We start from the raw sequence: 141020 nt of genomic DNA, 5'->3' as shown, positions 1-141020 counted from the left end.
TCATGACAGCAACCACCTGATTGGATAAAGTGTGATGATGTGGTCACACTCAGCTATAACACAAATATACTGTTAATACATTAAGACATAATCTGACAGCAACAGTTTTATTTCTTGAACTTTTTTTTTATTTTCAATTTTGTTTACTAGACAACATATGAAAAACATACAAATAGCACAAAACTACATAATGAACAAAAATAATATCCTCTATGGCAGGGATCTTCAACAGGGGCTCTGCGATCCCTAGGGGGTCCTCAGAGTCACTGCAGGGAGGCCTCCAAATTATTGTTAATTTTTGAAAGTTAAAAAGTCTTAACATGATTCCAACATATTACTAGCAAACATATATCCCCACTGATGATAGGCTTACTGGCCAATAAGTAATATAGTCACTAAGGTAGCCATCCACAGATACAGTTCATCCCAAAGGAGTGACTGTTCCACATGAGTGTTTAACATTAAAAGATGATTTATAAAATCATGCCAACAAGTATTAGGCTATTTGAATAGCTTAGTATTGTATGCAAAAAAAGGTATCTACAAATGCTTTAGGCTGCTCTAAAAGTTATTGTAGGACCAGATTAATGTGCAACTTCATTTTATACACTATATGTAGTAGGGGGTCCCTGATCCATCTCTCTTTCAGTTGAGGGGTCCTTGGCTTAAAAAAACATTGAAGACCCCTGCTCTATGGCAATTGTAGTTATTTGATGGAAACAAAAACTATGTTTACTTATTGAAATGCAGTACGCTATTTTTCCAATGTGAATTTGCTTATTTGACATACTGAACCACAGATCCTTTATTACTAAAGATAGCACATTTCAAGCATCGCCAATGCTACGAAACTGTACACACTTCCTGTCTCCTAAAGAGGCGTGGCCTCGTTTGAACGTGTAGTAAATGCCATGTGGATGAATGAAAAGTTAAACTTGAATAATTTATTAATATGTTCTTTTGCTAACGTTAGATATTTACACGGCTAAAAGACATTTTAGCATCACAGAGATTAGCTTTGTTAGGGCGTTCACGAATGTTAGCTGACATTAGCTTCTCTGTGTTGCCAGATCTCGCAAGAGTTCGGTCCTGAGACAGAAACAGGTCTCAAACAAAGTTAATTTTCTCCTGATGTGTCCATCTGAATTTTAGTGTCAGGATGTTCTGCAGATATGTGGCTTGTGAGATGGGTCCAATATCTACTTTGGTGACTATGGGGCGAAAGGACTGCTTATAATCTGTGTTCACGTTCACTTCTCCCGTTGTAATCAATACACTCGGACCCGAAGCTAGTCTCCTAAAGAGGTGTGGCCGTGGCGGAGCCCACGTGACACAGATACAGGAAACTAGCTTGAGTTGGGGCGTCTCGGTTCTAAACTGTCTGAGTAAACATGAAGAAGTTAAATATTTCCTCCAGGTAAATGTCATTATGTCTCTTTAAATGTCATTTTTTTTCAAGTAATAATATATGCTAATTTGGCATATTTCATTATGAAATAATTGAATCACTAATTGCTGTTTGGCATTTTTGGAAATGTCAAGCTTTACTGTTGTTTTTATGTGTTTATGCTCTCATAAAACGATGGATTGGAAAGTTTGTAAGTACACCAGAAGTTTATGAACACTTGCCTGCTCTCTTCAGCTCTCTGCTGTTGTTGTTGCTGCTGCTGCTACCTGCAGTTAGACGAGTGCTTAGGGCCGTCTACAAATTACTACACCGAAAAGACAAATATATATATATATATATTTATTAATTTAATGATTAAATAAGGTAATGTCTCCAAACTTACCTCAATTATTACTTGTCTCCTGCTAGTTATACTACAGCACTTACTTTAAAAAAAAAGTTAAATCAAAAATATTTTTTGTTGCATCTCTTTTCAGTGTTGTAATTTGTAGATGTCCCTAAGCACTCGTCTTACAGCAGCAACAACAACAGCAGAGCAGAAGCCAGCAGGCAAGTGTTATTTACATAAACTTCTGGTGTACTTACAAACTTTCCAATCCATCGTTTTATGAGAGCATAACCTATATGTACTAGTGTAGACGTTTGGTATCATTTCGGGCATTATTAGTGGGGTAATTTACGAGATACAAACGTGGGTCCATTAGCCCCTGCGCTAAGCTATTCAGCTGATAACGCTACTCTACGCTAACTCTCCTAATTTTAGACCCAGGTGAAAAAAGCTTCTGGGGGGATGTTTGGCTCGAGGTCATGGTGCAAAGGACCCTAGGGTGAATTACTCCGAATCATCACTTTAAGAAAAATAGACCTGAAGGTTGTCTTTCTTTCATATTCAAAAGGTATGGACCCTGCCTGTAAAATATTCTGAAACTGTGTATTTATAATCCACAGGTAGGTTTTTATATATTGAGCTCATCTGTTAATTAACTAACAAACGTTCTCTGGATTAAGATAAAGTAAAAAAATGTTGTGTGCAATTTATCAACTGTAAAACATAAAGGGAAAATAAAACCTCTTATTCCACTATCATTTCATAAAGTCAGTGTTAGACGTATAAGGGGAAATAAGGGCTTAATGAGAAGCCCTATAAAAGTATGCTTCCCCCTCCCTGTTTTCTGGTTGTCACATGAAATAAGAAACCAAGCTGAATGTGAGTAAGCTCTGCTTCAACGGACAGAAAGCATGTCACCACAGCAGGAGGGCATTCATCCCCCCTCCAGTCTCTGTGGGTGGGGGCACAGAGCTGTCAACATCTTGCAACATTTCCTGCCAACGTTTCCTGGTGAACCAAAAATCTTCAAAACCAACTGGGCAGATTTGTGCGCTCAACTAAACCAGTCATGTAAACTTTATTTAGCATGTTTAAGAATGTCATTCTCAAAACAGCGTCCTGACAGTCGTGAAGGATGCAGACAAACTGCATCCAACAATGATTGATAAAGAGAAAACCACTATTTTAAAGCTGGCAGCAGTAAGACTCAAGTTGACAGAGAATAAATCTTACCAACCACAGATGTGAACTTCTCTGTGCACTTTTAAAAAACAAAGATGTTGCTGACACTTGCCGGTTTGTGAATTTTCATTTTAAGTTTGTTGCTTTCCACACGGCCAAGCCACAGGAGACGGCTGCCTGATTCCACATTATTTCAAGCTCTTGTTTTACAAGCTGGACAACAGGTTGGTCTGTTCCGTGGCCGTGTGTCGTGCTGTTTACCTTTGTAATTTCCGGATTTCACTATGGTCTCCGCGGTAAACCTCACAACGCTTTGAACTGTGGGTAATTCCCTTTGGTGAAATCTGCATCGATGCAGACTCACGGAAAGGACTCGGTAAGTGTGTACTCAAACCCTCACGCCCTTTGAAATTCAACATCGGGACAACCCTAAACCCTTACGAATTTCGCAAGAACGCGCACCAAAGTCCGGACTTTGGGATTAGGCCAATGTGTTGCAACCACATACAAACTGTTACCACTCCACATGGACACACTAATATTACATGCACAGACTGCTACCAGCAGCAACTGCACACTGCCCGTTGCACAACACATCATAATAGTCTTCACAATATTGTACATAATATGTGAAGTATGGTTAGCAGCCTCATCAACATAAAGTCATGATTAAAAAAAATTAACATGTGTACAGTTTAGATAAAATTAACATTTCAGGGGTTACACTTCGGCTGGCTCCAGTTAAATATTCCCAATGGTACAGTGGAAGAAAACAACACTTAGCAGGTTTGTAGCTTGGTCTCGCAATGCCAGACCTTCCTCCATAGCGCTGCGAATGAGGGTCTGGCTAGTCCAAACAGCATTCTGGGATGGGAGAAAAAAGTGCTCTGGTTTATTGGTATTTCTTTTAACCAATCACAGTCGTCATGGGTGGGGCTAAGCGCTGAGCGGAGCCAAGGTGCCTCTGCAAAAGAGTCTCGGGAAGGAACTTGTTTTGGTGGAACATGTATACATTCAAAGGTTGTTTTAGTCGTGCAACAGAAAACTCAGATTAGACAGATAGTCTAGCTAGCTGTCTGGATTTACCCTGCAGATATCTGAGGAGCAGTTAACCATATTCCTCATAAATCCACCGGAGTTTAGAATGTCAATACAAAGAACGCTTTAGGTAACAGAAATTTGGTCGAAATTTCCGCCGCCAACTGAGCAATCCCGGAAGTGGAAGGTCAAGGATATAGACTAGTTGTAGCTTGAAATGGACCTAACGTTAATTATCATCTAACTATATATCGAGGAATCTGTGTGTGTGAGTGTTTGAGTGTGGGTCTCACTCCCGCATGCGCAGTACAGCAGCAGGGGCGGGGAGTTGCTACATCCCTAGTCGGCAGCTAATTGATTGTGGTTCACCGGCTCTGCTCTGCTACCATCTGAGAGCTCAAGCATGTCTTCGCAGTAGGCTACCGGTGACATTAATTGTACACAAACACATGTTAGATGAACGCCCAGGCCCTTGGGCTCTCCAGCACTTTGTTTTGTTCCCAGCGTACATTTCTCTAGCCGCTCTGTGCGCTGTAGTGGCTTCCCCAGCAGGCTGAGCCCGGCTCCCTGCTTCAACCACCCAGTCCACATCGCTACCTAGATGTTATGACAGCTAGAAGGAAAAAAAGGGGACACGGCAAATCTCTAGATAAGCCGCAGCGCGCCTGATTGAACGTCACATATACACTCACCTAAAGGATTATTAGGAACACCTGTTAAATTTCATGTTAATGAAATTATCTAATCAATCAATCACATGGCAGCTGCTTCAATGCATTTAGGGGTGTGGTCCAGGTCTAGACTATCTCCTGAACTCCAAACTGAATGTCAGAATGGTAAACAAAGGTGATCTAAGCAACTTTGAACGTGGCATAGTTGTTGGTGCCAGACGGGCTGGTCTGAGGATTTCCCAATCTGCTCAGTTAGTGGGATTTTCACATGCAACCATTTCTAGGGTTTACAAAGAATGGTCTGAAAAAGGAAAAACATCCAGTATGCTGCAGTCCTGGGAGGCCAAAATGCCTTGTTGATGCTAGAGGTCAGAGGAGAATGGGCCGACTGATTGCAGCTGATAGAAGATCAACTTTGACTCAAATAACCACTCGTTGCAACCGAGGTATGCAGCAAAGCATTTGTGAAGCCACAACACGCACAACCTTGAGACGGATGGGCTACACCAGCAGAAGACCCCACCGGGTACCACTCATCTCCACTAAAAATAGGAAAATGAGGCTACAATTTGCACAAGCTCACCATAATTGGACAGTTGAAGACTGTAAAAATGTTGTCTGGTCTGATGAGTCTCGATTTGTGTTGAGACATTCAGATGGTAGAGTCAGAATTTGGCGTAAACAGAAAGAGAACATGGATCGGTCATGCCTTGTTACCACTCAGCAGGCTGGTGGTGGTGGTGTAATGGTGTGGGGAATTTTTCCTTGACACACTTTAGGCCCCTTAGTACCAAGTGGCCATCGTTTAAATGCCACAGCCTACCTGAGCATTGTTTCTGACCATGTCCATCCCTTTATGACCACCATGTACCCATCCTCTGATGGCTACTTCCAGCAGGATAATGCACCATGTCACAAAGCTTGAATCATTTCAAATTGGTTTCTTGAACATGACAATGAGTTCACTGTACTGAAATGGCCCCCACATTCACCAGATCTCAACCCAATAGAATATTTTTGGGATGTTGTGGAACGGGAGCTTTGTGCCCTTGATGTGCGTCCCAAAAATCTCTATCAATTGCAAGATGCTATCCTATCAATATGGGCCAACATTTCTAAAGAATGCTTCCAGCACCTTGTTGAATCAATGCCACGAAGAATTAAGGCAGTTCTGAAGGCGAAAGGGGGTCAAACACGGTATTAGTAGGGTGTTCCTAGGTGAGTGTAGTTAGATAAAGTTGTGGAACCATAAATCAGGCCGTCCTGAGTTTTTAAATGTGGCTATTTGGTAGTTTGGAAGTAACAATAGGCCTATATCATAAAAAAAAAAAAAAAGTAAGTAACTTCCGAAGTAGGTACATTATTTCCCTGTAGCTTAACATGGAAATAATCAAGTAAAGTACATCAGTACAGTACTTGAGTAAATGTACTTAGTTACTTCCCACCACTGCCTTTTGCTGGTGTTGAACTGTGTCAGCTGGCAGTCGAGACCGGCGTTCTGTGTGCAGAAACAGATAACAGTTATGTTGTCTGAACAGAGATGACTCACAGCTGCGTCAAATGAATGAAGACTGTTTGTACCAAACAAGTCATGTTACAGTATTCAACAGAGACTTTAGACAGTAACATTAAGGGTCAGCTCATGCAAATCACAAAAACACAACTCAATTCATAATAATCAATTTGGATCACAGCTGTGATCTTATTCAAGATTCAAAATCCTTTATTACTCCCACTATGGGGAAATTCACACTGTTACAGCAGCAAGGGATAGGGAAGGGGGGGGGGGAGTACAAGACACAGATAAACTAATAATAAATAAATATAAGTAAAGAGAACAAATAGTAAAATAGTTAAATGTAGTTACAGTATTGCACAGTCACATTTTGTATTATATTATTGTATATTTATCCAGAGGGAAATGTCTGTGCAGCAGTTACAATGCAAAGTGGGAAAGAGTGCAACTATACAAGTCTCAGATAACAATAACTTTAAGGAACAAATAAGGTGAAAATCCGATATATAATATATGCCAAGTCAGGTTAACAGTAGGTATCAGTCAAGGTGGGGTTTCATATATGAAATCTAAAAGTTATTCATCCATGTCTGAGCTTCTAGATCCCACTCATGAGTTAAATAAAATCTCCGCAGCCTGCTCTCTACTTTTCAAATTAAAAGTCTATCATAATAAAACCCATGTCACCTTTTGATTTCTTTTAATGAAACTTCCTCAGTGATGCTTATGAGATCGTTCATCTCTTTATTACGCTTATCACAACTGTACTTTCAGCCAAAAATATATATAAATAATAAATAAACAGCACCGTCACAGCCCCATAATTCAATTGTTACTAACAACACACATGTAGATGTCAGTCTGGTTGTTAATGATCTAAACATTGAGTCATTTTAGAGCTTTTAAGTTGCACTTGTTATCTGCAGTGGAAGCAGTACTCAACAAGTAAAAGTCCTGCCTTCAAAATCATTTTAATTACTTTATGTTTAATATACTGTATATAGGCTATCATCATTTATTTGTTGTTGATGTTTTGTATGAATAATCTGAATCTGTAAAGTAATTACAGCGGTCAATATTTCCCTCTGAGATGTAGTGGACTAGGAGTGAAGAAGCATACAAAATACTCAAGTAACGTTCAAGTAATTTAAAATTGTACTTAGGTACAGTACTTGAGTAAATAACTCTTCCTTACTTTCCACCACTGGACATTTGTTTCTGCATATTAATGTTGTTGTTGCATCCATTTCTCTGAGAACCCCACATCAAGAACAATTTATGTTTTTTTTTTATTTCAAAAACAAAGATGTGAATCAGTTGCTGACTGATTCATTAGATCCTGTAGCTCTGAGTTTGAACACTGGGTGGCAGCAGAGGTCCTAAAAAAGCAGAGTGAGGTGAGAGAGATAGAAAGGGCTGAACGTTCTCAATATGGTTTTTATTAACCCTTGTGTCTTCCCGTCGACCAGGCAACTTTTTGTTTTTCTTGGTCAAAATTTTAAATTAAAACTTTTTTTCAACTTTTTGGTCGTCTCAGTGTTTCCTTTAGGTTTTTTTTTAGCAGTGGGGGCAGGTCCGAACATCCCACACACACACACACACACACACACAATGAGGCATATTTTCAGTTGTGACTGAGCTGTATTTTTTGAGTTACTATATAGGCCAACTTTGATCTTGACATATATGCTAAGCATTCTGTAGCAAATAACAATAAATTATTAATTACATTATCTTAATGCAATTTCACTACTTCAGCATGTAAATAATGAGCCTACAATACAAATGTTCTCCGACATGCACTCTAACAATGCAGCCTTATTTCTGATACCGTAGGGGGCAGAAATGTTGCCATAAAACACTCAAATGAAATCAAAAGTAGTGAACTGATCATTTATTTCAGAACGTTGCAGGGAACCATCCACGTTATTTCTTTTGGAAGATTTGGTTGACTTTTTTTTTTTTATTTCTGATATAGAAACATTTTGAAAATGGGTCAAATTTGACCTGAGGACAACAGGAGGGTTAAGTTTTGCATTGTGGAATTTCTACTTTTACTTAAACCTACATTGTGTCATTTTTTGAGTTGATTCTAAGCAAAAAAAAACTTTGTTCTTTCACAAATATGTACTCATTCATGTGTAATTACTTCCACCAACTAATCAAAGTATTCTCGTAAGCGTAGAATCTGACATTCAGAATCATTCAGAATACATAGGAGCGACTCGCTCGAATGACGGCAGCCATGTAGCGCCAGCCAAAGAGGGACATACCACCGCATTTTGCCCTTTTAGACTCAGTGGCAACATGACGAATGCCAGCCGGGAGGGAAAAAGAGAATTAAAACAACAACAACAACAACAACGCAACAGGCAAAGCAACAAGACCAAAGTTAATATTGGAGTGGCTAGAACAGCTGCATGTAAACGATGGAGATACTAAGAGCTAATTTCGGGTTTGGCCACCGTAGCAGTTGAAACGCGTTCGGAATGGGAAGGGCTAGGAAGTAATATTCAGTTGGTTGTCATATACAATTTCACCGCTAGATTGGAGAAATTCTTACACAATGTAGCTTTAAGTAAGTAATTTGTACAAAATGCATACTTATGTTCAGCTGAAGCTAATCTGAGGCTTCAGCTGTCTGAGTTAAATTCCCTCTCTGTGTTTCCACAGACTGGTACTAACTTTAGGAGACATCACTATATTTGTCTAACTTATAAAAGGCATTTGTTGTTTGTATTTCTTTGTTTTTTCACTTAAATATGACACAAATCAGAACAAGGATCTACCCAACAATACCTCAAACTCAGCATATTGTGTTGGTGCAGCTTCATTTCAGTGGCAGTTACACTGAATAAAACCATGAAAATCATTTTCTAGGCCAGAGAGCTGAAACAATCAGAGTAGACTTCACTCTTTCAGGATCTGTTCAGGAGGGAAGTCACCAGAGACTCTCCTTAAAACTTGGACACGTCCCTGAAAGTATTTTCTGATTGCTGGAGGACTTTCCTGTCTGAACCATCTGCCAGTAAAGAAACATGGCGACTGACATGATGTTGTCAAGGTCTCTTCTACCACAACTAACGGCACCATCTGGCCCACTGAGCTGCAAACTTGCTAATTTATGTTTTTTTCTTCACTAAGCTCAAGTGAATGAATGCCAAACCACTGCACATTAATTAAACACACATTGGCTAAAGTGATTCTGAATGAAATACAGGATCAGATCCTGATCCATCACAGAGGATTACGGAATGAAAAGAGCATTATTCATGGCCAGATTCCATCCTGATCCACTGACTCCCCTTTTGTCTGCTCTACCCAGGATCGCTGTAGAAAACACTACAGCTGAATATTAACCAAAAACAGGAGGAGACCACTTTCAGTATACGTCCATATTTTTCTTATCCTCAACAGATCGTTGAGGATAAGAAATCGTTTCTGGGATTTTTCGGCCAGATGTCCGTTACCTTCCGCTTTCTTTGTGTTGGCGTTCTAAACTCTGGTGGATTTATGAGGACTATGGTTAACTGCTCCTCAGATCTCTGATCTCCAGACATCTAGCTAGACTATCTGACCAATCTGAGTTTTCTGCTGCACGACTAAAACAACCTTTGAACACACACGTTCCATCAAAACAAGTTCCTTCCCGAGGCTATTTTGCAGAGGCACCGTTGCTCCGTCCAGCGCATAGCGCCGCCCAAGAAGATTGTGATTGGTTTAAAGATATGCAAATAAACCACAGCACGTTTTTCTCCCATCCTGGAATGCTGTGTGGACTAGCCAGACCTTCATCCGCAGCGCTGTGGAGGAAGGTCTGGCAATGCGAGACTATGATGTGACCAAATAAGAAAGTAAGTTGACGAAGTATAAGAGCGCCAAGTTCTGAGAGATGGGTCAAACAGACACAGGACTTTCACCCAGGACACCAGGGTTCACGTCCTGTTTGAAAATAAAAGTAAACAGGCAAGTTATTATTTTTTACTTTACAGAACAACTAGAACAAACGGAGCTATGTCTCCTTCCGCATCACGTGTTTAAACGGAAGTTAAGTAACGTCTGACTTTAACCAAAACGATCTTTTTCTAAACTTAACTAAGTAGTTTGGGTGCCTAAACATAACCAAACTGCGACCGTTTCACAATGTTAACGACGTGTTTAAAACCGTGACAGTTACGCTTTCTGGTTTCGATATGAGAACCGAAAACGCTTCTACGGGTCGTATTTCCTGCCACCAATAGGGGCGCTAATTTACGAATTGCTCTTGCGGCTCGCATAAGCAGGTAGACAAACCCTACGACATAAATCGTTGTATGGTTTGGAGGACTTATTGGTCAACAAATTCCCTGAATAGACCAAAAACTAATACTTTGTTTTACAATATAATTTGTAAAACTGCTAAAGCTGGACACTGTAGTTTTTATCAAATGTTACTCAAACAGGAGGAAACAGTGCATTTGTTGGGGACTGCTTTCAGTTGAAAATTAACACTAAAGTTTTGTCTCCGCATTGATTACGTCCGTTCTGTCTTCTTTTGTTCTCTTATTTTAATCCAGTTTAAGTTTGTGTTGGGGAATGAAGGTCTGGGAGTGAAACACAGCCCAGATCTGTCAGCCCTGTAGCACACATACCCCGAAGCATTAATGAACAGCAGAGATCTCGTTGTGAATAACGACACTGAAATGTCAGCACAAAGCCACTGGCCTCCTTTTTGTTATCGTGTGCACTGAAATATTGATGAGCCTCGCTTTTCACTGTCGCCGTCTCAGATATTTGTCTCTGACTGACGAACGCTGTGGTGTTTTTCCTGGCAAACGATCAGGACTGTTTACTGTTAACAAAAGCTGCGGCGCAGGCCGTGTTTTTAAAAAGCACAGGAGGAGAGGATGGGCGACCATCCTGCCATGTGAACAGTTTGTCACTATTTTGATCACACTATGATCCGTGCCTAGTTTGCTGCTTTATATGCTGTCTTTGTTTGTACCTTCTGGAGCCTGAAAGAAGCACATTCTGCTGCTAATTTCATCCGCTCTCCCTCTGTGCTTCGTTTTGCTGAGCACATCTCTACGGCTGTGATTTATCACCGCTATAGCTTTCAGGTAATTCCCAGGTGAGGGCTACCTGTCTTAACGATGGCCCAAAATAGAAGACTTATCACCCTGAAGTAGGCTACACAGGATTTGGGAGTCTTCCCTCTGCTGTTTCCTGGATTTGTCTGCACTTTATTTCCACTGCTGAGCAGATTCACACATCACTGAAAAGGTTTCTCTGCCTGTTTCAAGACAAACGAGGGTTCATGAGTCCGTGCTGGATTAAAAAGATTTCTCTGCAGAACATAATCTTGTTCTGTGTGCTATGAAAGAGCAAAAATTGCCGCAAACTGGTAAATCATTCACTGTGAGGTGCACGTACCATTGTGGGTCAACTAAGGTTTTTGTAATAAGAAAGAAAAAGTGTTTTTCTGCAGAAGGAGATAATTGCAGCCTCAACACAGGCTCTGTACAAATCTGTAAATACAATATTTTCACTTTTTTCTTTTACATAAATATAACGTTTGAGTCTATATTGACAACGCACTTAACTTTCTTTGTACCAAATTGCAGCCACATGATTACAATGCACTCTGAAGTACACTTTCTTCTTACTTTCTTGCAGAGAGTTAGACGAGAAGATCGACCCAATCTCATGTCTAACTGTGTCTCTGTGTAAACACCTAGCTAATCTAATGTCTAAGTACAGAGCTGGAGTCAGGACGGTTAGCCTAGCTTAGCATGAAGACTGGCAGGGGAAAATATAAAACTCTGTCTAAAGGTCAAAAATATACACCTACAAACAGCTCTAAAGCTCACGGATTAACACAAAGTATCTACATTTGTATATTCTGTTCACACAGTGCCTGATTTATTTTCTATGAGTACCTTACCTTTACTTCTTAATGCGCAGCACACCTGTAAACACCCGCGTAACTGTGTCTCTGAGTAAACACATAGCTATCTTAACCATTATTTTGTCCTCCTGGGTCAAAATTTGCTTTTTTTCAACGTTTTTGGCACTTTCTTTCCATTACCACCAGTATATCCACCACCACCAATGTAATAACACTAGTTTTACACAGATTTTTAGAATTCATGGTCAATAAATCTCATTTATATGAAATCTTGAATTTTTGTGTTAGAAAAAAGCTGAAATTACGAATGATTTTGACTAACAGTTAAGATCAGAGTAATGAAGGTGATGGATAATCACAGATATGTCAAAGATTAGTCAGGATAATGCGATCAGGATAATTAAATTGAATTAAACACCCAAAATTCAATGAAAGTAGAGATCTGATCCTTAATTTCACTTGTGAAGAGCGTTTTATGGAACTATCCATGTCATTTTGGGGCAATTAGGTTGAAAGAAACCCAAATGTCTGATATAGAAACTGTGAAAACGGTTGACCCGAGGACAACAGGAGGATTAATGCTAAAGTGCGTGGATTCGGTTTCCCCCATGAGGAATTCTAAATAATGCCCCCCACTCCTCCTCCTCCACACAGTTGCTAGTAGCCAAGGAGGACACAGAGGATTAAAAAAACATAATGGACTCTTCAGAAGAGGTCATTATCTTTGCTCTATTTTCTGCACGCGAAAGTCACCGGACGCCACAATCTTCTGAACACAGCCATACTGAGAAATACAGAGAGTTGTGTGGAGCTCATAGTCTAAAGCTTAGCTTTGTAGCAACTCATTTGGCGATGGCTTGAATGAAATTGATGTTCATTATTATAAAAACATGATGCACTAAAGTTTTAATGCTGAGAAAACCTCCTAGCAAGGTACCAACACACCACTGTAAAGTCAAATGCAATTCTCTTGCTTTCTCTTTTCTCCGTCTTTGTTCTGTAATGCTATTGCAAAGGGAGAGATGTTGATTTACCAGAAGATAAAGGAAGAAATTTAGGTTTTCAGTTATACCCAATTTATGTTGATTTGAGACACAGTACTTGAAAAATGATATTTGATGTGACTGCATCATTGGAGCTAAATGAATGCAGTCTTGCCCATACGAACTTGCCTTTGGTATTCCTAATTGAATCTGTAGGCCAACAGATAACGTATTTTCAGTTGGTTTTATGTGTAAGCATATATGCAATAAAGTATTATATTTGTGGGCAATTGGATTTATATCAATAGTTATATAAAAGTTTTTTTTCAGTATTAACCAAATACACATTTATGTACAAATTTTGGAAATTTATCATGAATGTAACGTATGTAAAGATATGCATACAAAAATACATTTGAACTGGGATATGTTACCAAGATATACGTATAAATATAAATATATCCAAGACGCATGCAATGATCATGTCATGGATCTGTTGAATTAGAATACTGGCCCTTTTTTGGTCCAATTCAGGCACAGTGTACAAAAACAGAAATGTACCGTGAATAAGACATTCGCATCTATCAGCTGTGTGACGTCTCAGAGAACATGCAGCAGATGGATGTGAGTGGCAGCGACATGTATAAATCAGCACGGTTGGACCGACGCCAGCAGCAGCAGAGAGACGGAGGCGAGGATGTTTAGTGAGCGTCTCTTTTCTCTGATGCTTCAGCTCTCTGGGCAGCTCTTAATTAGAAATGAGTAAAGTATTGACGATGGTGTAATGATGTATGAGAGCACAACACGTATCGATGAATTGATCAAAATTTTTCATACAATTGATGAACCCAGAAGCTGCGGCTTGTGTGTGTGTGTGTGTGTGTGTGTGTGTGTGTGTGTGTGTGTGTGTGTGTGTGTGTGTGTGTGTGTGTGTGTGTGTGTGTGTGTGTGTGTGTGTGTGTGTGTTTTATCGCGCATAGTTGAAAATGTCTTCCTGCAAGTAGATGTGAGCATTAGTGCATGTGTGTTTTCTTACTTCTATATCTTTGAGAGGACCAGTGGTCGCTCTAATATGATTATTTCAAACCTACAGATATTTTGGGAAGTGGGCACATGTTAGGAAAGTAAAGATTAAAGTGAGGAATTTTGTTAAGGCATTTTTTGGATTTCTTTTTTTTTTTTTTTTGAAGTGAGAACATTTTGGAAAGAGTGGACAATTGTAGAAGCTCAAAACAAACACAACAAACAGAAAATAGGCACAAAATGAATAAGTTATGACATATTGGGGAAGTGTAAAGTGAGGAGGTTTTGAAAGTTTATTTGTAAAGCACCTTTAAAAGATTTATTGAAAAAAAGATACAATACAATATTAAAAAAGACAAAAATAGGATTTTAAAAGAGTAAAATAGAAAAAATAAAATAGAAGATAAAAGAAACACACTGAAATAATATAGAAAAAGACAGAGACCTCCTGTACTGCAGCTACAGTGCAGTGAAAGATTTTGATACAGCGTCCAAAATTGAAGTGAAAAAATGTGAATGTATTTAGTCAGTTAGGCCATTTTTTAAGAAAGTCAGTCAACGTCTAGAAAGTAATATTTAAGTAATAAGTTCGGCTGGCATCCAGGCTAGCAATGTGTAGTTCTTGGCCACATGTTATAAAAAAATAAAATAAAAAATAGGGGGCAATTCACCTTGTGCAAGAATCGTTCACAATGAAACGGCCTTTAACACAACGTCAGAAACTGTTCTTCACATTCTGTTGATAATGTTGAACAAAAAAATCTGGCCATATCTTTACAACAACATAACACATTGCACTTTTAAGGATAGACTTTGGTTCAGGTAAAGGTTAGAGTAAGAGGCTCAATATGTGTGATTGCCAGGTTTGTTTATGTGCACATTTCTCCATGTGCATGTACTGTAAACATATGTATCTGCCCGTGTATGTGTGTGTGTATGTGTGTGTGTGTGTGTGAGAGAGAGAGAGCGAGAGAGAGACCGCAGATTCCTCTGACCTTGGACGCCCGTTAAGCTGCTGGAAACACGCGGCAGCTCATCAAATATTTACGGCTCCATCTAATTCAGGACTTCATGTGGTCTCTCTTCCTCTGGCCTCGGGCTGTAGGCCGCAGGCTGCCAGAGAAGAGAGAGGAAAACACATCAGCATGAACACATGAAAAGCACCGCTGACACTGCATCCCATAATGAGCTGTTACACAAACCTTTCAGGGTTAAGACTTTGAACTTAATTTTTGAACTTTCATTACATAAATAAATTATAAAATCTCTCAGAACCCAAAGTGATTTATTTGAATAAACTCCGGTAGATTTCTGAGGACTATGGTTAATTGCTCCTCAGATCTCTGCAGGGTAAATCCAGACAGCTAGCTAGACTATCTGTCCAATCTGAGTTTTCTGTTGCACGAATAAAACAACTTTTGAACGTACACGTTCCACCAAAACAAGTTCCTTCCCGAGGCTATTTTGCAGAGGCTCCGTGGCTCCGTCTGGCACTTAGTGCCACCACAGACGATTGTGATTGGTTTAAAGAAATACCAATAAACCAGAGCATATTTTTCTCCAATCCCAGAATGCTGTTTGGACTAGCCAGACCCTCCTTTTGTGGAAGGTCTGGCAAAGTGAGACTACCATGCAGAGATCTGAGGAGCCGTAAACCATGTTACTCGACTGGAGTTTAAAATACCAACACACAGAAAGCTGAAGGTAACGGACATCTGGACAAAATAAAAGATATCCGGAGTTTCCAGTGATACCTGAACAATCCCGGAAATGGAACATCGTGGATATAGACTAAGGTCGGGTAGAAAGTATCGATACTGTCACGGGGGGGGGGGCTACGAGGCTTGGACCCAAATGCAAGAGAGCAGGCAAGAGTAGCTTGAGCTTGAGGATTTATTTAACAGAAAACAAAGTTCATACCAACGAAAGGAGGCCAGAATGTAGATAAAACAAAAGAACAGGATATCCAAACTGGAACACAGAGACAACAGGGTACACTCCACACAAGGACACGCAAACAGTGTACACACAGCAACAGAACACAACGATCCGACAAGAGACAAAGCCAGAACAGGGACTAAATACACCAGGTAACGAGGACAACAAGGGACAGGTGACACAACAGGTGAAACGCAGCAGGGCGGGGCAGAACAATCAAACAGGCGGGAAAACACAAGACAGGAAGTAAAACAAGACAAGACTAGGAAGGAAAACAGAGACTTCAAAATAAAACAGGAAACACTAAGAACAGAAACTCACAACCGTGACAGATACTTGAGGCCAGCACTGAGAGACTCAGGAGGAGCGTTTACCCAAATGAGGGACACTGACAAAGACTGCCACTGTGTTTATATAATGAAGTTTTATGAGAGTGTTGGAGCAAAAGCTCTGCATGCTCAGGACTCATATTTAGTTTAAACCTTGTGTAATTAATGCATAATGCCTCACGCAGTTTGTTTTTGTCGAAAACAGAGCTCGGGGCATGATTTAGTATTCAGGGTCATTTATGACCTGCTGATTTAGCAAGGCTGAATTCCTACTTTGCATTAATATTATGCCTCCGAATTCTCCCTCTATAGACCTAGGAGGACAATAAAGGTTGAAAAGGAAAAAGAAATCATGCAACTACAAGAGATTGTAGAAGAAATTAATACTTCTACATTCATTTCAATTCATGAATTTACATTTGTAAACAGAGGGTGTGTGAGGTTATGTAACCTTAAACTGATTTCCATCAAGATGATTTTCCATCAAGATGATTAGGTAACACTTTACAATAAGGTACACAAAAAAATAGGTAGTTACTGTTTTTAAAAGGGTAGTTACTGTTTTTCAGAAGGGTAGTTACCCTTTTTCAGAAGGGTAACGAATGATTAGTTAACCTTTTTCAAAAGGGTAAATACCCTTCTGAAAAAGGGTAACTAATCATTCGTTACCCTTCTGAAAAACAGTAACTACCCTTTCAAAAATAGTAACTACCTATATTTTTGTGTACCTTATTGTAAAGTGTTACCGATGATTAATCCATAGAAGACTATCAGCGCCTATTTATTTTGAAAGGGCAAATGGGAAAAGACAAACACTCACGTCATCACTCACTCTGACCAATGGTGCAACTTTATCCCTCACTCACTCACTCACTCACTCACTCAGCCACTCACTCATGTGTCGTGACTTTACGTCTGTAGGGATGGCCTCGCATTGCTGCAGTCCAGCCAAACACCTAATGGCAAATACTGGGTTTTTGCAGAATTGTCCAATATCCGGTGCTCCTTTTTATCTTCCAGTGTCTGGCTTCATCAGGAGGGAATGTGGTGTTTGAGCTCCATGCTACCTCCCATGGATCTAACTCCCTGTATGCAGCAGAACGTGATCCCTCGCCGGTTCCCCACTAGCTAACAATGACAACTGTGTTTGTTGGAAAGCACATCCAAGCCGTACAACTGCCAGAAACTGAGACTAATTAACACAACCAACGAGAGATGCTTCTTTCCACCACCTGTTTGTAACTTTCATTAGAAATTAATGCTGGATTTTTAATGTCCTAATTTCACCTTTTTTTGGAGGCTTTCATAATTTCAATTTGTGCAGCTTTATTCAGCACTGCAAAAGAAAATATATATAAATCAGGGCTGTCAAAATGAACGTGATAACAAAGAGTTAATGCAAGTTCCATTTAAGGCTACTCTTTTTTTGGACAAGAGATTAACACACACGCGTTCTGTGATTTGGGCCTCGGGCCGCTCCTTAGTTTTGGAAATAAGGAAGCGATGCAGCGGTAACATTGTGGATGGCTAGCAGAAACAAACCTCCTAGATGAAGAAATAGATGAAGAAAATGCTCTAGTTGAGTTTCAAAGCCCTTTTCAAAGGGATAGTTCTCTCAACAAGACTACAGTTATTTGTACTGTCGATGTGAATTTACTACCAGAGTATGTTGTTGAGTCTCAAACTGAGCAATAAAAACATAAAAATATTAAAAAAAATCTCCTTAAAAATCTCCCTTTTAAAGTACATTTAGAACAAATAAAACAATTTTGATTAATTTGCGATTAATCGCGATTAATATTTTAATTGATGACAGCCCTATATATATATATATATATATATATATATATATATATGTATACAGTATACCTATTTGCAACATCACACACAATGTTATGCCACTGCAATTTAATTATGTACTTTATATACAGTACATCACAGCTAATGTCAGGGATAATCATGGACATCAAGTATTAGGAGCACAGTCAGAGGCCTGAATACCAGCATGTGTCCAACTATTCTCACACTGCAATACCTCACACTCACACACAGACACACAAACACACCACACACACACACACACACACACACAGAGCGACCACCACCGTGTTGATTTATTTCACTGGTGTGCCGGGCTGTTTCTTTTCCTTTTTTTTCGGCCCTGATCCCTTGATTGTAATTCAGCGGTGGATGTGAAGGGCAGATGGAGGCGATGAACACATCTGTGGTGAGGAGAAACAGAAGAAGAGCCTCCCCTCAAGTGAAAGGAGTGATTAACAGCCAGGGTGAAGGTGGCTCTGACAAAAAGAAAGAAGTGGAGAGTGTAAACATTCGAGCAGCATTGGAAGTGAAAGTGTGAAAGGGAAAGGCAGCGTAGGCGAGGTGATGACGCTGCTGCTAACATCATGTGTGTTTTGTAAGAGCACGAACGAGCAAACAAAGGTTTCACAGAGCAGTGCTGAACTGATCCAAAACCAATATCTTTTGTTGTTCTAAATGAGCTTTAAATGTTAGGTTTGTTTTCTCCACCACTCAGGCAAAATAAATTATACAGATCAACAAATTGATGGTGCTATACCCCGATAACTTCTTATTTTATCATCATTGGATTCCCTGATGTGAATTGATTCCTAAAACGTTTTTTGATTCTTGTAAACATCTCTGAAATGATTCATCCATTCATCTTTAGATTTGCTGTATAGTGTTCATCAGTTTTATGGCATGGGACAAAATGTTATTGAATGCAACACAAAATAATTCTCACGAAATTGTACATATTTTAGTAGATAGTGACGGTGAAGTAATTTGCCTAAATGAGCTCGCCACTGTAAAGAAATCTGTAAATCCGACCAATCACAGTAAGGGTTTATTGTAGGCAATAACTGCCCACACTGAAAAGCAACCCAAAAAAAGGAAAAATATCTCAAAAAGAGAGTCCAACAATAAACGCAATACAACACGTGTCAGTATCAGCGAGGCGAAGGGTCACAGCTACGGTTAGCAGAAGCCTAAACATTAGCAACATTTTCTTTCCATATCTGAAACACTTTGCCGATATTGAAACCTGATTTTTTTTTTCATAAACATGAACTTGAATCCCAGTAAGTCATCTTAAAGGGCTTTACAAAGATAACAGGATGGTAATTCTCATAGGATTGCCGCTGTGTGTTCAGGACAAACTCATGGAGCAGCACAACTCATTTCACATATCGTCACCTTCCTAAAATAATGGCGCATTTTCTTGCCTAAATCATCTCCTCATGGTGCTGGCCAGCCCGGTCTCATGGCAGTTCGTGATATGGTAACGTTATTGAATCTATTAAGTTGTGGACAGGACACGATAATGTTGTTTTTTTCGTGATCACAGAACAATGACGGTAGTGAGTATTATTGATAAGGCGAAAATCCGCGCAGGGAGGTTGGTCGGGGGGGGGGTGGATGGGTCAAAAAACACAGGACTTTCACCCCGGAGACCGGGGATCGCGTCACACGTGTTGCAGGTCCTTTCCTCGTTATTCTCTTCCTAACCACAACCGTCCCGCTGTTGTTGGCGTGTCCTGCGTGTGACGGTTCCTTTCCCCGTTCTTCTTTTCCTAACCACAACCGTCCCGTTGTTGTGGCGTTTCATTGCCCCGTTGTTGTGTGCCCCTGCGCCGGGGGATCGAGTCCCGCGAGTGGCGGCCCGTCCCGTTGTTGTGGCCGGCGTGTGGCGCCTCATTTCCCCGTTGTGGTGTGCCCCAGAGCTGGTTCGAAAATCGTGATCTGTACACGTTCAAAATTCGTGGCGTGTACACAAAATAAACGTCAAAATCGTGACCTGTACACAAATTAATAACAACCTGGCATGAGACCGGGTTGTGCTGGCCACCTCTGGTTAAATTGCTTATATCCTCAGTTGAACAGGTCATGTGATTCTACACCTTTTAGTATAATGGCCTATGTCAAGAGTGTGTGACTTAGGCCGTTTTATTTTGCCTAAGTCAAAAGACAATGTGACTTAGGCAATTTTACAAGCTTTTCAAAATGGCAGCCACTTCAAGAAGAACAAAAATCTACCACTCTATCGCTGAAGTTATTTCCACAATTCAGGGCTCGTCCCCAATTGGTAAGTGATGAGGTTTCTGTGCATGTAAACACACTGATTGTTGACAGAGTGGAAGGTTTAAAATTGCCTAAGTCACAAAGACATTTATTCCTCTTATGTTGCATAATTGACAGACATTGTTATTACTATGTCAATAGTCATCTATTGTCATAACAGTTTTGAGTGAAATTATTAATAATTATATATTCAGTATTTGGTTCAGTTTTTTTGTGTTTTCTGAAAAACGTGAAAAAATGACTCAGGCCATTATTTTAGGAAGGTGACGATGTGAGAAGAAGATTCGGGAGACCTTGATGACTTGCACACGAGCATTTAATGAAGCGACCCTCCTCCATCCCATTCACCTCCAGTTCTCATCATTCCCAGCACCAAGGGTTCCTCCATCAGAAGCCCTGCTTCACATCCCATCCATCCAGATCTTCAGGCTTCCTTTATCCCTTGATCACCTCCACCAGTGTCTAGACTCCATCGGGGGATATGCCTATGTATCCACTCATCATATCGGACCTCACCCATAATCTCAATAACCAGTACCATCTGTTGCCTTCAGGGAGGAGATTCCATTCCCTTCCCCTACGATCCAAACAAGCCATCTCCACCTTTGTGCCAGCATCCATCAGACTGTTGAACAAACAATAACCCCCCATCGATCGATCCAGACTTCGACCTATTCTCCCTACCAACCCCTCTACTCCTACCCTCAGGGTTTTTAGTTTCTTTTAGTATTTTAGTATTTAGCCTTTATTTATTCTCTGGTATGATTCATACGGACTATGTATTGCTGTATGTTGTGTTTGAAAGTGCCTGACCACAAACCAAGTTCCCTCACAGGAAAAATAAAGTTTGATTTAAATTTTTTCTAGCCGTTGTAGTAATGTGCGATAGCTGGCACTCTAGGCTCAATGCTTTTTTGTCAGGTGTTTTTTTTATTTTCTCAAAGTAGACCTGCGCAGGTAATTCATGCCATCTTTGGTTGGCTGCAGTACTTGATATCTGGGAAATGTCTGGAAATGAGATGGAGACTAGAAAAAATGCTGAGTACAATGAGTTCAGACTAATGCAGCTTTATTCACACAACAAACATACATACTTTCATGAAAGGGAGAACAGTTGACATGCACCAAATGTATATGCCAAGGTTTCTCTCCAAGAAAGGAAGATAACCATGTGTACACCCTCCTAAGAGCATGTACCCATAGTGTCTCTACGAACATCAACATAACTCCTCCTTTATACTTTTTGTCTTCACACACTTCAAGCTATCTATTTCAGTGCAACAGTTTACTCTTAAACTACACCTTTTATGGTACGTGCTCCTAATAGATTCCCACATTCCTGGCTCCAATTCCTCTGTGTGAGGGTTTGTACCCTAACTCATAATAGATTCTACACATTCTAAGCTGTTCCTGTGGGTGAAGGTTGTCCCCAGACTAACCTTCTTGTGTAGTACCCTACATACATATCCAACCTATCAGTACTGAAGAGAAAATTAATATGATCTCAAAATACAAAAAAAAAAAAAAAACAGCATCAACTCTCAGCAGTTAAACTTCAATATTCCGCACATTGATAGCTGTGTTGTAATTTTGATTGAACATTAGGCTCTAAATCACATTGTTAAACTGCTGTGTGGACAGCATTTGTCCATCAGTTTACTTGAAACTGGAAGGGTCGGCAGAGCCGGCCCGAGGCATAAGCGAACTAAGCGGCTGCTTGGGGCCCCCTGGCCACTAGGGGGCCCCCAACCGAGTGTTGTTTTTCCCTCGTAACATTCGCCGACGGTCCCATCTGGGCTCCCGTAGTTCCGAATGGGCCCAGCCCTCCCCCCGCACGTTTGCCATAGTGATACACAAACAACATGGCAGCGACAGCGGCTAACATCAGTTATTTTCTTAACTACTCGTTTCATTACTTACTTAACCGTAATATCCGCCAAAATGACCGGCAGCTCATTGTGCTCAACACATCTACTAGCTAAAAGCCGCTGATACGACCGAGCTGTGACGGAGGTCTGTAGCGGCTTACAACAACTAGCAATCGCCACTCTGTAGCACGGAGCTCCTCTTCGACGTTTGTTTTTACCGCTAGTTACTACGAAGGAGCTTGCTACAGGTATGCTACACTCATGAGACCATGGCATGTTAATGTACATTACTCAGCAACAGGTGAAAATAGGGGCAAGGTTGCGCGACTAAAGTTAAAATGAATTGAACTTTTACTGAGGAACGAGAAGTGAATTACCTGTATGTGTGAAAACAGCTTTATCTCACGCATCTGTTTAGTGTTGTTGAATATATAGCATTATTATATAATTTGTTCAATATATAGCATAATATCATTTTTTCACTCTTTCACAGAGGGCGCCCCCCCAATACAATGATAGGGAAAACACTCAAACCAATATTTACATAAAATTGGCATGAATAATCATAATGGTATACATGCCCCATGTGTGTGTGTGTTTGTGTGTGTGTGTGTGTGAGATCTTGTCATTTGTGGGGGGGGGATCGATTTAAATCATGAATCAGATTCTTTGTGAAAAAATCTGGGATTTTTTTGAGGCCATATCGCCCAGCCCTACTTCCTACTAACACAGAGTATGTCAGTATTGTTTGGCCCTGAAGCCCAAGTAGTTGGGTGAAGTCACTACCTTAATAAATCAAAAAGCAAAAGGCTATGAATCTGAACAAATTTAGGTATTGCCCTTCTCCAGCTGACCATCCCCAAAATGCACCAGAATACAGGAAATCACATCTACCAAATTCAAAATTTGGTAGATGTTTGCATCCACTTTTGCATCCACTTTTGCACAAATATAGTAGGGGGGGAGGGTCCTTATGCATCTGTGCCCAGTGGGACAGTAGTTCATAAACCGTCACTGTATTAATACATAACCTCACTGTATTCATTTATAATGTAACATTATAGCGTGACATTTGTGTCAATAATCGTGAAGTACAGGTGACTCCGAGTGGTGGGAGGGGGGGGGCCCCCAAATCAAATTCTGCTTAGGGTCCCCAAAAGGCTCGGGTCGGCGCTGAGGGTCGGACAGGAGTAAGGACAAAAGAGCACGAGGAGATCGTTTTGTCACTTTTATGGACAAAAAACCTCAAGTCTGTTGCATACATGACATGCATAAGAAGTTTAAAGTGCAGCATTTCAACCTATTATGCACCATGTTCATTAAACTTATTTCACTCTCAAGTGAAGTCTCTCCTGATTGAAACGAATTGAGGAAAGAATTTAGGGCAGGCAAAGGCAGTACAGTTTTACCACGATGTGTTATCGTGTCATGCCGTCCCAACCCTTCAATGTAAATACAGATATTGCAGGAGCCTAAAACACTGATGCTAAAGCCTAGTTCAGCCTATCTCTCTCTCTGGGTATGAAAAAGTGTGGCAGGCCCACCAACCTCCAAAAGGAGACAATCCTGAAACAAAGCGTTCCCTTATCATGCAGCTGTCTAGATTGAATCTACGGAGGCACACAGTTGAAGTACTCCCCTGCCTGGAAAGATTATGCGGTTATGTTGGACACTGACCTGAATGAGACCTGGGGTACCACTGTCTCAACTTATATAGCATGAAGTCGTAAGCTGGAAATTCCACCACACTGTATAACAGCATCCAGATCACAATCACGACGAGGATGATTGATATGAATAACTAGTATCTGTACAGGTTACTGTATGAGGGGAGGGGCTGAGGACAGAGCGGACAGAGCTGCAGGAGGGGCGCTGCTTTTATTATTCTGGAGGGTATTTTATGTACATATGAAGGACTCATGCAAGTCTTTTGTTTTGTTTTTAAGTCAAGTTTTTCTCTTGGAAAAACAATAAAGTCACATAAAGTGAAGTGAAACAACCAGTGGTGTAATGTACATTTATTCAAGTACTGTACTTAAGTACAAATTTGAGGTTACTTGTACTTTACTTGAGTCTTTTCTTTTCATGCCACTTTCTACTTCTACTTCGCTACATTTCAGAGAGAAATATTGTACTTTTTACTCCACTACATTAACCTGACAGCTTTAGTTACTGGTTACTTTACTCATTAAGATTGTTGCACACAAAACATGTTTATGTTTATAAATTACAATGTTTTATTGTAAATTAAAGGGGAACTATGCAGTTTTTTTTTTAGCTTAATTTACCTTAACTGAACAGCTTCGGAGTCATTGGAATGGTTATATGACTTTTTTTTGGGTTGAATGGTGGATGTCTCGCTCCCCCCTAGCGCCTGTGAGCGGAAAAACCGCCCTTGCAACTTTTGGCTGGCGAGCCGCTGGCCTCAGCATCAGGAAGTATCGCGTGATATCAGGTCTCGCGATGTAACAAATTGCATCAGGGCACTGCATACATACACGCCGCTACACGCCCCCATCCAGGAACCGGCTAGCAAGAACAAGGTAGCGATGGAGTTTTTCACACTATCGTCATGGCTGAACCGGCAAAAAAGAAGCAGAAAGCTAGGAAAGCATTGTCGGAGGAAAGAAAGACGAAACAGCAGACTCACCGAGCGAGTTTTTACACAGTGTTGCCAAATATCTATTCCGAAGCTGTAGGTGGAGCTCTATAGAGAAACCATATGACCTAAGAAATTGCCAAAACTGCGTAGCGCCCCTTTAAACTACCCAACAATATAACGGCCTACAAGTCCAGCTGAAATGATTAGCTGATTAAACACAGAATTAGTTTTAACGCATTTTTCGACGCCTTTCACAAGTATTTGACGCTTTTTAAGCTTCTGTTGACGCTTTCGACCCTTTTTTCGTTTCCAGTTTCTAAAATAGTTTTCTGCATTGAGTGCTTTTACTTTTCCTGATGATACATACTTTTACTTAAAGCTTTAGTGCGTAACTTTTTGATATTAATGAACATCCATCACATTCAAGCCATTGCCAAGTGAGTTGCTACAAAGCTAATTAAGACTATCAGCTCCACCCAACTCTCTCTGTGTTTCTCAGTATGGCTATGTTCAGAAGATTGTGTCGTCCGGTGACTTTCCCGCGCAGAAACTCGAGCGAAGATAATGACCTCTTCTGAAGAGTCCATCATGTTTTTTTAATCCTCCGTGTCCTCCTTGGCTGCTAGCAACTACGTGGAAGGGGGAGGCTGGTGCGCGATCACGGAAGGCTTGTATCATGTGGACGCGCCAACAGTTTTGTTATCATTACTTTGAATTCTTCAAGGGGCGACAGAAACTATTTTTAAAGTCTGGTATTAGTATTTTTACTTAAAGGTGCTCTAAGCAATGTCACAAGGTTTTTAGGCTACAACATTTTTTGTCACATACAGCAAACATCTCCTCACTATCCGCTAGCTGCCTGAGGCCCGTTCCAGGAAGGAGGTTTAACAAACTTTGAGTCTAACCCTGATGTCTGAGTTGATTAACCCTGAGATGGGAAACTCAGAGTTTTCGGTTCCAGAACAGCTGATTTGAGTTTGTTCAATCAACTCGGAGTAGGTTCACTCAGGATCACAAGCAAATAAGGCAGTATGAATGGAGCCATGATTCTACGATTCACCATGGTAACAACCACAAACAAATGGGTCAGGCAGTTAAATATGAACAATTGAATTTGATCAAAAAGCAAGACAGCGGCTGCTGCTGCAAAAGAGAGAGAATTGGTGTGGGAGAAAATTGCTGCTCGAGTCAATGAGTACGCATTAACAGTGTATTAATTTCATATTTAATCACAGTTAACTTATAATATTACTGGTGAAAACTAAAATTGTAGTCTACACCTATAATTTTATTTAGGTGCAATCCTGCGGGCGAAAAAGTAAACTATACTATTCCCATTCTGAGGCTGCAGCACCATATCATTAACAGAATTATAAGTATAATCATTTATTTCTTTTTAATGGCTCTCACTGGTCTGTGTCCAGGGAACACTACAAAAACGTTTCAGAGCGAGTCACACTTTTCTGACGGCTCTACATACAGTAGCTTTACTATTACAGTATGATCCGCTGCTGTTATAAAGAAAACTGCCGTTTGCAAAAAATGTAATGCGACAAAAAGAATCTGGTGGGATGTTAAAGCCTGTCCACGATGTTGAACTAGTGGAAGGATAAGGTATCTACATATCTAATAGACTGTGATAAAAAATACCTCTCAAATCGGTTATGTGGAAATGAAAAAACATCTAGTCGGGACTCAATATCATCTCCCGACGTAAACTCTCTGAATTAATACAGCTCTTTCATCAACGGGATCGTCGACAAAAGGACATGACATGTTTGAGAAAAAAAACATTTTATAGTCTGCCTAACATAAACCAATACGTTTTTTTATTCATGCAGATATCAAACTGCATTACAATGCGCCTGATACAGACTGAATGAATGAGGAAATGAGTTTCCCCTCCCTCTGAGAGGGAGGGGAATGAGAGAAGAGTTTTTTTCCCCGTTTCCTCGAGGTTTCTTGAAGAAAACCTGCTCCCAACCAGGTTAGGTTCACAGACTCAGTTACCATAGTAACTGACTCTGAGGTTAAGTTACCTCTCTTTCTGGAACAGAAAACCCAGAGTTTCCCTCATCTCAGGGTTAACCAACTCTGAGTTTTCACTAAACCTGCTTTCTGGAACGGGCCTCTGTCCCCTGAACACACTGGAAAAAAATGCGGTCTCTGTAGACAGCCTCAAGCTCCAAAAAAACAAAAAAAAAAAAAACCCCCCCCCCCCCCAAAAAAAAAAAAAAAAAAAACCCCCCCCACCCAAAAAAAAAAAAAAAAAAGGGGAGGGGAAGAGAAAAAAAAAAAAAAAAAAAAAAAAAAAAAAAACCCCCCCCCTTTTTTTTTTTTTTTAAAATCTCCAACCCACAACCCAAAAACACCCCCCCCCCCCACCCCCCCCCACAAAACAAAAAAAAAAAAAATCAAAAAAAAAAAAAGGTAAAAAAAACCCCCAAAAAAAAAAAAAATAAAAAGGGGGGGGGGGGGGGGGGGGGAAGAGAAAATAAAAAAAGAGTTCTTCTTCCACCTCTGGAAACAACCAAATGTGTAGGTGAAATGCAACCAAACAAAGCTAATGTGCTGACAGCATACAGAGTGAGTGCTTACAGTACATAGAGTACACCCTCAGCATGTGCACCTTGTTAGCAGAGAGGAAGAACGCATGGACGTTTAAATTATCACCTTTTTATGACAGTGTGAAGGAGGTGTGAAGACGTCTGCTGCAGCTCATGTGACTGATCATGTTAACAGTGACTCATCCTAAGAATTAAACCTCTACTGTCATATTCGTCATCAGGCATCTGTACTAATCATCTCTGGTGAAGTCAAAGGTGGGAAATAAATAACTGCAAGCAATGCAAATTAGTAACCAATTAGTTTCCAGGAGCATATAAAGCCAAACAATTACTCTTGTTGGGCTTTAAAGTTGTAGCAGTGGAGAAATAACATTTTGGCACTTTGCATTTGAAAACCAATTCTGTCCCTATTCCGAAATGCTAAAATTGCTCATTTGCATTTGAATTATCAGGATTATAAACCCTTTCACTTTGTCTTTTTGTTTGTTTTCCATTTATAAACTCAGTTGTAATTTTCCAAAGTGTGTGTGCAGGCGACTTTGGGAGACATGCTTTGACGTTGTTTAATGACCCACTCACATATTCAATAAAGACACTCGCCTTTCGAGCTCTTCAATAAAGCAATTCAATAAAGCTGGCCTTAATGGATCAGCCACAAATGACTTCATATTGTAGAATTTGTTTTGAGTTATTGAGTTATTATTACTAAGGGGGCGTTGAGGCATAATTAAGCAGTATTTGACGCTAAGCTTTAAAAGCCTTCATACTGCAGCTTATATGACAAATTGTGGAATTCTAAACTCTGGTGGATTTCTGAGGACTATGGTTAACTGCTCCTCAGAGCTCTACAGGGTAAATCCAGACAGCTAGCTAGATTACCTGTCCAATCTGAGTTTTCTGTACATTCAAAACAACTTTTGAATCTAAACACGTTCCACCGAGACAAGTTCCTTCCCGAGGCTATTTTGCAGCTTCACCGAGGCTTCTACCAGCACTTAGCGCCGCCCATGAAGATTGTGATTGATTTGAAGAAATGCCAATAAACCAGAGCATATTTTTCCACCATCCAGCGTTCCGGCTGTGTGGACTAGCCAGACCCTCCTCCGCAGCTCTGTGGATGAAGGTCTGGCAATGGAGAGACTAATGAAGATGTCTGTTAATAATCCTGGTCCTTACGAGCAAAATGAGCACTACCACAGCACTCTGTGTAGTCTCTCCTGGTATGTAGTCATGGCCATCCAAGTGACAGAATTTTATTGTTTCCCATTTTTCTTAATGGGAAAATAGGCTGTAAAGAGTTCAAGTTCTTTATTTGTGCACAATTACGGAGAAGCAGTCATTGGCAATGAAAATCTTAGATCTCAGGCTCCCTCCAACAATGCTCATTAAATTTGTAAAAAAAAAAAAAAAGAATTGTTGTAGACTTTTACTAAATAGTTGCTTGTGTTATTCATTGGGTTTTTTAAGAAGTAAAACTTGATTCCAGCTTCTTAATTGTAAATATGTTCTAGTTTCTTCTTTCCTCTGTGACAGTTACCTGCATATGTTTGAGTTGTGGACAAAACAAGACATTTGAGGATGTTATCTTGGGCTTTGGGAAACACTGATCGACAATATTTCCGGTATTTTCTGACATTTTATTGACCAAACAACTGATGATCTACAGAAGAATGGACAATGAAAATAATTGTTAGTTGTAGCCCTATTAACGTGTACTGTGTAATTATGTTAGGAAAAGGGTATTTAGTCGGCGCCGATGATGTCTCTCACCTTCCTGCAGAGTGGAGCCCATGTTTGCTGACAGACACTGATGCTGACAACGACATCCTCATAAAGGACAGAATGCAGGCCTCCACAGTTGCATCGGTCTTCTGCGATCGTCTGTTTATCGTAGCATAAATATCATCAGTTCATCTTTATCTTACTTATCTTATCTTATCAACCTTTTACCATTATTGTTCACACAGAATATGTACGTGGTTTGTTGCATATCTCTTCCACAGATGGTGATTAAAGGGTACATGCCTAACGGCTACATCCAGCATTCATATCATAAATCATGACTGAATTAATATGCTGTAAACAAAAGAGACCTTCACTGACAACACTGTCACTGGATTTCGACACAAATTAGGAGATCAACTTGATTCCCAACATGAAAACACAAACAAGGATGAACTTTAATGCGCAGAAACTATTTTATTTGTGGTTACACTTTACTTGAAGGTATCTACAAAACAGTGACATGACACTGTTATGAACGTGTCATAAACATTATAAACAAGTGATAAACGTTTATGACATAACGCTTCTTTTAGTAAGTGTCATTCTGTTTTTGTCATGACAAGTTAGGGTTAGGGTTAGGGTTAGAGTTAGGGTTAGGATTCATGTGTCATGACTGTGTTCATGACAGTGCCATGTCACTCTTATGTAGATACCTTCAAGTAAAGTGTTACCTTATTTTTTTTTAAATATTTTTCCAGTCCATGCAGGTTTTACATGGACTGATAGAGGACAAAGAGACTATTGGAAGGTGTGTAATCAGCATTCAGCAGCAGGACAGAAGTCAAACCAAACGTTAGAGCTGCGCATGATTAATAACCACTGCAAAATGCCCATGAAAATCAGATTAAAGGGGCAAAGCTGTTTAATTTTATACCAGGACTCGAGCTCAAAATTGATTGAATTCTGCAATTAAAGCACTCTGGACCTGAACATGTGAACATCCCCCTGGAGCAATCTGCTTCTTCTTCAGTGTATTTCAGCTAAAGTGCTGAGACAGTCCACAGCTTTGACTCGGAGTGTTTCTGATCATCTCACGTGTCAAACAAGAGATAAGCTCAGCATTTCTGCAGACATCAACACTATTTGTCTCCCAGTGAGTGATTGATGGCTGAGTGTGTGTGTGTTCTTGTGTGTGTGTGTGTGTGTGTGTGTGTGTGTGTGTGTGTGTGTGTGTGTGTGTGTGTGTGTGTGTGGGCTTTTATAACTGTCAACATAGCAGAATGCTGTGGAGTAATGTCTGGCAATGTGAGACTAGCATCAAGCCTACATTGACATTGTGTAGGCTTTTTTTTTTGTTTTCAACCTGGCAACTCCTGTGAACTTGGGGCTGGGGAGACGACTCTTTTCAGTATTTTGAATTTGGACTGCAGTCAAACGCTAGCTGTTAGTATTACACATTGGAGCTTTAAAGCCTGACAAAATGGATTTTCGTGTGATATGTAATCCAGTTATTCTCGCGGGATCTCGTGATATGGCGAGAATCCAGCTCCTGTGCAAGGTAAGGCGTTTAGTGGGATTCAGAGTTCAAGGCTCATCAGCCATTTAAGGTGGTCTGTAACACTATGAGACGGAAAAAAGTTATCTCAACATGGTAAACAAGGACATAGCAGAATGGTACTGGTTGTGTTGCAGCAAAAGTTGTGCGACGTAACATTTTTATGCAGGATGACCTTGGGTTTTATTCTCTCTGTGGGACTCTGGGCTGGCATCAAATTATCTGCAAATGAACTGCTTATATCCGCAGCAAAAAAATATACATTTTATGTAGTGATAATAAGTGTCCATGTGACCTACATTTGCTATCAAAATGTATGCAACTTTTTTAGCCAGACACAAACTTTGCAATCTTCAGCGCTGACTTCCCCGCTGTGCCCAAACATTAATCTCGTGGAAATGAAAAAGGAGGCTGTTTTTCTTGACACTGCCACTGCTGTTATCAATCTGAAAAATCATAATGAAGAATTAATGGAATAATTGAGTGGAGTGGTAACAAAATGGCCATTATGTCCATTAATTATCAAGCTAATTGCTGAACAGTTTTGTCATTACAGAAGTTCCATATCACCACAGGATTGTAAAAAAAAGTGTGAAACCAGACCAGAGATGCCAAATGTGTGAAGACTTGTGTGTGTTTGTATGGCAACAGGCTGGAGGGCTGTTGGAGAGAGTGAGAGAGCTTCCCTCTCTCACTCTCTCCAATCCACCTGCTGCCAAGTGACGCAGACACAGCTCACACACACACACACGCACACGCACACACACACACACGCACACAGACACACACGCACACACACACACATTCACCCCTGTAACCCAGCACTTTGCTGATGCAGCTGAACAACAGCCAGTGTGTCTCTCCGTCTAAAAAGGGTTACTTGAGCATGCAGAGCCACAGAGTGGTGCAACATGACAGATAAGATGAGCAGCCTCCTCCTCTGCTGAGACGGCTGGTGATGCTTCGTGTTATAGATAGACGTGGGGGGACCTGACGTCTGTGGCGTTAAGCAGATACCAGATGGAGAACGTCAGCCCTGTGTATGTGTTTGTGTGTGTGAGGTAGCCAGAATTGATGTTGAATGTGAGAAAAACAGCCAGTTTTTAAAAATAAAAACACAGAAAAGAGTGAAAGTATGTATGTATGTATGTGTTTGTGTGTGTTATAAATGGAGATAACATGTGAGATGAAGATGTACACATCAGCTCAAACGCCACAGGAGTCTAAATGATCAGGTGTTGCGTGTCACCTTTATCAGACTCCAGTGCAACTTTAGTGATAAAACTGTATGTGGTTATTCATCAATTAACAAGAAGAGACAACCAGGCATATACATTGCTGCAATTACTGGGATTTCTGACATGAACTAATGTGAATGACCGGCTGTTCTGCTCATTTGGTTAATATACGATGTTGAATATGGTGCACTTTTTCATGCATTAATCTGCATGGCAGCGGTGAGTCACCAGCAGGCTTACTTAGTGATACCTGAACTGCCTCCCTCTCTGCTGGGGGACAGCTTCTGTGTTTTTGCACCTGAGAGGGGTAAAAAACACTAAGAGGTGTCACTCTGCTGCTGATTCTTTGAACCAAAAACATTCAGTGCAAGTCATGCATGTAATTTTCTCTTCTACATACAGTATATCCAGTGGTGGAAGATGACTAGGTACATTTACTCAAGTACTGTACTTAAGTACAATTATGAGGTAATTGTACTTGACTTGAGCATTTTAATATTATGCTAAATCTCAGATTTTTTCAGAGCAAGGGGGCTGCCTCACAGGCCCTGAAAAGGGCTCCAAGCTGGGGGTTTGATGCCTTGCTCAAGGGAACCGCCGCACCTCTCCAGTCACCATTCCACGCTCCGTACTTTGTCCAAGCCGGAACTTGAACCAGCATCCCTCCGTTCCCAAGCCAAGTCCCCACCGACTTAGCTACTGCCGCCTCTTCTTTACAACAGCAGATGAAAGTTCATTAAAGACCTTAGAAAGAGTTTGACAAAAAAAATTCTCTACTCAAAGGTCAATTACATTTTTTACATGGAGCTTTCAACTGGTCTCATGGTTTCCCACGGTTTACCTTTGGCCTGTTGTCAGGGTGATAGCTCAGTTGTGATTGCGTGACCTGACGAACTTCAGATCAACTTTATCATCACACCCGCTGAGGAAGACCATGAGATGTAGCTGAAAGGTCTGAAAAGAACTTGTGAGAGGAGCTTGAGTCCGTTTTGTGGACTTGACATGAGCCATTTCAGTGCACTGTGAACAATATGAACAACAAATAAACAGTGAGACAGTTCACTTCATTACATACCTTCATGTTCAGAACTTGTTTTTCTACACAGAACACACCCACAGAATCTAACCAACAAAGACATGTAATAGTTGCATTAGTGGGAAGACGAAACTTCAACAATCTTCCTATCTTCACACCTTGGCTGTGAATTTTCACACAGATCTCACTTTCCTTGCTTTGTATTCAAATAGAGCTTCACATTACAGCACACGATAGGAGAACTGAAGAGATTACTGCAGGACAGTGGAGTCCAAATATTACTGACAGGCTCTGTGACGTGCACTGTACTCTAAGTTTACCTAAAGGCTTTGGACTGATTTTACAATAATACACTCAATCAGTTTAAGGGGTATGATATTTCATCAATTTGTTAAATTATTATTATAGATTGTTTTAATCTATGGGTTGTTTTGAAGTGTACTTTTAATTCAGTGCAAATGTTTAATAAGTACAGTTTATGCATAGGCATAATTTACAGGGGGGATTAATAATCCAAACTGGCCAGTGCAATTCCCCCCCCCTGCCAACAACCTATCATAATTTCCTTTACATGAAGACATTTGCACCATAAATTGTTGCAGAAAAAATCACCAGAATGCAGAAAATGAGGTGTTTGATGTTCAAAATTTCTATAAAAGTGGAGATCTCAACCCCAAGTCACGCTGTTGGGTTTACACATGTTGCTCTGAAAGCACTATTCAGTACTGAAAGTATATACTGTACATGCTGACCTGAAAACCTACACAATGTATGGCTTGAATGTCTATTGATAATATTGCACAGGGTATATGAGGTCAGTTAGGGTGTATCCAAGCACACATGCTAGTTTGTACGCGCTAAACGTCACCGACCTAATAAACATATATTGGAAATTACCATCTCAACGACTGGTTATCAAGTCAACTTACTTTTTTTTTATATTTAAAATTAAATTTGAAACTTTCTCTGACCTTTACCAAAGTGTTGCTGTAGCCTTTCACATGCTGGAAGTATACAAACATAATTAGACCGGTCACTTCACTGATCTCATACTTAACATAATCTGCTGTTCAAATTACAGTGGTGCAAAAATACATTATGAAGCACACACTATGACGCCAAAGATGGATGATGTGGCTTTCAAAATATATAATCAGTTTGTGGGGATAAAACATCCAGTCATGTCACATTTTCTGTGAATAATGTTGCATATTTTTACTTTGTAACTCAGTTTTTCACACGATATTTTGTTATGTGGAGTGAAATATGTGTCTCCACTTTGTGAACTGTGTGTCCAAGATGCTAAACCAGCCAGTTTGAGGAGCCACAGAGGTTTGAGTAGTTATTTTGCAGCATGCTGGTTTTGGCTGGACATAATTTAAAAGTAAACAGTGTGCAGACACGCGGGGTAATGGCACGGCAGTGTGCAAATTAGAGGCTGCGGATGGAACGTATACAGATCTGTCCTGCTGCCTCCAGTTAGCTACAGGCATTTAATCAGCTGAAGAGGAAAGTTTGTATACAGAGTAAAAATAGTTATGGATGATTATCCATTAATCTTGAGCTCAGTAGAGACTGCAAAACTGGCATTCTCAATATGGCTGCAATAAAGTTATGATTTTTGTGTCTATTTTCAGAACAATTTCAAAGAGTTCATCGAAATATATCAACTCGCACTGCAAGCAGGAAACAACCATCTCTTTGTGTTGTGCATAACATTATCACAAGTCTATTCAGTGCTTAATATATGGAAGCCCTGCAGGCCCAATTAAAATCTTAATATACAGTATGTGCAATAAAATTAGTATAAAAAGTATAAAGTATATTTACTTGTAGAGCTGATATATTTTGATTATTTGATGGATGGGAAAATATATCTGCAACTGTTTTGAAACTGTAATTTTTTTTTTCTAATGGAAACTGCCAAAAAGTCACTGGCTCTAATTTATCACACTTGACTTTATTCGTATCATTTTATTTGGGTTGTGGACTGTGAAATAAAACAATCAATTTGAATGAGTCAACTTGGGCTCTTTTGATGTGTATTACTATTTTCTGAGATGTTATTGATCAAAAAAAATTAATTGATAAATCAACAGCCTTGATCAACTGTGCTATTATGTAACTGAATTGCTTTTTTATTTATTAGATATAAGCTGTTACTTGTTTAACTTTTCAATTACATAGATTTTTTTATTGCAATTACAATTACGCTTGATGGTGTTTTAAGTCCCCAACGTCTCCTTCCAGGCAGCGCTGCGACCGTTGACTTCAAGGCATCTAACCCTAACCTTAACCCTAACCATAACCATAACCATAACCATAACCATTGCCTAATCAGTGTTTTAAGCCCCCAACGGGCAGCGCCTGGAAGGAGACGTTGGGGGCTTAAAACACATAAACTACAATAACAACTTTTACCCCCCCCAACCCCCGTCCCAGCCGACAAAAAAAATTCTCTCTTAACCTCTGTTGTACTATAACAGCTAAAAAACAAATGGCTAATTAAATTACAGTATCACATTACAGAATTACACAGGAAACAGAAAACAATGGCACCTCCAGCAAAGCACCTTTGCTGTCACCCTCCAAGACATGTCTCAGTCTTTTCCCCTTCTGGGGTTCACCACCTATTGAATTTTATGTATCCTGTCTCGCATGTACCCTCTTTAGAAGCTCCTCCGTCTCCTTTTTTATACTAATTAGGTAATTTAATATTTTTAGATAAAAACGTTAAAATTGTAAGCAATCTAGTAATAAAGAGAAACAAATATATACTATTATTGAGAACATACTTTAGGTTGGCATGTTTCTAAACTCTTAACGTGCCATCTTCTCATTAGACGATCTTCGTTTCGCATTAGCAGTTGGTAGGCGCATGCGCAGCCGCAACCTGCGCTGAGCGCTGACAGCAGGCTGGCCGGGAGACCGTTTGCTGCCGCCGTTGTTGTTGCCGCTTCCACTCCACGTTGTGAGTCTCGGATACGCTGACACCAGAACTGGACTTAATTTCTGTTACAGGAAACTCAAACAACAGCAACAAAGTGTTTTGTTTAAGGCTTTTTTTGGACACGCTGACCTCCGAGCTTCCTCCTCCTCCCGGTGGTGAACGGACTCTCGGTGAAGGTAACGTTAAGTGTCCGCTTTTTATGACAGTTTTCGGTGCGGGGGAAGAGAGGGATGAACGGGCGTGCTGTTTGTGTTGCTGTCCCGCTCGGCTCGGTTAACTTCCTCCTTCGTTTAGCTCAGCTTCAGGTCGGTCTTAGTGGATTTACTTAGCTAAGTCTTCGATGGTTAACGAGTAGACCACCAGAATAACGGCAAGTTTCCCACAGGCTGTCCGTTGAACCGTCCCTCCATACCCCGCGTGGAGCTCACTGGCCGTCCTAAACGTGGCTTTTTAACGTTTAAAGGGATACTAAATAATAAATACTTTCCCGCTACAACATATCATTTTCCTCCACACAAGAGCTGCTGTTACAGGTCGCCCAGGTCCTGTTACCAAAATGAAGTTCGCATTGTCTTAATTTGAAGTGCACCTGTTTGTAGTCCTTTAGAAGTACAGGTAACGGATGATGCACCTGCACACGGAATGACTTATCACATATAATCTTGCAGGTTTCGACCTCCACGGCTTGCCAGGGTTGAGTTTCATGTTTTAGTCAGTTAGGAGTGAGAAAATAACTTAATATTGATACATAGAAGTACAGTTTGGTGGTGTTTTTAGAGGACATTTACACCTCAGAAATGTGTGAGAAAAGAAATCTAAGACACTATTTGTTTGATAAGCTTACATTTCAGTGATTTGAAGTGAATCGCAGCAGTTAAAGGATAGGTTAAAGGATAGGTTCAAATTGTCCTAATGTAATATTCACATGTCCATATTTACAGAGATCCCCTCTTGATGTGAAAACACTGCAAACTAGTTAATTTCAAGCTAATATGAGGCTTCAGCAGTCAACTCAAATGGATGGATTCTGTCCCCATCTCTCCCACTGTATTCAAACTAAGAAGGGGATCCCCTCACCGCCAGTGTAGACAGAAGGAATGACTACAATAACTACTTCAATGTACACAATGGATATGTGAGTTTCGTATTGTATTAAGGTAGCCTTAGGAAAAGCTGACCTGAACCTACCAGGAGCATTAATGCTACTTTTGGGGATTGAACCTCAATACTTTAATTCTTGCCAACTGAAATAGCAAGTAAAGAAAACTGGCTTTGAATGTTTGATCAGATTTTGCCATCTTCTGTACTTATTCTGTGATCAGACAGTTTTAGATTTTAACCAAAATTGCCCATTTCAGACTGTATGTTATTGAGCCATTGTTGTGTTCATATTCCTAAAAGTAAGGAAACAGGAAAACAATATAATTATTTACAGAATTTCAATTCAATTTTATTTATAGTATCAAATCATAACAGAGTTATCTCGAGACACTTTACTTTAGACCACACTCTATAAATTCCAAAACCCCAACAATTACAGTAATTCCCTCAAGAGCAAGCATTAGCAGTGGCTATTGCGACAGTGGCAAGGAAAAACTCCCTTTTAGGAAGAAACCTTGGTAGGCGGTGTCTGACGGGGCCGGTTGGGGGTGTGATGAACAGTGGCAAATAATAGTCACAAAAAATTTCCTTGCAAAAACTGCGGTTTGTAATTTACGTCACTTCATAACGTTCCCATGGCAACGGGAAAATGGCTGCTCTTGTGTGAAGTAAACGCAACATTTTTCAACTTTCTGCTAAGATATATTATGTGACTTTTTTGCAACGAAAATGCGGAGATTATGAAATCATGCAAGCCCCACATATTTTGCGCGGAAATCGGCAAATTATGCGCCAAAAGTGCGGAGTATTTGAAAAAATGCGGCCCCCTCATAAATATGCGGAATTTGGCTGATTATGCATTGAATTATGCGATCGCATAATCGCGTTTTTCTGGAGGGCCTGAGTAATGTTAGACAGCCAGTCACAGACATTATGAGATCTTGGTAGAATGACGCTGCATGCTTATTGGCTCACTGACGCTGATGAGATTTGCTTTTTAGGTCTTGAAATTTAGTATTGAATGATGAGAACGAATGATGATACTCGATACTAACGAGGCAATTCGGTCGGTGCCTAAAAAGCGTTGAGTTTGGTACCCAGCCATAGTGAAGGGTTACGGTCCCTGTAAGTCGAGTCCAACAGCTTGTACAGCTGGCGTCAATCTCATCCTCACTGGCTGCCATTTTTTGTTGCCACTTTTCTCTTTGCTGAGTGAATCGGAGATGTGGGCAGTGGTTCAGAGGGTCTGGAACCAGGATATTTGATCAGCCCTAGTAGTGAAAATGTCAAAATGATATTGCTGTGACGCCGAGCTCAAAAGGGTCAAATGAGGATTAAATGATGGCAACTCTGGGAATGCAGAAGTTAGAGGCTCTCCTGTTGAGGTTGTACAGCTTGAGGGGTGGTTGGCAAAGAGACAAAATAGTTCAAGAGACCGTCCCATAACATAACTGTGTGCTCTGCTCAGGTGTCATCAAAACCCTCCTCCCCCCACCTGCTCCTGAAAAATCACCAGCTTAATGAGGGAAAGTATTTCAGGGTAGCGCTGTACTTGCTGTCGCATTAAAGCCCCTTTCCCGCTAACACCTACTAACATTTGGCTTTTGTCTTGATTGGGAAAGATTACAATTGTTTTTTATTCCTGGGACAAATTACTCTCACGGGTATTTATTAGGGTTGGGTACCAAAACCCGGTTCCACTATGGAACTGGTTGCTTTTAAAATGGCATATTTTCCCTCTGGGCTCACCAAAACGGACGTAAAAGCATATTAACCATTCACTGCACGTGATCGCTAGTAAACATATTACATCTTTGATGTCCTTTTTCAGTTTTTCAAGAATCGGTTTAGGAATTGGAATCGTTTTAAAAGTACCGGTTCGGCATCGGAATCGTAAAAATCCAAACGATACCCGACCCTAGTATTTATCGGCTTTAGCTCCGATTGCCGGTGATGGAAACATGACACCCAGGTGGACATGCTATGACGTGCTTTGCCACCTCCGTTGATAACTTCTGTGACTGTGGCCATTAGGGCTGGGTACCGAACGTCGATACTTTATGGCACCGAAAAAAAAAAAGCAAGAAAAATGATTTATCTTTTGATGCCAAATTTGGTTCCAAAAGCGTCTGTCTAACTTATCTGTCCTCTCTGCATATTGACACAGAGCGGAGCTCCAACCGACAACACACACACACACACACACACACACACACACACACACACACACACACGCACACACACACACACGCACACACACACGGAGAGGTGCGGACAGAGTAAACTGTCTGCAGTTTTGTTGAAGTCACAGAGAATCATGGCGATGCCAATAAAAATAAAAAAGTGTGGTTACAGTCAAAACTTCACGCAGACAGCGTTTGCTGCGATATGATATTAATGGCGAGCCGAAAGCGGTCGCGGTGCTGTTGGCGTTACACTTCCGCTTAGACAAGCAGGCACAACAGTGGTTTCTCTGCCCTGATGACTGACTGACAGGCTTAGGTTCCAAGGCAAGGCACTTTTAATAATGTTAATCTGAGTGAGCAGTTTTACCAGAATTTTTTTAATTTTGATAACTGTTTTGAGGTGGAAAATAGCAGCGCTCGAACATCGTTCCAAATTAGTTTCCACTGAGTTTGAAAGAAAGACTGAATAAGTAGACAAAAAGAAAAACTTTACATTTTCACTGGCCTTCATGCTGCTTAGTGTTTACTAACCCTGTTTAGCATTCTTTTGAGGGGGCATTTTCAGCCTTTTTAATTTTGACAGGACAGCTGAAGACATGAATGGGAAGAGAAAGGGGGGGAATGACATGCAGCAAAGGGCCACAGGTCGGAGTTCAACCCGGGCCAGCTGCGTCGAGGAGTAAACCTCTATATATGGGCGCCCGCTCTACCAACTGAGCTATCTGGGCGCCCTCCCACATATTCTTTCAAAACATATTTGCTCATTTTGGTGGAAAAGGGTTATAAAGCTGCTTCTGTATTTGTTTGAAGTTGATAAACACTCACCAGTGCAGGTCTGAGCCGCGGCCCGGTGTGTAAGCAGAGCGAGCCCCCAGCCTCGGAGCAGGTGGCTGCTCTCAGCTGGAGGAATGTAAATAGAAACGGTAACCGGAGCCTAATGTTCATCCATGGCCGCTTCTGGACCGCCTGCAGCTAAAAGTGTTGAGTTGACGAGGATCATGCTGGAGCTGCTCCTTGTAAAGTGTGTGTGTGTGTGTGTGTGTGTGTGTGTGTGTGTGTGTGTGTGTGTGTGTGTGTGTGTGTGTGTGTGTGTGTGTGTGTGTGTGTGTGTGTTTTTGTTCTCAATTAGAGCTGTGTGTAAGGAATACACAAATGTTTTCTTAACAGTAAATCCTCAGCAAAGACTCTGACCAGTGTGAGTTAAGACCAGTGAGTTCAGGATGACCCTACAGTCACGGTAGCTACAAGAGACCGAGACAAAGTGACAGGCTACCATTCATTTTCAATGGGAGTTGCTTAGCTAGCGACAAGCGACGAGCTTGTCGGGGCCCACGAGCAAGGCGGGGGCCAAAATAGACAAGAAGTCTATTTTATGCAAATGCTGAGCGATGCAACAAAGCGACTGCCAATCGGAGAGAAGGAGTGTGAGGAGAGCGAGACGTATGTACGTTGGTTGCTCGAGTCGAAGAAAATCATTCAAGATGTAGGCTAGGCACGCCCAGGAACGCCCATCAAGCTAGCGCGTGTCGCTCTCTTTTGTAGCTAGTGTGACTGTAGGGTAACACTTTAAGCTACAACTCTGCAGAAGGGCTCGGATTATCAGGTTGTGTTACTTTCTTTGTTTTGTGTTTACTCACAATACGACAGTTGCGTAAAAAAAGCTCTCACCCTAATTGATCAACATGACCAAAAATGTTCCTGTTGTCCAATGGGTCCAGGCTAGAAATAATATGACTTTGATTGTTGATACCAATTAGCAATATACCATTTCACTATCTGATGTCCAGAGCCATTTATGGTCGTTTGAATAACTGTAATGCCAGAACAAATACTTGATTAATCTATTTGTCAGTTGACAGAAAATTGACTCAACGGGTATTTTGATGATTGATTAATCATTTCAAGTCATAGGACGACAGATGTTCACCAGCTGTGAGAGTTGGAAACAAATGACAGGTGGTCGATGGTCCTCACCATAATATGATCTATATTTGGCATGTGGTACAGAACGAGGCACAGTATCGGTTTGCATTTCTTTTTGCAGTATTGGCTTTTAAATTTAGATAGAAGGCCATTTTTCAATATAGCGTTACATCAGATTCATTGTTATTACTCTAGATTTATGAAATAGACCCAAAGTTTTAAATTAGCCTGAAAACATGGCAGCGTTTTCAGAGGAGGGCCATATTTTTTGTCCTGTTCTTTACCAACCCTATAGTTTATCAATCAATATGAGATATATAATGATAATTAATCTTTGATAATAAATGAACATGTTCCATTTTTTGACTCTTTGTCTGCCCCCCGTCAAGTAGCCCATTGACAGAAAATTTATTGACTAGCAATTTTGATCCTCGATTTATTGGTTTAAATCGATTTGTGATAGAAATAAAATGTCCTTATTCTGTGGTTCCAGCTTCTCATATGTGAATATTCATAGTTTCCTCTGTTTTCTATTGTGTTTGGATCTTGGGCTGTTGGTCGCACAAACAGACCACCAGTGTTTCCTCTATGTTTGCAAATTTAAATGTTAAATTATAAAGTTAGCTGGTGATTTCGTTGTTTGTATTCTTCACCTGCGAGCTAAATTGCACGTGGCTGTTGATTCGATAGCGATTGCTGAACGCTCACGTTTGTATTTTAGGTGCATTATTTACATGCTGAAGTAGTTGCACTGCATTAAGACAATGTAATTAATAGTGGGTTTATTGTTATTTGCTACAGAATGCTTAGCCTATATGTCAAGATCAAAGTTGGCCTATAAAGTAACTCAAAAAATACAGTTCAGTCAGAACTTAAAATATGCCTCATTGTGTGTGTGTGAATAGAGGTGAATAAATATATTTGTTTGTGTTGCAGCGAAGTGTCAGTTCCGTTTCATGGGGGCGGGGGGGGGGCGGGGGGGTGTTTCGGCGCTGCCCCCATGACTAAAAAAAATAAAAAATAAAAATCCTAAAGGAGACACAGCTGCACAGTGTGTTCAGTGGTGATTATCTGCAAATGTTAGCATGTTCACACACTAACCTAAGATGGTGAACCTGTTGGACAGCTGCATTGTCATAATGAGCATGTTAGCGTGCTGATTTTTTTAGCTCAAGGCCTTGCTGTGTCTAAGTGCAGCCTCACAGAGCTGCTGGCATGGCTGTAGACTCTTAGTTTGTTCCAATACCAAAGCAAAATATTGGTGTAGAAAACTGATAATGTACTGTACAGTTAGTCATTTTTCTCTGCAGGTTGTAATTTGTCCTGCTGAAAACTTTGATGCTGCCTGTGATGTATCAGCGGTGGTCATCTAATCAGGAGTCTTTAAACCATAATACAGTTTCTTTTAGTGGGTCTGCTTCATCTTTTCATATTGTTGAAGCATCGTGGTGAAGCTGTGCAGTTCTACACCCGTCGTTCTCTAACATGTCCGCTGTGACAGGTCGCTCTGGAGCACCGTCACATAGCTTTTTAAATCAAACCCCGGCTGGTACTCATGGCAGAGCTATCGCCACTAAGTGAATATGTCGGGGGTTGATATTCCCTGTTGATACTCTTCAACTTTCATGATGAGAAACTTCTGAGTTTTTCCATATATTTTGGGTCTTTTCGGCATTGAGAACCTTTTAAAACACATGTTTAGGATTACGGGAATCGTCACGTGTGGTCATTCCAAAACCGTGTTCTTTAATCTGCTGCTATAACAACAGATAACTTAGCTGCAGAAAGTTGCTCCCATACAGATACAAGAGCATTAGTGACTAATAGGGTTGCAAAATTCCAGGAATTTTCAAAGTTGGAAACTTTCCATGGGAATTAACAGGGATATTTTTAATATTGCTTGTTATAATACTGTTAGTCTATAACAGGGAACTTAAATGTTTTTTTACCATAGTAAATCAAAATTTAGCTAAACTTCCCATGGAAAGCAAAATATTTATAATAAAAATATCCAGTTTATTCCCATTAATTCCCCTTTATTCCCGTTAATTCCCATGAAAGTTTCCAAATAGAAATGTTTCCAAAATTCCACAGCTAAACTTTCCATGAAAAGTTTCTGGAAATTTACCAGAAAATGTCTGCCCCTTTGCAACCCTAGTGACTAATGTCCAACACTGATGTTGGGGGATCAGGTCTGGCTCACAGTTGGTGTCCTAGTTCATCCCAAAGGTGTTGGACGGGGTCTCATCAAGCAAAAATGCCAAATATTTTCTGGCTTCTCAACTGTGAGAATTTGCTGATTTGTTTCTGTTTTTTTTTATAATTTAAAATAGAATGTCTTTGGGGTTTAGACTGTTGGTCCTAACTGCTCAAAATGACCAAACTGTGTTCCTAGAAGGACATTTCACTTAACAAAACTGACTCAATATTTGTTTATTTATTATTTATTTACATTTTATATGTAATTCAAACTGAGATTTCCTATCTTTGAATAAGATCATCTCATTCCTCAGAAACAGGATTTAGACCATTGTGTGTTACTGAATCGATCTACGTGAATCAGACTTAGATGCTTTTACTGCCTTTTGGCAGAGTGACCCGGCGTAGACATATAGAGAAACTCTGGCATCTGTTGCCATCTTTAAAGTGACACATAACCGCAAAATGAACGAATAATGCAAAGGAAATCATCTGGCAAACATTTTCACATATACAAATTTTTTCTTTTGTTTTTGTTTCTGTAGTCAACATCATTAGCTTGACCACACAACTGCACAATATCGACCACCCCCCCCCCCCCACCCCCGTGTATAACAGTGCACCCACATTAATTATGAATTGAGATTAATATTTAGCGATAGCTACATCAGCATATTGTTTACTCATCCTGCTGCCAAGACCGAGCATCAAACTCTGGTTTCCTCTCATGCGTTGGCTCGACGGCAGTGAGTAGCTGCATCTCTTGAGTGTAACTGAACAGCTCTGTTGAAGTGAAACCTGAGCAGAGAGGTTCCTGTTGCAGTCAGCTCCATCTGCTCTTATTTCAGCTACACGTTCCTAGGGGTGGGGGGGAAAAATCGATACAGCCTAGTATCGCGATATTTTTCGTGGCAATACTGTATCGATACACAGATGCCAAGTATCGATCTTTTATGATAAATTGGTTGGTCTGTCTGCTTGACCATACCATTTTGCACCAATACAATTGAAGTGAGATGAACAGACAGAGAAATGTATATCTTTAGATAAAACAGATGTTGATAAAATTTTCCTTTGGGGACGTCATTTGAAATTGGGAAAAATTTGAAGTTGGGAAAAAAGGTAATACATTGCAATATATCGCAGAATACTGCAATATGTTTGAAATCGCAATAATATCGTAACGTGACATAGGTATCGTGATGATATCGTATCGTGAGGCCTCTGGTGATTCCCACCCCTACACGTTCCCCCTTATTTCACCCACCTAAATAGTCTGGAGAGCTCAACTCATCGTGCACCGTTAACCTCAGAAAGTAGCCTTGTTTTAGAGTGATGACAGAAGAGAAGGCGTCAGATCTGAAGCAGCCATCTCTCTGACTCTCCCCGGATGAAATGAATACCTCATCATCCGGGACACAGTGTTTTTTCTGACAGTCCCCGAGGACGTCTCTTCTCCTGAGCAGTTAGATGTCCTTTGAAAACAGAAACCCTGCAGCACTCTGGATGCTCAAACCGTGCGAGCTGCCAGTCGGCTGCTTCTGCCAGCACTGGGGCTCCTTTACCAAACCCCTCATGGACTTCCATCATAGGGACATCAGCTCAAATGCTATGTTTTCTTTTTACCTTTTAAGACATTTCTATTTAAGCTTTCCCCTTTTTTATTTTTACTAGTTTACTTAAAACGGAAAAATCTCATTTGATGTTTTGCAAATCAGTGGAGTTAGTTTAAAGGTTGTTTAATGAATGAATTAGCAGACTGAATCCCTACATAAAGGCAACGAGTGGTTTGAAACGCTGCACTCATCCCTGGGTAAAGAATAGTGTTAATGTTAAGAGGTTTGTTGAGGGATGCACCAATCCAACGTTTTTTTTTTATTTTATTTTATTTATTTTTTAAATCAACTCCCATATTTCAACTCAATGTAGTACCAATCTGATACCAGTGCTCTTTTCCCCCCAAATGTATTATAATCTGTACTCCTTACCCTGCGACACTTTTTGAAATATTTTTTTATGTTAAAGGAACACGCCGACTTATTGGGAATTTAGCTTATTCACGAGTCAGACGAGTCGATACATACCCTTCTCATCTCTGTGCGTGCTGTAAAGGTGTCTGACGGCTCCAGACTTTTTGTAGAGTCACAGCGTGTACAAAAAACAACGTTACATGAGACACAGCCATCTTCTAACCGCAAACAAACCGGGAACTATGTTCTCATGAACTTCCCGGAAGAATATAGTACTTGGGCGGAGTGATATGCTCGCAGCAAGCCTGTCTGAGTATATAGTTCCCGGTTTGTTTACTGTTAGAAGATGGCTGTGTCTCATGTTATGTTGTTTTTTGCCCACGCTGTGACTCTAAATCACAACATGTAAATAGGAACATGTTGGGGCGGTATTTTTTGTCACTTTTGTCACAATTCGGAGCAGTAGGCTAGTTGGAACCAGTTACCTGCAGGATCTGTGCTGGGCTAAGCTAATGCTGGAGCCGTCAGACAGCGTTACAGCACGCACAGAGATGAGAAGGGTATGTATCGACTTGTCTTACTCTGGGGGTTACAGTGAATAAGCTAAATTCCCAATAAGTCAGCGTGTTCCTTTAAGTAAAACAAGGCTAGCTTTAGCTGTGACACTAGTTGGTGGCCCGTCATGGTTAAATGAATGCAAGTGATCGCATAAACACTGAATTATATAACCACATTGATAAAGAAACTTGGATCGGTCATATCATGGCTGATAACTCCTGATCCACTTAATCAGGTCGGTAATGGCGCCAGCACCAATCTAAAGCCCTGCACAGAGATGTATATATTTTTAATACTAAGAAAGAGGATTGTGATCAGGGCTTTAAATTGACACCTACCAACCCGCCAAATGCCGGTAAAAATTAACTTTGGTTGGTATAACATTGTAAAGTTACTAGCCAATTTGGCCGGTGATGAATGAAGCGAAGCGTGTGTTTAAATCGGCCGGCTGTGGAAATGATCCGACAAGTCAGTGTTTACAGATTGGTCTGTTTTCCGGCAAGAAATTTGGGCGGTTTGGTGTGTGTCTTTGGCTTGGAAACGAAGGGAACGGCGTGAAACAAACCAGAGGAGCTGAAATGAAGTAGTAAAGTTAGGGAAAAAACATAAATATAAATGTTTAAATTTTATCTACCAACCATCAACCAAAACACAGTTTTAAAGAAACGTGGATGCTTGAATGTATTCAACATCACTCAAAAGTTTTATTTTTCCTGGGGAAAAATTGGCTTGTGGAGAATCTGATTGGCTGGTAACTTTTAAAAATGTACTAGCCATGTTGGCTGGTGATTACAAAAGTTAATTGAAAGGCCCTGATTGTGATTATAAATAGAGGAATATTTTCATTTCTGTAACTTTATTGTGGTTTTGAATGTAAGGTTCCATAAGGTACATCTCATGTTAAACCTTTTAAGCCTTTCAGTTACAGTTGGTTGTGTTGTCCTGTTTCTCCTGCCGGGTGAGCCTCACTCTGACTCTATCTGGCGCTGACCTGATTGTTGTCAGCACGCACCAGGCTGCCGTTGCTCCCCTTAAGATCTCCCTCACGTATCCTTAAATGCTGCGCAGCTCGCGGAGGACGACTGCTGCTCGTTTGAGGCTTGAAAAAGATCCACAGAGAGGCAGAGCACTTTGCCGTCCAATTAAAATGTACTACACAGGCATTTCTGCTCTGGTAGCATTCAGCCAGCTCCCCCAGGTGAAGGACAGCTCGTGCAGCCTCACAAGTTGCATAAAGAATGGATTTCAGAGTTAGACTGATATAATTGCAATCAAAAATACTAAAGATGTGTTTGAGGTCATTTAGAAACAGTGGCCCTCATTTATGAAACGTGCGTACGGGGGGGCGGAGAACACGCCCTATCCCTCAGCTGTTGCCTCGTTCTGACTCATGAAAAAAAACACGAGTAAAATAAAAGACACTGCATAAACTCCGCTACCGTGTGTTTATTTAAATATAAGTACACCTACATGTAGGCCTAAGAGATTGCAATAGAAGCCTGTATATTACTAGTAGGACTATAGAAAATGTGTCAAGGATGTATAAATTAAATAGGATAAACTTCAGCTGGAGTCCGATTTACTACGGCAACACTGTTGACCGCATCAGTGATCTCTTTCCATTCCGCATTCTTTCTACAGCCTTTAATACCAGTTTTCAGGCTGCCAAATAGTATACACGTTAGTGCAAATGAATCTGAGATATCAGGGTTTCAATCTCCACCTCTGAAAAGTGCCGCTTCTCAGCCGGATTACATCTCGCCAGGTCGTAAATTGTAGGGGCGAGGCCTCAAAACCGAGAATATATTGGGGCGTGATATTTAAAGGACGATCGTTTCCAGCCGCTGCATTTATCAATGTACGACCATTCTTACGCTCTGATTGGTGTGATACGAACGTTTCATGAATCCCACGTGAAGCCTGTCGTAAGATGATTTCTGCGCTCATATCTGCGCTGGTTTCTACGTTAGGTTGATAAATGAGGGCCAGTGTCTCTATTACAAAGAGTTTATTTTCACACCGTAAAATGTCCCGCTGAGTACAGATCTTGGTCACGGTTCTTGAATAACTAAAGTGAACCTTATCAAAAGTAGGGGTGGTACGGTAGTGCCCACTTTCGACACCTATGTTAAAACACTTACTGGAAATGACGAGCGGGATGGGCGTGACAAACGCAACCCATGGCAGCTGATTGGACGATTGCGTCACATGGGTCTGGCTGGTCCCAAATTTCAAAACAGACTGTCATGGTGGCTCGTTCAGAATACGATCTCATATTGTACTAAAATAGTTCACCGAAACGTGAGTTCTGAAAACATTTTAAGCGAGAAATAGGCCATGCAGTTGCTGAATCTGTCTTCATTTCAGATCGACAATTTAAAAGATTTTCGTCAGATTTTGAGAGACATCGAGCCGACCGCTCCTCAAGTGGAGTGGGGTGCCGCTGCAGGTCACGTCACGTCACATGCAGAAATGTCAAGTGGGAGAGAGGCTGCCCAGAGCTGGAGGATGCGCCAGCGTCGTTTATAGTCTGGTGTGTGGGAACATTTTGGATTTCACAATACCTATGATGAAATAAAACAATATAGAACTGCCACTGTGTGCACGTTTTGTGCAACATGCATTCAATATGCTAATTTTAGCTATATGCTGAAGTATATTCTGGAGTGATAAAGAAAAAATAAGAACCGTACTGAACCGAAAACCGTGACCCTTAAACCGTGATACGAACCGAACCGTGGGTTTTGTGAACCGTACCACCCCTAATCAAAAGACTATCTTATGTGTTTATCTAAACCAAATCTGCTAATATATAGTATCAAATTTATAAAAAATGCAAATTTTGATATCTGTTGTCGGTCGTACAATCCTGTACGTCCATGAAGCAGATCTGCTGATTGATTAGCGATGTTGTGGTCTAAGACATCCGGCGATATCCAAGAGCATAAACAGTCTATGACAAATCAACTCATGATATACTGTCACATCCCCCAACCCTAGTTTGAAACACTCGTATTACCTTTTAGTCTAAAAAATACCAACACTGGTATCTCCCATCACGTGCTGTTGCAAAGAAGATTTGTGTCAGGCCTCTGTTATACAGCCTCGTCGTGAGTCACAGCATCAATTCTTCAAAAAATAATTCTACTTGCCCAAAGTTAATTATTACTGGCCCCTATACAAATGTATAATATGAAAGAACGTTTGAAACGGCATCAAAAAAATGTGTTGAAAAAAATCATTGGTAAAAGGTCGAACATTTCGAAAAATACGTAAAAAACGTGGAAAGTATAGAATTTTAGTTTATAAACCTCTGAGGACAGAAGACGCACCGGCGCGTCCAAGCAATGTTTGACAACACTCCTACTCAAAAAGCGATATTACAAAATGTCATTATAGACATTTATTTACTATTTCATTCATATATAACGCTACTTTTGTGAACCCAAGACTTTTGGAAACTCATTTCAAGAACCAAAACAATTGAATTGAAGGTATGTTTTCACGAGAGACTTGAGAAATATTTCCGCTTTAGGGCCAAATTATCTCTTTATACATTGCTCTGGAACAATTTTGGGCGTTACTATACAGAAAGTTGAGTTTGTTCTGTTTGATTTGAAACACATGGGGATCAGGTTATATGCAAAAACCCTTTTTAAAAGGAGAATTTAAGAAGATATCTTAAAATGCCCTTAGACCTCAGAGGGTTAAAAAGCATGAAACTTTTTTTTTTTTTCACAAAAAAAAAGTCAAAAGCGTCAAGCACCAACTCAATTCTTAATTGGCCAACTGCACTTTATAATCAAATCATTCAGAAAGAATTCTCCGATGAGGGGCAAGAGAACAATAGCGTCATTTATGGTACGATGATGCCTGAACGGGCAAGTGGGTTGTTATATTTACTTGCCCGACATGGCGTTTTACTTGCCCTGGGCCATCGGGTAACCCTTATTGTTGAACCCTGGGTGGACAAGATGTGTGGTGATACAGCTAGTTAAAGGACCAGGCGTTTTCTTTTGTTCCCCTCCTCCTTGGTTTACACTGGGTAGCAGGAGTGCTGGAGCAGTACGTGAGCTGTGAGTGCGATGAGGTGGAGTCCAGGAAGAATGCTGTGCATTCAGAGCCGCACTAATGAAAGCCATTAGTCGACCGAGCTGCCTCAGACGAGACTCTCCTGCTGCTTCACCTGAGCTCAGCGGAGTCCACCAATTGCATCATGACCCGCAAAAGCTTTTATCTCTTCAGCCTTGCACATAAAAGCTCAACTTTCTTTGTGTTTTTCATGGTGTGTTCAAGTTGTTACACTGAGGGGGGTTATGTTTATGGAACAAAATAATTAAGCTTCATCTCACAGACAGACAGTCTTCTTCAGCAGGAAGAAAGACACAGCAGCTGGCAGCGTGGACAGTTTGAGGATTAGAGGCAACAGCAAGTTGATTTCTGAACAGAAAGACCCTTGTTTTCCTCTTTCACACTTAAACATGAGACCGCTGTGTTCAGATTCATCCACTCTGGAGACTTGTTATCAAAAAGCCGCAATCCTGGGCAGAGAAACGCCGGCTTAGTGTCAACAGAAGAATATGCTTTTTTTAGCATTGATATGGCCTTAAAGAGTCACTCTTTAGATACACATTGAAATGGCATCTTAACTTCCTTAATACATGATTCCTGCTAAAACAGGCTGTTGGAGTGAGATAAGAGTCTAAACTGTAAACTACCAGTTTAGCCAGTTTGATAATATGGTGACAAACTGCAAGCTGTATGAAAATGCACTGGTAGAATTTTCATGCATAATACAGTTAAGTTCTTGAATCTGTGCAATATCAGTGGAGAAGATTAAAAGCTGATGGATTAATTATGAGGGATGAAAGGTGGAATTGCTCAAAAATCGGTGTTGGTTGGAATAGGCCCGGGGTGTCACGATTTCAATTTTGAAATAATAAGAACAACACACAGCATAGCTTACAGCTAAAAACACAGCATAACCTTCGCTGAACTCCAGACATCATGGCCACTGCTCGTGTCGGAGATGAGGGAGAAATAACAGGACTAACTGGAAAATCCTCCCGCTTCCCTGAAGTCACCAGTGTGGCAACATTGGCTTTCCTAGTGAGTTATGTAAACAACCAACTGTAGAGCATGTGGACTCAAACAGGATTCCATTGTGCATTCAGGTGCCCCTCGTTAAGATCATGGTGCATTCAGGTGCCCCTCGTAAAACTCATGGTGCATTCAATTACACCTCGTAAACTCTGAGAAACACAAAACTGTTGTAAAGTACCTTCTGCCATCCAGTCGCTCTTATTGTGGCATTGTGGCAGAGAATCGTGACACGCCTAACGTTCACGCCAACTAGTGCAGGATGAGGTCACTATTACGGAGTCATTGTTAAAGCATCCATTTGATTGGGTCTTTAACGTTTGTAGTAAGCCGGGTGTCTTGGTCCCACATGAGTTCTGTTGGTTTTCTGCCCTCTGCTGTCGCCTGTTGAGTAAAGTCTGAAACTCCAGCGATCATTTTAAAGATAAAATGAGTATCTGTAATGCCCATCTTAGTTTGATATGTTTTTTGGGTACATGCATTTGGCAATTTCCTCCGAATGTCCTCTTATAATAGGGAACAGCACTGTTGGTGAATAAAGGAACTTTTTGCCTTTCAAAGTTTCAGTGATTCAGTAGAAACAAACCATTTGGTTTGAGCTCGACAACTGTGGATGTGTTTATCCAGACAGGGTTTTGTAAGGATAACATAAGCACAGCAAGTGTTTACCACCCATCTCACTTGTTAAAAAAAAAAAACTTTGAGTTCAAGTTTTTCACAACACTGACAACACATAAAGTACAGGGAAGCTCCTATTAGTTATGTATTTTGACGCCAAACCCTTGTGTCAAAAGTACGTTCAGTTGTTCAACTCTTGTTGCACAGAGGGATTTTGTGTTGAAAGAATTATTTTGAAGAGTCAGCGTCCAATAATCCATATTTTAGAATCTAAACACAGAAGCCGCCTGTATAACACAGTGTAGGCTGCTAGTTCTCTGCCTCCCCCCCGTCCTGCCTCTGTGAACCTGCCTGCTCCAAACTTTGAAAGTGGATTTAAAAGTGCAGTTTACAGCTTTATTTGATACCTCTGGTGTCGGAGCAGCAGGTCGGCCGGGGTACGGTGAGGTGAAATGTCTGTGATAACCATAGACTGTATAGTCTATGGTGATAACACACTCTCCCAGGCTGTGGATTGTATGAGGTGAATGGATGTAGTGAATTGGCCTCAGCCCACGAAGCCTGCCTGGACTGATGCCCAATACTGCGCTGCTGGATATTATAATTAGCTTCTTAGTGGGACTTTATTCAAGTTCACACAGGGCTCCCAGGCAAGTCTGGGAAAGACATTTCATTCCGTGCACATCCTCAAAAATATGAACGCCTGCAGTAAAAAAAGATGGGAATCCTGTGTAGAAACAGTTAAACCAATGAGATGCAACTCGTAAATCGTAATACCTCTAATCATAACATCAACAGTAGTAAACAAATGGCAGTGATACGCAAGGCAGCTTTTTGACTGGGTGCTGTTAATTGATTTACCGATATAGTATGTAAGGGTTAATCTTTACACAAACCTCTTCATACAATGAAATACGTTTCACTTGAGCTTTAACCAAAACTGTTTCAGTCCCAATTCCTTCTTTAACTTGAAGATGGACTGAAACAAATTGTCAAGACTTGAGTGACGTTTCCATTAAGATTTTTTTTATATTGAGAGCATAAATACATATAAAAACATTAATTAAAAGGATGGATTAATACCATTATCTGCTTTCGATGATATTCCTTGTTAAGAATAATCTTCAGCTGTAGCAAAAATAAGGCCTTAGTGACGGTTAAATTGACCATAAACACATCAATCCATTTTATTATGTGTAATTTGTATTCTAGAAGGGAACTCGGAGAGCGCAGACCTCCGCCAAGGGCCATGCTCTATCTGGCGATGTTAAGGAAAGTAAAAAATAATGTGTGTATCCGCCCCCATTGTAGTTGTTTTGTTGACATCCTTTACTGCCACCTAAGAAAAGTCCTTCTTCCAAAATGCATGAAACACTCTTTGGCTTTAGCTCATACGCAGCCATTATCATCTTCTTCTTCTAACAAGAAAGCCGCCAGTCCGTCACTAGTGCCAACTCAATTCTTTGGGCATTTCCACCTTTAATGATAGGAAAGCAATGAAAGGGGGAGAGAGAGGGGGAAGACATGCAGGAAACCGCCCCAGGTCGGACCCGAACCCCGGACCTTCTGCACCGAGACACAAAACACCGTATATGTGCGCCCGCTCTACCAACCGAGCCATCCCGGCCACAGCGCCAACTCAATTCTTGATTGGCCAACTGCACATATTCTCCAATGTAAGCAAGGTCAGGAGCGCAAGAGAACGATAACATAACCTATGATATGGTGATGGTTGGGAAAAATGATTGAGTCTGGAGAACCCGTCAAAAACGTCAAAAATATCAGGCAAAAACCTTGAAAGCGTTAAAAAAATGTCGAACGTCAAGCACCACGGCACATTCAAATCATTCAACAAGCATTCTCTGACGGGGGCAAGAGAACGATTACCTGATTTATGACACGATGATGCCCGAACGGGCAAGTGTGTTGTTATATTTAATTGCCCCGGGTCATCGGGCAACCCTGAACAATAATGGGCAAACAAACAAACCAAACCGGAAACATAACCTCTTTGGCAACAGTATTTACACACTATATTTTGAAATAATGTTATGCATGAGTTCATTCTGCTATACTGGACCCTGAGAAAACACTTTCAGGTCCCCTCATGGAGCTTTGTAAAAACCCATGGGTGTGAATTCAAATAGCTGTGATGTTAATGCTGCATTCAACTGTCTGACTCAAAACCTGTTTCACGTTTTTCAGCCATGTTACGCTGCCTTGAAGCCTAAAAAAACTAATAAAAACTAAAAGTACTGTTTCCCAAATGCTAAAGTGCTACTGTATAGAATAGCAAGTAATCAGTGAGCGCATCCCAAAAAAAACTGTAATGGGGCAGTCATTTCCCCAAACATCAAATCCACCAGCATCATAGAGATGTAGACGCCTGATGGGAGGAAGCAGAGAGGTTCAAAATGGAAATGTACTGTAAGTCACGGGTTTACTCTCAGCCGTGCACGGTCACATAATGTCTCCATTACCTGGCTGAGACACACACACACACACACACACACACACACACACACACACACACACACACACACACACACACACACACACACACACACACACACACACACCACCTGCTGCTTGTACACAGTGCAGGCGACTCGCTTCATGTCGCACTCTGTTCTGATTGGTTGTGGGCAGTGCAAGGAGCTGAAACTGAATCCAGGAGCTGATCTGCAGCTACACACTGCAGCTACACACTTAGCACGTTTATTGAGTCGATGTCCTCACTAGGGGTGGGACAAAATATCGATACAGCAATACTTCGTGGTATGTATACGCTGGCACCAAATATTGATATTTTAATTAAAAAAAAAACAAGGTGCTTCAAATATAGGGAAATAGGGAAAAAATGCAGTTGAATGAAAGTGTTTTAAATGGTGTTTAAAAAAAAATAATAATAAAGAAACGCAATGTGCGGCGGCCGGTGTTGAAAGTGCGGCGCACCGCCACAAATTAGTCTATGTGTGGGAAACACTGCAAGCAAGGATTCAAGTCCACAACTCCAAGCAAAAACCAGTCCACTAAATTCCACAGATTGTTATTCTGGATCACCGCTGAAAACTGTAAAAAAAACAAAACAAAAACAAAGAATCTTACAATCTGATATTGTAACACATTGAAAATGTCCTAATTTTTAAAGTCTCATAAATAAAATTAATAACTATTTTCCTTCAGAGGTTTGCAGAATTCTTTTTTAATATAATCCTGTTCAGGATGACTTTAAATATGAAGTTATTTGACTCTTTAAAGAAAATTAAAGGGAAAGTCAGCTCAAATTACATAACACATTGACGGTGCCGAGAAAGAAGGACAAATACACCAACCGGTGCAGGAAAATTTACACCAGTGCATGTACACAGAAAAAAGAAAACCAATGGATGATTAGGATGCTAGGTTAAATGTATCCAAATTTAAATGGAAAACTGCAAAACATGAATTTGATAATGGTCAACAAACATGCAAAGTGTCTATGCATTGTAGTTAAAGAGTATAGCCTTGCAAAAACACTGGTCTGGTTCTTTTTAAAACAGGAAATATTTTTTAACTGATTGATAGAAACCTTTTTGTCAACAATCGTTTTTCTACAACGATTCATACTGACACACACTCTTCAATCCCTGCACCGTTCACTTTTGCACTACCGTCATTGCACCCATTATACCATAGCACCTTATCGTGGTCATTGCATCACATGGTCAGTCCATACCAGACCTTTGTAATCATTTCACAATAGGGCTGCAGCTATCGATTATTTTAGTAATCGAGTATTCTACCGATTATTCCATCGATTAATCGAGTAATCGGATAAGAAATACTTTTGTTTTATTGAAGAGCAATAATATACAATAGTTTGGTTTAATTTTCGGAAAAAGCAACATTTCTATTGCCTACATTGCTTACAATATCATCTCTCAAAAAAAAAACTTAACATATTCAGTGCATTTAAGTGCCATATTACATTATTTTTAAAGAAAACATTTTCTGAAATTCAATAACAACCTCAAACTAAGGCAGACATTAAACCTACATAAACATGCAACATTACTTTCAGAACTGCAAGTTTCAACCTGAGACTGATCTGTATATAGGCCTATATGTAAATATTAGTTAAACCTATTTTAATTTATAGATTTGATTACAATGCTACACAGCTCTGTTACACTTATGCCCGTAGATCGTTGATCAGCTGTTTCTCCGTGAAGAGAGAGAGTGAGAGAAAATGGTGCGCTACAATCGGCTGCTTTTCCGGCTCTTTAGATCAAATTGTGGTCACCACTACGTATGTTCTTGTGTTTGATTTTGGTAGTTGTTGTGTTTGGTTTAGAGATGTCAAGTAACGAAGTACAAATACTTCGTTACCTTACTTAAGTAGAAATTTTGGGTATCTATACTTTACTGGAGTAATTATTTTACAGCATACTTTTTACTTCTACTCTTTACATTTTCACGCAATTATCTGTACTTTCTACTCCTTACATTTTAAAAATAGCCTCGTTACTGCTATTTCTTGTTTGTTTTCATCCAGGCTTGTCATCGTTCAAAAACACAGACAAAAAAAACGGTGTAAAGTGTGTCTGTATTTCACTGGAGAGGATTCTAACACCAGACTGTAGCTACTGTTGTCTGAAAAACACAGAAGAAATGTGTCCCCTTTTTCAGCCCTTCTGAGTTTGCAGGTATGATTTTAATATAACATTATTATAGTCATTATGGTCTTTAGAAAAATGTTTTTTTGTGGAGGTGGGGTAGTGCACTATAGGCCCCTGCAGCGTAGGGCTGGGTATCGTTCAGAATCTTTCGATCCGGTGCCAATTTCGATACCTCAGTTTCGATACCCGATACTTTTTTTCGATACCATATGTTACAAAAATACATTAAACACAAAGCTTTTATTTTCCACCTTAATTCAGAATTCCACCTTAAGAATCAAAAGAGTTATCAAAATTAAAAAATTCTGGTAAAACTGCTCACTCAGAGTAACATTAATAAAAGTGCATTGCCTTGCAAGCTCAGCCTGTCAGTCAGTCATCAGGGCAGAGAAACCACCGTTGTGGCTGCTTGTAAGAGGAAGTGTAACGTCAACAGCACCGCGACCGCTTTCGGCTCGCCATTAATATCATATCGCAGCAAACGCTGTCTGCGTGAAGTTTTAAAAAACTGTAACCACACTTGAAACCAACCGTGACTCTCTGTGACTTCAACAAAACTGCAGACAGTTTACTCCGTCCGCACCTCTCCGTGTGCGTGTCGGTCGGAGCTCCGCTCTGTGTCAATATGCAGAGAGGACAGATAAGCTTGCGCTTACGTGCTCTGACGCTTTTGGAACCGAAATTTGGCACCGAAAGATAAAGAATTTTTCGATACTCATAGGATTGGAGTATTTTTTTCGATACCATAAAAGTATCGACGTTCGGTACCCAGCCCTACTGCAGGGTGGGCTAAGCTTTTGTCCTCAATGGCATTTTTTTCCCCCTTACATTACTTTTACTTTTATACTTTAAGTAGTTTTGAAACCAGTACTTTTACACTTTTACTTAAGTAAAAAGCTTGAGTTGATACTTCAACTTCTACAGAAGTCTTTTCAAACCCTAGTATCTGTACTTCTACTTGAGTAATCAATGTGAATACTTTTGACACCTCTGATTTGGTGTAGTTTCATCGTCCATATGACTCTGTGATTTAGTTTTGTCGGGTCCCCTTCGTGGAATGGAGGATTAAGTTAGGCTCAAATGTTTTCTGTTGAGATGCGGAAGCACTGACGATGTGCTATTATCGTGGTAAGCTAGTTTGATTTTGCAGTAGACTCACTGTGCAGAGTTTTCGTTTTAATTACGTTTGAACTGAGTCCAAACTTTGGAAACTTTCTGTCGTTTTCTCCAGCCTGTCTCTTCTCTTAGCCCCTCACGCTCTTTCTTCATTTTGTAATCAGTCTTCATGACATGTGTCGCCAGCAGCAACAGACCGCTGTGCGACAGTAATAACCCTCCGTGCGGAAACACCGTGAGCAATACAACGTTGGTAACATTAATTAAACGAAGCTTCGAGGCAAATCATTTTGCATCGAGGATTTTTAGTAAATTTTTCGAGTTACTCGAGGAATCGTTTCAGCCCTACTTCACAAATTGTTAACTCTTTATATTTCTGTGAGTGATGTTTATGTATGTGAGATATATGTGTGTATGTGTGCTTGTTGTTTTATGGTTGTCTAAGCTACTGGATGCCTAAAATTTCCCTCGGGATGAATGAAGTATATCTCTCAATCTATCTATCTAAACAGGAACACACCCGCATGCACGAAATGTACAACTTAATCTGCTGTGTATAAAACCAGCCAAAAGTGCTTTACAAACAGTATAAGGATAATAAAGAAGATAGTATGGCAAGCAATAAAAGTGCAAGGCAAGCTCCTTTCTGTGGACTGGAATAATGAAGCAGGTCTGAAGGAGGCAGCAGCTCTCTCAGCTCTCTCAGCTCTCTGCTCTTTCTCATCATTGCCTGGCATGTCTTTTGAGCCTTCGTCGATACAAAGGCGGTTTTTATCTGGGAGATGCAGCGACCGGCGGCTCCATTCCTACGTTATGACAATGTTGCTCAATTTTCTTCCATTTCTTGGCAGAGAAAGTTTTCAGGTCGCTTGAAAAAGTGTTGGCATTTGTCGTTCATCCATTGGCTGATTGAGTAGTTTACCACCACTAAGCCTCGCTGCAGAACGTGACAGTGTTGACATGCAGAGCTCCACAGTAGTCATTGAAACTGTTCAGAGTTTGTCTGAGAATCACACTGAGATTGACATGCCGATGTTTTCTGTTCGGCAGTGGTTCGCCCTGATCCAGGACCGCAACCAATTTATCATCAGAGGTGTTTAGAAACTAGTTACTTTACTCTGTTACATGCACTCAAGTAATGTTTTTTTGAAAATTGGGCTTGTCAGAGTAGTTTCAATGCAGCATACATGTTACTCTTACTTGAGTAGATTTTTTAGAAAAATCATTACTGTTAATCCGTTACATTTGGATGCATTCATCGCGCTACTTTTATTGATCGCAGGTCTGCTGAAGCTCCTGGAATGGTGCATACATAAACAAACAGGCTATTTGCACCCCTGGTACAATTAGCAGTGTATGCTTTTCGTAGCCTGGTGCAATTAGAAATTAATGCTATTCGTACCCCACCGGTGCACACAACAATGTGTTCTATTAATACCCTGTCTGGTACAAATATCAATGTATGCTATTTTCACCCGTGCATTTACAGTGAATGAACTCCAGACTCCCAGACCTAAGCTCAGTGTTCTAACCTCACCTAGCAGTTCTTACTGGATGTCCTACAGCTGTTTACCACTTGGTGTCTTCAAGCCTCGGTTGCTAGGTAACCATACTTTATACAAAAAAAAATATCACTCTGGTACTACCTAACAAACTAACGCTTGTATGCTTTCACTGAAGACAGAAATCGCAACTGTAGTATCAAATTTCCGCCATGATTTCGGTGCACGCGAGCAACGTGTTTTTGTTTTTACGTCACAGGGTGTGAATAGCTCAGCTGTGTGGCCGAGGCTATTCGTACCGGGGGTGCAAATAGACACTCCGTAAACATTAATATGAAAAAAAACAATAAATACCAGAAACAAATATGTACAGACAAAATAACTGTTTGCATAAGAAAAAAGAGGCTGAATGGGTTGAGTGTACCAAATATATATATATATATATATATATATATATATATATATATATATATATAAAATTTGGTATATAGTACAGTCTGTGCAATGGGCAGGTGTATAGTCCAGGATGAAGGTTAATGCAAAGTGTTGTGTCCGGGGTAGGGTTGCACAATATTGACAAAATGTGATATTGCAATATCGATTATGAATATTGCGATATCAATATTAATTTTGATATTTTTAAACATATGTAAAATGAAAAAAGTTACGGGAAAACGCATCAAAAGAGATTCATAACAAATTAAAAAGTTTCATATTGTCATATTGGATTGGTCCAACATGAAGGAATAAATAAGGACCATGTCTGTCCAGGAGCTTGACAGACTGGTGATTGGAGGTGCAGCTGTTGGTGTACAGGGAGAAGAGCAGAGGGGAAGACGGTGCTGATGGTCAAAGAGGTGTTTCCCCAGCTTCACGCGCTGCTTCCGGTCAAGAGTAACGTTATGGCTTTCAAACAGTGCAGGTTGTTACTGGCAGGGGTTGTTATATTGCCCTAAGCAATTTTCACATCAATGAAACGAATAGGCGCATATTTACAGAAATGTGTTTCTGTAAATCTGACCCGTACAGCTGTGTCAATTTCATCCATGCTCGCTGCCATTTTGTCCGGCTCTGGCACTGGAAGATGACTTCCTCATTCCTAATCTGGCCTACGAAGATCAGGTTGGCTCAGGTGTTTGTTGTTCTGGGAAACAGCTGTCATTTAGCACGACAACAAACCCACAGATTATAGACTCTGAGCTGAAGCCGGCGGGTTAGATTTTTTTATCTCAAAACCGAGGATCTATTTTTGGATCAACAACAAACAGCGTCCCCTCAACGTGACACATGTGTCAACGAAAACACAAAATGTTAGTCCTCAATTTGGCACACGCGCACACACACGCACTGGTGCGTTTGCTGCTGCTTTTAGTAGCGGACAGGGATGAGAGTGTTGTGCTTACTTGGATGTTTACAGGCCCACAGTGCACCACTGATCCATTAATGCATTAATGAAGGTCTAATCCTCCACTGAAAAAAAAATAAATAAATGAGTCTGCTGTTTCATAACAAAGCAGCTGTGTTTCCTGAGCCCTCTGTGTGGGCGTCACCCAGCTGGGTTTATACACTGGCTTCAGGGCCCGCCCAACTGTTACCTCTACTGCAGCTTCTTCCAGAGACTCCTGACTGCAGGTGAGCATGCACATGTCTGCCTCAATGTGCTGGTAAAGCTGTTGTAACGATCAGAAGTTAACCAGTGTGTGGAGAGGCCTGGCATGGCCCGCTCACTGGGTGGAAACACGCCGCGAGTCACCAGCCAAAAGCTTTATTTTCATTTTTTAGTTTTGGCAGTTTGTCTTTTCCTCTTATCACATAGTTTTTTTTGGACACTCTTAAACAGGAAAGAATAAAAAATAAATTCAATTTAGACACTTTCCGTTTCCTGGTTTAAACCCTCTGTGCCCCTTTGATGATTTTGCACCAAAAAATGCACCCCTATACTCAGTTCAGTGAGATCAGTATCTCCACTCAAGACTTTAATGGTGCAGAACATGCACGTAGGTTGTTCTGAGATGCTCATGTTTCTTTTATACCACAATGTAAAACTTGTATAATATTTACATGTTTCTTTCCTTCCGCCTCCTAACAAGAGTAATTTAAGTACATTTACTCAAGTATAGTACTTAAGTATGATTTTGAGGTATTCATTTTGAGGCATTTCCCTTTTATGCCACTTTATACTTAAACTCCACAACATTTCAGGCAACCTCTCGCGAGATTTCAGAACGAGACTTCGCCTTGAGGGAGACTTGGTTAGACAAGATAACGGACCAGATCAACCGAAAGGTTATCTCTTATTTCTCTGTAGGGTCCTTCCCATGATGTTGTCAGAAGTGCTTGTCGGGTCGTCCGCTCCTTACTGTGTAACGCAGGCATGACCATCATGCCTGCGTTACACGGCGATTGGTCAGGTGTGTGGAGGTGTGAAAGTAGTTTGAACTTTTCTCTCAAGCGCTCTATTCTGGGCGTTCTGTCATCCCGTCAAGACAAAGGCCAAACGAGAGAGAGAGATCGGAGAGGCAGTGGGATGGTTGTGATTGCAGGCACTTCACCCCGCCTTCTGGTGAAGCCTTTTCGATCAGGTGTACCTTTGCCCTACCCGCCATTATAGAGCTGCAGGCGCCAACAGCGTTTCTTTGTGTCATCATATGGCCAAAATAACCACTATTGCTGTTTTGTACCTGGTGTGGAAAACGAAACCGCGTCATGTCTGGATTAATAATATCACCTGGCGGAGCAAAAAGCACGGTAATGTTTACTGCCTTCTCCAGGAAGTAAACGTTACGTCTGGACGTCTGCCACTTCCAGCGCCACTTGAAGTACAGATTGTGCCATTTTTAATTGCAATAAATGGATAAAAATATGCCGAAATAAGATCATGATGCCGATTTGTAAAAAGTCTGAATTCATACTTTATCAGGTCTCTGTGCTAACATTGGAGCTGCTCCATAAACGCAACAACAGAGATATAATTTCAGAACTTACCAGGTAGTCACACTTCCCCGATCCCAAAGAAAACTCTGATGGGAGCTGTAGTACCACAAAACGTATTCATCACAATTAGAAATGAGGAAAAAGAAAAACTCACATTTTGCACCTTCTACACCATAAAAATAATAGCTAGTTTTAGCCCTTTTTTCTTTTTTCTTTTTTTACATTACTAAGGCTAAATGTCACTTTCATGGTTTTCATATTCTTGGAACACTGACGCTCTCTTCTTTCCACTCATATACAGACAGTTGCTGTGTGTTGAAAACCTCAACACAGGAAAAGAAATCTAGCAATGTGTAACTGCCGAAGCAAACAAAGTTTTTTTCCAAATTTCCATAAAAGCATGTCTAGCTTTAATTATTCTGAAATTGAATATCGCAATGTATGTCACACTCAGCTGGCATAAGCTTGTTAAGAGAGGAAGTGTAAATGGAGCAACAACAGTCTGTTTCCAAAGGTTAATAGTTGATCTGCTCTGTTTTATATTCAGTTTGTTAGCTTGTTACAGCAGGCGTCAGGACTGTCACCCTTGGAGCTTTGCCTCGCCTGCTTTCAGCCTCGACGGCGCCTGATGTTTGAAGCCGCCGGTCTCCAATTATCACTTTTCCAGAGACCCTGATCTGATCTCACCTCTCGCCTTAAAACAAATGTGTAGAAAATGTGCAGATCTGAGCCGGAGATGCAGGAATAACAGCTTTTTAACGAGGAGCGCTACCTCAGCTCTGTCAGAGATCTAAGAAGCTCCAGAGAGAGAAGGGGGTGTTGATTAACTTATTTTGATGATTTTTCACACATTATTTTCACTTACCTACCGCACAAGCATTTTCTAGGTTCCACCCCTCACTGAATCACATCTTCCTTGTAACACATTCAGAGTTTAAGCTGCTCTGAGTAAACGTTATTTAATTAAAGGTACACTGTGTAGGAATTTCTCCCATCTAGCGGTGGAATTGTATTTTCCATTCAAACGAATAGTGCTCTCTAGCGCCTCGCTTTTTCAAATGCGTGTTGCAACTACGGTAGCCGTTATGTACCAAGAAGCTATGACAACATGTCTTTCAATTTACACATTTTTGGCGACAATGATTCCTTCTCCTCTGGCTCGGCATAAGTATGATCCTCCATTATGAACTAAAGTGCAGTGCAGGCTTTCAAATTTGCCGAGGCAGTGACAAGCGCCTCTCACTGATCTCCTTCTCCGTGACGCTGGATCTGAACGAGAACGCGTCGTGGATTAGCTGGACAGGTAGTGTAGAATTCTATCTTTGGCTTGGGTTTAGGAGTTGAGCATCGCCATGGTACATCGGCAAGAATGTATGAAGGACAACAGATGCACACATTCAAGGCAAAGACAGATGATGAGGCTTGACGGTTATGTGGTTTTTTAACTGTAGGATTTGCATCTGAATTGTGAGGACAGAGAGCCCTCACATGCTGCCGCACGCCACTGCCTCATGTTGCTGACAGCCAGAACAAAGGAAATGGGTGGTACTTATAGAGTAGGCCATGATTAGTAGTGAGTGAAGTCAGGTGAGTTTGGACCATGATTGGGAATGAATGAAGTCAGGTGAGAATGGTTGAGAGCCTGCCATGAGAGTGGGCCAATGAATAGTATGGCTCTATTCTACAGGTAGGCTAGTGCTGTACGTCCCTCTCAGCGATTCCAATGTAAATACAGATAAGAAATTCTACTTACGAGGATAAATCAGATCATTGGCAGAGGTAATTTTACACCAATGAGGACGTATTTATGAATGAAGACATTGATTTTAGCTAATAAAATACTTCAAACACTACACAGTGTATTTTAAACACTTTTTATGTTATCTGCATGCCGTGGCTCTGGCCGTTGGCCCTTTTTTCTCAATGCTGCTCGACATGCTGCTGCTACTTATGTAAGAATGTAAGCTTGTTTACTCATTAGCTAGTCGATGAAATATTCAATGCAAGATTAAATGCACATTTTATATTCTAGTCTCAGAAAGATGAAGTTAGGCTCAGATTTGAACCCAGTGTCGTCCTCTCCTCATCAGGCTGTAAAATCAGAGCGTGCTGGGAGGTTTTTAGGCGACGGTATTTTTTTTTAGAGGTAAACAACACAAGTACCAGCCTTCCTGTGTGTGTTCATGTTGCTGAGTGTTAGTTTCCTCTGCAGCCTGCCCCCTGCCAGCTGTGGCTCACTTATATAACGTTTGTAGTCAGTTTTATTGGCTCTGCAGTAGAGTCGGACATCTCCGGCTCTGCGAGGAGATCCCAGAGAGTTTGTGCAGCCGATGAATTATGTTCTCTGCCGTGAGGAGGCATAATGTTCAGGGTTACAGTACCTGCGCTGAAGTACACGTATATGATCTGCTTACTGCAGCGCTGCTGTGAGCCCCTACGCATATGGTCTGTGTGTTCGCATAAAGCTGAGAGAATGGGCCTGTCATGAAGGTTAGCAGGTCCGGACTCACATTGTTCTTGACGTATGAGTGACATACTCTCGGTGACATCACCCGTAGGTTTCTGAAGAGCCAAAATGAAGCTCAAAGTGGGTGGCTCGGGGCCGTCGCCATCTTGTCAGTGCCTGATGTCGGCTTATCCAAATATGGGCAAAGAGGTGGATACTTAATGGAGCTGAATGAAGCCTACAGTCTATGCTCTTTTCCTGGGACGACAACCCACCTGTCACTCAAAGCGAAGCGCCCTTAGCTATGCAGAACTTTAAGCCTGAATATAATTGAAACGGGTGAGTTATAAAAAGATTCAGCCCCCAGCAGTTGTTATGAAGGGTGAACTATAGAGACCAAAACCGTTTTTTGTACCAGGCTGTAAACATGTTTAATTCTGCTGTAAAGTTGGGCATTTAAACATGGGGGGGGTCTATGGGGATTGCCTCCCTTATGGAGCCTCAAATGGCCACTCGATGAACTGCAGTTTTTGGCACTTCATTTTTCAGCATCAGAGGTCGCTTGATTGTTCTTTAGTGCGCTCGCATCATTGCAATGTGAAACCAAAACTAACCAGATCTAATGTTTACAATGTAACTAAAAAGGTCCTTAGTCACTAAAGCTTTACATCCAAGAACCAGGCTTCTTTTTTTGCCTTGTTAAAAGGTGGTATACAGCAAATTTAAGTTGCTATGGATGAAATAGTCTGCCAAATCATGTAAAGTAATGGTGTAATATAGCTGGGTAGAGTGAAACTAATCAAACGTTTTGACTTTCGGACCAAAAGAAAATGTGATCAAACTCTCACGTTATACCTCATCTGCACTGAACACCATCCATAGTATTCTGGCTCTGCAGAAATGTGACACACACTGAATCTAATTTACTGAGATCTCTACACACAATGAAATATTTTCTCTGCTGCGAACATTCATAGAGGCCACTTTTCATATTCCTCCACATCGTCGCGTAGAGCCCTTAATGTGTCAGGCGAGGCTGCATCACCCTGCAAATGAATTGGGTAATTTACAAAAAAATGTGTGTCCATTTTAGGGAAAGAAGATCTCATTACCTGAAAGTCATACTGCATTATCTGAGAGAGAAGATTTCCATTTACCTGCTGTCCTATTTACACGTTAAGATTTGATCTAATCCTACCGATTTATTATGTTATAGTTTGTCATTAGTTTTGTGGGTTTTCAGCAGTAGGAGTACTTTAGTTTGGTTACATCATTTGGGAGCAAAACTACCAAGTGTCTGGAAATGTAAGATCCTGGCATTTGGATTAGTATGAGAGAGTCTGCAGCACCTTTTGTTGTCAGATCAAGTGTTCGTCACAAAAGCTTTGTAAGAGAGAACAAGGTTGTTGTTTTTTTTCCCATCCTGCCTGGTGCAAGCTCACAGGATTGCACAGGGCGTTATTTGAAGTCTTGTGTGAACATAAAAGCCTGCTCATAAAAGTTCCCCGCAGTGAAGACGACCTAAATAAACATGGCCCCAAAATAATACCCTCCCCGAGTTAATCTACCATTCCTCAAAATGGAGGTTCTGGAGGAGGCATAGGAAGAGAATACCTGAGGATGGAATGGGATGGTATGGAGTGGCAAAGCAAAGCCATTTGGTGGATGTTTCTGTCCAGAGTGCATTACAGCAGCATGAGTGGATGCATTTTTAGCAAGACTGCAGTCTGACCTCTGACTCATGTGGTGTTACAGCCTTACTCTACACACTGGGAATGGGTCTAATAACCCCAGTGCCTTGCTGCACAGCGCAATCAAGGCTGTCAGTCAGACTGAATTTTTTTAATAGTGTCTGTTAGCCTGCCAGTTATGCTTCTTACCTCCAGCCTTCTGTCTGACAACAAGTTTACTATTAGTTATTAGGGGTGGTAATCACCAGAGGCCTCACGATACGATATCATCACGATACTTATGTCACGATACAATATTATTGCGATTTTAAACATATTGCAATATTCTGCGATATATTACCTTTTTTCCAACTTCAAATTTTTCCCAGTTTCAAATGATGTCCCCAAAGGAAAATTTTGTCAACATTTGTTTTATCTAAAAAGATACATTTCTCTGTTTGTTCATCTCACTTCAATTGTATTGCTGCAAAATGGGGATTGTCAAGCAGACAGACTGACCAACACATATATCATAAAAGATCGATACTTGGCGTCTGTGTATCGATACAGTATTGCCACGAAAAATATCGCGATACTATGCTGTATCGATTTTTTCCCCCACCCCTATTAGTTATCCCGCAGGTATCTGGTTCCTTTCAGTATCAGGCCATATTCGATAGTAAAAGAAGAACTTGAATTGAAATATCGAAAAGACTGTAAAGAATCTGTTGAGAATGCTTCATTGTACTTTACATCCTACTTTTCTTTGTCAGTTTAATCTAAATTTGATCATATATTCAAATGTTCCTAGGGCTTAACTCAGTTAATTCAGATTGTAGAATTCAGATCAAGAATTCAGATTATAAGAGCCTGTCTGGATTAGAGTCCGACCGATATTATCGGCCGATATTATTTTCCAAAATCTCAGTATCGGCATTTATAATAGTCGATAAATGAACGGAAACGGACGAAACACCCTTCAACCATGTTCTGAGTGTTGGCGTTGCATAGTTTGTCCACCAGAGGGCGCTCTACAGCCTCCCTGTTGGCAACACTTGTGTTTAACCCTTTAAGTTTCATATCTTAAGTTTGTATTTTTATACATTTTATTTATCAGAACTTTAATATATTTTGATGTTCCTCTGGTCTGTTGTGACAATAAAACAAACAAGTTTATTTTAAAACTGCATTATCATATTTTAGTGAGGACTCATAAATAACTACAAATATCTAATGTTAGGGAAATCTGTTTGTTTTGTTACGCGTTTCTGGATTTTTGTTTTAAATATATATATCGGCCAATATATATCGGAATATCGGATTTTTGAATCCCCAAATATTTGTATCGATATCGGCCTTAAAAATCCTTTATCGGTCGGACTCTAGTCTGGATGTAGAGATAGCTCCTTGTAAGCCATCCTACCCGTGATGGGGTTGTACTCAAATCTGTCCCAACGTGTTTGCTGACCTTTCGTTATCTCGAAACATGCCCACAGAAGGCATTCCTGCACGGCAAGAGAATGCAAAGCAACAGAATGATATTGCTCGGACTTATGCTATATTCTACATATAAGCTTTTATCAAACGTAACTCTTTTGTGATTAGCAACATTTTGATTACTAACTGAAATTGAAATACATATTTTTTCTCATTAACTGTAACGCATTACTATTATGTTTATTTACGTATCGCCATTAAATGTAACTAGTTACTACCCAACACTGCTTGCTGCACAACCTTTATCTAAACAGTCTTCATAACCAACGATAGCTATTGGTTCTTCATGCACAACAAAGTGCTACATTTGTAACATGTCACTTAAAGGTACTGCATGTAGCATTGTGAAGATCCAGGACATAACAATTTTTTTTTTAACATCGACAACTTCTCAGTCCTCCCCTTTCTGCTAAAGGCCAAACCGGTCTCCTAAGCCCCTCCCCCCACAAGGGAGAATGAATTAATGTGCATGAGCAGTGATTGACACGCAGTAAGACACCCACCCTGGCCATGATTGGTGCATCTGAACAGGGAGCGGTGGATTTTTGCAAATCGCACTACAGGCTGTAGGTGGTGCCAGAGGAGCCAGATTTCTTTTTTAAATGATCTGCTTCATGTAGTTCTACTGGACCATAGGGTCAGTTTCAGCAAATATGACAGAAAGTTAGTTTTATAAGTCTTACCTACTGCACCTTTAACTGTAGTGAACCTAATTTTGCCCACGTGGCTTAATTGTTGCAAACATTTCTCTCCGACTGGAGTTTAATGATGCTAATTGCTGTTTGGTTAAACAAAATGAAAGGCTCTCGCAGGGTTTTTTTTCTCGCTGAAGATCTGAGTTTGGAGTGTGTCGTTTTCATTTATTTCCTCCTGATGTGGGCGTTGTGAAGCCCTTTGAGACTGTAACTGTGATAAAGGGCTATGCAAATAAACTTAACTCAGAGGGAGGAGATGCGTTTAAAGCGCCCAGCGTTCATACTGTTCACTGTATTGGCTTTTATTTATGTAAAGCAGGTCACACTAAGACTCTTTAGAGTTGTGTAGAAAGTATTTTTTTTCATCTAGAGGGGGAAAATGCATCCTTGCTTATGTACTCACTTCTCTGGCCTGTTTTCATTGTCTTTTTGTTACCCACTGAGCTCGCCATCTGCTGCTACTGCAGCACCGCCGTCAACGTCCTTAAAAAGTCATTGCTGTATTTTTAATTATCTTCGTTTAATCACTTCCCCTCTTCAGGGAGATGAAAGGTTATTAGAATATGAGCCCACATGGGGGATTTATTATAAGTGCAGCAGAATACTGTATGCTAGTATAGACAGCCATGGATGTTGTCCTTGTGCCAGGTGCTTTAGCATTCAGTTTTTTTTTTGTTTTTGTTTTTTTGTGGCATTGGTGATGAAATGATCCTGCCTGTATAACGTTTACCTGTCCTCCCTGTCTGCCACGTCTTGTTTGATTGCACATGTCAGCTGAGTTTTTGGGCTGTGTTTTGAATTTAGATTTAGAATGGAGGTTTGCGTCTCGCCATAAAGATCTGACAGAAGAAAAACAACAAAACAAAAAGAGAAAGCTGAGGTGCAAAAAGTGTTTGCACACCCAAATGTATCAGAATGCTCTTTTAATTCTAATATCTCCTGTATTCAATGAACATGAGGTGATGTTTGCGGTGCGGTCTGATTGTCAGGATTATTTGGTGGAAGGGTGTAGTGTCGGCCAAGGAAGAACCCATTACATTTTGGAGCGAATTCAAATCACGGGGCGGATACACAAATTATTTTTCACTTTCAATGACATTGTAAGATAGGGCATTTGTGCTGCAATTATGTGGTGTCGGAATAATTGTAAAAATGAGTTTCCGGCTGGGAATTCCCCCCCCGCCCCAAGTCTGAATGTTAATATTGCGAGATAGGGCCTGCCTTGGCGGATGTCTGCGCTCTCCGAGTGCCCTTCTATTTTAAGTTTTTGTTCAAGTACTGTACTTCAGGGATGCGCAGATGTTTCAGCTATGTCTTCCACATCTGTGGTATATTTCCAAAATCTTCTATCCCGATATAGGTCATTTCATATCTCAATAACGATATTACGATGTAGCATGTATTCTGGTAATTCAATAAATAAATAGTCTACGTGAAATAACTACATGGTAAAGCCTATTTTGTACATTACTGTGTGAATTAAATGTTGACAAATGAACTGGGTATTTTCTAATTTTAGTAAAACATTGTGTGTGCAAAATGAACCTAACACTCAAGGATCAGAACGTTACGCGTCGCCCAAATTACATAAATATTGCCGTAATGCAGTTCAGCCGCTGGTTTTCTGACTTTGCGTTAGAAACAATATAGAAAAATATATACGATGGGCAGTTTTATGTCATTCTGACGGTCTTTATCATCATAACCCCCCAAGCCCTACTTGAACAGGGAAAAAGGCATCGATGAGGTTTAAAGAGATCCAACCACAGTAATGAGAGCCTTTTTAAATCTGCCTACAACCCAGTTAATCTCTAAAGATCCGGTAGCAATGCAGATATTGAATATTGAATTTCTGAATGATTTTTGTTTACAAGCTTGTCACTTTCGTTGGCATACATGTAAAGTAATCTATGGCGCGTCACCCTCAATCTGCCGCTACATCACCTTCCTCTTCCTCTGCAGCCTGTCATTGGCAGCCAATGAAGTCCCATTTTTTTCATCCGAGATCAGAGCAGAGATGCAGCAGAAATGCCAAGAGGCGAGGTTTCACCAAACCGAACACTGTGGCACAACCACAGCTCTGTCTTTCCTCTCGCCTTGTTGCCGGAGTGAGAATAAGGCTTGTTGGCATTCATGTGTGGAGTTCAGGGTCTCTCACACGTAGCAACGTGCTCCATTATTGAGCAGTTGTAACTGCTTTGAAGTTGCGCTGTTGGTAGAAGCGGCATCGTGGTGCTTTTGAAAGGCAGAAATCTCAGCAGCTGACCCAGTAATTGCTTTGCCATATTGATCAACATCCTTTTTTCTGATATTTCTCTTCAAACTGTCCAAAGGTTGAGGTACTTTACTTGAGTACTTTTCTTTTCATGCCACGGTGTGTTTAAGAAGATATCCAGCCTCATATATCGATATCGATATAATATCGATATATTGCCCAGCCCTAGTATTGCAGCTGTCAGCAATCCAAAAAACTGCTGCCGCATACTAAACACAGAGAGATGAAAGACACACTGTGACGCGCTGAAGATCCAGTTTCAATGATTTATTCCTCCACACGTAAAATACAACCAGCACTGCAGTTACTAAATGTAAAGTTACTTTGGGATGCCAATAAGTGCGTCAGTGCGGTCAACAGAAAGTGTCCGCCCATCAGGCTCACCCCCTCTCTGTCAAAGCCCAAAAACCAGGTGAACCGGTGAAGCAAACAAATATAATGCTACCACTTCCGCCCAAACCCCGGTCAACCCGCCCACCACCTACAATATCAGTACATAATACAATAATCAATGAATAATATAAATGAGACTATAAACAAAAATACAGGAGTAACATGTGGCTCCTACACCTAGTTTCTTCTACTGGATGCTTAAAGGTCCAATGTGTAGGAATTTTATCACCATCTAGCGTTGAGATCATATATCCCAATCAACTCTCTCTCGCCACGCAGTTTTGCAGCTACGGTAGCCTTCACGCTTCAAAAAGCAAAGGCAGTCTATCAGCCGGGGTTGTTGGAGCGTAGTGTTCTCTTAATAAATAAATAAATAAAAAAAAATAAAAAAAAATATATATATATATATATATATATATATATATATATATATATATATATATATATATATATATATATATATATATATATATCTATATATATATATATATATATATATATATATATATATATATATATATATATATATATATATATATATATATAAAGGCGGAGCAGTATAGCCTGTATGTCCCTTACTGGCTAACGTATTTCAACATGGCACATGGCTATGGAGAGTCTACCCCGGTTCATGCAAGCGCAAATGTAAAATTTCAAGCCAATATGAATACTTGAAATTGATGGTGGTTTGTGAAGGGCAATACGGATTTTGATAATGAATAACTACAAACGTTACACACTGGACCTTTAAAATGCTTCCAGACTTGCGGTGAATAAAGGCAGAGCTGTAGCAGTGAGCACCATCAGCCAGTCGTTGAAAACGAGGTCAAGGTGACTGGGAATCTAATTGACGCTCAGCTCAACCCCAGCGATTCCCCCGGGAAGTTGTACATCAGCAGTGCTCCGCTCGCCCTGTCTCCTCCACCACCAGCACACGGTTCCACCACAGGCTCGGGCTCACATCTCATTATCATTTGACCGCGTGGGCACAGCAAAGCTGCTTCATCTAATGCATTCAATAGTGCGAAGAGATTCGGCGTAATTTAATTAACGTGTTGGCGTGTCTGTGGCCAGATCATGTTAAAACAATTTCACAGCGGCATTGGAATCAAAGTGGTTTGTGGGGAAAAAAACAACAAAACATTGAAGGCTGGTTTTTATTTTTAATCAGGATAAGAAGCAACTTTTTTTAAAGATGATCCACCAAATGAGCTAACCCAGCTACAGAAGCAACTTTTTTTAAAGATGATCCACCAAATGAGCTAACCCAGCTACAGAAGCAACTTTTTTTAAAGATGATCCACCAAATGAGCTAACCCAGCTACAGAAGCAACTTTTTTTAAAGATGATCCACCAAATGAGCTAACCCAGCTACAGAAGCAACTTTTTTTAAAGATGATCCACCAAATGAGCTAACCCAGCTACAGAAGCAACTTTTTTTAAAGATGATCCACCAAATGAGCTAACCCAGCTACAGAAGCAACTTTTTTTAAAGATGATCCACCAAATGAGCTAACCCAGCTACAGAAGCAACTTTTTTTTGAAATGTCCCGTATTGAACATGAAGCATCTGTTCAGTAAAAGCATTAACTCATCACAGAAGAACATGAGCGGAATGACTGACACTGTGATGGGATGACACATGGTTACAGACCCCCTTAAATACAGTGACATGTACTGTATACAAGAGGCAAGAGGGACGTTTTTATAGTTTAAAGGTCCCATGACATGGTGCTTTTTGGATGCTTTTATATAGACCTCCGTGGTCCCCTAATACTGTATCTGAAGTCTCTTTCCTGAAATTCAGCCTTGGTGCAGAATTACAGCCACTAGAGCCAGTCCTACAATGAGCTTTCCTTAGGATGTGCCATTTCTGTGTCTGGAGCTACTGAGGAGGAGAGGGGGGGGGGCAAGGTGGAGGGTGGGACCTTGACCTTTGAAAGCCATGATGTCTCTCTCTCTCTCATGGGTGGGCCAAATTCTCTGGGCGGGCAAAGCAGAGAAAGGGGAGGTAACCTTCCTCCTTATGACATCATAAGGAGAAGATTCCAGATCGGCCCATCTGAGCTTTCATTTTCTCAAAGGCAGAGCAGGATACCCAGGGCTCGGTTTACACCTATCGCCATTTCTAACCACTGGGGGACCATAGGCAGGCTGGGGGAACTCATATTAATGTTTAAAAAAGCCTAATGAAGTGAAATTTTCATGCCATGGGACTTTAAATTAATGGCCTGTACAGGACGGGTCAGATGATAATTTGTGCTGTAAATTACAAACACAGAAACTGCATGAACAGTTTAACATAATTGGAAAAATGTTTTGGACCTCCGTGAGGAACGCTTTGGTCTAAATCCAGTAGTATGCTCAGATCATCAGGAAAGTGAAAACAACAATGAAGTTGGGAGTTGTCCAAGCTGCTAAACTGAGGGGAACTCCACTGATTTTACACATCTTACGCTTTGGCTACATTAATTACATTGCGTAACTTATGCGGACCGTTCGCGGAGCGTATGTGCCGCGGGAATGTATCTTTTAACTGGCTGCGACAGCTGCGCGGGATTGTGTGAGTCACAGGCAAGACAGAGAGCTTTTGCTCTAGGGATTGTTGTTGTTTCTTCTGTTTTTTTGGAGCTGGCACAGCTCTGTAAAACGTAAATCCGTTATCAAATTATGCAGGTGACAGGAAACAAGAAATAAAAACGGAAAGTCTCAAAACCAAACTGCCAATCTCCACCGTGAATCCGATAATGTTTGAGGAGTGCAATGCTAAATTGGTGTGGACCTTTAATCTGTAAAAAGTCTGAGCCTGCAGATATCGATATAGGTTCCTAGAGCCCAAGTTGATGGAAAGGACAGCTAGATATGAAAGGGGAGAGAGAGGGGGAAGACATGCAGGAAATCGTCACAGGTCAGACCCGAACCCTGGACCCTCTGCGTCAAGGCATACACCTCTATATGTGTGCGCCCGCTCTACCAACTGAGCTAACCCGGCAACAGAATTTCTTTTTTTTTTTTTTTTTAACAGAATAACAGTCAATGATATAAAACAGAGCAAATCCTAACATTTAAGCTGCGGGGAAGTCTGGCATTTTCTGCTTGTTTGATGACTTATCAACTAATCAATTAATCGGTTAAATGTTTCAGCACCAAGTGGATTCATTTAGTGTTAGAAGTGAGTATGTCATGATTCTTCACCGATATTTGGTCCGGGGGTCTGTTATTTTTGTCGGTGCGAGGCTCCTTAATTCCAGTGAAGGCAAACAAAATGAAGGTAACGTTACAGCATTAAAATTATAATTTAGACAATAGTATACTTCCAACTTATTGTCAGCAGTTTGTGTTTGTCCCATAGACTGTATATTATTAGTTATTAATATTAACAGTCTATGGTTTGTCCCTTTCCTGTTTCAACATTTGTTGTGGAAGAACTTGACTGTTCTGCACAGAGCTCTGACCTCGACCCCGTGCAGCACCTTTGGGATGAACTAGGACACTGACTGTGAGCCAGGACCTGATTCACCCCTCCCCCCCCAACATCAGAGTTGGACCTTAGTCACTAATGCTCTTGTGTCTGAATGGGAGCATATCCCTGCAGCAGGTTGAACATCTGGTGGAAAGACTGAAGCCAGGAGAGTGGAGGCTGTTATAGCAGCACATTAAAGTTAATGGTGTTGATATCAGGGTTTTTCCTGCATAGAGGAACTTTTGGCGCCCCCCAAAGAGGCTTTAGCCAGCCCGAAAGGAAAATCTTGAACAAGCAGAACATAAACTTGAATATGAGAGCTAATCTCAGTTTTATCTCCAGAGTCAGGCTGTATACCGGACTCTCCCGGTGATATATTTAAATATTAATATCATTTGTTTAACCGGTTGTGTTAATTGGGGTTTTAGTTACTCAAGCATAACATACATTTTTGTTTATCAAATTGTCAGAAATAACAGGTAAAATGCATAGATTTCTGTCAAATAAGGTAACACAGTCTCATTGCTTTTATTGTACGCGGACTGATCGTGCTTACTGCCGTGTGTAGTCACCCCCCCGAAGGCCCATTCTGAGCCAGGAAAACCCCTGGATGTGATAGGATGAGATATTAAAAGCGGATTTTCAGGTGTCTATATACTTTTGGCCATACTTCTTCTGGAAAGAGGAGTGTCAGTGTGGATCTGCTGTTGCCGGAAGGTTTTAACAGAATTAAAAGAAAGAAAATCTTGAGCAGCTTCTCTCTGATGAAGCCGGTCTGAGCCTGAACGTAATGTTTCCGAAAGCTTTTTAGTTTTGTTTTTCATGTCTTGTGTTTTACTATTCTATCTTTTGCAAATGATGAGAAAATATGTCAAAATGCTTGTGATTTCTAGTTGTGACATATGAAGCACAATGGTTGCACATCTGACTTTTGGGATTATGTTTTTAGCTTTGATATTGCAGCCTCGCATTTTAAGCATTTAGCTGATGCTTATTCAGAGCAGCTTAGAATGAGCTTTAAATCGGGGCTCACCCACATTATCAGCAAAATACAAAGATTAAAGCTGTATCACCAAGGCGACAAATGTATAAAGGTGTGAATGTTTATGTATGGTAGAGATATCTACTGAAAGTAGGTGTTTTTCTCTTCTCACAGTGAGACTCTGAACGAACTGAACGAGGCTGACAGCCGAGAGACGTTTGACTGCATGAAGAGGCCGAGTGACGGGACCCTGGTCCTCACCTAGACCCCTCCCACGACCACCCCCTACCCCCCACTGCCTGGACATGGTAAGCCTCCTGTTATTTGTTTACGTTTTTATGTTTGTGTGTGTGTTTCATAGCCATTAATAGACTCTAATCATTTTCTGGTATTTCTGGCCATTGACATTTTTTTTTTTTTTGGTTGATTGGGTTTCACAAACTGTAGGGATGGTAAGCCCTACGTTGATTTAGTTTGGAGTTTACTGGCAGCTTAACCCCCAATTTCCACCGGCTGCAGAGCGTCTGGGGATCTGCTCCAGAACGGCGGTGGAGTCATTAGGTTTCCATTAAAGTCAGTGTGTGTATTTCCACTGACTGCATAACGGCTGCGTTCTGACTGCGTCCCAGCTCCGGCGGTCCGCAGCCCTCCGGAGCAGATACGCAAAGCTTCTATTTTTGCCGGACGCCAGAGAGCTCCACAGCAATTCAGCACACGGCAGATAGTGCGGGACAGGAAGTCGAGCACAGAAACAAAATAAAACATCCGGTTAATTTTCAAAATAAAATACACCGTCCTCACGTCGGATCATTTTCCCTTCACTACACCTTGAAAACAGAGCACAGTCCTCTGGAACTGTTGTTGGTTTTGCGGTTCTATTCTACGTGAATTCGCGAGATCTCGTGGGTCCTCGTGACTACAGCGGTCAGTCATGGCCGCAGCCATTACGCAACAAATCCAGACCTGGTGGGTATTGAAGGACGGCGGAGCACGAAGCCGACACGCAGCGGAGCCGTTCTGCAGCCGTTCCACAGTTGGTGTAATTTCGGGATTAGAGTTTGATTATCTTTCAGACAAAATAAAGAATTGTAGACCTATTGGAGTGTTTCAGGCAGCAGGATAAAAAGAAGTGTGTTGAAACACCAACTCATCCACTGATTCAGACCAGAGCAATCGAACTATAGGGGCCCTATCTTGCACCCGGCGCAGTTGTCAATTTCCAGTCGCCCACGTTGTTTAAATGGCAAATGCACCTGTGCCAATCTGTGCGCCCATGGGCGTGCTGGTCTTACAGGGAGGTGTGTTCAGGTGCATTCTTGACATCAGGGATGGAAATTATAAAAATGGTGAATTTGCTCAACCTACCAGCCACGGTGGAGGGTAAATAAATGTAGCATACCAGTGTTTCAGGTATATATATATTTATTATCGGCGGTCCGCCTTTACTAAATTGTAATGAAGTCGTAATTAATCGACATTACAATGTGAAATAGTATTATATGATCTCTCGTGCGTTTTCACTTCACACACGAGCAGATCAGTTTCTTCTCCTGAAAATTTCTCCTTCCTGCTCAGCAAATCCTCCATCATAATAGCAATGCACCAAGGTACAAACACGCCTGCGTTTTACATAGGGGTGCAATATTTTCTGTGGCAATACTGTATCGATTCACAGGCGCCAAGTATCGATCTTTTATTATATATGTGTTGGTCAGTTTGTCTGCTTGACTATCTGATTCCCACCCCTACTTTTAAAGGGAATGGGAGATGACACTCTGATTTGGTTTATTGCATGTTACACCCAAAACACACCTATGATTAATTAAGACACTAAGTACAACCCTTTTGAACCTTTTGAATGTGCCTGGCACACAGACCCTTGTCCCCCCCCCCGTTAAACTAGCAAAAGTGGATTTGTACGTGTCGCGCAAAACGCACCTGCGCCACACGTTTAGCGCAGTGCGCTTAGATCGTTAAAAAAAGGCCCTTGATGTAGATTTCTCTCCATTGTTAGGTACTGATGAGTATTCTGCCCCTTACACCACAACACAGACCATCCCCCAAGGATTTGAGTGAGAAGTTTGGACAAATAAATTCATAGAGTGTGAGGTCTGAAAATATCCCAAACCAGTTTGATTTTAAAAACAAAAAAACAAAAAAAAACACAACAACCTCAAAACATAATATGAATAGAGGCCAGGCCACAGCAACATGACTTACGTCATTCGATCTTAAACTTGTCTGTAGATTTTGATGAATCCTAAATGTCTTATGTGAATACTGCACTATAGTTTTTAATTATAATGGTCACTTTTATCCATCTATCGTCTGTCTGTCTGTCCGTCTGTCTGAGTGTTAAGCGCATATCTCTCGAACCGTTAGTCCAATGGATTTCAACAGGTGTCTTGCTATGGGCACGAGTAAGTGCAGTACCAAGTTTGTCGTTGTTTGGATTAGAAATGCAAAAGATATCGTTAAATATATATTGGTAAAAGAAGCACACATTGGCTTTTGCCGCTCTAGCCGCTGGCCACTCCCCCCTCTACTCACTGAGTGAGCAGGAGCAGAAGCAGAGAGAGAGAGAGAGCAGCAGAGCTTTGGCAGCTAAAATGTGTGCAAAGTAGCACTACTTTGGACTGTCTTTGACTTTGAATAAACAAACGACAATTCCCGAATTTAAGGACATTACAGAATCCCACATATGCAAAGCACAACCAGCTACAACAAGTGCAGACAGAGCGTGATGTCACTTATAGGCAGGCTATTTATCTTATAAAGCGAGACATATCTGTACAGTGTGTATCTCTCTCTCTCTCTCTCTCTCTCTCTCTCTCTCTCTCTCTCTCTGTGCGTGTGCGCGCACACACACAACACACACACACACACACACACACACAGAGTCCGGTTCTGGTGGTTGATGATCGCAGATATGTGCTCTTTAGCTCGCATAACAGGCAGGGTGGGTAGCACACTGCCATGAGTCCATGACGCTATGTCTGATTACTCCACATTTTAATTGTGATATTTTGTGATTACATTCTGATTCTGCAATATTCTCTGTAAAAAAGTAGTCAAAAAATGTTTGCATTTCAGAACCTTAGGAAACGGACAGCGGCCGATACAAACACACTATTAACTCGATAATAAAGCCGTAAAGTTTCAACTCAGGCCAGCGCCACTTCTCACAAATACAGATAGGATTGGAGATGAGAAGTTTAACTGACCACTGGAGCTTAGATCGGCCCAAAAAAATCAAGCCCGACCCAGCCCGAGCACGTTGTGTCCGAGCCCGACGCGACACGTTAACTGTAATTATGAGCCCGAGCCCGATTTTAAACCAAAACTTTTTAACACGTGGGCCGTTATAACTGACGTTCTCAACTACAATTCCGAGTTGTTTGAACTGCAGAAATCTGTTTAGAATAATGCAACAAGGACGAAGCATGTAAACTGTGCTGTTTGTTTATTCAGCCCAGCAGGCCCGGTGTGATGCGTGTGAGTAGAGGGGAGACTCCGCGCATGACACATGTTGCATTTTGTAACTGCAGCCTAACTTTAGTACACATTTGTTACTTTTATATAGCCTATATATTAGGGCTGTCAAAATTAACGCGTTAATTTTTTAATATTTAACTCGTTAAAAAAAATTAACGAAATGAACGCAGCTGTGTTTGTTTACTTCATGTGGCGGCTGAGAAACGTAATACGTCTACATAACAGCAGGCGGCGCTACTCTGTATTGTTGCCCAAGTAATGAAAACTGGCAGCTGATTGGACGAACGCGTCACATGGGTTTGTTTTCTCCGTAAATTCAAAGCCAGACTGTCATGGCGGCCGTTCAGAATACGATCTCATATTGTACTAAAATAATTCACTGAAACATGTTTCTGAAAACATTTTAAGCGAGAAATAGGCCATGCAGTTGCTGAATCTGTCTTCATTTCAGATCAGCAAAGGTCAGTTTAGAAGATTTTCGTCAGATTTTGAGAGACTAGTCACCTCATTCCGCTCGCCATTTCCGGGTGAGTCCCGACTGCCCTGCCGCCGACTGAACATAGGCTCGTTGGAGATGAACTGCGCCTCGCCTGTAAAGTAGACGAGAGCAGGCGACAGCAGCCGGGGGCGGTGACAAAAATCTGCTCTCAAGTCGGACAGTTTCTAGCCGTTTCCAGCAGCCTTCAGCAGGACTAAGCCAAATTGTTGCTGCTGTTGTTCTGAAAGATATTAAACATTCTGAACTTAGCAGAACCTTTCCTTGTTTGTTTTTTTCTTCATATTTGCAAAGTTAAGTGATTTAGCATTTAAATATCCATTATTACAAGCTTCAGTCTCAATTTAAAAAAGCGATTAATTGCGATTAATTACAGCAAATTGTGCAATTAATTAATTTTTTTTAATCGATTGACACACCTACTATATATATATATATTTATAATAGTTCTGATTATGGCATAGCTTTCTCCCCACCCAATTAGGCTTAAAAAAATAAATAAATCGCTTGATCAAGGGTCCAGCCCGGGCTCTGGGGTAGCCTATCAACCGCGATCAGCTTCGTGGGAAATTAAGAACTCTCTGCACTGGTGGTGGATGTCGTCGATGCACTTGCATCATTAGCTTTGCTTTTTTAATAACAAATGTGTCCATTTAATTCTCACTCTGATTACCTTAACGCACATGCACGCACTGTGGGGGGGACGGAGGCGTTTTCATCCAAGAGACGCTGTGATTGGTGGATAGGATATGGATGTGGATAGGATATGGAGCAGGGGACTGACAGCGACATAACCAATCACATTATGACAGACGCTCCACTTAGCACCAATTGCAATGTTTAATTTTAAATGAATGTAGCCTACTGGCAGTCTGGCATGTGGGTGCTCAGTGGGTGCTCTGTATTTTCCGTGGGTGCTCGAACTCATACCCACGGTACCCATGGTATCGGCGCCTATGTCTTCCTCTGATGTAGAGGTAGCCTACACTAAGTCAATAGATAGTAGGATACAGTGGAGTTGCATAATAAGTGGTTCAGGGTCCTTCTGTAAGTTATTTTGGGGTACACTTTGGTTTTGATAAATTCTACAGGCAGCAACACCACAGGCCAAGCAATCAACCCGTTTTCAACGGCCACAGCACTAGTTAATACTAAATTCAACATCTAAAAATGTGATTTTCCTATAAGACCATGGTCACTAAGAAAAGAACATTTGGTTTCCTCTGATGGTTTCGTGTGTGATGAGCAGGCCCAAACAGAATCTATGGATTTTTCTTTTACAGTTTTCAGCAGCGATCCAGAACGAAAATCTGCGGAACTTAGCGGACTGTGTTTTTTTTTTCTGCTTGTGGTCAACAAAAAACTCAGGATCTGCAATTTTGTGTTTGCTCGCTCACTACATCTGAAAATCCACAAAGGTTAGAAGATTTCTGTTATAACGTCACCTCTTTCAAGGTGCACAGAGAAAGGACAAATCTGAAGATGCAAAACTCCAGCAACACAATTCCGTTTCAGATAGTGGCCTCCTTTTAAGGTCGTCATACAACACATTGATAAGCCGTTACCAATGGAAACGTTTCTTTTGATGACCCTGATGAAAGTCACAAGCTGAAACACATTTGTATAACCGTAAAGTTGTTCTTTATACTCCCAAGTGTGGCTGGAGTTTCAGTTTCAGGTCAGTCAGGTTAGTTGGATGTTAAGTCAGAATTAAAATGGTGGTTGTGTCAGATTGTTGGAAAGCTTGTGTTTAACAAGTAAGTACAATTTAAAAAAAGAAAAAAAAAAACTAGATGCAACCCATCTAAAAGACCTCCAGTTGTAGGGACATCTCCACATTAGGAGTGGAAAATGGGATAACACTTATAAAAACTTGACTTTGACTTTTAGCATGACTTTTAGACAAAGATTCATGTCCTCAGCTGTTAGCTCGGTCTTCCTTGTGTCTGGTTCAGAGACTACACAGTATTTTTGTCTGTTGAGATGGTCACTGTGTCAGATTTGGCGATCACAGTCATACATGGGTGGCAGTAGCTCAGTCCGTAGGGGGTTGGGTTGGGAACCGGAGGGTCGGTTCAGGTCCCTGTACAGACCGAAATACAGAGTGTGGACTGGTAGCTAAAGAGTTTCCAGTTCACCTCCTGGGCACTGCCAAGGTGCTCTTATGCAAGGCACCGGCTCTGTGCTCCTAATGGTCAAAGTCTCTGAAACACGTTGGGGAATAATTGTCTTTTTGTCGGGAGGTCCTGAGGTGTCCCAGATGTGGCGTTGGTTGTCGTCCACTACGATACGCTACACGGGAGAGCTGCATAAATTGATTGATTAGTTGTCAACTATGAAATTAATCGCCGACAATTTTGATAATCGATTTATCGGTTTGAGTATTGTTTTTAGAAACGAAAAGTCAGAATTCTCTGATTCCAGCTTCTTAAATGTGAATTATATTCCTGGTTTCTTTACTCCTCTATGACAGTAAAGTTGTACACAAAACAAGACATTTGAGGAAGTCATCTTTGGCTTTAGGACACTGTAACTGCCGTCAGTTCATTAACATGCATTATATTTCATTAATGTGGTATGTAACTTCAGTACAGTTATTATATAGTTTATGTGTATATAAATGTTATGTCTCTACATAATGTTCTGAATAGCTTGGGGCGGAACTAATTTGCACGTACACTGCCCGTGGGACGCTGTTTGATGTTACACATGAATGGAAGGTGCTGCGATGTAATGTGTTGAGTGCATTCTGCAAGAAAGTGTTATAATATCTTTAAGTTAAGTTACTACACTGGATTGGTGAGAAGATAAGTTGTGAAGAGATGTGTTGAAGATACAAGATCTGGGTTTAGCTCCTTTTGTAACAAGCTGCCAACGAGGTACGTTGAGAATGTTTACATGTTTTAGCTAACTTAGCTCTATAGCTTGCTTTGTTAACGTAGTAAGCTTGTGTTGCAATGTGGTTACGGCAAGCAGCTGTGATAAGTGTTGTTTGTTGGCAGTTTCACGGGATTGATGGTCTACGATGGAATAAAGATCACCCTGTTTTTCACTAAACATCGTGTGTCCGCGCGTTACTGGGGAGCTACAGTGAAACTCGACGCATTTGAGAGACTACATGGAGAAGCAAGCGGGAAGGATCAAGCCCACGTCATCGTAGCGCATTTCATTCCAGTGTCATCCGAGGACAAAGCGGCTCGAAGGAGACGTTTTACCGCGGCCTGCATGAAGGTTCAGGTGCCACTAAGTTGACGTTGGCTGTAGTTGAAAACGCATACTAACTCTAAGTGCTTGTCAAACGTTTTCATCCAAGAGCTCAAAGGACTCTTTTAAGAAGTATTAGGCTACAATTAAGAGACAATTTAAGGCTGTTGCCTTTCTGCATTTCCCACGTTTTGCAATGTTATTTTCATTCTGCATATTGTAATATGGTTGATGTGGCTTGTTTGTTGTTTAATAGACTCACAGATATTCAGGCAATGTCAAAGCTTTTTCAAGAGTGTAACAATTAGTTGTAAGCTACATGTGTTTAAAGGTATTAATAAGCAGTGGTAATATCTCTTAACAACAATTAGGGATTTTGAAATTTAAGTAAACTAACAGTTTATTCACCAAGACACTCTCTCATCTTAAAACCAGTGGCCTTGTAGAATTAGAATAGCGCTCAACAAGCCTTTGTTGAAGGTAGGAAGAATATTTACAGGTTATGTTATTTTATTAGGCTACTATTCATTTCTGAAAGCAATCATAAACTAAAACTTGCAAGTATGGCTAAGATAAAAAATAAGTAAATAAAAAAAAGAGAAAGAAAAGGGGAATTAGATAGTTAGCCTATATATTCTGAGAAAGGCTAGACTTAATCTCATATCCAAGTAAAGAAAGCTAACTAAAATGTCAGAAGTAAACTTTCCTTTTTTGAGGATGCCAGAGAGGGTGTGGTAGACACTGTGCAGCAGCCCTGCAAGGAGAACCCTTCTGAAGAACCACTTTGTCCCATGCCAGATGAAAGGGCAATGCCACACGCAACTGAAGATGAAGCATATGATACCCAACTCCCTCAAGAGACGCTGCAAGGCCATAGAGTCGCATGTGAAATTAACGGAAAAGGGCCAAGAATTACAGGAACGACAGTGAAAAAACTTGAGCGCCGCTTTAATTTAAGCTACGAAAAATGGAGGATCATTGCTAAAGATGCCACATTAGCCTTTGATACATGTTGTTCAAATGACCTGCTACAGGAACGCCCCGCTAAGATGGGGAAAGCCTCCATGGAGCTGCATGTCATTTATGAAACACGTGGCGTGTCTGCACACCGCATCCAGAAATTCGTCGCAGGATAGACATCTGTGAAGCAAGGTCAAAGGAAATTGTGGAGACCAAGGGAAATAATGAGAAAGAAGATCGTGGAAAACCAGAGTTTGAACTGTTGAGGCATGTTACACAAAGTGTAAAGTCTAACCGCTCAAAAGCGCGAAGTAGCTCAGTATCCAGCTCAAGACACTCAAGCTTGTCCTTAGTTAAGAGACAAGATGCAGCTGCTGAGGCAGCTGCTAATCAAGCTACTCTAAAGATCTTAATAGAACAAGAGCAACATTTCAGAGAACTTCAAAGACTTGAAGCTGAAGAAAAGAAAGGGCGCTTGCTGAGCAAGAGGCTGCCGCTGCACAGTTAGCGTGCCAAGCAGGAAGCTGAAAATGCAGAGAGAAGACAAAGTCTAGAGGCCAAGCCGCAGAGATAGATCGACTAGAGACACTCAAGAAATTAAATGCTGCAAAAGCACGAGAGCAAGCATACGCACAAAGTGGATGCTCAGATGAAGATATAGATGAGCTGCTCCATAACTGTAGTTCTCTGAAAATAAAGAAAGATGTCAAGTATAAAATTAACCCAATGAAGCCCTGTCCACTTCCAAAAGGTGAACAGCCTGTAAGGTGTGAAGACAGCACCACAGCTCTAATTAGAGCGCTTGCAGAATCAGTTGCAGCTAATCGTCTTCCTGTGCCTGAGCCAACAGTGTTCAATGGTGACCCACTCCGGTATAATGACTGGAAGTTGTCCTTTCAAACTCTCATTGACAGAAAGAATATACCAGCGGAAGAGAAGATCTATTACCTCAAAGTATGTTGCTGGACCTGCACGGAAGGCAATTGAAAGCTACTTTCTGCTGGGCACTGAGGCGGCATACATCTCTGCATGGACAATCTTAGAAGAAAGATATGGAAATCCATTTCTCATTGCCAAGGCCTTCAGAGATCGACTCAATGCGTGGCCCAAGATCAATCCCAAAAGCAGTCTGGAATTACAGGAATTTGTTGACTTCCTTCGCAGCTGTGAGGCTGCGATGTCTCAGATCAAAGGACTTGCCGTGCTGAACGACTGCAATGAAAATCAAAAACTACTCACCAAACTTCCAGATTGGTTAACCTCAAGGTGGAATAGGAAGGTTATGGAAGTGGAAGAGCAAAGTCAAACTTTTCCAAGTTTTAATCAGTTTGTGACATTCCTCACACGCGAAGCCAGAATCGCATGTAATCCAATTACATCCTTGCATGCCCTAAAACCAAATGAAAATGAAAAGATCAAGGCCCAAAGGAATAGAAGCCCCAGCAGAAAGGTGTTAGCGACAATTTCAGATGAAGGATATGTGCCACCAAGCTGCATTTTCTGTGAAAGAGTCAATCACAGTTTGGATACTTGTCACAAGTTTATGGAGAAAGCAGTACCTGAGCGACACAAGTTTGTACGAGAGAGCAAGTTATGCTTTGGATGCCTGAAGCTTGGGCACCGCTCAAGGGAATGTGAAAAGCGAAAGGTCTGTGACATGTGTAGAAAACACCATCCAACATGCCTTCATGAAAATCGCACGAGAGACGCACGGTCATACACAGGCCACGACAGATCTGTTGACAGCGACAACTCCATGGAAGGGAGGACAGAGAGCGCTCAAGTGCAAGTAATTAGTGTGTCGGGTGGAGCAACATCCAACACAATTATGCAAGGCATTAGGAGGCGCACACCTCCACGATCATACCGGTGTGGGTGTCAACCAGCAGTGAGCAAAGCGCGAAGTACTTGTATACCGACTTCTTGACACACAAAGTGATACAACATTCATCTTGAAAGAAACCCCGCAGAAGCACTTAACACCAGGAGTGAGCCAGTTCAATTAAGGTTGTCAACGATGGCTTCAAGGAATGCCAGAGTGTCTTGTCAGAAACTTACAGACCTGCAGGTAAGAGGATTCTACTCAGACAAAACGATACCCCTGCCGGATGTTTACTCAAGAGAATTTATTCCTGCGAATAGAGATCACATTCCCACTCCAAATACTGCAAAGGCTTGGCCTCACCTAGAACACATGCCGTGAGATTGAACGCCCCTACAAAGTTGTGATGTTGGTCTGCTTATTGGATACAACTGTCCTCAGGCACTGATTCCAAGACAAGTGGTGTCTGGCGAAGAACATCAACCTTCTTTACACAAAAACAGACTTAGGCTGGAGTGTGATTGGCTAACGGCAACCCTCACATTGACTGTGGAGATTTGATTGGAGTGAGTCATCATGTACTTGTGAAGCAGGTGACCCCAAGTTTGCAGCCCTGGTCCGACCTTGCATGTGAAGTGCACTATGTTCACAGAACACAGATTAAGGAAATGGTCTCACCCTCGAAATAATCAACGCCTCGAATCTGACTTCAGCGAGAGGGCAACGGAAGATGGCCCAATATCCCAAGAGGATCTTGGATTCCTGGCTAAAATGAAGAAACGACGCAAGGCTCAAGAGTGATGGTCACTACGAATGCCACTGCCATTCAGCGCGAGAAAGGCCCAGCTTACCCAACAACAAGCTGTGTGCTGTGCATCGTCTTAAATGCCTGGAAAGGAAGTTGAAAAGAAACCAGCAGTACTATAAGGACTACACAACCTTTGGCGTAACAAAACAATAGGTCGTGGAGATGCTGAGAAAGTCCCGTTGGAAGGCTTGAATAAATCCCCAGTATGGTACATCCCACACCGGGGTTTATCATCCACAGAAGCCTGGTAAAATACGCGTTGTGTTCGACTGTGCTTCAAGGTTTCAACAAACCTCTTTGAACGACCATCTGCTGACTGGTCCTGATTTAACAAACGCCTTAGTGGGAGTACTCTGCCGTTTTCGTAAAGGTGCGGTGGCTATTGTGTGACATTGAACGCATGTTCCACCAATTTCATGTCAAGGAAGACGATCAGGATTACCTGAGGTTTCTCTGGTGGGACGGTGGAAACCTGGAGTTACAGCCCTCGTCTATCGGATGAAAGTTCACCTGTTTGGGGCAGCCTCTTCCCCAGGCTGCGCCAACTACGGGGCTCAAACACCTTGCCACAGAGGGACGTGGACGGTTTAGTGAGGAAACTGTCAGGTTCATTCAAAGGAACGTTTATGTGGATGATGGGTTAGCGACAGAAACCCAGAACCAAGCAATTCAATTGGTTAAAGAAGCAAGAGACCTCTGCAGCATGGGCAAACTTCATCTTCATAAGTTTGTCTCCAACAGCAAGGAAGTACTTGACACAATCCCTGAAGTAGAACATGCAAAAGGCCAAGGACTTAAACCTGGCCTTTGAACAGCCCCAAGTGGAAAGGGCACTTCGGAGTTCAGTGGTGTGTGGCTTTGGATCAGTTCCAGTTCAGAGTGGTGGTCAAGGACCAGCCATTCACTCGAAGAGGAGTGTTGTCCACAGTGGCCTCAGTATATGACCCACTTGGCTTTGCCGCACCTTTCATTTTGATAGGAAAGCAGATCCTGCAGCAGATGTGCAGAGACAAACTTAATTGGGATGATGCTTTTACCTGAAGAACTGAGACCCTTGTGGGAATCTTGGCTTTTGGACCTAAAACAACTGGCTGACGTGAAGATAGCAAGATGCTACGTTCCAGCCGCTTTAAGGTTCATCATTATGAGCTTCATCATTTCTCGGACGCTAGCACCTCAGGCTTGGCGTGTGCACATATCTCAGAGCAGTCAGTACGACAGGAGAAGTCCATTGTTCCTTAGTTATGGGGAAGTCAAGAGTTGCACCCACCAAGGTCACTACCATACCAAGATTGGAGCTGTCCGCAGCGGTCGTGGCTGTTCGTATTAGTGACTTGCTGAAAAGAGAACTTGAAGTAAACTGCCGCCATGAATTCTTCTGGACGGATTCTAAGGTTGTCATCGGATACATCAATAATGACGCCAGGAGGTTCCATGTTTTGTGGCCAACAGAGTGCAGCGAATCAAACAAAGCACAGCATCTGCTCAGTGGCGCTATGTAGCTTCTGAAAATAATCCTGCAGACCATGCATCCAGGGGTCTTTCAGCACTGCAGCTGAAGGCGTCCAACTGGTTTACAGGACCAGCCTTCCTATGGCAGGAAGAGCTTCCACGTGAGGATGTCATGGTGGGAGAAATCCCTAAGCGCTGATCCAGAGCTCAAGCAGGCTTTTGTGCATGACATCAAAGCCAAGGAGGAAAGGTCACTCATGGATCACCTGCATAAGTTTTTCAGATTGGTCGTAGACTGGTGAGAGCCATAGCTAGGCTCCGCGCAGAGCAAAGCAAGTCAAGGGTCTTCAGCAACATTCAGCCGATTCCTCTACTTTGCATGAAAGGAAAGAAGCAGAATTGAGCATTATAAAGATGGTCCAAGAAGCCAGCCTTTTTCAAGACCTCCAGTATCTGAAGTGTAGCAGTGGGGATCAGATCCAAAAAAGGGAACAAGTTGCAAAAACTAAGTCCATTCCTGGACAAGCAAGGCATTCTCAGAGTGGGAGGACGTTTTGACTCATGCAGCCCCTTCATCCCATGTTAAACATCCCCGCGATTCTTCCACGGGATGAGCACTTGTCATCACTGCTCATAAAACACTACCATGAGAAAGTGTTTCATCAAGGACGGGCAATGACAATGAATGAGCTTCGAGCCAATGGAATATGGATTCTAGGATGCAGCAAAGCAGTGTCGCCACATATTTACAGATGCATGAGGTGTAGAAAGGCAAGGAGACCAACAGAAGAACAGAAGATGGCAGATCTTCCAGTTGAACGTACGGAAGTGGCACCTCCTTTACTTACTGTGGGATGGATTGTTTTGGACCATTCTACATTAAGGAAGGAAGAAAGGAGTTAAAGCCGCATGGACTACTGCTTACCTGCATGTCTTCTAGAGCAGTGCATATTGAGATGCTTGGCGATCTGTCCACTGACTCTTTCATTAATGCACCGCGCGGCCATTGCTATCCGTGGACCAATACGGCAATATGGCGCAGCGCACGCGGCACCAACTTTGTTGGCGCAAGAGAGTTTGGAGATGCGTTGAGAGCAATGGAGAAAGAGAGCTTCAAGGAACAAGGATGTGAGTTTGTCATGAACACGCCAGCCTCAAGTCATATGGGAGGTGTTTGGGAAAGACAAATTCGAACCATCAGAAGTGTCTTGACCTCAATTCTAGAGCCCTCCCCCAGACAACTTGACAACTCCTCTCTCAGGACATTCTTGTATGAAGTCATGGCTGTTGTGAACAGCAGACCTTTAACCACTGATTATCTGGAGTGACTCATCTTGCCCAGAGCCCTTGACGCCAAACCATATTCTAACTATGAAGTCCACTATACTCTCTCCACCTCCGGGAACTTTGTTAAGGAAGACTTATATCTCCGTAAAAGATGTCGCGGTCGGCAGGCTCCTTGCCAACAACTTCTGGGTGCGATGGAGGAAGGAATACCTCTTAAATCTTCAGTGTCGGCAGAAGTGGACAGAGGTCAGAAGAAATGCACGGGTCAATGACATTGTTCTTCTGCAAGACGACATGGCCCCACGTAACCACTGGAAGTTGGCAAAGGTAACTGAAGTGCTCCCAGGAAAGGATGGGAGAGTGAGAAGGCTGAAGTTACTGATTAGTGACCCTACTCTTGATGCAAAGGGAAAACGTCTGTCCAAACCTACTTACCTTGAGCGTCCAATCCAGAAAACTGTCACACTAGTGGAGGCGGATTGAAGCACTGTCCTGCACTCTCTCTTGGTTATTTTTTGGCGCATCTGAGGCCAGTTTTAATAGACTAAGATAAGGTGAATTTGTAGTAAGGTCTAATCTTTACAATTTAAGTGATAAAGGGTTACGTGAAATTCACAGTGCAGTTCCTACGTTTGCGTGATAAATAAAATCTCTTAAGGATTTTGGTGGGAGTGTAACTGCCGTCAGTTCATTAACATGCATTATATTTCATTAATGTGGTATGTAACTTCAGTACAGTTATTATATAGTTTATGTGTATATAAATGTTATGTCTCTACATAATGTTCTGAATAGCTTGGGGCGGAACTAATTTGCACGTACACTGCCCGTGGGACGCTGTTTGATGTTACACATGAATGGAAGGTGCTGCGATGTAATGTGTTGAGTGCATTCTGCAAGAAAGTGTTATAATATCTTTAAGTTAAGTTACTACACTGGATTGGTGAGAAGATAAGTTGTGAAGAGATGTGTTGAAGATACAAGATCTGGGTTTAGCTCCTTTTGTAACAAGCTGCCAGCGTAAATTGGATTGATTACGTTGTCAACTATAAAGAGTGTCGCCCGAATAGTTTGATGTCGATTTATACGGTTTGAGTATTGTTTTTTAGAAGCGAAATGTGCAAATTCTGTGGTTCGCAAGCCTTAAATGTGAAGTTTATATTCCTGGCGTTTCAGGGGGTTTACTGCTCTATGATGGAATAAAGATCACCCTGTTGTACACAAAAATCAAGACATTTGAGGGACGTTATCTGGGGGCTATAGGACACACTGATTGACATTTTTCACCATTTTCTGACATTTTGTCAACCAAACAAACAACTAATCGAGAAAATAATCAACAGATTAGACATAGACAAATGTAATCATTAGTTGCAGCCCTACTACACGGGATAAAACAATCAATTGTCCCTACTATTGGGCTGTGTAGTCTCAACCATTAGTGGTCCTGCTTTTACCTACTTTATAACCCATATTTATGCCCTCTACAGATGTTGCCAAAGATAAATGTAAGATTTCTGGAGAAAAAAATTTAGGTTGAGAGCTTTTGGATGATCGTCTTCTGAGGCTGTTGCCATAGTATCGTCAGAACACTTTGTAAAGTAAACCCATGGACAGAGCTTCCAGAGGATGTAATGCAGGCCCTTTTTAAAAATGGACAAAAAGCTGATTTGTGCAATTATTATTGTGACCTTAAACATGTATATTGTGGTATATTTGTTGTTGTATGGATTTTTTTGTCGGTTGTAGTTAAAGGGTCTGGTGTGGAGGTTTGAAATTCCATACCAGAACATTTTCATAAAAAAAGCAGTTGAAACAATTCGTCTTCAATAGAAAAAGTATGCTTGATCTTTTCTTGTAGACTTTAAGTAATTAAATGGCATCCTTTCCTATATGTTCCTGTATATATCATGATGCATTTACAGGCACACGGATGGAGATAAATATCTATTTTATTTTTACAAAACTGTATGAAGAAAATAATCCTTGCATAATGTCCTTTTGAAGTCTGTGTGTGTGCTGGTTTTCTGTTGCCTTCACAGATGCTCAGTGCCCTTCATATATATATATACTGTAAACCAAGCTGCTATACGTCAGCTGTCCTCCTGAGAGAAAAGAAAATGTGATAGGAATTATTTCTGATGTGTGTGTCAGATTGAAGTAAATGGCATCCGACGACAAACCCTGCAATGCAATTAATTAAAGTAGTGAATGTCATTATCCTGTAATTGCGGCGCGAGCCTGAACACCCAGCTGTCTCGTACGTAACAAATAAAAGGAGCGATTCTGATGCCGGGCCGGCGTCCAGAATCAGTGTTGAGGCCGTAAAAGTCTTAATCTTTCATTTAGATCTTGTTAATGTGTGTGTGTGTGTGTGTGTGTGTGTGTGTGTGTGTGTGTGCGTGCGTTATGGTTGTTGACGCTGCCCACACTTGCCACTACACCGCTTCCAACGCCCCTGGCAGTTCAGCGAGAGATTAGCTAGGTCGTGATGAATGACCCTCGCAACTCCAGCACAAGCCCCAGAGAGCCGTGGCCATGAATTATTAAAGCAGCGTCATAAATAACTCACCGTAATGAGGGTGTGCTTACACGCTGCGGGGGCAGAGAGGGAAAAAGGGAAAAAAGAGAGGATAGGAGTAGCAGAGGACGGGATGATTGAGAGAGGTAGCAGTTTGACCCTGGACTGAAAGCCTGGTGTGATGCTCGGTCGACGGGCGGACGCACTCGGGCTTGTAAAAAGGAGCAGCGAGCTAATTTTGCCCATCAGCCTTTTTTCCGCCTCCCCCCCCCCTCACAGAGATGGGCTCTATCCCTCTAAGTACATGTCATAAATGTTAATGTTAAGTAACGGCGGCTGTATCTAGGCCACGCAGAGATTGGCAGCAGCACCGGTCGCTTCAGGTGTTGCTGTCATCGTGCAGACTGCGAGGAGCCTCTCTGACACCGAAAACGAGTGTCGGAGGAGGAAGTTGAGGGAAAACAACACCAACACCAGGCATTGAATTAAAAACGGTGTGTTCAAGTTTACAGACTTTTATTTTCCTCTGGATTTGTTCTGGATTTCGTCCCAGTGGCAGCATTGCTTTGGTGAATCATGATGATGATGCTAATCCTTCTTTTAACCATCAAACCACTTTTCTCATTGTTCAGTATGGATGGCCTTTAAAACCGCTGAGTGAGCTGCTTTTATAGCAGATAAAAGGCAGCTGAATGTAAATGAAATATCATTTGACAGTTAGACATCAGGCATGGAGGAAATTGTTAAAACATGTCAGGTTTTTCACCACATTTTTATAACCGAGCTCCAGGGATTTTCTCCCCATTCAGCCACAAGAGCGTTAGTGAGGTCAAGCACTGATGTTAGGGGAACAGGTCTTGCCTACAGTCGGCGTTCCAGTTCATCCCAAAGGTGTTAGATGGGGTCGAGGTTGACAGAAGAAATCTGATGACGGTTGTTGGGTTGTTTGCTTGAGTTGCAAGGAAAACCCAACTCTCAATAAAATCTGATCCTAGTAAAGCAGGTAGGCTGCATTTTTAGGTGGTAAGCGCCAATAAATCTATAACTGAGAATGTTTTCCTGACTAACTTTGATGTTTGATATTCTAGAGAAATAATATACTTGACAGATGGGTGTTTTGAGATGAAAAATATCAGGCTCTTTTAACTTATTAAGTCAGTACATGCTCTTCAGAACATTGTCAGAACATTCCCTCTGACATGTATGCTGATTAATGATACTGATGAGTTGCAAAGGCCACAGGTTTAGATCCTGTAGAAGTCCATTGAGGTCGATGAGCGGACATGTTTCCTCTCTGAACGTCCTTGAGCTTCACTCTGAACTGGGGCTGTACAATATATCGTTTTTTTTAATTTATTTTTTATCTTTACTGCGATATCAACTGCTGCGATACACACATCGCGAAAGGCTGCGACATACCGCGAAAGACACTCAGAGACTTTTTATGTTAGTTGAAAGAAAATATCAGTAAAAATCTGCAATAAAAATGTAACCTTTTAGATTCAATTCAATGTTCAAGTTGATCAATAAAAGCTGTTGGAAAGTATTTCCTTTCATTTGTTTTAAATTCAACAAGAAATGTGTTGTATTTTAGCAGAATACTGAAATCATCAGAAATGTAGAACTGAGTCCACTTTAATATCTGTTTATTTATCGCAAGTAATATCATTATCGCGATATTCAACAACAGTATCACATATTTTCCTCATATTGTACAGCCCTAATTAAAGTAGTTATTGTAGTCATTCCTTCTGTCCATACTGGCTGTGTAGAGATCCCTTCTTAGTTCGAATACAAAGGGAGAGACGGGGACAGAATCCACAGTCCCCTCTATGCAAAACTGCATTGAAAAAATTAATAATTTTAGAAGGAACCCATTTGAGTTGACTGCTGAAGCCTCATAAGCCTGAAAGTCCCGTATTGGTCCGAATCTAAGACAGGGGTTTTTTTTCTAGGAAAAAAACTGAAAAAGTGGGGTTGTCTTATATTTGGGGTCTAGACCTTCAGCGGTTCAAGTCGCAGAGGCTGGTTTCAGAACGTAAGGGACGTCATCGGTTTCAACAGCCAATAGAGAAGTCAGCTGGTGAAGTCAGCTATAAACTATAGAAATGAAATGATCCATAATCCATTTTATTTTTATGTTACAAACAGCTGGTCGAAATGGCAGAGTTTTAGACAGAGCCTCAACGACCGCCCGACAGCACGGTAACGTTATATGGTCAAGCCAGATAGAGTGACTGAAGAGAGGGAGCGCCCAGCAGCGTTAGAACAACGCAGTGAAGCGGAGAAATAAAATGGGTTTTCGCCGATTCATCACTAGATGTGTAACTGTAGCAAGCATCTCACTATCACTAACGTTATCCACAGTCATACTTAGACGCAACAAATGATATATCCAGCTACAAAAAAGCCTAAAAGTCGTAAGATCGGAAGTACAACAAGGCGTTGTCATGGAGATGATACACTGTCTAAAAATACAAACAGCCAGAGAGAATCTTACCGTGGTCCTCAAAGCGGCCGCTTCCAAGAGATTGACCGGACAGTGTGTGATTACATGACAGAAAAACTTAATGATGGGATGCCCATTACCAGAGCAGTCATTCAGCTGAAGGCCTTGGAAATATTGTATATGTGACACTTTCATCTAAAAAGATATTGAAAATATTTTTTTATTTAAAAGGTGTTTTTATTAGAATTATTTTCAAATAAAATTATTTTTATTTATAAAAACAAGATTTGGTCTTCAAAAAATATTTTTCAAAAAATGAATCTTGAAAGAGGGGGGCTCGTCTTATAATCAGGGTCGTCTTATATTAGGACCAATACGGTAACTAGTTTACAGTGTTTTTACACTACACTTTAATTTATCGCAACACAAATAATATTGTTATTGCGATATTCAACAACGTTATCCCATATTTTCTTCATATTGTGCAGCCCTAGCCCTACTCTGAACCTCCACCTGCTCACTCTGTGTGATTCATACTGCACAATGAAAACATGCCTGAGATAAGAAATGATAATGTCTCTCTTTCCCCTCGTCTGAACCCAGAGGTCATTCCGATCGTTTGCAAACGACGACCGCCATGTCATGGCCAAGCACGCCAGCATCTATCCTGCGCCGGAGGAGCTGGAGGCGGTCCAGACGCTGGTGTCCACCGTGGAGGGAGCCCTCAAGAAAGTCTCTGATTGGATGGATGGCCTCAACACATCCTCAGGGAAGACCTCCACTGACACCGGGGCTGGAGACATTAAGGCGGATGAAGACGCTGCTGAGACGAAGTATGTCCCGCTGAATGTGCTCTTATTTTACGGTTGTTTCAGTGTGACCCAATTACCGTTCATACAGCCCCCGAGAACATCTCTGCTTTGATTATAGTGCTATATTTTCTTCTTACAGTTCAGTTCTGCATTGGACTGCTAAGTGGGCGTGTTCTCGGAGCGTAAAATGAAGTGAATTTATTGCTCCTTCCAGTTTTATTTTTGTATATTCAGCCGTTTCTGCAGCACAGTGCCAGATCACTCCCCTCTATAAAACTGTGTTCTGCTGTATATCTTCATCGGGAGGGGAACGTGATGATTGGATGATTAAACAAGCTCGACAAACAGTCATAAATTCTCAACGTTTGCCTCGTGGCCTAAACATGCACACAGAGGTTCTGTATTAAACAAAGCATCTCTGTGGAGATACAGCTGGGAGCTGATTCATACAAATAAGTCACATCCAGGACAGAAAAAAGAAAAATATTTTGTATTGTTGATACGTAGGAGTAGGTCAAGGCAGCAATGTTATTACAAAGATTAATGTCCAGAAAACAAAAAACAAATGTTTCCTTCAACTCCAGCCACAGCTTCAGCATCTGTGTAGCTGTGATTGGCCACATCAGAGAAGTCCTCGGATACTTTAATTAAGTAAAAATAGTAACACCAAAGTGTGAAAATACCCAGACTTTACTCAAGCAGAAGTCCAGAAATATTGATAAAATGTTCTAAAGTAAAAGTACTCATTGTGCCATGATATAATCTTCCGTTTATCTAATTATCAGCTCATTATTATTGATGTATTAACTTGTTGGAGGCATTTTACAGTTGCAGCTGGTCAAGCTACAGTAATTCTTCTAGTTTATAAAGATGAGGGATACTTCTTGGTAGTCACATAAGTTTCTAGCAGCGGCAAAACCTGACATGACTACTGCTGATGCATATAATAAGCTTCAGCTGAACTTTCAAAATGTCTTACAGCGTGGGCGCCTGGTTAGTTCACCTGGTAGAGCGGGCGCCCATATATAGGTTTACTCCTCGATGCAGCGGCCACGGTTTCGACTCCAACCTGCGGCCTTTTGCTGCATGTCGTTCCCCTTCTCTCTTCCCTTTCAAGTCTAAGCGGTCCTATCCAAATGAAGGCCTAAAATTCAAGTCTTACAGCGCATAGGAATGCGTTAGGACGGAATCACTTCATGGCCTCTATGGAGAGAAGACATAATTCCAGAAAGCGAAATTTTTTTTCATTGTTCATGTGGATTGTGAATCTTGTATCAAGACTTGGAACGTGAACTTGTCCTTTAATGGTTGCAATGACGTATTTGTACATTTAAAAATACAATCGGCTCGCAGCCACAGAGAGCGGAGGCTCTCGGGCCGTATTTGTGTGTTTTGAGCCGTCACTATGTCTGTTAGAAGATAAGATAAGATCAGATCGACTTTGACATTGATCCCACGATGGGGAATTTCACTTGTCACAGCAGCTCAATGTAGCACAACAAATAACAAAAATACACAAAGAATAAAATAGGAAATAGAAAAAATAAGAAGAGAGTAATAACTGTTATATGTATACTATAAACACTTTTATTTACAGGTGGGGAGAATATATATATATATATACATATGAATATGAAATGGCAAATTGCACAGGACACAGTTAGATGTACAGAGAAATAAATAAATACAAATGGTGCAGAATATTTTTAAGTGTTGGCTCATGTTATTGTGTTAGAGAATCTGACGCCGGCTGTCATCCCTCTGCCCTCAGGCCGGATGGCACGCCGGCGCTGTGCGGGGTGACACGTGTCGGCCTGGTGGCCAAAGGCCTGCTGATCAAAGGGGACATGGACCTGGAGCTGGTGCTGATGTGCAGGGAGAAACCCACCAAACTGCTGCTGTACACCATCAGCGCCAACCTCCCCCTGCAGATCCAGGTACGCTCTGCCACACCTCCAGCTCTGCTCTGCAGTGTTTGGCACATCCACAATGAGCCATGAAGCAACCTTGGGGTGGGGGAGGCTTTTAAAAAGGCATCTTTGTGATCCGAGGTTCAGTGGAAACGCTCGTCCACAGAGAACAACCAGAAGGTTCTTTCTGTGTGATAAAAGGACGAGAGTTTGACTGGTGACATTGGAAAAGAGACTGACAGCCTGGCATGAAGCAGGACATAATAATAATAATATTAATAATACAAATGGTACATGTAGACAGTATAGATAGTATATTATGTTTAATAGTGATAGGTATATTTTTTTGATCAGTGATGGGTGATGTGGGAGACAAATCAGGATCATTTGTCTCCCACATCACCCATCACTGATCATCACTGAGATGCTGTTGAAAGCTCTGAGATTATATTGTCACACAGGTTGTCACTACATATTTAAACATTTTATTGATACATGTCCCTGTACTTTTGCATTCTCTGTAAAAAATATATTTGATTCAGAACTATATAAATTCCAACAGATATGCACAGGACAACAAGGCATCATACAAACATGCTTTAAAATTAAGTTGAAATTCTAACAAATGTTTAGACAGAATTGGTAATAAAGAAAGGTTTAATAGAACCACTTATAATACAACCTAAGATACTTAGAAATCAGAATAAACATGTTAATCACAAAGTATATATATTTTTCAGTTAAAATAGATTCAAAGCATTTAGTGCATTTAGTGACTTACACTATTAATATATGTGAACACACCGGCTCATACTAGCTGAATAACATGACATGGACTACAGTCACAAAATGATCTACTCATCCAAGTGAAATGTTCTATAAGTTCTCAAACTGTTCGCTTCGGGAAACAACAACAACATTGGAGCTAGCAAGCTACACGCTGAAAATGTATTTTCTTATTGCAGAGATAGAGGGCAGTACAAAAGACAGCTAATTTAAATAGCTCACCTTACTGTAATGTGTCAACAGTTCACTTCATTTAATATTGTAGGTGGCGTTTTCTTTTGCGGAGCAGCAAAATGTTCAACCAAAAGAAGTTCCTTCCCGAGACCATTTTGCAGAGCCACCGTCGCTGCGCCCGGAGCTTAGCGCCCGGAGCTTAGCGCCCGGAGCTTAGCGCCCGGAGCCCCGGAGCTTAGCGCCCGGAGCTTAGCGCCAGTCTAGACGATTGTGATTGGTTTAAAGAAATGCAAACAGCCCAGAGTGTTTTTTTTTCTCTTATCCTGGAATGTATCTGTCTCTATCTACCTTACTACACAGCGCTGTGGAGATACAGTACAGGCCAAAAGTTTGGACACACCTTCTCATTCAATGTGTTTCTTTATTTTCATGACTATTTACATCGTAGATTCTCACTGAAGGCATCAAAACTATGAATGAACACATATGGAATTATGTACTTAACAAAAAAGTGTGAAATAACTGAAAACATGTCTTATATTTTAGATTCTTCAAAGTAGCCACCCTTTGCTTTTTTTGATAACTCTGCAAACCCTTGGTGTTCTCTCAATGAGCTTCATGAGGTAGTCACCTGAAATGGTTTTCACTTCACAGGTGTGCTTTGTCAGGGTTAATTAGTGGAATTATTTCCCTTATTAATAAAAAAGCAAAGGGTGGCTACTTTGAAGAATCTAAAATATAAGACATGTTTTCAGTTATTTCACACTTTTTTGTTAAGTACATAATTCCATATGTGTTCATTCATAGTTTTGATGCCTTCAGTGAGAATCTACAATGTAAATAGTCATGAAAATAAAAAGGAAACGCATTGAATGAGAAAGTGTGTCCAAACTTTTGGCCTGTACTGTAGGTCTGGCAATGTGAGACAAACCTTAAAGGTATTGAGTACCGGCACTCAGCCCTAATAAATATATTGTTATATTAATATTTCAACCCACCTTAATTCAAAAAATCAAAAAAAAAAAAATGATTTCCTATAAAGTCATGAGTTTAGTGTATAATACAGAGTTCCTTTGTGTACAAAAAAAATTTAAGTACACAAGACGGTTTGTGGGTGAAATAAATAATTTCTCAGGGAGAAAGAGTTTTTTATTCTGAAGCCAGATGAAAGGATTATTTTTAGTCAGTAGGAGAAGAGATACAGACAAGCTGGTTTGAAGTGAATATGATATGAAAAGGAAGTGGCCTGTGCTGCTGAGACTATACTTGATTTATCTGTGACATTCTGTCTCCTTGAGATGTCTAAAGCCCAGACTGCAGTATAATCTTCACAGCCTAACCTTTGACCATTCGGAGCTCGCTCTTTACAACGCTGACTTGTTATTTCAATTGGATGTTATGCCTCCTGGCAACCCCGAGCGCAATGTGGGTTTTTTAACACCCTAAAAGTTGTATAAATAATGTTATCGAAATATCTCTACCCTGTAAATGAGTATCCACAGAGCCCCACCCCCCTCTCTAAGCATCTGCTAGCTAACAAAGCAGTTTCGACGTACACAGAGCCTAAACGTGCTGCCTGTGCGCCCATCTCAGTTAATTACCTGCCATATCTGCCGCGCGCACTTCATCATCAATGGAGGAAACCATTTGAAGCTCTCATTTCCTGGTTCAAGCTGGGAGGGGATTGACAGGCAGAGTGGTGATGGATGGGGGGTCATTTCTCGCAGTAGAGAGAGAGAGAGAGAGAGAGAGAGAGAGAGAGAGAGAGAGAGAGAATGCACTTGAAAACATGCCACTGAAGGCAACGCGAATCGTGAGGAAAAACCAGATAGTGTGGCGTGCTGGGGATTGGCAGACAATAACAACAAGGGCAGAAACTGAATGAAATGTGGAAGGAAGCTGCACGTAAACAAAGTTTGTGCCTTTTGCTGCTTTCATACAGGTCGTAGGCCTAAGTACTTTTATGTCAAATCATGTTTGTGTTTTTACTTTAGTTCTCTCAGCAATTAAATATTGTATTGCACAAATACTGTCAATTCTCAAAAAAAGCAAATGGGGTTTGATTTCATGAAAATCATGATGTATTATAATGTATGCCCTCAATGAACCCAGCTCTTTCTGTGTATGTTTCAAATTAAAATCCCACCCTTAAAGTGGAAGTCTTTTATCATGAAATATCTGTGCAGGAAGTGTTGCGTTTCTTTGAAAACGGTGAACAAAAAAACCCGGCAGAAGTGGAAGATTGTAAACAAAGACTAATGAATGACTGAAAGGATACTGATGGAGTTGGTACATTATCCTGAGTTTATCAAGACAACAACAGCAAACAACATAAACAGCAAATTAGGGCTGCAACTATTATTTTCATAATCGAGTAATCTGTTGATTATTTTCTCGATTAATCAATTAGTTGTTTGGTCTATAAAATGTCAGAAAATGGTGAAAAATGTGGATCCGTGTTTCCCAAACGCGCAAGATGACGTCCTCAAATGTCTTGTTTTGTCCTCAACTCAAAGATATTCAGTTTACTGTCACACAGGAGAGAAGGAACTAGAAAATATTCACATTTAACAAGCTGACCGCACAGAATTTTTACTTTTGTCTTAAAAAAATTACTCAAACCAAAAAAAAAAAAAAAAAAAAAAATATTCGTATTATGAAAGCTGTGATCAGTTAAGTGTGAATTGTTGACATTATCCCGCGCAGAAACTCGAGTGAAGATAATTACCGCTTCTGAAGAGTCCGTCATGTTTTTTTAATCCTTCGTGTCCTCTGTGGCTACCATAGACTACGTTAACAGTCTATGGTGGCTTCTAGCAACTGCGTGGAGGAAGGGTGGGGGCGCGATCACGTAAGGCTTGTATCATGTGGACACGCCGGCCGACAGTGTTGTTGTCATTACTTAGAATTCCTCATGGGGGAGACAGAATCTACGCACTATAGCTTTAAATAAGTGTGTTTCATATGAAGGCCTTTTCTTTCTTTCTTTTTATCTCTGCAGTTAAGGTAAATAATTATATTTATTTCAATATATTTAAGAAGTAATTTACTTGTAGGCCAGTGATTCTACACAGCTTTTTCCTGAACAAAGTAGAACAGCAGTTCCTCGTTCTTAACAAACAGCTGGAGTCAATGTTGCGACTGTGATATTCAATATTTAATTAAAACGTGCAGCCCTGTGTTGCAGACGATGACTGAGGACAAATACGAGGTGCAGTCGTGCGCGCCCGACGCAGCCATCCGGGTCTGCAGCACCAAAGACCCTCGACTCACGCTGAAGATCACCCTCTCCTCCTTAACCATGAGGGAGGAGCACGGCACCACAGAAGAAGGTATTGACTCCTCCTCTCTCCTCCCCCCTAACCCCTCCTCCTGTGCTTCCTGTTTAGGGGGATGCTTCCCCTGTTTTTTATTTGACCTTTACATGACAACAGAGGGCAGAGAGTAAGGAAAAGGGAGAGAGGGAATGCAAAGGTATAAAAGTACTGTGAAACCGGAGCTTGATATGGGAGAGAGACTGGGGAAAATTGGGAAGGACGATGCACCGAGAGGACTGAAAGCTGAGAGCCAAATGGGGGAAAAGGGAGAAGGGATGTTATGGATCTGGGTCAAGTGTGGTGGAAATAGCAGATGGCCAGTGAAGGATGATTTCCGCAGGGGAAGTTTTGGGTTGGGATTGGCGAAAAAGGAGACGTCTGTCTCAGGTGTCCTATTGTATATCTGCCTGTATCTGACGAGAAAGGATTTAGCAATCCACAGAAGGGAAGTTGTTCCTTTTTGGCCAGACGTGTTAAACAGAGACATCATTTAACAGACGTATTAAAGGAATTAATCCCTGAAGGAAAAGGAGGCGGCAGTTCAAGTGAAGTAGTCCCTCTCACCGACGAGACAATTCATCTGTTGTGATCAGTAGCCGTGAAACATTTTAAAATGATGGGGAAACGTTTAGCATCAGTGCTTCGACTGTTTGTTTTCTCCCACAAATGGGAATGAAATTAAAATATGAATGCAAGGCGAAATCAGAAGTGGCGAGCTGCCATTACGGAGCAGCGAGTCCCATTGTGGTCCCGCTCCCAGTGGGGGAAAAAGATTGAGTCGAGCCGCCACAAAAGGTAGAAAATGGATTCTGCCAAACAGGAGAGAAGCACAGCTGTTGAGTGCCGAGTCAACAACACAGAGGAAAACATTTTCCCTTCAGGTTCAACATCCTGTCAGCACAAACGAGGACATTGTTTCATCCAGGTTTGTTGTAGAGTGATGGTCCCTCTCCCTCTCCTGTATTCACACAGACAAGAGCAGAGCTGAGAGAGTTTCCTACACAAAGAGAAGAATTTAAATAGGTGATTAAGTTCACAGCCTTATGGATTTATGAACTCTCTGCTTAGGGGTGGGGTCCAATAGTTTGTTCCATTTTGGGTCCAAAAATATCTGCATTCGCCAAGCTCAGAGGCTAATAAATCTCTTGTTGAAAATTTTATTTCTTCTCTCACTTTTGTTTAGTAGCAAAGAGAAATGTATTAAACATTCGGGTAGCAAGTTTGTCATTTTTAGCCGTCGCTGAATGTTTCTTTCACCAGCTGAGCTATTATTACAGAAAGAACACTCACTATTGGTGTTTTTGTACTTCAAAAAACATCAACAGAGTGGTGAGTCTTTTCTTTTGAATGCATTAGCTGATCCCACGGCAGAAGTTTAAATCTCCCAGTTAATAATTCTTGCTGTCAATAACAGTGTCTGTTGTTGCACACCAGACACTGTTATTGACAGGTGTGCAGGGTAAAAAACAAACACACTTTACTCACTTTTACAACGTTTCTGTTCTCATATCTTCATCAGGATATATCAATATTTATCATACAGCGTTTTCCCTGGGTTTGTGGAAGACTTGGGTGCACGTATTTGGTGAAAGGGTTTAGGGGTCCTCCCTCAAGAAAATGGGATCTTTTTCAATAATAAATTAAATAATATTTATAAATAATAAAATGCAATTTTACATCATTTTGGACCATTATTATTACCATATCTGTGTCTAAAACGTTGGAATAGCTAGAGCAGACAATAAATAAATAACACTCACTTGGGGACCAACTGCAATCATTAGATCTGAGGAAAGTCATTTAGTTATTTTTTCATGATTTTACATTCATTCGGCTGAGATGGTGCCCAAAACTGCTTGGGTGCTGCACCTAAGCCTTATAATGGCAGGGTAAACCCTGTCATATGTGAGAGTTGTGGCTTCAAGGAACCCGTTGAGGAGTATTTGTTGTGGTGAGTAACCGTCTAACTGATTCACTCTGGCTCTGAGATGTCCTCCTGTAGCTGGCCTCTGCTCACTGACTGTTGGTTTTGTTGCCGTAGCTCCGCAGGTCAGCGCGCTGTGGATTGACACTTCTCTGCGGCCCCGCTGCTGACGAGGCGGTTCCCCCCCCACCCCCCCGCACCCACCCAGCAGCAGGAAACCCCCGGGTACAAGGGGCTAAATCAACTAAACTAAATCAAACCAACCCACTCACTCTCTGCCTCAGACATGCTCCTGTTACCCCCCCTCTCTCCTCCCCCCCCGTGCTTCTCTGCTTTAAGTGCTGGACCCCTCTCTGGGGATCAATTTGCATTGGCTCAGAATGACATCCCATAATTTCATGTTGAAAAAGCAGTGTTAATTGAATTAATCTGATGTCCTGGTCACTAATCAAAATTCCCCTAAGCTGATGATGTCAGGGAGAATTTAGCGGGGGTTGTCCTTATCTGTACGTGGTCTTGACCTGTGAGTGATGGTTCCTTCATGGCGTGCCTCTGGGAATCAGCTTCCACAATTTATCTGCAAAAGATGAGCACATTTTTAGTAAATGTGCGAGCAAATTAACACAGATGCAACGAGGGTCTGACGATTCGTTGCCTTCGGCAGGGACAGCTTATTTTTTCACCATAATTGAAACCTAATTTTATATACCTCGCAAATTTTATAAAAAAAAAAAAAAAAAAAAAAAAAAAGATTTGGCTGGGTGGTTAATAACACATTTTCCTGGGGTGTGACTCAAATTGTTTTTTGTTTTACCAGAAATTTCCAGTCCGAGCTGGAAGGATCGCAAGTATTTTTCTTCAGTTAGAAAAAATCGATATGCTATTCTTTATTACATTATTTTACGGAGTCTTGAGTGTGCCACTGGAAGAATCCAGTGTTTAATGACTCCGGCTGCTGCTGTGAATGCTGGGATCTGATTTAATTTGTAGGTGACATTCTGTCTATGCATGTTTTAAATTAAAGAGAATCATCTTTAAGTGAAAGGTAATCAGAAAATGGAAACCAAGGACAACAGCGAGGGAGATTAACTCCATGAGATGGAATGGTGATAGGCAGACAATAAAACGTAAGCAGGCCAACCAACTGATCATATAACCACACACACTTTACATACACAACACATACACACACACACACACACACACATACACAACACACAGACAATATAGACACATGCAGATAGCAACAGAGATACAGACACAAGAGATAAAGATAGACAACAAGATAGAGATACAGATACAGAGAGATAAGAAATAGAGATAGAGATAGATAGAAGAGAGATAATAAGAGAGAAAGAAGAAGAGAACAGAAAGGACAGATATGGAGAGACATAGATACATAGCCCTCTCTCTCCTCTCTCCTCTCTCTCTCTCTTCTCTCTCTTTTATGTATGTGTATGTATGTATATGTATGTATATATGTATGTATGTATGTATATATGTATATATGTGTGTGTATATATGTATATATATGTGTATGTATATATGTATATATATGTGTATGTGTGTATGTATATGTATATATATACATATGTATGTATGTATGTATATGTATATATATATGTATGTATGTATATATGTATGTATGTATATATACAGTGTGTGTGTATGTATATATGTATGTATGTATATATGTAGTGTGTGTATGTATGTATGTATGTATATATGTAGTGTGTGTATGTATGTTTGTATGTATGTATGTATGTATGTGTGTGTATATATATGTCTGTATATATATATGTGTGTGTGTGTGTGTGTGTGTGTGTGTGTGTGTGTGTATGCATGTATGAAGAAGCCTTGAAGTTATTATATATTAAGGTATTTTTCACTATTTTCTGACACTTTATAGGTGATTGATTAATTAAAAGAAATATTGATAGAACAGTCTATAATGACAAAAATTGTTATTTGCAGTTCTAATGTATTATTTTTTAAATGTTTTACTACATCAACCTGCACATTACTCGTGGCCTCCACTCGAGGACTACAGTTGAAAATTCGCTTTCCTTTTCTGGAATTCCATTTTTGAATTCCGTTTCAAAATTCAATGTTAATGAACTTAAAGTAATAATAATATTTAAATTAAATAATTGAATGAGGCTTTTAATTGGCAAATGTAATGGTATCAATATAATAATATATTAATAAATAAATTAAATGTAACAATTAAAATGTCTATTTTCATTCTTCTGGCACACTTGAGACTCCATAGATTAAGTTAGAGTTTTTTTAATCGTAATAAAATTACATTTTCATTGTTCATTTTATTGAAAAGTCCAGTGTAGATATGAATGAAAGCACAAGGAAAATGCTTCGTCTTACATTTTCTTATGTAGCATCGGTCCACTTACCCTGGCAATATTAGTGCCACTGAAGAACCATTTATGTACTTGTAATTTCTTACAACAAAGTATTTTTAAGTGAGAAAAAAACATGAAATGGCTTTTTGTCAGGTCTCACTTCAATTCCCAATTTCATTAGTTTTGAGGTCTCCAGGTGCACAAAGCAAGCACAACTGAGAGAGTGCACCTATAAGCGCTGGATAGAAAGAAGGATGGAATCATTTCACTCTTCCAGCAACCTTTGACAAATCATGCCAGTCAGAGTGGTATATTATATTACCCAGAAGTCCCAGGGGCAGAACATGAAGGCCTTAAGTCCTTGGTCCTAGAGGAGGAGTGACACGGGACAAACCCTGTGTCTCTCATCGGCTCCTTTGTTTGTCTTCCACCTCTTCCATCCTGTTCAGCTTTCACTGCAGTCTCTACAGCAACAGACTGCTAAACCACACACACCGCTCCTGCGCTCACATTACTGCTGATGTCTCACACGAAGACAGATAAATTTGAATACTGCGTGTATCTGTTAATAAAGACTCCACCGTAACCCCCTCTCTAGGAGCGGGAGCATTACTTTAATGCTCTGGGTCAGCAGAACTGTCAGTTTCGTAGAAAAATAGCCATGATTTAATCTCTGCTGGCTGTTGCTCATGGGAAGAGATCTTTGAACCATAATGGCACTGATTCCAGAGTGATGGGACATTAATATTTGCCACTTGGCAAGCTGAAGAAAAAAGATAATGTTTCTATCTTAGATTTCCTCGATGAGACCGTTGATAGCCTGTGAGCCCTCACTACTGAGCTCTGCAGTGTGGTCTGCAGTCTGTCCAACCCACGTTGTCCGTCTGCTTGACTGTCCCACAGTGGGAACCCCTTAGCCGCTCCCGAGAACAAACAGCCTTCACTTTCTTTCCAGGGTGGCGTTCTCACTCTCAGATGTTTATGTTGTCGTTGTCATCTGCTGTCATTCTTCTTCTGCTGTCGTTCTCCCATGGCTCGGCCTCCAGTCATGGCAGGAGTGCTCCCCACAGGAACCCGGTGTGGAGAGACTGTTTCAGTCAAAACATAAACATCTGACCGACCCCGCAAGAGTGAAAATACTAGCATGGCGCCGAAGAAAACTGCAGAGCAAGCTGCCTTTTGTATTTAATTTTTTGTATTTATTTATTTTTAGAGCAGGATGACTTTTTTTCCTCTCTTCAAGTGGAATAGCTGGAAGTGTGTCTGCATTGTTTCCTGCCTTTCCCCAATCTCAGGCATTCCTGAGCCAGTATTTCTCAATCCACCAAATGTCTCCCTTGCTGTATTCCAAAGTGTTATCCTAAACATTAATCTGGCTTTTGTTCCCGAGTCGTTGCCATGCTCTCATTTTCGTCCTGCGCCGTAATTGATAACACACTAATCTGGCGTGTTCAATCGCCTCCAGCCACTGATCTGCATCTAGAGTGAGACTCCGGCCGGGCGGCAAGACGCATGCGCTCAAGTCTACTCCAGTCCCTCCTGTCAATGTAATGAAATAGCCTGCCTTGTGCATGACAAACTCTCCCTCTCCCAGAAAAAAATCACGGAATCTCTCAAATTCCCCCGCCCTTCCTATAGCTCATTCGGTCAGATCAGTGGGTTTGCCTAATAACTAGCCGTCCAACCCTGCTGCCTGTGTGTGTGTCTGTGTGTGCGTGTGGGAGGTCAGCGTGGTCACGCTCAGTCTGTCCTGTCTCATCCTGTCCGTCTCTCCAGATGAGGGCCATCAGGACGACAACAAGGAGAGGCAGGAGGACGAGGAGAAGGAGGAGGAGGATGTCCTGGACAGGCAGAAGTGCCAGGCTGCGCTGGCGTCGCTCCGACACGCCAAATGGTTCCAGGTGAGCACAGCTGGGCAGATGCCACAAACACTCTGAGGCTTTACAACCCGGCAGCCTGAATATTCAACTCTGTCTCTCAACATTACATTTGTATACTTTAATGTGCAACAGGAAACGTGATCACATAATGAAGACAGGATTTTCATGAACCATAGAGCTCAGGCTCAGGTACTGAAGCATCTGTTTCATACATGTTCCACAGTTGGCCCAGCTGACACCTTGTTGCTGCTCAGATACTTAGATCAGTGGTTCCCATCCTTTTTGGTCTGAGGTACCCCCAGATGAAGTCAAACGAACTTGCGTAACCATCAATTCTGAATGTATGGGAATGTAACACTATTCATTATAATATAAGTGGATATTGTTAACTGTTTATACAATTGAACTGTCAATATTAAGGTTGGTTTGAACAGCAATTGTACTGATAACAAGCCTTCTAAGGCGACTACTATTTGAAAGAAAAAACTGAATGTGTCAACAATATATCCATTAACGTTACTTTTAAGCTAATTTTTTTAGCTAGTTCAACCAATAACTAACTATTTCAACTTTTAGCTATATCCACTGTTTTTCCATTACTGTACATTACTTTAAACTAGTTATTTCTACACATTTATTCATTACTTTTACTAATGCTCCCAAATTCTTACCAATGACTTAGAGAGTTCCCTCAAAGAGTAGAGCCTTTCCCGCCAAACCTACTGTAACCGTTTCACCATAAATGGCTATAAATGGTCGGTTCTTTCACGCAAGTGTCTCCGACTAAAATGAAGCTGACTGCAAATGAAGTATGATTGACATTGCAATGGTTGTGAGCAGGAGACATGACATCTATAGCTTCTAATATTTAACAAACAAAAAAAAAACATTTACTAACCAAAGTGTTTGAACATAACTACTTCAGCATTCAGGATGTGAACCCTGGTCTGTCAGAGTACAGCCACCATCCACCTCAGCCATTTCCCTACAACTCCTGCATGGTGCAAGCACGTAACACGTCCTGGACTGGAAAAGACACTGAGCATAACCCAGGCACCAATTACACGTTCTCTATCTTTGTATTTCACTAAACCTTTTTTAGTAGTACATAGATGTAATTTACAGAAGTCACTGCTGGAATAACTTATTATGAGTGAATATCACACAAAAAGGCTTTTACACTTGGCTGTGGTGGAAAAGTTAATGTATCGATCAAAGCAAATGCGACCTGGTGAATAAATCATGACGTCTATGAAGGATGTAAATTAAATGTCAGTGAAGAAATGAAAAAGTGCAGCAAGGTGATGGATGAGGAGACATAATGTTCCTCACCTAAGTACAAGAAACAAACAGAAATGCGGTATTTCCATCACATTTTTCACATCGTTATTGTTCATCTAACTGACACTCTGTTAATCATGTTATCTCTCACTGCATCCTCTTCTTCTGCAGTGGTTTAATGACAACCTTGTCTCCCAATAGTTGCATAACAGTTGCGGATTCGCATTCATTTACATTTTGTAATGTCTTTCTTTCTGTAAGTTTGATTAAAATGTGCGTGCCTGGTTAGCTCATCTGGTAGAGCAGGCGCCAATATATAGAGGTTTACTCCTCGACGCAGCGGCCGCAGGTCCGACTCCGCCCTGCAGCCCTTTGTCATTCGCCCTCTCTCTCCCCTTTCATGTCTTCAGCTGTTTTATACAAATAAAGGCCTAAAATGCCCCAAAAATCTTTAAAGAAAAAAGAAATTGCGCACCTGTACATTTGAATGGAAGCCAAGTCCAAAAACATAACTTTTCAAATATCCAGCAATTAGGTGTGCAAACATCTAAACCACATTACTCAGCAAGTCAGCATGTAAAATGAGTGTTTGTAGATTAATCATGAGCTGTACAACTTCAGTATCACCCAGAGAGTCTCTAAACTTTACACGTCAGTAAAAACAACAGAAAAGAAAATATTACATGTAAAAGTATTTGCATACAGTACACACACACACACACACACACACACACACACACACACACACACACACACACACACACACACACACACAGGTGATCATTTTAATATGACAACAAGGTTGAGGTTAGTAATTTTAAAACCAGGGATCATACAGTATAAACGTAGCAGGATCGGGGTAGCTAGCTTACTTGTCATCAAGTTAAAACTGTCCGCGATTTGAGTACCCTGCCGGTGAAATTAGCAGAGATCATAGTGAATGGAAAAAAATATGCGTTTTCATCCTGGATTTGAAAGTATGTGAGAATGTGCAGTGGGAGATTAATCCAGAGAAGTGGAGCTCGGTGGGCAAAGGCTCCACCACCAAGAGTTCTTACTAAAACGAGGAATGGTTCAGTAACCGCCATCAAGGGAATATAAAGGGCGTGATGGTGTATATGGGAAAATCATGCTAGAGATGTATGAGGGAGCCAGACTATTCAAAGCCTTAGGAGGATTATGAAATCAGCTCCTGTGTGAAGCGGTAGTCAATGCAGATACGTCAGTACCGGTGTTACATGATCAAGCTTCTTAGAATCTTGTGAGGACTCTGGCAGCTGCATTCTGGACGAGTTCAACCTTTTCTTGCTGGCATAGGTAGGCCAGAGAAAAGTGCAGTAATTACAAAAGTAAATTTTTTACATTTTTAAAGTACAGTAATCTATTCTTGATAGACTGTCGATTGTCTCATTGTAACACGATGTTATGAAGGCATGTGTGTGGATTTCAGTGTCTGATTTTGATAGAATGGGGTGTATTTGGGCTATTTCTGCGATGCTGGAAAAGGGCAGTTTGTGTTATATACACAGTGTGGCTAAAATGTAAGATTCTTAACTGTGTGGGTGTGAGAAATTGTGCCGCTATAAATTGTAGAGAATATTAAGAAAAGAATTGACAGCCTGAAAACAGTAGAAACGTTACTGTTTCAATGCCATGTAAAGGTTAGAGGAAGAACATGGCAGAGATGTAAGTCTGAAGTTACAGAGCAGGTTTCAACAATAAGGGTTGCCCAATGGCCCGGGGCAAGTAAAACGCTACTTTGGGCAAGTAAATATAACAACCTACTTGCCCGTTCGGGCATCATCGTGTCATAAATCACGGAATCGTTTTTTGTCTTTTGTCCGATATTTCCTTCACGTTTTTGACGCGTTTTCTTCTACTTTTTTCTGCGCCTTTTCACACTTTTGACGTTTTTTTTTCAAGATTTGACATATTTTTCCAATGTTTTTCTTTCCGTTTTTGACGCGATCCTGACTTTTTTCACACTTTTTTTTTTCCTGACAAAACAATTTGTATAGAAGCCTGTAAAAATTAACTTTGGGCAGGTAGAATTTTTTTTCACTTGGCCGACCAGACAAGTGAAAAAAACAAAACAACAACTAAATATTGAACCCTGCAGAGGAAGGAGATTCTGACCAAATCAAGTTTCAGATGAGCTGCAACTCGTCCTGACTGAACTCAGAGTCGTTCCGCTGCCAAGAAGGCAGGAGGGAGACGAGAGTCAAGGGCAGGTGAAGCAGTCAGCAGCTTCCCTCGGGGAAGCAGAGCTCGATGTCAAGTAATATCAGAGTGAAGGGCTGCACTGTGGAACGAAGGTGATCTAGTGCAGGGAAGATTCAGTTGCATCATATTCAGACAGGAATGATATGACCCGAGGACCTCCACTGATGTAATAACTGCAGATACAATTAGTGGTGTTCATCTCATCCACCATCCACCATCGCTGTGAGCTTTAAATGAAAGCACCTGAATTACATTTCCTACTGTATTGTTGGGAATAGTCTGTGAAAATTGAAGTGTCAATAATCTCCAGCATAATTACTTTTTGATTTTAATGTTATAATCTCCAGTTACTCTTCTTCAAGCTCTTACTTTCAGTTTTGCTAGAACCTTAAGATGATCTTTTTTAGGACAACAGAATTTATTGCATCTTGGTTACCAGAGATTTCAACAGATTTTATTATTCCATGTATATTCATGTTACTAAGTGCAGATATGTCCATAAAACTTTTGTCACATGAGGTCAACCATATAATAGAAATGGCTATTTTCACTATTTTGAGGCAATGCATGGAGTGATAATAGAACTACAGTAAATGTCAGATGTCCCGGATGCATGACGCAGAAATCTACTTAGAGCATTTCACAGTTGAGTGCAGGGCATTTATATATGCATTTCATACTGAACTGTATATCACAACAACACAACAACAGCATACTGTACATGGAGGAAAAACCTTAAGTGTCTTGGAATAACTATACTATTCAGTTTAACAGGAGACTTTCAAACATGTTCAAATTGTTCTGAATGTCAGATACTGAAGAGGGAACAGCTCAATGCTGCTGTAGTTTAAAAAAACGGCATACGCCATTTCCATAATTAATTCCTTCTAACAACTCATAAAACAACGTTGCCGAACCCACAACCAGTGTGGTCCGTAAGAAAAAACTTTTTCACAGTGGATAGCAGTAAATATGCTGCAAGGGTCTCATGTATTTGACTCTGCGGCGAAAACAATGAAAAATTCATATGAGAACCTGAAAAAGCTGCATTGATGTTGGATTTGATAAACTCTCTATCAATGTTGTTTTCTCATAAAGGAAGATTTTCACTGTAGCTATTCCAGACTTAATGTTTATTCCCCGCACAGGCTGGACTTAAAAAGAATCTCTGCCAGTAGAATCAATATCACTGCCTTCAGAAAATACACGCTGCCATGGTTCTCCTGTTACCGGTGGATTTATTCGTCGTAATTGCATTTCAGTCAACATCACTGTCATCAAATCCACCTTCGAACTGTTCAAACATAACGATGTGCAGAGCACACATTCGCATCACACAAACTATAAATATTGACGACGAAACATAAAACGCATAAATAAATACCTGACTGGCTGCACGCTCTGGCTGCACACCACCAGGAGGGAATGAGTCCACTTGAACAAAAATAAAATCTTTTAAATGGCAATATAACCTTTTAACTTATAAGCGAGTATAAAACTTCTAGTGAATGTAGAACGTAAAAGTACTTCCTGCATAGTGTGTTTATTCAAAAAAAATCCATATTCATGAATATAAATCTATATAAATAAATATAAAAATAATATATGTAAATAAAACATATCAAATGGTGACATAAATAATAATTATGGCAGTTTAAGTCAAGTTTAGTATCTAATTCAGTCTCTCACAATGGTATTGGCAGCATATTGACATTTCAGGGGGCATGAACATGCCTCTATAAGCGCTGCAGATCTGGCATCTCCGAGCCTGGAAAGTGTCACATATTTTTTTGGGAGAGTTTGCTGCTTTGCTGACTGCTGTGTTGTTGAAATGCTCCTCGTGCCGTCACTAAAACTCTGTCTGTCTGTCCCCTCAGGCTCGAGTCACAGATCTCAAGTCTTGCGTCATCGTTTTGAGGATTTTCAGAGACATGTGCAACAGACTGTCTGGGTGGCAGCCTCTCAAAGGATGGGTAGGTGACGGCCGCAGAATCAGAACGGGACGTCAAGATCTCACATTCAGTAGAAGATAAAGTTGAACAAACTGTAATCTGCACAAACACTCCAGTTTTCTCTCAGCGTAAACCAGACAGAATGGAAAACAGGAGTTTTATAAGTTTATGTCCCAGGCTTTAAAACAGCGTGTTTTGCCTCCTGCTGTGTACGGTATGTAATTGCATTGTGTCCCAGGACCAGAATCATGACTGGAATTAATTAAGTTTATGCTGTGTTGAGTGTCCTTTGTCTGTCCGCCCTCTGCAGCCTCTGGAGCTGATCTGTGAAAAGGCCATAGCCACCTGTAACCGGCCGCTAGGTCCAGGCGAGGCCCTGCGTCGCGTCATGGAGTGCATCGCCTCAGGGATCCTCCTGCCAGGTCAGTGATCAGTCCTTCACAGCAACCTCCAAGCTCCGTTTGTTGTTAGCATTTTCACTCTCTTTCTCTCGTCTGAGCTCGAGGCTAGTTTAACATTGTTTGTGAAGCTGGGGTTACTGCCCATATAAGATGTGGTGAAATTTAGAGGCAGCGCATACAGATTTTATAGAAAGATATAAACAGAGTGGAACATGTGCAGCAATCTCCAGATTAAACTTGTCTGCTCAAGTTGAAAATGTTCCCTGTTAGGAGAAAAAATGTATAGCTAAATTGTCATAACCCAGTAATGGACCAGAGGAAAAAAAGAAAAGAAACAGAACTAAAATGACTTGGTTGCAGCAAACATCTGTAGTGTCTGTGCTGTTTTTATGGTTGAAGGCTTAAATGGAAAAACAGTCCAGCAGTCAGATTTGCACAGATAATACTGTATAGTTGTCAGATGAGTCAATAAGGAGAGGCTGAACTCCTGACCCGGACTGGAAATAAAGTTGGGCAGTTTGAGGACTTGAAGAACTCCTCAAGTGGCAGAGCCAGAGGACGGAGGTAATTCCCAGCTCTCCATTGGAAGTCACTGAGCTCGGGGGCAGCGTGGGCTGGCAGACACTGGTTTCGCTTCCCATCTTTTAAGAAAAGATAGGGTACGCTCCACAGTGTGGAGGGAATACAGGAAGGGGCTGAGGACACAGCCCTGTGGTGCTCCTGTGCTGAGGGTCAGCAGTGAGAAGAGGTGTGGTCGTCCACTCTCACTACCTGGAGGCAGTCTGTCAGAATGTCCAGTAATGTTTTCAGGCCCAGATCCTTGAGTTTACTGACGAGCCTGGATGGCACTTTGGTATTGAACGCTGTGCTGTCCACAAACTGCATAGTCCCTTAAGTCTTTCTCCTTTCCAAGCGGGGAGAGAGCGGTGTGTAGGATGCCAGTGATGGTGGACGCCGGTGATGGCGGACTTAGTTGCTCTGTTTTATGTTGTTATGCAAATAGCAGGGGGTCAAGGGTGTGGAGGAGCATAGGGCAGATGAGGGATTTAACCAGCCTCCAGCCTTAACACTTCTGGCTGTAGGGGGGAGTGCTATGAGATGCTAGTCATTGAGATTGGCCACATTTTGTTGTTTGGGAATAGGGATGATAGTGGTGCCATGATCCAATGTTTGTGATCAGTGTCTGATTGATCAGTGCATCTATTATAAAATGTGTGTTCCCTACAGAAGCACTTTTCCAAAAGGGATTCAACATGCGGACGTCATGAATGACAGGAAGCAGCTGTTCATCACTGCCTAGGTCTTAAAGAAAACTCTCATCCAGTTGCATTATGGGCTGTTAACTTGTGAAATGGAGCTAAATCACAGCAGTTTTTGAATAAAACAATACTGAAAGTCTACGTATGTATGTTTAAAGGTCCCATGGCATGAAAATGTCACTTTATGAGGTTTTTTAACATTAATATGCGTTCCCCTAGCCTGCCTATGGTCCCCCAGTGGCTAGAAATGGTGATAGGTGTAAACCGAGCCCTGGGTATCCTGCTCTGCCTTTGAGAAAATTAAAGCTCAGGTGGGCCGATTTGGAATCTTGCTCCTTATGAGGTCATAAGGAGCAAGGTTACCTCCCCTTTCTCTGCTTTGCCCACCCAGAGAATTTGGCCCACCCATGAGAGAGAGACATCGTGGCTTTCAAACAATCAAAGGGGCATTTGGTCAAGGCCAAAAAAAAAGCAGAAACCGTGTTTTGTTCTTAGGCCGGTTACACACTGGACGCGTCGCGCGAGCGTGTCAGCCGCGTGGCGTGTCCGTTTATATTTCGGCTCCCATGTTAACAGGTTAGAGCTTACACACTGCCTGCGTGAGACGCGTGCCTGCTAGAAATAGGACCAACGCCTATTTTTCACGCGAGATGCGAGCGTGTTGGAAGCGTTTCCAGGCAAAATAGAATAGTAAAATATGTTTATATGTCATTTAGACACAAATGCATATTAATAAATGACATGTTGATGTTTGAAAGCCTCTAGGTTTTGATATAAATGCAGATATATGAATGTAATTTAAAAAAATATATATTGCACCTGTCAATACAGAACGAAATATTCTGTACTCTATTTTGCCATCAATACTGCCGACGTTGTCTTTGCTGTAATCAAATCAGTTAATGTTTAACATGGTATTTCATTTTATCAGTGGGAAACATACATGTGTCCAGACAAGGCTAGCAGGAGCAGCGCCGCGTCAGACACGTTTCTGGTGTGTAAAGACAGAAAAAGACACGCAGCTGACACGCAACAGAAACGCCACGCTCACGCCACGCCGGCAGTGTGTAACCGGCCTTAGGAGAAACATTTAGAAACATTTTAAATGAATGTGTTTCAGGATAACCGGGTGTTTGGCTGTAACCTCCTTACACACAGGGCGTCCTGCTGATTCCTGGCCAGGATAGCAGACTGTGGCGTGTCACCAATGATGCACAGTGCATTAATTGGGGTGCAGATTCCCTCAGGGCACCCTGAGAGTGTTCCAGTTGATTCACAGCAACATGGATGATGGTTTTATTTAACTTGTATTTCATTCAGTAAAAGTTGGTGGTGGAGTATGGTGTATTTCAAAAAGATTTACACGACTTTCTAAACCGTGTGAACATTTATCCTCTGAGATTTTTATTCTAGAGCAGTCCAAGTGAGAAATGTTTCCTGTCCAGCTCTAATAAATAGAAGCCTTCAGCTTCCTCGTTTGATCAGTGCAGAGCAGCAAGTTAGCCTTTGTGATGTATGATTGGATTTTTTTTTTAATGTGGTTCAGGGTTGCCCTTAACATTGAAATGGTAAGTTGTTCCCTGAATGCTCTGAATCATTGATGAGTTACTGCTGCGGAGTGTCCATGGTAGGAGTCTGTCAATTATTTCTGTGTGTGTTTTACCTGTCTAGAGGAATGAAAGTGGGTTCAAAGTGTGTGTTTCTGTTCTGAGGTCTTCTCCCTTCTCCCCGTCTGAGTCAGAGCCTGTTGTGGTTTTTCTTTAAAAGGAGGTCCAGGAGTTCACGACCCCTGTGAGAGGGAACCCACAGACGTCCTGTCTGACCTCAGCGCCCAGCAGGCGGACGCCATTACACACAGCGCACAGGTCAGTCCACTTTACCCATCAGCCTCTTCTGCTGCCGTCAGTGTCTTCTTCTTCTGCAGTGATGAAAGTAAAATCCTTAACCAGAAGAAATTGAATCAACTGTGTAATCTGCATTATAGGGCTCCAATTAGTAATTAGATTTATTTTTAGTTAATCAGTTAATAAATGTCTTGTTTAGTTTAGTCCAAAGACCAACGAGATTCCTTTTACTGTACTGTAAGACAAGAAAATGCAGCAAGTTCAAATTTGAGAAGCTGGAACCATCAACTGTTTAGCTTGTTTTGTTTGAAAGATGAAAATAGTTGTCAAAATAGTTGCTGTTAAAGGCTACGGTTAAGGGTCTTCATCAGGGCGTCCTGATGAAGACCCTATTAGGAAGGCTCGGACTGGCTGTCAGGGAATTCTGGCAAATGCCTGATGGGCCGCAAGACCACCACCAGCAATGTGGGAAAAGAAATTGACCTGCCAGCCCCGTTTGGCGAGGTTATTTTCCATTGGATATTGAAGTGCATAATTCTAGCATATTTTGTTTTGTTGTGCATGATGAAAAAACATCCCATCCCCTCTGCTTTTTTCACAAATCGCACCCTGGGTACACAGTCCCAAAATTGTCAGTAGGCTGCCTATACCGGCATCTCTTTCCCCCTCCCCTTTCTAGCGGATCCGTCCATCATGTTACGTCATAGGTCAAGTGCAATGGAGCTTTACAAATGACCTGTGGAGGGCAGCAATATGCCTTTGCTGCATCTAGTCTCCCGCAAATTTCATCAGAAGAAGAAGAGAGGTCAAGCAGGGGAAAAAAATCAAGACCGAAAGAGTGGAGCTGAATGAAATTATAAAGGAAATGGATAATAAAGGACCGCACAAAGCCAAAAGGTGGACCGGAAAAAGTAAATGAGGGAAAAAAAATCTTGTGGCTGATGATGCAAAATGTTTTAAGATAACACATTTATTATTCACGTTTATTATTCAAAAAATTATATTACCGGTGTTGATGATGCCAGTGCACAAAATCCTATTAGCTGCAGCAGTGATAACATTAGTTATCAGTCCGCCGGCAACAAATGAAGAGGAGGGGGAAAGAATAATCGGTCCAGACAAAAATTGCCAGGGCTGAATTTTGTTCCCAGGCTGACCCTGCTGTTGGGTCAAATCGGTTCTAACCAATATGTCCGTCTAATCAAAAGCTGTTAATATAACTTCTTTGCCTGAAGAGCGCCTGATGAATGTTTGCTTTCCTGGTTACAAAAAAGTATTGATTTCTTAAAATATCTATGTGCAATATATTCCATAGTAAAGTGCACCTCAGGCTCGATTCAGCAAAAACAGCTCAAAGGTTTTAGGTAAAGCTACAATATTTTAGTTTTACTTATTATTTCCAAGATAGTCGGTCCTGCTATTGTAGGTCTCGTAGTTTGACGAGATACCTTTGTTTTTAATTTACTAGAGGTTTAGTTAATGCCTTGCTCAAGGGCTCTTTGTCAGTCACTGTTAAGGAAGATAGGAACATTTCCCATCTACATTATCCTGTCTGCTCCAGGGGCATGAACATTAAAAGCTTCCATTAACAGGCTCTTGTTTCTGGCCTCTGGGCCACAGCTGCCCAGGTTTGAACTGGTCCCTAAGGGGATGAATTCAGTCACACACACAAATGAAAATATACCTTAAATTACCTTAAATTTCAGTTTGGGGTGAAAAAAACACAACATACGTTCCAAAACCGGAGCTTCTCGATCTTTAATAAGTGTGTTTGCTTGGATTTGAATGTCCTTTTAGAGAGCCAAGTTGTGAATCCAAACTCTAACAAACTAACAAAAAGTGTAGTTCTGAAGTTTACATACTTTTCAGACTTTCATAACAGTAAGTTTTTCATTTGAACTGCTGCTTTATGAACGTTGTGTTTACATACCCCCCCCCCCCGAGCACTATAAAACTTCGCTTCCTGTTTTCCTGCTATAAAAGCAGCCGCAGACACTTACTTAACTGAGCGTAATCATTAGCTGGGCCTCAGCCGTGCGTCTCGTGAGAACACTTCCACACCGCCCACTGCACCAAAGTCAGCATTTCTTTCAGGAAACGGGACGAGTAACGCTGATTGAAGGAGGGTTATATAAAGCGACGCCGGTGAAGCCCTGAGCCTCACGTCAGCGCTATAAATAGCTGGGTGGTTGCAGAGCCCGGACTCTGACCTTGGATAAGGAGCCCCCGCAGTGCTGCGCAGACTTGACGAACAGGCAGCCTAATTAGCCACCTAATGAGCGTGGGAACATTCCTCCCCGCTTACACCACACCAACACTACTACTACTACCACCACTGCTGCTGCTACTGCACATCACAGCGCATGGAACAACAAAGTCTGCCCACCGGCGGCAAATGTGGGCTCATCATCAATATGAAGACATCCTTAAATTAAAATTTTCCTCCCTCTCTGTTTCTGCCTTTGTTTTTGTTCTATGGGAATATTTTTTTCTTTTTCTTCTCCTCCTTCGATTGTGCGCACTGAGTGTTTATTCCTCCCCTCTATAATGCATGAAGTTTCTCCCAACAGAACTAGTGGGTTTACACAAATGTCGGGCCTCTCCCTCAAGTTTCCCCGATAATTAAACCACATTGATTGGAGAATAAATGATATAGTTGCTGCCTGTTTTCCTGAGTGCAGACCTCTGTTGCTTTATCAATACAGTGATGTGCCCTTTTGTGTGTGTGTGTGTGTGTGTGTGTGTGTGTGTGTGTGTGTGTGTGTGTGTGTGTGTGTGTGTGTGTGTGTGTGTGTGTGTGTGTGTGTGTGTGTGTGTGTGTGTGTTTTACAGCATGCGTTACGCCTCCTAGCCTATGGACAGCTTTACAAGGTCTTGAATATGGATCCTCTCCCCACCAGCAGGCCCTCACCAAGGCTGTTAGAAGGTTTGTGTTCAGCTGTGTGTGTGTGTGTGTGTGTTTGTGCATTATTTCCATTTTCTTCGTGTACCCATGTGAGTCTGTATTTGTATTCCTATTTTTATTTCCCCACTATATTCTACTTTATCTTGTTTCTTTGCCTCCCTGTAAAGGAGCTTGTGTACTCTTCTGTTTAGACACTCTGGAAAAAGATGATGATGTGTGTGTGTCTTCGTGATGTTTCAGGTGATCTGTGCGTGTGTGTGTGTGTGTGTTTGCACCCTGCAGGCGGCTGTCAAAAGAGGCTTCGGGAGGACGTCGGGTCAGATGACAGAGATTTCATCAAACGGATGAAAGGTGACTTTGACCATCGACTCGCTTGCTTCAAAGAATCACGGTTTGCTCAAAGGATCTAATCCTCTTCCGCTCACCTCTGAAACACAAGATGAACTACGGCTAACTAGTGAAGAAAACAAAAAACCAAGGGCACACTGATATATGTTGCCTACGGTAGCCTTACATTAAATACTGGGTTTAGGCTTTTAGCATCAGACATGATTCAAATATGCCTTTACACCATGATAACATTGAAAACTGTGAATTGTCTTGAATGGAAACGGCAAAATATTACATGCAAGCACACAATACTGGATGTCAGGTCTTTAGTAAATTGGAAACCTGCATTTGGTCAAAGCCACATCACATGGAGGCTGACTCCCCAGGAGAAGTGTTTGTCTCTTTACAACTGATAAGTGGATATTGATTGAAGCATTTGTCGCTCAGTTGTAGCTAACGACAAAGACAAAATGCTTGTGTGTGTGTGTGTTTGTGTGTGTGTGTGTTTGTGTGTGTGGACTGTAAACAAGGGGCTTTCTGACAGGCTTTGTGTAAAAGGTAGAAAAGCGTCAGAGTCAGTGGAGCCGAAAGAAGCGAACACTGAGGCTGAGGTTTTCTTAGAATTCAGGAAGCTCTCTGTTTGAGGACCAGAAAGGCCTGTCAGGTTAAACCTGCTGTCAGACGGTATTCACTTCAATCTCTGCATCAGAGAAGAGAAAGTATCCTGACTCGGTCTGGATGTGGTCATTTGTAGGCCAGTGTTTGAAATTCAAAGTCATGTCTGATACCCCCATAGGATTGTATAACGAATCCAGTTTAGTGCATTGACTAGCTCACCAGCTCGCTGTATCTCAAAGTGGCATCATTCACCGTATCACCGAGCTGCATGAAAGAGGTTAAAAAAGCGGTTTAAATTCTTCAAGGCGCAGTTGCGGTAGTGGCTTTTAAGTGAAATGTTTCCTCGAAGCAGAAAATTGTGTGAAGTTATCAGATTGCAGAATAGCTGCAAGTGAAAAAGGAGGAAATGAAGCTGCTGGAGCTGAAAGTAACACTCAGAGGTTATCAGGAGTCAATCTGCTTCTGTGTTAGGTTAGAAAAGGTCCATCCAGGGTCCATCCAGGACATAACAGAGGTTTATTTAGCTCACTGGGCTGTCAAGTGAGATTCTGTTCTTGTCAGTATGAAAAGATATATATATATATATATATACACATACTGTGTGTGTGTGTATATATTGCAGGAGAAACTAATGAAATAAGTTAAGACTATTGATCCCTGAGACAGGCTAATAAAAGGCTATAATTGTTTGAATGAAAATAAGAATTTAGAGAGGGCATTTAAACTGCTATATATATATATATATATTACATTACAATAGGCTCAGAAGAGACAGATTTACGCCGGTGTTTCGAAAATCAGTTTTTCTGCAGATTTGGCCCCTTTACCAACACAGTCAGAAGTTGCAGCTCAATCTTACTCGGTCAGATCTGAACACACAGACATGATACACATATTTTTACATTCAGTGTGACCATTTCAGTGATACCATGAATACAGGAACTGTAATTGGTAAAACCTTTAATGGTGCTAATCTGCCTTAATTGGATGACGGGGGGTGGGCATCACAGTACTCTTGATTTTGTCTGAGAGGAGCCCGCAGTGCTACCCCCATAGTAATAATAATACAGATACTACTGTGTATAATCAGGGTGTCTTTATTTAAGACATTTCAGCATGATTATATGTTGGTTAATAATAATAATGATAAGGACCTGGTTGGCAGGTCCTGCTGCAGGCCCAAGGAGAGTTATTGGTGTTGAAACATTGATCGTATGTCACTTAGTTGTCTAGAAAACTTTAACTTCTCTCCTGGACACATTGGCCTCTTTTTTTCCTACAAGTCAGCAAAACTGGCTCACTGAGTGCCCTTAAAGTTCAGTCATCATCTGCTGCACTATAGACACACTCACAGTAAGTGTCACTTACCAGCAGCTTAGTTCAGACATATAACCAGCCAAACTTTCATAAAAGTTCCATGTTATCCAGAACTTGGAAGCTTTGGGTGTTTATTTGCCACTACAGCCGTGCATGTTGACCAGCAGTCAAACAAGAGAAAAAGGAGAGTGGGGCTAAGAATCGAGAGATCATCAAAAGTTTAGAAGAAACATTTGGCTTCAGACCAGTTTTTATAACTGCCATGCCTCACAACGGGACAGAGGAATCAGAGGAATGTTATTTCTGTTATCTGATGCCACAAATCAGCTGCACTGGAGGAGGCTTTGCAGTGAGTTGGCCTGGTTGTGTTGGCTGTGTATTGTAGTGAAGCCACTGTATTTCTGCACTCCTGTGGTGTTTTGGTAACACATATCTGTCATACTTGATAGAAGCACTGCAGATTCAAATCCTGCAGGGCTTAACTTTCTGTTTTCTGGGCTTATGTTAATAGGAGCAGTAAAGAGTAGTCGCAGTCCAGTTATGGTAGTCAAATTCGTAGCATCATAGATGCAACCACAACCGCAGCCATAATCCAATTATTATCCACCGTTTCACCCAACACAGTTATGCAGAGCAACTGCAGCTTTAAACTGTCGGAGTAATGAGCAATAAATGCATCATGTCATGAGTGTCTCATCATCTCTCCTTTCTGTTGTCTCACTAGTCTAAACTGTATTATTGGTTGGGCAATGGCAGTGTGTTCATCCTGATTTCAAAAGTACATTTCTTAACTCTGCTGATTTCATGTTGTCCTATTTCATGGCTGACACACAGTAACGTCATGTGGTGCTGTCGAGATGTGATTTACAGTGTTGTAGTGTATGGACCCCGACTGCTCTGTCCTGCTGATATACAGTATGTTGCTAGTGTTGTAGTCAGATGTTTTGTACAAGCAACAAAACCTTTCACTTTTCGTTGTTTTACTACTAAAAGTACATATTATAAATTGACTTCATTTTGCTTCTGTATCTTGATCGCTCTAACTAAACATCAGAACGGCTTCATTCATTCTGAGAACACGTTTGTTTCCATCTCCTCAGCAGCAGCATTTTCACACCCAGGGCCCTTTTTTTAACGATCTAAGCGCACGGCGTTAAAAAAATCCCAGCAGAGAGCCACTGACCAAGCGGGAGTGAGAACGGCACGTACGTCGCCAAATTCATTTCCTTGTTTCTGATATGAAAACCAGACGTGTGACTCGAACATCTCACATTGACCAACAAAACGTACAGCGAAAGGCCGTGCAAAACTTTTCAGACCGTCCTGCCAACCTGTATACATTTTAACATCAATGTACGCTGTAACGATTTTTAGCTGCTGCTGTTTCAGTCCTGTCGGCTCTCTGCAGCGGGTGGGGCTGCTGCTCAGTTCCCCCCGCGACTGACGCGCGCGCACACACACACACAAACACACACGGTGGAAAAACCGGAGATGAGACATAGGCCTGCAGGATTACCTAAATTGAGGACAGCTACGCTTGTTACTGTAAGTGCAATGATAAGTTAAAGTCCAATAAGTACTTTATCACACCATATCAATGTGTGTCCCAGGCCAGGCCAGGCTAGGAAATTAACTAACAAGATCAACAAGCCACACATATGTTCAAATTTGATTCATTCAATAAATTATTATTTTTTTGTCTTAAATCCACCAGCCATTTTCATATACCAACATTTGCAGCATCCTGAGCCTTTTTGGTAAGGTTACTAGCCCAGATTAATTGTATTCTCCCCAAAACAAGTTTCCTTTTTATTTTTAAAGAACTATAGTTCAATAGAACTAAGTTTTTTTTGCAACTTTCACTGTCTCTCGCAACTTCATTGTAACAAACATACAAAAGACATCGCGACTTTTATCGCAATTTTTTACAAAAGCTCCCGCAAAATCAGGCATTTTCGGCCGCAACAATCTAAAAAAAAAAAAAAGCAGTGAAATACTGGAGGGCCTGACAATGAAATGCTGAGTTATTGACTTTAGACCAGGTTTTTGTTGGTCAATGGCGCGATCGCTTTCTGCTGCCTCAAGATAGCAATAAGCAAAGAATGCACCTGAACACACCTCCCTGTAAGACCAGCACGCCCATGGGAGCCCAGATGGGCGCAGGTGCATTTGCTATTTAAACGACGACGTGGGCGCTGAACAGGAAATTGACCACTGCGTCGGTCTTAAACTAGCAAAGACATTTTGCGCTGCGCCAGGTGCAAGATAGGCCCCCTATAGTTTGATTACTCTGGTCTTGATTAGAGATGGCCCGATACCATTTTTTGCTTCCGGATACCGATTCTGATACCTGAACTTGCGTATCGGCCGATACCGAGTACCGATCCGATACCAGTGTGTCATATATTTTATTATGTTTTAACAGCTGTATACTACTATCCCTGTATGGATGTGATATTATTTCTATCTTTGTTATCGGTCTGGCTCAGGTTAAACTCTTTGTGAAACATGAACAAACACAATCAATGAATGCCCCAGAACTTTCTTTTATTATCCAGTTTGACAGTCAGTTATAACGGAAAAAGAACATATATATAAACTACTTCAACGTAGATTTTCTTTAGGGCTTTATTACGTGGATTGGTGCGTAAACTCCAGTACTTCCCGATAACGATACCGGCGTTTTAGGCAGTATCGGAGCCGATACCGATACTGGTATCGGAACATCTCTAGTCTGGATCAGTGGAGGAGTTGGTAAAGTTGTACAGGTTTCTCCTGGGTTGCCTTTGTTTCCACACGCACACAGGGAACCCAGGAGAAACCTGGTGCTGGCTGTCATAGCCGTTTAGCTCAAAGTTGGGGAGTACGCCTTTGTAGTTGGAGCAGATGGAGGTCAGCTCCCGTTCTCACTATTAATTCGTGACCTGACTGAGATCTGATCTGATCCAAACAAATCGTACCGAGAAAGAACAATAAACAGAGTCTGATTCAGCCAGACTAAAGACACAGATTTAAAAATGCCCTGAAAAACAAGTAAACAGTCCTTCCACTGACAGCTACATCCTCCCCTCCCTCACCCTCCCACTCTCCTCACCCTCTCTCCCCATCACCCTCTCTCTACCTCCCTTACCTTTTGCTCTCTCTTTCTCGTCTTTCTCTCTCACTCTCCCTCACGCTCTTTCTCCCCGTGCTCTCCCTCACCCTCCCTCTATCTTCCCTCACACTCCCTCACCCTCGCTCTCTCTTTCTCCATTTCTCTCTCTCTCTCCCTCCCTCACGCTCTCTTTCCCCCTTTCTCTCTCTCTCCCTCACGCTCTCTTTCTCCCCAACTCTACCTCTCTCTCCTTCACACTCCATCACCCTCGCTTTTTCTTTCTCCCTTTCTCTCTCTCTATCTCCCTTCTCCTTTCTCTCATCACCCTCTCTCACCCTCACTCTCTTTCTCCCCTTCTTTCTCTCTCTCTCTCTCTCCGCTCTCTCCCTCCTGTCTGTCGGTGTCACAGTAATTAAATTGAACCTCTCTGGGACATTCGTCCCCGGCAACTCTCATCTGCTCCAGTTCAAAGCAGGTGACGGGAGGCAGAGATAGAGAGGGATTAATACTGCACACTGCTGCCACGCAATTATCCCATCTCACACACAGGCTCACACGCGCAGTGCTCTAACACCCTCCCTTCCTCCAGGCACCTGTCCATCAGCACCTTCACATCTATCTCCTTACACAGCGTCTCCATCCATATTCATACTGAACCACTCTTGAGTCTTAAGTGCCTGTCAGCCGCTCACAGTCATTACACACTGTGACTTTAGGACAAAAGACAAGTGTGTGTCTAGAAGCTGCTGTAAGTATTCTCTGTGACACCTGTTCTACAGAAGGTGACATCTGTGGGTGGCCATATGGAAAGAATTAATGTTACAGTAATTATCCCATCATTATCTTTATTAATATGTTAAAGATATTTACTAAAGTATTCAAACTCGTCTCCGATGCCATTTTCTAGACAAAAAAGGGGATCATTTAAAGAAGTTTGTACGTTCTTAGTACATCCATGGTTCTCACACACTGTGACAGACTTTAAACTAAAAACATGTTTTGTTGAACATGAAAACTAAGATATCTCAATACAAGAATTTTGTATACAACACTATTATTCAGAGTGACGATAAGTGACGGTGCTGAATTATAGCCCTGACCCAATGACATCACGTCCATCATTGACTTTAAGCAGGAACTGCTTTCAGCTTTTTAAATATCTCTCCATTTGTCTCCTTTAGTTGGACACACAAACCTTGCAGAACCTTGCATGCATTTCTCATGTTATTAAGTTTCAAGGGCCAGTTCAAATTTAAACACTATAAAGCTCATGTTGTAATTAAAAATGCCAAACTATTAAAGCTTTACCATTAGTGTTTATAATTTCCGTTTTTGACTCACATTACTTAACTTACATTACATTCATTTGCCAGATGCTGTTGCTTAAAGTGACACAAAATTCAACCTCAAAAGAAACAAAGAGCTAGTTGCCATCAAAAAATATCAGTGTGTTCCTTCCAAAGAAACAAATAATCCCTCTCCTGAAACAGGCTGATGGGGAAAAGCCCTTCTTTATTGAGCTGGCTGTTTGCGCATGGCTGTCCACCTACTTTTAGCCATTCCTTTGGTTTCTTTGGGTGTGAAACATCTGTTAAGATTTGTAAATATGAAGGTGCTGGGTGCACTTTACTGACATTATCACATTTTTATCACATTTTTACAAAGACCTTTTGTGGCTTGTTGGAGCCACCACTGTGTCAAGCTTCTCTGAAATAATCAGCCTGGTGAATCTAAGATCTGTAGGATGGTGAATCTAAAACCTTCTGCACAGTCTGACGCACATCCCGCCAGAAAAACTTGTGTCTGAAAGCAAAAGCCAAGTTTTATCAAGTGCAGTTTGTGAGTGTTGTTTCTATAGACTACGGTAATGGTGAAGGTTAGGACTGCGGTCTCGTTTTCATTCAGTTTTTCCATCTGATATTGTATTAAGTGTTTACAGACTGAATGAAGTTAGGCAGATATTTTGTATCTTGAAAGCCCGGTTGACAAATTTGAACTTCCAGCAGAGGTTAAAATTTATTATGGAGACAGTCAGCACTTTTGATATAATAGATGTCACCAAGTGTCATGGTTTCATTTTCAATTCATCTGTGAGATATTACTGCTCCGAAGCTCTGGGGAGGCAGAGAGCTCGCCTCACCTCTTGTCAGTGTGGAGGTGTGAAGTAGCTCAGTGACACCAGGGGCGGTGTCATCTCATCAGCTGGATATTAACAGTGAGAGGGCTCAGCCAATGTATTATTACATATTACTCCTATTTTATTGATGGAGTCCATGCAAAAGAGCTCAACATGTACTTTTAGGTTTTAAATGCCAATATTGCCTTCCCTCAGGTCTGTCAGCACTTTACTTTTACTGTAAAGATTTATTTTAGGATTTTCAATATAATACAAACGCACAGTACTGTCATCATTTGAGCCACAATCATCGTCAGAAATACAGAAAAAAAAAAACTTATGTCTCTGTCCTTTCAGTTGTTGCATTCACTTGTTGAGTTTAATTCAATTGAATGTCATATGTGATCTCTAAACATTACATTCGCTGGGAAGTAGAGGTTGTGAAAGGATTTTATACAGTTCAAAATCACCTTGAGACGTGATGAGCTGGCCAAGATTTTCCTCACATTTATCAAACAAACGAGTATGCACCTCAGCTCAGAGGTATTATGCCGCGTTCCATTTACCTCGGAACTCAGAAGCCCGAGCTGTGAATGACGTCATACCCGAGTTGAATGCGTTCCATTTAAAAGTCAGATTTTCATTGTTTTCATTAGCTCTAGCCCGGTTAGCTATTGTTAGCAATGCCAGTTGATAACAACGCCTTACGCCGTTTTTTGTGCATGCAAACAGCGTAACAACATGTCCACAGACAGAAGTTGAACATGCCTGTGTGAACGACTGATTTAGTGACACAAATAAGACAGAAGTGCTTATAACTTTATGTTACTGCAGCTTTCACAACTGTTTATACACGGAGCAGCCATGTTGGATTTTGAACTCGGGCTACTGCGAGGTTGTCCGATTTCCGAGTTCAGAAAACTGAGGTCAGGGGGCGCGTTTCCGAAAAATCCGAGTTCCGAGGTAAATGAAACGCGGCATAAGTATGTTGTTATTATTAGATAGGATAGCTGAAGATAGGAAAGGAGAGAGAAAAGGGGGCTGACATGCAGCAAAGGGCCGTGGGTTGGACTCGAACCCCGGCCGCTGTGGTAAAGACTGAGCCTCAGTATATGGGGCGCACGCTCAACCAAGTCAGCTACCAGGGCGCCCCAGCAGTTTGTCTGTCGGGAAATTATAACATGTGTTGACTCTTTCTTACATATGTAACACAGACTTCATTAAACAGTGGCTCTGTGACAGTTGGTCTTTTTCTCCATGTAATAAGATAAACCGTAAACAGAATAAATGTTTAGGGATCTTATATAGTTAACATGTGCATCTCTTCTCCTTTAGTCCTGGACTGGAGGATGACGGATCCCAACCACCCCATGAACGCTCTGATGCGTCTGAACCAGATCCACCCGGGCCTCCAGTACCGCCTGCTGTCTCAGTCCGGCCCGGTGCATGCTCCCGTCTTCACCATGTCTGTGGAGATCCAGGGAACCACCTACCAGGCCACCGGGAACTCTAAAAGAACCGCCAAGCTCCAAGTGGCCCTCAAGGTACTCCGCTCATTTAAACTTAAAAAAAATAATAATTTATTGGGACTCACATTTACGTCACCCCAAGCCTGATGGGAACTGTAGTGCCATAACTCAGAACATCTTCATAACAAATGGATTTAAATCCATTAAAATGTGTTTGTTCCCCATCAGTACAAATGTTGACCGTATTAACTTAGTCTGGCCAAGCCAGACCAAGCTCAATCTTTTAAGATTGAACATCAGCCTGGGGAGTCTGCTCTGTATTTTCTACTGCACAAAAGGCAGGATCAACGGGCATAGTTTAAATGACTCTGTACGCAACTGGATAGCCCTTCAACCAATCAGACCAACGATCCGGGTGACGTATTTTGCAGAGCGAAAGCTGGTCGGTAGTGTTAAAAAAAAAAATAAAAAAAAAAAAGCCGGTCGGTACTAAGGCAAACACATCCTTCTTTTGCAGGAATGGTTCCAGGGCAAGTTTCTGTTCCGTTTTTCAGAGCCTTTGAAATCTTTTAAAACAGCAGCGACAGCGGCATCAACGGATTGCTGCGCTTCGGTGGCCGCCATGTTGAATGTAAACAAAAAGCTGCTTGCCGTCGCTTCTCAATCGTCATCGTGTTTAGCGCGCCAGGTGGATAAGCCAGTTTGTGATTGGTTCCCACAAATGTGAAACAGGATAGATAAACATACAGGTTTCCAGCCTGAGCTGCAGGGCAAAATCAAATTGCCAGGCTTGGTTTACCCAGTCTGTGTTTAAATGATATAAGATGTGATATTCTGAGTCTTAAACACTGACTCACTCCTATACCCATTCATACATACATAAATTCTATTCTTATATATATATATATTATATTATATTAATATTCTCTGTTTTAAAAACCTTTTCGAACATACAGGCAAAAATACAATTTCAAATTGTGTAATTTTTCTCGTGAAACATGATGGATAGTATTTTTGAATAGCCTACAGTTACCTACCTTTTTAAAATACACGACATGCTTACCTAAGACGTGTAGAAACTGAGTGAAGGGAGTGAAAACACCACTTTAGCACCCCTTTTTTCTCTCTGCCTTTTACCATAGTCTGTCACTCACTCTGTACTTAAAGTGTCGGTTGAACATTGGCTTCGACAAAGAAAAAGAGACAAATTGACTCTTTTGAATCGATAAGGGAACAAAGAATGTTCTTTTTGTGACTAAGCATTTATTGAACTTGTTAAGTTTGACATGCTCACACTTTCTGTTGTTCACACGCGTTCAATCATTCAGTTACACATTCACACGTCAGAGCTGCCCAGTACAGCTCTTTGTGTTGATGTTGTTGTTGAAGGCCACTTTGCAGCCTCACTGGCCGGTGGTGGAGTGCCTTGCTCAAGGACAGCTCAGTCATGGATGATAGATGTGAACGTGGATGTCATTTTCATAACTAGACGGCGATCTGCCTGAATGCCGTAGAGACCAGACTATTTACTGGAGGTATAGGGAAATAAGTGTTGTTTCCTCCTCAGGCGCTGCAGGCTCTGGGATTCGTGCTCGGCGGCGACGGAGACGTTGACTCACTCAGCGCCGATGAGAAGTCAGATGGTGAAGGCAAGAACGACAGGATGTCCACCAGCTCCAGCTCCACCTCCATCACCTCCTCCACAGACACACAGGAGGTGGGGAGTACACGTACACACACACAAACACACACACACACACAGAAATATTAACAAGTAGGCTACACATGAGGATTAGACCGGTGCGCAGGCGGACAATCTCAACACCCCGTGATGTTCCTCACTTATTACGACTACTCGTCAGTAACACACTAGTGAGGTTCATTAAAAATGATGTCATCCTGCCAAAAAAACAAAACAAGCTGCAAACCCTCAACCAAAGTCACCTGCCTCTGTCCCCAGTGTTTGTTTGTTTTGGAGGGATGTCTCAAGATTTGAGAAAAAAAATATTCTGAGCATTAACATAATTGTGTGCAGCAGGATTGTGTTTTCTATTTTTAATTCACTGAAGCACTCTGGCAACTCGTTTTATCTCAGGACGTCAGGTTAGGAACCTCTGCCGTATACTGTAGGTAATTAAAATCATTTTAATATCAACTCGTCAACAAACTGGGAGCCTGAAGCTAAAATTGGACTGATGTGCGCAAGCCTAATAATAAAATGAATAATACTAGTACACGCAAGGTTTACAAAAAAAGATTAAAAGATAAAAGAAGTCAGGTAAAAGAACAACCAATACAAAACATTACAATATGTTAAAGATGTCAGCCTATACATAACAAGAAATACAGAAATGTCGAGGTTTGAGGTCAGTTAGTCTCTCCATTACACATGATACACTGTAATTTGTCCACCAGAAATCACTGACAAACTTACAGTATGTTTAAAGGAACACGCCGACTTCTTGGGACCTTAGCTTATTCGCTGTAACAACATGTAAATAGGAACATGTTGGCGTTATTTTGTCACTTATTGGGAGCACTAGGCTAGATGAGAAGGGTATGTATGGACTTATCTAACTCTGGGGGATACAGTGATAAAGCTAAAGTCCCAATAAGTCGGTGTGTTCCTTTTAATGTAATGTCCCACTCAGTAACAATCTTGGTCACACTTTAGTTAAAGTTATGTTAATAATATATATTGGCTGGCAGATCTTGATAGTAAATGCATTCTTATACTTGATGGTGGTAAAAAAATATTTTTGGGCCTTTTTCATACTATTGTTATGGAGGTAAAATAATTGTGATATTGATTTTTGTCTGTATTGTCAGTAAATCACATTTCGTCGGATAGTTGGACTGTATTCAGCGTTATTCTCTCGGCCTGTTGTTCTACACACAGAGGGATAGATTCATGTGACGGGCTTAAAGGAAATCTAGTCTTACTTTGTGGAAACATGAGCACTTGAGTACATTTAGGAATATCTAACAAATGTAAGGCCTGACTCTGTCTTCTCTCTCCATCTGTCTGCAGTCCAGAGCTCCAGGTCCGATCCTGACAGCGGGAGGTAAAAACCCGGTGATGGAGCTGAATGAGAAACGCCGCGGCCTCAAATATGAGCTGATATCGGAGAGCGGCAGCAGCTACGACAAGCGCTTCATCATAGAGGTATGAACACACACACACACACACACACACACAACTTCATAGATTTCCTGTCTTCCTTTCAGAGGGACTTATTAGGAATTGATGAGGGAGGGAACATGTTTGATGTTAGGTGCTTCCTGCATATCCAAACATCTTCACGTTTTAAAAAATACCAGAAAAGACAGCTGAACATGAGACCAATTTCATCCAGTGAAATCACTCTGAATCACTCTGAAGGGCTTTATTTTGTACGTGTAGTTTGTATAAATATGATTGGTTTTTGATTGAATCTTTTCTGGACATTATTAGGCACAAGGATCTTGTTTTCTTATGAGGTTTATTTCTTATGATACATGTGTGGCAACTCTTGGAAAAAAAATCATTTGGCAAATATAAATGATGTGTTTGTGTCATGAACAAAGAATCATTAAATCGCATTTATTTAGCTGATGCTTTTAGCTTATATTTTATGACATTTTTATAACATACTATACTATGACTTCATATGACATTTTTTTGACATACTATACTATGACTTTTTATGTCATATTAAACTGTGCTTTTATGTTATGATATACTATACTATGTCTTTTTTGACATACTATAATATTACGTTTTTATAACATACTGTACTATGACTTTTTATGACATAATACACTGACTTTTTTGATATTTTTATGACATACTATACTATGACTTTTTATGACATTACATAGTAATGTATAGTAGTACAGTAAATACATTTAAAAAAAGCATGGATAATCCGTAAACATTATTATACTAGTAGAACACGTTAATGCAAAGCATTGCAAGCTGTACACATTATGAATAATATGAGAATAATAGTAGTGCACAAATAAACTACACGTGACAATAATGATAACGATATTGGAATGATAAAATTTGTGCAAAAACAACTGTACATATTATGATAATATGACAATGATAACCTTAGTGCAATAATAGTATAATGCAGTATAGGTATATAGGTAGTTCTATAATATATAGGTGGTGATGTGATGCACATAGATAGAGAGCAGCATCATTCCAAGCCATGTGCAAGTCACTGTGTGGGAGAGAGGTGGTTAGAGGAGAATGTCATGACGCTCACAATAAAGTAGTGAAATATGAGGATGTCCTTTCTCAGGAGATACTGTCGCTGCTGGCACTGCCTGAGGTTGCTCCCAGTTTCTTATATTCCTTAACAATCTCTTTGGGTTCCTGTTGAAAGTGATGATGACTGCCACAGCCAGTTCCCACTGCTTGTTGGAGAGGGCCGCCATAATCTCCTTGGTCTTGTTCACATTAACTTCCAGGCAGGAATTGTCACAGAACTGTGTCGTCAGCGAATTTGACCAAATTGACAGTTTGGCTGTATGGACCTGCAGTCAGCAGTGTAGCGAATAAAGAGCAGGGGTGAGAGGACACAGCTGTGGGGGGGGAGGGGGGTGTTGAGGTGTGTAGAAGGTCGGAGAAGATGTTGTTGACCAGCACTTTCTCTGTGACCTGTTGACACAGAGATTCCCAGTCACAGGATTAGTCTTACCTACTATGACTTTTTTATGGCATACAATGCTTTACTACTAACTCCACATGAATTCAGATTAAGATTCTGAAGTAAAGCAAGTGTTTTTTTCCATTTGGGAGAAGGACAGAGTGTACTTCTAATGACTCGTACAACACATCTAGATCACTTATTAACATATTTGAGAGACAATTTGAAATGCGAGAAAATCACATCACTCGTTCATGCCCCTTAAGAACAAATCTGTTCATATGAGCGGCTTCTGCATGAGGCACAGTTTGAGAAGCTGTGCCCAGCAAGTGTTTAATATTTAGATTTAATAAATAACATTGCAACTAGCGATTCTTTTCATGATTAATTATTTGGCCTATAAAATGTAAGAATAACATCCAAAAGACTCGATTACTATCGCATAAGATAAAGAAAAGCTGTAAACTGAGAATATAAAACTAAATTACAGTTAACCAATTACTAAAATAGTTCATTTATTTTCCAGGAATTTGTCTGGTTAATCAACTAATGAATTAGTAGTTTTAGCTCTAATTCTATCAATCCATTAACCAGCTAATCGTTTCAGCCCTAAAAAGAGAAAAACATGACAAAAATGAAACATTATCTCTTTATACAAACTATATCAGAAGACATCCTCCTCTGTGTGTTGTTTGACAGGTGGAGGTGGACAAGCAGGTTTTTCGGGGAACGGGTCCCAATAAGAAAGTAGCCAAAGCCAGCGCAGCACTCGCGGCCCTGAACAGCCTGTTCTCTGGCTCCAAATCTACGAGCAACAAGAAGAAAAGACCCAACCCTCCTGTGAGCACACAACGCGTTTCTACAGTCAGCTTTGAATTAAACCGCGTCATGTTCAGTGCTGATGTGTGCCTGGTGTGTGTCTTTGTAGCCAAAGCGGCCTGTGGCATCGGTGCTGACTCTCCCGGCCCTCGCTGCCAGACCTCCACGTGTCCCCGTCATCCCCAGAGCTCCCTACATCAGCACCCCACCCACACATGGATACATCCCCCCCGGTGAGTCCAGCTGCATGACAAACTACCTCTTAGTAAATAGGGCCTCAGATAACAAAAGCGAGTTTATGATGGATCGTCTCATTCGCCTGGATACAATAATACACTTTGTGTTCTGTACTTGCCCCCCCCACAGGTTTTGGTGCTCCTTATGGTTACAGCCCTGCAGGCGCCCTCCATCCCTACGGTAACCTCACAGTCACTCTATCTGATCAATTATCCATCCATTTGATTTGTTCATCACTACATCCCAACATTTGAGTTCTTTTTTTTTTCTTTCTTTTTCTTTGCTCTTCCTCAGGTTTTCCCTCCAGAATGCCCTCAGTAGTTTTCCCAGTCATCAGAGTCCCCACAGCATACCCCATCACCCACCTCTACCCCTATTAGGACCCTCCCTCACCCACTTCACAGCAAGCCACTTGATAAAGTTATATCCTGACTGTTACTGCATGTTCACGACACAAGCTTCAAACACCAAAAAAAACCAACACTGGAATCCACAAGCGTTTGACCAGAATACCCAATCAGTACCAATGTTGTACAGCATGTCCCCTCATTAGCTTGATTTAATTGGCCATTAGAAAGTGGTGTGGCAGAACAGAGTTTGACAAAAAAAAGCTCTTTGATCATCAAGCCATTATGCAACAAAAAAACGGAGTTCACCGTTTAGTGAGCTGCAGTGTGTCAAAGACTTTTACACTGTAGGGTGCTTAATGAACATTGACTATAAGGAACTAAATGGAAATCTAATATAGGGAACAAAATAACCACTCAACATAGGAAACAACCACCATACACAGAAGGAAACAAACTAAACAAACATTTTATGGACATAAAAAACAAATCCAAACACAAGACTACTAAATATCTCCTGTAAGGAAAAAAAAAAACATTGTCTATAGGGGAAATAACTAATCATTCACCATAGTGTAGTAAACAAACTAAATACAAATAAAAATAAAGCTTCTTAAGCACACCAGATACTAATAATCCAATGTAGGAAACAAAAAAAAAGAACCATAGAAAGGAGCCGAACATCCTCTGTTAGGAACCAAAGAAACCGTTTCCCTACTGTGTCTCTATTTTTCGTTTTCAATACGGTGTTAAGTTCCCTAAACAATGATGAACGAACTAAATATTCACCGAGGGGGGAAAAACCTGTTCACCAACTACTAGATATTCAATGTCAGAAACTAAACCTCCACGGTAAAGAACCAAACATCCTCTGTTGGAATTAAAGAAACCGTCCCTCACAGTGGATATTTATTTAACTTATATTTATTGATTTGATCTAAATTAACAGTCATTTTAGGGAACTAAAAGAACACCAACTATAGTAGCCAACATAGGGAACTAAAATATCCATTGCAAGGGACTTAACATATTTAGCTGGGAACTAAAGTAACACCTACCATACACAGACTGGTGTGTATATATGTGTGTGTGTATGTATATATATATATATATATATATATATATATATATATATATATATATATATATATATATATATATATATATATATATATATATATATATATTATATATATATATATATATATATATATATATATATATATATATATAGCACCAACTACTAAATATCTACAGTAGGGAACAAAAACAAACACAATACATTAAAGACTACATTAATATACAATGTAGGGAACTAAATATCCTCTGTATGGGAACTAACTCAACAACCACAATAACAAATTTAAACTAGCCAATATAGGGAACTCAAAAACACAAATGTAATGAGCTTAATAAATATGAAACTAAAGAAACAGCCACTGTAGGAAACTAAGTAACACCAAATACACAGATAGAAACCTTATAAGATGTAGACTACAACATGTAATGATCAGAGAGCTTCTTTGTCAAAAAGGTTAATTATTCCTTTAACTACCACTCATGGATGTAACTGTTGTTTTAATGTATCTGTTTTCTAATGTTTTAAGTTTCTGTGGATATAAAAGAAAAACAGGTTTACAAAAATCAGTTGCACTGAGGAACCTTTTCCTTTTGTTTGGATGTTTACAGTTACTGTTAAATATTTGAGCTAATTCCTTTTTTGTGTTGAGTGGAAAATACTTTCTTTTCAGAGAGAGATTTTATTTTGACCTGTTTGTAGGTTATATTCTGTTTAAATAAATGAATATTTTTGTCAAGTGCTGAGTAACTTGTGGTCCGTAAAGGTTTTATTATAATTCATACATATATGATTCATGATATGGTTTGCAGTTACTTATTTTTCAAAAGAATAATTATATTGCCTGCAGCAGTATACTGTAGAGAATGCAAAATACTATTTTCAAACATACTCTTCTTTTAGCTTATGTATCCACTGATAATAATTTACTGACTTACTGACTTACTTTCAGTTTGCTTTTCAAAATAAAGTGGTTGGTTTGTTTACAGTCGGTCTGACCTTTTAGTGATGTCGCCATGTACCCAGATCTCAGTAAATACAAAGTTAATCTAAGTAAGAGCGTTAAGCTAAGTCATCGTTTGCTCACCCCTCTTCTCCTGAACAGCAATTGTCCAATCATACTTGGGCAACCGTAACTAGGCACGAACAGTTTGTCAAGCTTTGGATTTTGCCACATGTTGAAGCGGTTAGCATAGAGCTGCAATATCAGAGATACTTGTTATACAAAGAGTTTGATGTATGTTTTTTTTTTTGCCTTTCCAAAGGCGAAAATATAATAGTGAAAGTGTAAGGAATATATTAAACTGTGTTTTTCCTGCTCTGATGTATTGCACATAGTTAGCATGCATGTATCTAAAAAAAAAAATCTAGCAGTACTATCTCTCTTTTAGCCGTTAAAATCAGTTTTCACGTTTTTTTAAAAATCAAGTTTTGGACCCATCAGTCAAAAATGACAGAATTTTGATTTCTCAACCTGCTGTTGTTGTAAAACTACAAATGTGCCGTGCAAGAACAGAAAGCTTGACAGGCTTAGCAACAGTAACTAAGCCTACGTTGTAATAAACCGGAACTATCCTTTAAGATAGAGCTGCACCAGGCTGTTTCATACATTATTAGCAGCTTATTATAACTCCTTCACAAATCTGACCACAAGAATTCGGCTCTGCCACAGAGAGAAACACAACTTTGTAGCGCTGCTGGCGTCCCCGCTGTCCTTGATATAGGTCAATCTGTGACAGGCTGCGCTGAATCTACTGATTTCCCCTGAGCGCTAAGAATCCTGGGCGCTACTTTAGGCCTCCTGAGAACAGCTACAACAATAACAACAGCTACGACAGAGTACGTGGCCTGCTTTGTCTTCTGACTAATTTTCAGTGATCACAAAGGTTGAAGCCATAGAAATAAAATGAATAAGAAAGGCCATTGCAATTCAAATCAACATAGCAGAATGGTCAGAGTGGCAGCCATTCTGTATGTGTACCATTCCATTGTAAAGATCTAGCTGCCTACTTCCACATTAACTATTTGCGTCAGGTCGCGGACTAACTTATGAGGTTTGCAGCAACAACGGTGTAATCAGTACTTACACGAACATATCTCCGTGGCCTGCCTTGTTGGTAACGAGGAATTCATTTTATTTCTATGGTAACCGCAATTCCCACATACATCTTCTGATTTCCCCTGAGAGCTAAGAATCCTGGGAGCTACTTTAGGCCTCCTGAGAACAGCTACAACAATAAAAACCGATTACGTAATCTGCTTTAAATGTTCAACTTTGTCTTCTGACTCATTTTCTGTGATCAGTGAGCTTAGAATTATAAGGTTCTATCTCTGTTTAGGGTAGTTCTGAGATATTGAACATCAAAGTTTTTACATCCCAGCTGGCAAAACTGTTATGTATTATAATCTACTATTAATAACTAACTAACAAAATATTTTTTTTACAAAAATAACACCACACAGGCATTAATAAACACCTAATGGATCAGATTATGTCAAAAACTCAATTTCGACCAAAAGTGGAGATAGAACCTTATAATTCTAAGCTCACGAAATTATTGAAGCACTTCCCACATCCATTCATGTTCATGACAACACTATGATCCGTTAAAGGACAAATTCGGCGCAAAATGAACCTAGCACACACCTATAACACGTGTACCGAGTCGACCGTTCTCTGGGATTTGTTTTCATGCTAATCGAAAGACGAACGCCGTGCAACCAGTAACCAGTAACATAGCTCAAGCACGGCGTTCGTCGTTCGACTGGTCGTGACGGTTTTCCCGAGATAGCGCCCGCCTGTATATGTGAACGGTACTGTCTTTATAATCTATCTTTTTAATAAACTGTCTGTACACTTACAACATTCTCAATGCTTCGGGTTCACATGTAGGGACCCTCATTATGCTACCGTGGAAGGGTGGCGCTATTTTGAGCCTTGTTAGTGGTATAGAAATAGCGATTTCTTTTTACTTTCCCCGTGCCCCGACGACTAGCGTTATAAGCTAATTAGCAGTTTGCGCTAAAACTGGTCACATTCGATTAGCATGAAAACATATCCCAGAGAACGGTCGACTCGGTACACGTGTTATTAACCCCTAGGTTCATTTTGCGCCGGATTTCTCCTTTAAGTACTAATGTTATTTCTGTTAACCCTGGTTGCTGGTGTCTCCTGTCCGTAGGCGGCCTGTACATCGACAGTGCCTATTACCAGCCGCAGACCCTAGCCACACCTATCATCATCCACCTGGGCCCTCAGGATCTTTTCTGACCCCGCCGATGCCCCGAGACCAGACTCTGCCACAGCCTCGGCCTCCTGTTTAATCCCTCACCCTTATTAAACTCTGTCAGCGCCTCTCGATTACTGCGGTGCCGCCCCTCCGGGTTTCTCCCTCCACACGAGACACGGCAGCAATATTGAAAGCAATATGGAGGAGAAAACACCTCGGGCAACACTCTGTCAAGTCTAGGCCTGGTTTGAGTGGAGAAGAGGCCGCAGACGAGACTTTGTTTGACCCAACCCGCTCACAAAATGTCAATAAAACACAAAGCAATACTTCTTCTTGCCTTCGGGAATCTCAACGTGTTCCAAAGCGACTTGACTCGACTTGGTGAATTCAAACGGACCATCAGCACCGGCACATTCGCTACAGTGTGACCAGCTGTATGTAAATATATTTACTATCTGTATATATGGATGTATGTGAGTTTTAAATATATAAATATAAACCTGTTAATATGTTTGAATATGTAAAACCCAACGACGGGAAGCAACATATTTCTAATATATCTCTGAATGTAAATACATTATTGACTGAAGTAGCTTTGTATTTAAAGCACTCTCAGATATCTATAAATCTTAAGAGTTGAATACATTTTACAAACTGTCTATAACACTATTGGTATGTTGATGGTATATAATCCCTATTTAAACCTCATTACATGTAGTAGATGACCTAGTCATTTTCCATTTCAAAGCACCAGGATAAAAAAATGCCACATACAATTTGACATTTAATGACTTATTATCCAACTAATAAGCTTTTAAATTGTAATTTGTCATCTTTTGTAAAAGTCTCCTGCTGTTACACGTCCAAAAATTAAATGAATGGTAACCAACCCCCACCCCACACACACACACACACACACACACACACACACACAAATCGTATAGGGTCACAAGACGATTAACAGAAGAGGACATAACATAATTATGTTTTATTTCAGACTAAAGACCAAAAGGTGAAGGGTTATCTCTGCTAATTAAGAAATATAATAACATTGATCATCTTTGAGTTGTGAACAAGACATTTGAGGACGTCATTTTGGGCTTTGGGAAATACTGATCGATTTGTTTTTAAACTATTTTCTGACATTTTATAGACCAAACAACTTCATTAATTAATTGAGAAAATAATCGACTTTGAAAATAATCGTTAGTTGCAGCCCTTTGCAATTTAGTAAATATAAGGAATCAATTAAGAAATTGTTTCTGGATTTTTATCTAATCCAATTGATCGAGGTCCTTCATTACATTGACGCAAAAATAATAAAAATAAAAATTGTGTTTGCAACATTGGCCACAGTTGTCTAATCCACCCAGAGAAATGAAAGGGCTCAAATCTCTGTATAAACTGGACGGTAAACTCCGTTAAATTTATATAATCTCACGGTCAGTAGTATGTATCGCCATAACAACCAACCCCTATTTTATGTGCGTATTTACACTCTAGCCACAGTCTATCTTTCATTCCCATCAAGCTTGGATAGCATTAGCATGAGCATTGCTAACTTGTCTTGGCCAGCTAAAAAATGTTGGGGAAAAAAAATGTCCGCAAACATTTAATGACTGCAGGGCTGCACTGTAGGTGGTTAGCTTTTCCTAAATATGTTAGCATTCATGAACTACAGCTCCCATGGTGCTTTGAGAGCACAAATGAGAGCTGTAGTTGAATACAGTTCTTTTTTTCTTTTTCTTTTTTAAATCTTGGTTAAAATGACGGATTGCTCCAATTGAACTGTTCTGTAATGTAGTAGATTTATTTATTTTAAAATATGGACAGAAAACATCATCATGTTGACTGAAGAGCGAAACCTATACAAAAAAAATCATCTCATCAGAAACTAGCTTGGAGACTTCGTTTGTTTTCAGATTTTCCCACTTGTTGCTAAGACGGATAACTGCATAAAACTACCTAAATTTTAATAAATATTCTAAAAGAAGATTGGAAGCCTGAAGCCTTTCAAGGGAATTCATCAAAAGGAATCTTAATTGCCAAAAAAGCAGGTGAAATCAATTTACTTGTTCTCAACGCGGTTTACAAAATAAAACAAAAAGGTAGGCCTACTGTTAAAGCAGTTACGACGCCAGTTACCATCAGCACGTCACTGTTCACCCCTGTGCAAAAGCCTATTTTCGCAGAGATTTAAAGCACCCATAAAGTTGAAGCAGTACCAGATGAAATGATCTTCTAAGATGTTCTTGGTGCATTATTCCTCGCTGCAGCCCGACTGGAAAGCACAAGTGTCTTAAGCAATATTCAACTCAGGAACCTTCAAACCAACTCGATCTGATCATGTGATGTGAACGCAAACACAAACAAATGAAAGATGATTAATGAGCCGACGCTTTGACAGAATGTGAACGCCACCCGATGTCATATTATGTAGGCTACAGTTCATAGGGTGGATGAATGTCTCTGGTAGAATGTAAAACCACATTTTACTACTTTTAAAGAAGATTTCACAATATCATGAAGGTCAAAAGCTTATACTGTACGCTTTGTTCTGTTTTTATGATTTAGTTCATGGATTTTGAGGTCTAAATGTTGCCATAAGCCTCTTGTTTGCCCAATGACATGAACATCTGCGTGTTGTAAACACGGAAATGTATCCTATATGTATCCTCCATCCCGTGTGATGTCATCATGGCAATTTCATATCACTTAAAGGAACACGCCGACTTATTGGGACTTTGTCTTATTCACCGTAACCCCCAGAGTAAGACAAGTCGATACATACCCTTCTCATCTCCGTGCGTGCTGTAAAGCTGTCTGACAGCTCCAGCGACATCAGCCCATCACAGAACAGGCAGGTGAATGGTTCCAGTAATCCTACTGCTCCGAATAAGTGACAAAATAACGCCAACATGTTCCTGTTTACATGTTGTGATTTGTAGAGTCACAGCGTGTACAAAAAA

The 141020-nt window shown here is 41.0% G+C and overlaps 1 protein-coding gene across 2 annotated transcripts; it reads left to right on the top strand.

Moving 5' to 3' along the window:
• The first annotated feature begins 35875 nt into the window (after positions 1-35875).
• LOC120560311 (spermatid perinuclear RNA-binding protein-like) lies at positions 35876-138827 on the top strand. 2 transcript variants are annotated; one of them, XM_039802648.1, is made up of 18 exons: positions 35876-36121; positions 75409-75542; positions 94332-94561; positions 96312-96477; positions 100598-100742; positions 106788-106912; positions 112273-112368; positions 112658-112769; positions 115775-115872; positions 118684-118777; positions 119039-119107; positions 127567-127775; positions 129268-129417; positions 130732-130866; positions 133040-133180; positions 133269-133392; positions 133526-133576; positions 138004-138827. In XM_039802648.1, the coding sequence occupies exons 2-18, from the start codon at positions 75540-75542 to the stop codon at positions 138090-138092; spliced, it is 2037 nt and encodes a 678-aa protein (XP_039658582.1). In that variant the 5' UTR covers positions 35876-36121; positions 75409-75539; the 3' UTR covers positions 138093-138827. The 2 variants fall into 2 exon arrangements, with proteins under 2 accessions (XP_039658582.1, XP_039658583.1); XM_039802649.1 differs by lacking the exon at positions 138004-138827 and adding an exon at positions 133691-134330 and having other exon boundaries at positions 35877-36121.
• Positions 138828-141020: the final 2193 nt, after the last annotated feature.

This window comes from Perca fluviatilis, chromosome 6 (assembly GCF_010015445.1).
Source record: "Perca fluviatilis chromosome 6, GENO_Pfluv_1.0, whole genome shotgun sequence".
Taxonomy (NCBI): Eukaryota; Metazoa; Chordata; class Actinopteri; order Perciformes; family Percidae; genus Perca; species Perca fluviatilis.
This window is presented reverse-complemented; position numbering and strand designations above follow the sequence as displayed.

Excerpts from the sequence above, each read along its gene's own strand:
- LOC120560311 (XM_039802648.1), top strand. Across the intron at positions 119,108-127,566 it reads TTTCATCAAACGGATGAAAG|TCCTGGACTGGAGGATGACG; the intron begins GTGACTTTGACC and ends CTTCTCCTTTAG. Across the intron at positions 133,577-138,003 it reads AGGCGCCCTCCATCCCTACG|GCGGCCTGTACATCGACAGT; the intron begins GTAACCTCACAG and ends TCCTGTCCGTAG.